At 57.5% G+C, this 133,421-nt stretch overlaps 12 protein-coding genes across 16 annotated transcripts; 7 read left to right on the top strand and 5 right to left on the bottom strand.

Annotated features, from left to right (window-relative positions):
* Window positions 1–22,275: 22,275 nt before the first annotated feature.
* LOC117647594 (RNA/RNP complex-1-interacting phosphatase) lies at window positions 22,276–36,431 on the bottom strand. The gene is made up of 9 exons (XM_034389427.1): window positions 36,099–36,431; window positions 35,546–35,621; window positions 26,189–26,314; window positions 25,994–26,073; window positions 23,583–23,632; window positions 23,439–23,496; window positions 23,275–23,321; window positions 23,140–23,201; window positions 22,276–23,058 (listed from the first exon to the last, which is right to left on the bottom strand). Exons 1-9 carry the CDS (start codon window positions 36,128–36,130, stop codon window positions 22,474–22,476), a joined length of 1,116 nt encoding a protein of 371 aa, XP_034245318.1. The 5' UTR covers window positions 36,131–36,431; the 3' UTR covers window positions 22,276–22,473.
* Window positions 36,432–36,473: 42 nt separating this feature from the next.
* Window positions 36,474–37,986, top strand: LOC117647595 (NKAP family protein CG6066). Its single transcript, XM_034389428.1, has 5 exons — window positions 36,474–36,817; window positions 36,926–37,061; window positions 37,148–37,271; window positions 37,354–37,603; window positions 37,684–37,986. The coding sequence occupies exons 1-5, from the start codon at window positions 36,720–36,722 to the stop codon at window positions 37,850–37,852; spliced, it is 777 nt and encodes a 258-aa protein (XP_034245319.1). The 5' UTR covers window positions 36,474–36,719; the 3' UTR covers window positions 37,853–37,986.
* Window positions 37,987–38,274: 288 nt separating this feature from the next.
* On the bottom strand, window positions 38,275–39,755 carry LOC117647596 (60S ribosomal protein L21). Of its 2 annotated transcripts, none has more exons than XM_034389429.1 (5): window positions 39,600–39,755; window positions 38,897–39,029; window positions 38,688–38,821; window positions 38,475–38,604; window positions 38,275–38,384 (listed from the first exon to the last, which is right to left on the bottom strand). In XM_034389429.1, exons 2-5 carry the CDS (start codon window positions 39,023–39,025, stop codon window positions 38,301–38,303), a joined length of 477 nt encoding a protein of 158 aa, XP_034245320.1. In that variant the 5' UTR covers window positions 39,026–39,029; window positions 39,600–39,755; the 3' UTR covers window positions 38,275–38,300. The 2 variants fall into 2 exon arrangements, with proteins under 2 accessions (XP_034245320.1, XP_034245321.1); XM_034389430.1 differs by having other exon boundaries at window positions 39,502–39,633.
* Window positions 39,755–45,075, top strand: LOC117647590 (enhancer of mRNA-decapping protein 3). Of its 2 annotated transcripts, XM_034389420.1 has the most exons (9): window positions 39,755–39,971; window positions 40,449–40,532; window positions 41,158–41,354; window positions 41,446–42,407; window positions 42,498–42,646; window positions 42,733–42,895; window positions 43,002–43,155; window positions 43,238–43,455; window positions 43,533–45,075. In XM_034389420.1, the coding sequence occupies exons 3-9, from the start codon at window positions 41,194–41,196 to the stop codon at window positions 43,865–43,867; spliced, it is 2,142 nt and encodes a 713-aa protein (XP_034245311.1). In that variant the 5' UTR covers window positions 39,755–39,971; window positions 40,449–40,532; window positions 41,158–41,193; the 3' UTR covers window positions 43,868–45,075. The 2 variants fall into 2 exon arrangements, with proteins under 2 accessions (XP_034245311.1, XP_034245310.1); XM_034389419.1 differs by lacking the exon at window positions 39,755–39,971 and having other exon boundaries at window positions 40,531–40,655.
* LOC117647591 (laccase-2-like) lies at window positions 45,067–48,651 on the bottom strand. Its single transcript, XM_034389421.1, has 11 exons — window positions 48,428–48,651; window positions 48,212–48,299; window positions 47,850–47,973; window positions 47,540–47,750; window positions 47,032–47,246; window positions 46,740–46,944; window positions 46,460–46,671; window positions 46,179–46,377; window positions 45,701–45,913; window positions 45,339–45,584; window positions 45,067–45,258 (listed from the first exon to the last, which is right to left on the bottom strand). The coding sequence occupies exons 1-11, from the start codon at window positions 48,516–48,518 to the stop codon at window positions 45,116–45,118; spliced, it is 1,947 nt and encodes a 648-aa protein (XP_034245312.1). The 5' UTR covers window positions 48,519–48,651; the 3' UTR covers window positions 45,067–45,115.
* A 439-nt stretch (window positions 48,652–49,090) lies between these two features.
* LOC117647593 (hydroxysteroid dehydrogenase-like protein 2) lies at window positions 49,091–51,573 on the top strand. 2 transcript variants are annotated; one of them, XM_034389426.1, is made up of 8 exons: window positions 49,091–49,330; window positions 49,410–49,573; window positions 49,654–49,867; window positions 49,948–50,153; window positions 50,238–50,435; window positions 50,521–50,700; window positions 50,795–50,923; window positions 51,025–51,573. In XM_034389426.1, coding segments are annotated over exons 1-8 (1,194 nt in total). In that variant the 5' UTR covers window positions 49,091–49,328; the 3' UTR covers window positions 51,126–51,573. The 2 variants fall into 2 exon arrangements, with proteins under 2 accessions (XP_034245317.1, XP_034245316.1); XM_034389425.1 differs by lacking the exon at window positions 49,091–49,330 and having other exon boundaries at window positions 49,390–49,573.
* Window positions 51,574–52,537: 964 nt separating this feature from the next.
* Window positions 52,538–61,545, top strand: LOC117647592 (facilitated trehalose transporter Tret1-like). 2 transcript variants are annotated; one of them, XM_034389422.1, is made up of 8 exons: window positions 52,538–52,899; window positions 54,247–54,674; window positions 57,523–57,764; window positions 58,304–58,593; window positions 59,608–59,722; window positions 59,848–60,052; window positions 60,310–60,488; window positions 60,610–61,545. In XM_034389422.1, exons 2-8 carry the CDS (start codon window positions 54,554–54,556, stop codon window positions 60,958–60,960), a joined length of 1,503 nt encoding a protein of 500 aa, XP_034245313.1. In that variant the 5' UTR covers window positions 52,538–52,899; window positions 54,247–54,553; the 3' UTR covers window positions 60,961–61,545. The 2 variants fall into 2 exon arrangements, with proteins under 2 accessions (XP_034245313.1, XP_034245315.1); XM_034389424.1 differs by lacking the exon at window positions 52,538–52,899 and adding an exon at window positions 53,776–53,902.
* A 1,842-nt stretch (window positions 61,546–63,387) lies between these two features.
* Window positions 63,388–109,642, bottom strand: LOC117647361. The gene is made up of 9 exons (XM_034389084.1): window positions 109,596–109,642; window positions 109,458–109,488; window positions 108,918–109,373; window positions 108,035–108,610; window positions 97,963–98,064; window positions 89,208–89,316; window positions 75,943–76,103; window positions 75,706–75,835; window positions 63,388–63,549 (listed from the first exon to the last, which is right to left on the bottom strand). The coding sequence occupies exons 1-9, from the start codon at window positions 109,640–109,642 to the stop codon at window positions 63,434–63,436; spliced, it is 1,728 nt and encodes a 575-aa protein (XP_034244975.1). The 3' UTR covers window positions 63,388–63,433.
* On the top strand, window positions 71,737–75,291 carry LOC117647154 (testicular acid phosphatase homolog). The gene is made up of 7 exons (XM_034388723.1): window positions 71,737–71,901; window positions 72,052–72,156; window positions 72,258–72,539; window positions 72,765–72,974; window positions 73,388–73,511; window positions 73,973–74,184; window positions 74,282–75,291. Exons 1-7 carry the CDS (start codon window positions 71,764–71,766, stop codon window positions 74,525–74,527), a joined length of 1,317 nt encoding a protein of 438 aa, XP_034244614.1. The 5' UTR covers window positions 71,737–71,763; the 3' UTR covers window positions 74,528–75,291.
* Window positions 109,643–112,090: 2,448 nt separating the features above from the next.
* LOC117646816 lies at window positions 112,091–113,480 on the top strand. Its single transcript, XM_034388043.1, has 2 exons — window positions 112,091–112,233; window positions 112,968–113,480. The coding sequence occupies exons 1-2, from the start codon at window positions 112,189–112,191 to the stop codon at window positions 113,376–113,378; spliced, it is 456 nt and encodes a 151-aa protein (XP_034243934.1). The 5' UTR covers window positions 112,091–112,188; the 3' UTR covers window positions 113,379–113,480.
* A 102-nt stretch (window positions 113,481–113,582) lies between these two features.
* LOC117646817 (formin-2-like) lies at window positions 113,583–116,314 on the top strand. The gene is made up of 2 exons (XM_034388044.1): window positions 113,583–113,702; window positions 115,599–116,314. Exons 1-2 carry the CDS (start codon window positions 113,646–113,648, stop codon window positions 115,953–115,955), a joined length of 414 nt encoding a protein of 137 aa, XP_034243935.1. The 5' UTR covers window positions 113,583–113,645; the 3' UTR covers window positions 115,956–116,314.
* A 1,186-nt stretch (window positions 116,315–117,500) lies between these two features.
* Window positions 117,501–119,141, bottom strand: LOC117646814 (mucin-2-like). The gene is made up of 2 exons (XM_034388042.1): window positions 119,039–119,141; window positions 117,501–118,877 (listed from the first exon to the last, which is right to left on the bottom strand). Exons 1-2 carry the CDS (start codon window positions 119,087–119,089, stop codon window positions 117,639–117,641), a joined length of 1,290 nt encoding a protein of 429 aa, XP_034243933.1. The 5' UTR covers window positions 119,090–119,141; the 3' UTR covers window positions 117,501–117,638.
* Window positions 119,142–133,421: the final 14,280 nt, after the last annotated feature.

The following is a 133,421-nucleotide window of genomic DNA, read 5'->3' as shown; positions in this document are numbered from 1 at the left end:
ACCCCGGACCCCGGACGACGCCTGACCGGCCGGCCGGCCAGGGCCACCGAGACCTCACCTTGGTGCCGTGCCACGCCGTGCCGAACCACCGAGCCGAGCCCTGGCGAGCCGCACCCAACAGCTAGGCAAGCGAATTTGTCACCCCCGCGTCGCTGGGCTCGCATGGCTTCCCGGATTGCTTCCCCCCAGCCCAAAACCTCCAGAACCAGTAAATCTCCGAGCAAAGTCAGGCGGGTGTCTTTTCGCGCCTAATTCGAGTGCGTTAGCCTGCGTTAGCCGGCATAATAGTGCAGCCCGCACACACTGGCGCATTGGGCGCGGCGCGCATCATAGCGTCCGAGCACCGGAGCGAAGAAAAAAACTGAGGCAGGTACGCGGCAGAGGTGTGATACACTGGTGTGATCCTGTGCGGCGCCGCCAGCCACCAAGGACACTGCCAGCAACTGTAACGCTCAGAAGTCCGCACCCTCTACAAAAAAAATTCAAAATTTAAAATATAATTCAAAATTTAAAAATATAATTCAAAATTTAAAAATATAATTCAAAATTTAAAAACATAATTCAAAATTTAAAAATATAATTCAAAATTTAAAATATAATTCAAAATTTAAAATATAATTCAAAATTTAAAATATAATTCAAAATTTAAAAATATAATTCAAAATTTAAAATATAATTCAAAATTTAAAATATAATTCAAAATTTTAAGTTGGATTTTTATTTTTCGGTTCGTTGGTTTGTGATTTTAAAGATCAGACGCCGCGTTAATTTTCCGGGCCGCGGCGATCGACAGGTGCGCCCTGGAATCCTACTGGAGAAACGGCTGGAAATGCCATCCCCGGGAATGCCAGGCTGGCGGTGCCGGGCGGGCCGGGGCGTCGATGGCGGCGGCGCGGCGGACACGGCCATCCATATCCATCCCGCGGGGAAGTCTCTCTCGCGCGGACGACGCGCCAAACATGCCGGCCGTTAGAAAGCCCGAACGGGCATTCCGATTTCCTAATGGACGCCACGCGTGGGAAAGAGAGGACGAGGTGCGCGTCGTACTTTGCACCTCGGCGTCGGCGTCCTAGTTGGCGGTCGGCTATTTCAGGCGATATCATCGTCGCCGAACCCTCCGCCGTCTCCTCGGCGACCGACGCGACCGATGACCGTGCGAATTCCGACCTGCCAAACTGCAGCGCACTTGCTGTACTCGCTGGGCGTCCTGCCCTGATAACGCCGCGTCCAATTGTCAGCGTGCCTGCCGGCCTGCCGGTGACTTTGGACGCTTTGCACCAGGAATTCAGCCCCCTATCAGTGGTTTCTTCCTGCCGTCAAGTTATTTCGATATTGTCCCTCCTGTAATCCGATTCGCCTCCCTATTCCAAGCTACCCGTTCTAGATACGTCTCGATACAGCACCCACCTAGCTGTACACATTCCGATTGCCAATAGCGAGTCAAACGCAAATTTAGGCTCAGTTTTCGTGTTTCTCTGACCGAAAACCGGAGCCGCGTGTAACTCGACAGGAATTTCCTTCAGCCTTATACGAGCGCGCTTCGGTGCCTTTTGTCCTTATCGACTTATCGAACAGCGACTTATCTTTGTAGGTCGATTGCCGCCAGTCCGCGGTACTCGCGGTACTACAGAGCCAAACCTCTCCCTGGAAAACGAGGGGCGGGGAAAACAGAGTCCCACCAGCAGCTGCGGGTTGTACACACTGCGCCAACGCGTTCAATCTGAGGGCTGTACACTCGAATCACCACCAACGACCAATCGAAGCAACATCGAACGGCCCGGTTCGACTTCCCGAGAGTCTCGATGCCAAAGGTGAAAGCCAATCGACTGTGGATCAACAATTCTGATTTGATCGGCGTCTACAAACATGCGCACACAGCGGCAGTCTGTGTGTTTGGTTTATCGAGCTCGATTAGTAGACTTAAAATTTGCCTCCCGCGGATTAACTTTTTTTCCCACTAATCATATAAGATCCCCGTCGCGGTGCGGGGTCCGCGAGGAACTCGTGTCATTGCGCCTGGCGACAGCGAGGCTGCCATTCACATTAGGTGTTTGTACAAAGGGCTGTGGAAGGTGTGTACTAGGAGGGCGGGGCGGGGCGGGGCGGGGCGCGGCGTTCCAACACGACACGAGGACCAATAACATCCGCGGAATGACATCGCGTCGGATTTATGCCTCAAAGTCAAGCCGGGCCGGCCCATGGCGGCCCATGCCAGCCCATGGCGACCCATGGCGGCCTACGACGCCCACGCCGCGAACGCGTCTCGTATAAATCCCGCCCTTGTCAATAATGCTGATGTTGATGGCCTCCTCGGAAGCTTCGGACGCGCTGCCCTGGCGCCGGCGACCAGCCAGCGCGCCGTCGTCGTCGTCGGGGCGGCCAACTTGGTGGAAAAGAGGCTGCGCGGGATTTCACTTCACTTTGCCCATTTCGCCGTGTGTGTGTGCGTGTGTGCGTGTGTGTGTGCGCGCGCGTCACGGCCGTGCAGGAGCTCATCCACTACCCTCTGCGCGGACACGGCGCGCGGCCAGGCGAGTGCACTCATGTGTGCCGGCCTCCGGGGACCTCCGGGGGCTGTTGAGGTGACGTAATCCCCTATTAAAAACGAATTTACTGCAAGACAGATCGTATCGGCATTGGCCGGTGCGCCCCGCCGGTCGCGCGCGCTAGCCCCAGCTTTTGTGTGTGTGTGTGTGTGTGTGGTGTGTGTGTGTGTGTGTGTGTGTGTGTGTGTGTGTGTGTGTGTGGCAAAAGGCCGGCCAGCCACGTGGCGGCTGCGCTATCCTGCCAATCCCGCTATTATGATGATGCCCGGCACAATGCGGACGGTAATCCATTGCAAACATTCAAACAGCGAGGAGGAGGCCGCGCGGCCGGGCCGGCCAGGCTGGCTCCAACAGTGTCGCACCTCGGGAAACTCGAAAAACAGGAAAGCGCGGGGATATTTGGAGGTTAGGTCAAGGACAGTTTGGCAAACGGCGCCAAACGGCGTAGCGCGCCCTTCCCACCTCTCTCTCTCTCTCTCTCTCAGGGCAAAGTCCGGCCGGCACGGGCGCATCCACTCCCCCCTCCCCCTTTCCCTTCCTTTTCACAGGTGCCGGCTCCGCGGGGGAATTGATGGGTTTTCAGCTGCAGAGGTATTATTTGCAGACGAACCAAACACACTCCTGGCCCGGCGGGCCGTTCCGTACGACCCAAAGTGAAGCTAAATGTTTAGCACCTTCCCATCTCGCTCGCTCTTCTCTCCCTTCTCTCTCTCCCGCTCCTTTACCTGTATTCCTCAAAACACCTCCCTCTCCTACACGCACACACAAGCGCGCGCGCGGCCCAACACAATGCTTATTCATAAGACATAATTGATAAACCCTGGACGACGAGGGTCCACGGGAGGTGACGAAACGCCAAATAATAATCCGGCGACACACGTCACTCACGCACACACGAAACTCTCTCTCTCACACACACGGACACACACACACACGCACGAACGCACGCGAGCCGAGGCGCACGTGACACGACGTGTTTGCGTTTCACGCGGCTGCACTGTATCGGGGCAACGCCGGGCAACGAGGGAATCATGGAGATGGAGTCGAATCCGTTGTGTATTATGACATTCGGAGTCGTCCATTTCGGGGCGTCCCGTTGCGCGTCGATGAAAAAAAAAGTGAGGTTAGACGGCGCGCTGTTCTGTTGCGTGAATGGAATCGAAGAATCCATCCGCACTGAGGCGACTTCCGGCGTGGCAGACTCGGTCAGACTGCCCGCACAGAGCAGCACAGAGCAGTGCAAGCGAATGGGGGTCTACTTTACGACGGCGAGGGGCGGGCCTGGCGGGCCTGGCGGGCCTGGCGGCGGGCACAGCACCTGGGCCAGGAAGCAAGGCTAATGCGCGGTAGGTGACGAGTAGAGGTGTTGCCGACGTGGGTGGCCGAGTGTGGCCGAGGTGAAGGTGTGCGTCAAGCAGGACGCATTGCTCGGCCTGGCCGGAACTCGGGAGGAAGACATAAACATGCCTCCGGCTGACCAGCAGGCCCATGGCACCAGCCTATGGCACCAGCCTATGGCCTGCCGAGTTCAAAAACCGCCCGGCTGGCCTTTCTTCTCGACCCGGAAAAAATCCGCAGTCGCTGCTGCACTCGAAAATGCGCCTCTTCCTGTGTCATCTGGCGGACGGACGCCAAGTCACTCGGTGTGTGTCGACGCCGAGAGGCGCCGAGAGACGCCGGGGCCGTCGGCCACATGGCGGACGAGTGCAAGGCCAAGTTCAAGTGCGCCCAGGTGCCATGCTTGGGTCTCCGACGACTCAGATCCCAGGTGAGGGCATTGTCCGGCTCCACTAGGCTGTGCGCGTTTTGGCCGGCCATGGCCGAGTGGCCCTACAGTGTACACGGCATGCCTCCGAATCCATCAGACGGGAGCCGGTTAGGTGACAACAATATGACAGAGGTAATCCTAGCCAACGCCGCCCTGGACCAGTCACTGCGAGGCACAGCAGCCCTGTCATGTAAGTTGCCTTATCTTGGAACTAAAACATGAGGCGACATCATGTCAAAAAATTATTACACTTCGTCAGGCACACACGAGGAGACCTCCCGGTTCGGTTTGCGCGCGCGTCACAAGCACAGCTCGGAACTTTCGACAAATGTTCGACAGCGGCGAAATAGGACCTCATTGTCCCGCTTGTTCGCATTTGCGCGTTTGCCGAGGCGTTTGCCGGGGTTTGTTGCCGACCAACAAGTCAGTCGGACTGTGGCGGAATTGTTTCGACCGGCAGTCCGTGACGTCCAGCGCGTTTCCGTGACGTTCACGAGGCAAATTGGACGTCATGACTGGGTTTCCACCGTTTCACACGTCCGGCGTGGTGGCCAGACTGGCGGCCAGTCTGGCCACACACGACTAGTTTGCCGAATCATGCGCGCGCGCGGCCAGCGGCTGCGAGCGTGCCGCCAGGTAGCAGAACCACTTCAACCACATTCCCTCATTTTGCCATTTCCTTTTCCACAATGGGTGGCGTCCCTCTCGGGCCCGCTGTCGTCCGGGTGACTCCAGGTGTGCCAACTGCACGGGGGCCGTCCGTAGACAGCGCCGCCTAATTGGAACAAGTCGTGTAACGCGCCGCCACTCGATACTGTACCCTCCGGCTTTATTTTTCCTGCGGTACCAATCACAGGTCCATTTCAACGGCGAAAAAACACTCAACTCTGTAAGTAAAATAATAAAGAAGGTGGCGTTAGCGTTTTCAGCTTTGCGGGAAAAAAGTTATCGCCCGACGCGAGCAGCGGGGAAAGGCGGAAAGAGACGAGCGAATTGTTTGAAGTTGGGGGTTGGCAGCGCCGGGTGCGCCGAGCGGGCTGGGGACTGCGGGGACGGACTGGCCAGTGGACTGGCCAGGGGGCGGCGCGGCCTTGTCACGAAACTGGAAGGTAAAATATGGCGGGGATAATAGCGTAATTGGCAGAGGGTTTAGTGGCCGCCAGTTCGATGCCCCGGCGATGCCCCGGCGATGCCCCGGCGATGCCCCGGCGATGCCCTACTGGTCAGCAAAGGGACCGGGTGTCCCGGAGAAAGACTGGCAGGGGGGAGGGGGGGAGAAGGTGTGAAGGCAGGACAGGGCGGGCGCACCGGGCGCCCGACAAGAAGAGGTGATTGCAGGAATCTTGTTCTTTTGAAAAAATGGGGCAGCTGCGACCCCCTTCCTTACCTGGAACAACACCGTGTGCCCGACGTAGCGGCCAGCTCTCTGATTTACAAAAGTCAGGACTTGTTCGTTGTTTCTTCCCTCTTTTCTCCGGCGGACGCCTGGCGGACGTCGTGAGCGCGTAGGCAATAAAAATAGAGAGATCTTCGCGCCACTTGAAGGCGCATGCCGATAGGTCTGGCCAAGCCAGCGCGAGTCTGCATACCGGGCTAATCATTCGGATTTGATAACGTATTTCGAGTACTTGGGCGCGGTGGCAAAAAACGATAATGAAAATTCCATACAGAAAACAAATACAACATACGCCGCCGTCTCGCTTACGTACATACACGTCTACCTACGACGCTTCTTTGAGTAGCCCTGATGGTTCGGCGAAACGCCGCCGACCTGGCCACCGTGGCTGTCAGGCGCGCGTCGTTCAAGGTGGCCGAAGCGGATGAATAAGGTGTGAAGGAGCCGCAACGAAAACGGAGGGAAAGGCGGGAAAAGAAGGCCGGCCTCTATTTGTCGCGCGACGCTCAAGGAGCCTCAATTGAATAAGCCGGCAACGTCAGCTCCCACAAAACGGGCATTATTTCTGCCGCCTTTATTATAGCAAATGTCGCCGATTCCAGACAAAGTAGCAGCGACATTAATCCGGCACAATTGGCGAGGGCTCGCATTTTGATCTGCGCTACGCGCTGCAGATAAAGGCCCGGTAAGCAGCGTCGCGACGCGGAAAAGAAGAAGAAGAAGAAGAAGAAGAAGAAGAAGAAGAAGAAGAAGAAGAAGAAGACGTACCGTTGTTACTTCATTTCGGCCTACGGTACGCTACGCCCTTGAACCCCTTGAACCCGCACCGCGCACCGCCCGGCCACTGCCTGTCCCGGCCCAGGTACAGTGTCACTTTGCAGACAGCGTGTCTCGAGGCGGCGAAGGACGGTCCAGGTAAATGAAAATGACAGTTTGTGAAGCCCGCGTCGTCACCCCGCGTCCGCGTGCACCCTCACTGTACACTGCCGACGACAAGAAGAAAACAAGAAAAAAACGGATAATCGCACTCAAAAGCACGCCCCGCGAAGTGGATTTCCTAGAATATACATTATCTCACTGCTCCAAGATAATTTGCTCATTTGAAGAGCCTTCCGTACACGAGCAGTGACGCACATTTGAAACTAAATCAAAGGTACCCGCCGTCCTCGGATGCCACAGCGCACACACAAACACACACACGGCGACACACGTGTCAGTGACTGTTCGAAAAACAAAAACAAAAAATTAGAAGAGTGAAAAAATAAAAGTATTTGCGCGGCCTCGCGTATGCAGCGCGCCGACTCCGAGAAGCGCGTCCCACTCCTGGCTGTTCAAATATTCGCACCCCCGACTCCTGACGTCACAGGTATGTACAGCATTCCAGAGGCAGTGGAGGCACCGGAGGTCCCGGAGGCCCCGGAGGCCCCGGACCGGGCCAAGGGCCGAAGAGACGGAGTATATATGGGCAGCAGGGATCCGAAGCAGTCACACCGTTCAGTAATGTTCCGACCGATACTTTCCAAGACAAATTTGACATGCCGTGCGTCCTTGCCATTGGCTCTCCGTCTAGCTTTCTCTGTCTCTGTCCCTCCCTCCATTCCTGTGTTGGTGTGTGTGTGCGCGGCTCCGTGTGCATGTGTGTGTGTGTGTGTGTGTGCACTCCACATTCTTGGTCACTCCTCGACGCTCAGGAGCTTTACTTCAATACAAATCCCATTTTACCCGCTCCGCACTTGGAGTTAATACGAAAAACAAAACGAAAATGGTGACCGCGGTGTGTGCCAAGACACCCAGCCAGCAGCGGCGGCCGGAAGTGCCGAGCTGGGTTTGTTTTTGGCGGACGGCCTGCACGGCTTGCCTACCATACCGGAAGTTTTGCCTAGTTTGGTCTGCTGGTGTGGAGGAAGGCCTCCTGGCTGGCTGTCCGCGCGGGTCGCGTCGGACAGGATCAGTGGCTGCCAGTTTCTTCGAGGAATGTGGGCCATGGCAGTGTACATCGTGAAGTGACGAAGACAGGTAGGCATGTTCTGAATGGTCGGCCTCCTTCAATGAGTCAATGAATGAATGAACGAACGAATGAATGAAAGAGACGCAAGTACGAGCTTGCACCTGACTCTCCGGTGGCTGGAATGCACTGGATGCTTACCTGCGGGAGGCTCCATGTTGGCTGCAGTTTCGGTTGACGGCAAAGGAGTGGAGGACTGCTGTCGTGCTTGCTCATTTGGTTTCGGAGAGGTGGGTAGGATGGCTCTACAGGAATCGAGCAATCGACGACTTTGACATCGATTCGATGTACCTTAACAATTCTGTCTGAGTAGTACTTTACATAGCCTTCTCACATTAACCACCTATCGTTAAACACGTGGTCCTGATCACGCTCAGGGAATGAAGGCACTTGGCGACGGCACACGGGCCGACACAGCCGACGGCGGGCAGGGCGCGTGTCCGCGGTCAAGGAAGCCTCTGTTTTTTGCCAGATTAGCGCCACAAACACAAATCAAGCCGCAGCCGCTAACTGTCCGGGACTGGCGGGGACTCCAGGCAATTAGCGTGCCACTCTCGCGGTGGACAGAGCAGCTCGACGACGCGCGCCATGCACACACAAAAAGACAGAGAAATTTTGACCAAAAATCCTAGTTGAAAATGCATTTTGGTAATTAGGTTCCTATAATCTGCTAATGAAAAGCTTTGGCGCCGGCGACCAATTTCCGGCAGAAACACGACGCTGCCGCATTATGCCTGGGCTTCCCCGCCCCCGCCGTCTGTCCCGAACTAGCATGCTAATGTATGCAGATGACGTTAATATAGTTTTCATTTGCCTTTTCTGTTGCTCTAACGCGTCCACGAGGTTATCTCATGAATCCGTCTCTTTTTATTATATTTGTTTTTTTTGTGAGGGGAGTAGGGCAGCGGGGACGGCGGGTGGGCGGGCATGGTCAAGGCAAGCCGCGGTCATGCGATTCTAACGTTTTTTTTTCCCATCTTAAACGTACCGAGAATTTTTTCCAGTCCAAATACCGTTGTTTTCTGCAGTGTACACAGTCGTTGGTTTAACACTCGGATCAGGGCGACGGGAAAAAAACGAGTCGATATAACAATGGATCATAGCAGACGGCACCAGTAATTAAAACATTAAGCATTTGCTCTTATCTGTCCCGAAGCCCCCCGGGCGGAATGCTTGACCTGTGAATAATATTTTCCTCGCCTCGGTTCGATTTGATAAGGTCTCTCTCGTGCAGCGCTGCAGCGCCACCAGCCTCTGGGCCATTGCACCTGCACCAGTAACACGACACGGCGAGTTACTAATTGTTGCAAATTGTAGCAATTTGGGAGGGTGCGCGTTCGTCACACACAGAGTTGAGAAAACAGCACAAAACTGGATGAAACTTTCAATATATCTGAGCCACGTGCATAGCAGGCCGGACAAATTCCTCCCTCGAATCGTCCCAAAACTGGCCGGTTTAGAGTGAATATCTCATTGAATTCCCCGCCGAGGGTGGCCGCGTCTGAGTATAGGCTTCGCCACCTCGGGATCACGGTGGTTAGTGCCCGACTCGGTGCCCGGCTCCCCGCGACAGTCCGTGTAATAGCGAGGCATAATTGAATAATGCTGTCTAATGGGCCCCGGAGCCGGCGATCAAACCGCCCTTCTGTTGGTTTAGCATTCACCCCGTCCATTTGGATGGAGTACTCTGTCAAAAACCGCGTGACAGTAGTAGAGGTGTGTCGCCCACTGCCATGGTCGTCGTGGGAGGGTGCTGTTTTCGGACCAGGGAAATGAGACTCAGATTGTTGTTCTGTGCCACTGCGTCAAGGACGTTCAGTGTCCGGACGACGGAATGGATGTCCCCTGCTCCACGACCAGTTCCCCGGGCCGGAGCCGATTCGGAGACAGTCCCCGGGCCCACTATTTTCTCTTTTCCAATCCGAACTAATCGTCCGGGCCTCTCCCGTGTGATTGGGAAGAAACAAGTGCAGTGGGCCGCACTATAAAAACTATAGCATCCATGCATACCTAATGGGTACCTAATCCCCTTGCTAATTACGTTTTCCTCAAAGAGTTCCCACCTGCAATGAATTTGGAGCAACCTCTCCTCTTTGCAGACTACTACCGGTTTGTCCCAGTTCGTCACACAGGAATCAGAGGGGGAAATCTCGACATCATTATTGCCTTTGTAATTATTTCCTACAAGACCGCGCTGCGTTACTCAAATCACATCTTCCTACTTTACGCTCTGAAATTTAAGACAGGTGGACAGGCGGCAGGGAGGGGGTGGGGAGTGGCAGGCACTGTGGGGAGGAAGGGATGCAGGACACTGTTTAAAGTTGTTTCGACTGCCTTATCTTCCCATTCAACTGAGTCACAGCAGCATTGGTCGGTGACGGGTTTCACTTACGTCCATTCCTGTGAATCAAAGGGCATTAGGCCACCCCAGTGTTTCGGCCTAGTTAGTGAGGGCATGCCCTGGCACACGGCCTGGGCACGGGGCCCTACGGGGCTCCACGGGGCCCCGCCCCGGCCACTTTCAAACGCATCAGGCGCAGACAGCGCCTTCCAGGTAAGAGCGACTCCTCTTTCGGATGGAACCGAAACCGTCAAAGTCACTTTGTCGGGGTCAGATTCGGACGACAAACCAAATTTGAGCGGGCGGCACGAAGGCGCACGAGGGCCGTTCCCTTTTAATTAGTTTGGAAGGTTATAGAGGGCGGTGCGCACGTACGCGGCTGCGCGGCCCTTTGCCCTGGGACGGGCTGCCGGACGGGCTGCCGGAAGCAGAGGCGGGTCCAATTTGAATTCCCGCCACAGTTACGTGCCAAGGGCCGCAACAACGAATTGGGCGCCTTTCGGGACTCCTCATTAGATTCTATGTGCTTTGCTACACATAGAAAGTCGGGGGTGGCGTTTTCTCACGCTGGTGCAACGACAGAAAACTCTTAAGCACATCGCCTCGAAGTCTGTACAGCGGCAGCGAGTAGGAACTACATTCTCTCTCTTCCTCTACTCGAGGCTTTAGAGGTGCAGGCGCGGGGGCTTGCACACACACTCGTTGTGGTTGGCGATACAGATACAATTATTAATAGGATACGCTACCTGTCTTGTTGCTATTCCTCGGAGTGCCGCGGCTCACGATAAGCAAGCCGAGGATCTATCTGGGAAGCCTTGAGCTCCTGACCGCGGTCGTATCTGGATGCCGATCTCCTTTCTTACGACAGTCTTTTGACGCGCGCCACGCCACTGCACGGGCGCTGGCACGCCACCTGGCGGCCGCGGCCGCAACCGTCCACTGCCTTCTGCCGTGCCGCCTCGTGCTCGTGCGCACTCTTCCTGGTTATTCCAGACGATGTAAGTCACCGGCGAGTTCGCGACCCCGTGACTCAGCGCGTCGCGCGGCCTGCCGCGGCCTGCAGCGCCTGCAGTGCAAATTGCAAATAATTGAACGCCTCATTTCGCCTTCTTTCTCAGCGGCAAAGGCGCAGCTGGGAAAACCGAGCGCGCTCTGTTTGTTCCTTTTTTCCGCTTGCAGGTGACGCGGCGCGAGGTGTGTGTAATTTGTTTATTAACGGATTAGACTGGTTGATGGGCACTGAGTCACGAGGAAAAAATATATCTAAAACGGCTGGGGAAAACAAGCAGGCTGGCCAACTGCGCGCTGTCGAAAATTCACACAGCAAAGAAAATGATCATTTGAATAGAAAGACCAAAAGAAGCCATGTATACCTCTGAAGTTTTTTTTTAAATTAGAATGAACTTAAGAGGAACATTTGACTGTGCCAACAGAACAACAATAGAAAGCAAGCTCCAATTACAGCAGTGGATGGCACTAGCGAGGGTTGCTGACGCGTGCGTGGCACTGCGTGCGTGGCGTGCGCGGCAACATTGTAAACAATGTAAAAGTGTTTTATTGGCCACACTGTAATGATGTCGCGGCGGCGCCAGCCAGCCGGCCAGCCCGAGCAGCCAGCCCGCGGCTACACTGTGTCGGCACTGCGCTAATTGCTCGTCAGGGGCAGGACGGGGGGGAAGGGGGGATGTTGCGTACCGGACCGGGATGGGAAGGGAAAGTATCCTTGTTGTCCACCCCGACCGAGCCGGCGTCGTGTGACGCGTGGCCTTTTGGCAGTGGCAGCTGGAAGACTTTAGTGTGTCGTCTGCTGGGAGAGTCGGGGACGCAGTGACGCAGATGGGCTCAGACAGGGGTGGGAGAAATACGTCAGTCAGCTGACCTCGCGGTACAACATCCTCTAATTGATTCAAGATGTGCCCAAACATTGAACACTTGGCGCACGTGCCGAGGAAGAGCCGTTTTTGAAAATCCAGCTTGTACGTCACTGCCACCTGAAGCGATATTCCGACCCTCCAACCTCCAAAGGCCCGCGGTCAACAAGGAGAAGGACGAGGAATCGTTATCGTGCAACGACACCGGAAAGGAAGGGCCAGTCCCATAAAGGCGGCCGGCCCTTCCGCCCTTCCGCTGCCTTCCGCGCGCCCTTCGCTAGTTCAAACATCCGCCGCCAGGGCGCGCCATTCATTCCACCGCCTTGCTTGCAAGGCCGACGACCTCATTGTTGCCATGCAAATGCAACATGCCTCCGATTAAAATGGGGATCGCGCTAATGGCGGCCATTGGCGGCCACGCCCTCCTCGATGCTCTTTCTGCTTTTCATTGCCTTTTGTCTCGTTTTTCTTTTTTTTTCCGAAACGCTTTTTTTTTTTCGGGGGTGAGGCCGGCGCACGTGTCACCGGCCGGACTAAATCCAGATCCAGATAAAGGGTCGAGGGCGGCGAGGGCGGGGCGCGGCCGCAGCGCAGAAGTAGTCCGACGATTTGTGCCTCGGAATTATTGGTTTCAAAACGAAAACGGGAATGGGGCGTCTGCGTCGTTTCCCACGGCTGAGAGGGTGGCCGACGCCGGGGAGAACGGCCTACGTGCCGCGAGGGCCGTTGCAGATACGCCTAATCCACGGGTCTAGGTGGGGCCCACTGATACGAATTCGGGCAGCGCCGACGTAACGCTCTGGTCATTTGGCTGCAGCAGCGGCTTTATGGAGGCTGCGTGCGCTGGGCCACGCCTCGGGGCGTTCCACCGGCGTTCCTCGGGCGTTCCTCTGCGTGGGCCGCGAGGCGACAAGGCTGGCGGGGCGCTGGCGGGGCGCTGGCCGGGCTGGCCCCACACGGCGGCCGAGGTGTGGCGGCCTGGCGGCCCCAGCACGGCCGGGCAAGAAGAGCGCTGCCGAAATTTATGTTCACTGTTAATTATCGGTATTGTTCGTTCGTGAGGCGGCAGCGCGGCGGAGCGGCGGAGCGGCACTGGTCCTCGTTCCCGATTTTCACCTTGTTCCCTTATATCCCCGTTCGCAGTTGGGTCCTACGTGAGTCGCGCCTTATCCAGCCTCCCATCGCGCAAGGTCCTGCTGCTGCCCCCGCCCGCCGCTGCAATCCAGCAAGCACCCGAAATTCGTTTTGGAAACGGGCCAGGAATACCAACTAGAAACCAGTTGCTGTTTTTGGCCCTCCGCCGCCCCGCCGCCCGCGAACATCAACAACAGCAACAACAATAACAAGGCACAGGGAAAGATATGAGTAGGTTAGGATGTCCTGGCTGCTCATTATTTTCAGGGCAAGGCATCTGCAGCTCGTATTACGCGTGAGGCAACAACAGCAGCAACAACTAGACTCCCCAATCCTGAGGCCTAGTTACACAGAGTAACGGTCACCGGGAACAGAGACCCCGCAGCCTAGAAACACAGTCGCAGTCGGGGGGACAAAAACAATAAGGGCTACTCACTTGACTGGCTAGCGTCCGCCGGCAGGGTAGGCAGCCCAACCGGCCGAGTTAGCAGAGCCCCGTGCGTTGCAATCGTCGTTCACACCCAGTCGCAACAGCATGTCAACACTGCAAAAAAAAAGAGTTAAAGTAAGCGTTAATATTCAATACTGCAATGCATTCCATTCGCTCGTGTGTGTGTGTGTGTGTGTGTGAGTGAGTGTGTGCGCCGCGTTTGGTCCCACGCGAGTCCAATCGAGCGGACCGACCGGCCTTGCGACCCGGCTCACTATGCCCGTGGCTGGACATAGACATACGTGTCAGCTTTCGGTTTCTACGTGCCTCGGCGTGGCGGGGCGTGGCGGGGCGTGGCGGGGCGTTTATTAACAAGAAGGTGTCATAGCGGCGCGTAGATGCGGGTGCCCAGTGTCGCCGCAGCGACAAGCCGGCCCGGCCAGCGGCAACGGATCCCACTCGCCGATAACGTCTCGAATAATTTAATTTTTCTCCCGCCTTCCGTCACAGCGCCTCATTTTTCTCGACGCCTGCGCGGCGACCGCCGCCGTGCGCTACGCCGCTACGCGCCGCGCCTCGCGCCGGCCGACCCGAAGGGGGTTGGAAAAGGGTTGGAAAGGGGTTGGAAAAGGGTCGGGGAGGGTGTGGGAGCGGCCGGACGCACCGCCACCTGCCCCCGATATGCCCCAGCACGCATCTGCCTGCCGCGTAATCTGTTTGCCCGGAGGGCTTCCGAACGGCGCCTCTGCCTCGCTCGCACCCCCACGGGACGCCGACGGCCTCCTGAGTGCGAGCGAGGCAGAAAGCCCCGGATCACCCTGGCGTCGCGCCACGCAAAGTCCAGGCACGTGGCGCTGGTCACGCGCACGCGGCCAGCGAACGCGCGCCTCTGCAGTTTCATTCCGAACTGTGCTTTCTGCCTCTCTCGCACCCCAGCGGTCGGCCGTGCCCGCAGGCCCCGCAGGCCCCGCAGGCCCCGCAGGCACGCGCCGACCGTTGTGTGGACACTGATGGACACACTCTGTGGCGGACGGCTTTGTGGACACGGCGATAGCGCACGCGGTGCACGCGGCGCAAGCACGCATCGGGGAGGGGTGCTTCACCTCGCACCGCCTCGCACCCCCGCAAAGCAGAGCTCACGATCAGGCCACTCACGCATGGACAGAGACACACACACGGACACACACACACACACACACGAGGCGCGTGTGATAATGGCTTTGGCGCTGTGGCCCTTTGAACGCTAATTAGCAGATAATTGGACCGCTGTTGCAGGCCGTTGCAGGCCCCGGCGGCAGGCCGGTGACGCTGCATCTCTGTCAGGCCGCCCTTGTTTACGGTGTCAGTTGCCTCGGTTTCCTCGGGTTCCTCTGCCAACATGTTCCTCCTTTTTCCTTTGCGGTGTAGCCGGGCGACGTGTTTTATTGACTGCAAGCGGCTAGGCGCCACCCGAGGTGGGCGGAGCGGCAAAGCGGCTGCGGCGTCCCGGCTCGGAAAAATGAATTTTATTTCAAGTGTCTCGTTGTAAACACTAGGAAGGGTGTGTTCACGGGGCAAGGAAATTAAAATCCATCACAAAGTTTTTCGTCCTTCGTTCACAAAAACAATTCAAAAACATTAAAAAAAAAAAAAGGTTTGAAATTATGTTGTTTGACTGTGGTGGCTCCGTTATGTCGGACCTTTCCGAGGGCTTCCTGAGAACCCGGTTAATAGACTCATAGACTCGCCAAGATGGCTGCTAGCGATAGGCGGCGATAGCGCCAGGCGACACCCCCACCCCTCCCCGCCCCATTTGACCGGGCCTTGTTGTCGATAAGGGCACCCCCTGCGGGGAGGGAGCCCTGGACACTCCGTGGCTCTGCAAGGCAGAAACAAATGACAATCACACTGTCACCGAGCGGGGAGGGGCGAGGCGGGGACGGAGCAAATCACCTGGAAAACGGGTCGGACATAACCTATAACATTCTTGAGAATGTAATACGTGGACTACCTGCAGCAAGCCGCTGCTGCATCGTCGTCGTTTCAAACTCGGAGGACTTTGTCGTCGCCGAATTTTAATTGGCTGTCACAACACTCCGGACGACACCCTCTTTGTCTCACGCTTTGCTGGTGACAGTCTCGGCTGGCCGAGGCCGGCCGAGGCTGGTGCCGCCGAGACGACCGCAGTCCAAAAATGGAAGGTGCAGAAGTGGCGCCTGCCTTCGGTCTGCCTTCGGTCGGGCTGCAACACAACACCCTCGATGCCATCTAACGATCGTCTGGCACACTGCCGCATTAAACTCGTATGGCCTTTGGGGCTCGACATAAACAAGGCAACTCGGGCGAGGCGGGCTGGGCGGCAGCGCGGTGACATCGCGCGGTAGCGCCGCGCCCTGCAGCCGTTGCACGCGCCGGCCTAACCTCTCTTCTGCCACAACTTTCGCGACGAAAAAAAAAGAACCAAGCCGATGACAGTTCCAACACAGCGACTTGCCAACGTCCAATCAGAAGGGCTTTGTTTTCCTCGCTGAGATGAGAGTTAAGGTGACAGATCTGCTTCGGCGACTTGGACAGGCTCGAGGTTGCGATCCGCTCTCGTGACAAATTGCAGGGATTTATTAAGTCGTAAAAGCGATGGCTACGTCCAACATGCCGGGGACGCCCAACTCACTCACTCACACACACAGACACACACACACACTCGCCTCTTTTGTTTTGTCAGTTATTGATTCCTGGAAAATACAGGCTGTGGCGTATTCCTGCCGTTGTGTTGGTCATACTGGGGAGGGGGCAGCGCCAATGGCAGCGTGGGGCGGCGGGGCGGCCGCTAGTGCAGCGGTGCAAGCCAAGAAGTGGGTATCTTTAATAATCTTGACGGCGGCGGAGTAGAGACGCGCGCACCGGTTTAATTCCCTTCCTGTTTTCGTAACGAAAGCCTCCTTTGTGGCGGTGCGGTGTGGTGCGCGCGGTGCCGCCAGTGCACGCCCACGACGGCCACGTCAAGGTGACGCAATTGGACCACCAAGGGCTGGCAGGGCTGGCTGGGCTGCCACGGCCCCGTCAGGACTGCCAGGCTGCCCCAGCGGGGGAGCTTCGGCTTCGAGGCAGGTGCCGTGAGGTCGAGGGGGGCAACCTGGGCAAACTCCTCACGTCTTGCTGTGTTGTCCTCGCACACTCACGCGTGCACGCGAGGGGAGCGTCTGGAAAGGGGCAGTTGATTGACTTGTGGTCGGTACGGCAACTTGGTGCAGGCCCTTGGGTCTGACTCTAAAACTCGTGCGGCACAACCGTGGACACAACCCGTTGCTCATTAGGAAAATTGGTGAAAAATTCGTTTTTATTTGTGATGGGGAACTTAGTGTGTCCAACCAACAACCCATTCCTCGTTAGCATTATTTTTCCACATTTACCGGATTTTTGGAATGCCAAGGACACACACCCCTGGTATGGTACACTTGCCAAGACATCCCCCTAGAGTGCGGTACCCAGCGAGACACGCGTACGCCCCTTCCCTTGGCGCCCCTGCCGGTGCTTTCGGCCGCGCCTGCGTTTAAGTCTCCCACACGTGGCACTTCGAGGCACTTCGTGGCACCGAGCTTCGTTATCCCTAATAGCTTATTAACTGGCAATGCGCTTTGAGCCCCGCCGCCGCCGCGCCCCGCCCCGCCCCGCATCAAAGTGATCGGCAGCAGATCGGCGCGGTGCGGGGCGGCGGGGCCAAGCGGCGCGCGCTTCCACAAGTGCATGATGCCGAAGGGACGTGGCGGGGCGTGGCGGGGCGTGGCGGGGCGCGGCCCTAGAGGCAAGGCATGCGGCATCGATTCCTGGAACAGCCAAAACCTATCAGTTTGACGCTAAGTGATGTTGTTTTCGTTTTTTCTTTTCGTCGCTCCGTCTCTCTCGCTCGCCCCGGAGAAAGGGAGGGGCGGCGGCAAGAGCAGTTATGAGAGGCGTGAACACACTACCTATTTTCACACCACTGGGGGCAGGTGAGTCAGCACGACGGGCCGAACGGGCGGGCCGCCGTGGGGCCGCTGCGGGGCCGGGGCAGCGCGGGAAACTCGAAATTCGCCGGCACAGTGCCACAAGGACGTGAGTACCCAGTGGCGTAGCAAGCACCGGGTCAGAGGGTCAGCTGACCCCCCAGTTTTTGAGCTGCCCCGGGTCAGTCCCCTGCGAGGTAGGCAACATGCAATACACTGACCCCCCCCAACTATATTTTTTGTCATTTTAAATCTTGCATTGGTAAATTTTAGTTTGTTTCTAAGCACCCTTTCAAAACTCAGCTCAGACAAGTTTCTGAAAGCGAGCGCTCGAAAACAGGGGACTTTCGGCTCCGAAACGGCGGATCCGGATTTCGGGCGGCGAGGAGCCCCGCTGATTGGAAAGGGGTGGATGCCCGGATAAATAAATCAAAATCGAGTAGCCCCTCGTTTGGGGCGGCCACGCCGCCACCCCGCCCCCCGGACTCGCCGCTCGGCCTTTAATGATGTAATTTGAGTTGACTGGTGCCCTATGCGCCGCAGTGCGCTGCCGCGAATACCCGACGTCCCAAAAAATGACCGCCTACTTAAAACCCGCACTTAACCCCACGTGCCCTCCGTTTTCAGCGGGAGCACCGAAACGACCCGTGTCCGAAAATCGGTGACCCCCCCCCCCACACACACACACACACGCACACACACACACCGGAGCGAGGAATCTTCGGGGGTCTGCGCGGCGGTGGTGTATCGGGCGTCGCTATCGCTCAGCCAATTAAATCAAGACCGGGCTGTGTGTGTGTGTTCTTGAAACGACCAGGACGGCGTGCCGCTTCTTGGAAGCGGCCATTTCTTTATTACGTAACGCGTTTTGCTGCGCGTCCGCGTGGAAAGGCGAGGTCAGGGGTCGAGCAAGAAACGCGGGCCAGCGCGGCGAATTAAATTTTGTAAAAAAAAAAAATTGGGAGAAAATGAAGACATTGAAAGGGGGTCGATTTTCCGGGACCGAATTAATCATCACTTTGTCACATTAAGTGTAATTACGTGAAGTAGACCACCAGAGTGCCTGCCCTTGCCCTACAGGGACGGACTGCGCTCCACTTAGACGGCTCAATCTTCGCAAATTAAAAAGCAAGGGCGGCGGCACGGGCTGCGCGGCAGTGCACCGGGCAGGTGGAGGCATCGTCAGGCTCTCGTTATCAAACGGCCAGATGCCGTGGCCGGTACACCGCAAAAGACCACCGACCATAAATATGATTTTTTTTGTGTGTGTGTGTGTGGGGGGGGGGGGCAAGTGCGAGCAATGAGTGCTGTGGGTGAACGAATGAATATTGTGTGTGTGTGTGTGTATTGTCGTCACCAACCCCCGAGGTCGCATGACACCAATTAACGCATGGCGACGGCCGATGAGCCCGCGCGGCTTTTTTTATCCCCTTTCCCCCCCGTTTTATTCCTTTTCCTCAAAATAAAATAGTGCGGGGGGGAGGGGGAGGGGGGACGCGGCGGCGAGAGGAATCCGGCAGGCGCTTTAAAAGCCTGATAGTACTGTTCTCACCCCACGGACGGACCCACGGTTGGTTCCAGACCGAGTCCACCGCCATGGAACCCAGGGAGACCGATTCCGAGAGTCGTTTCTCTCTGTCTCCCTCGCACCCCTATGGTGCGCCCCGTGCGCGCGAGAGAGACGGAGCGATCGGAATCGGTGTGCAGCCCGGGCCGCCCCGCTCGCCGATAACATCGGAATCAGATGGACAGACATCTCGGGCTGGTCCCGTCGTCCCGTCCCAGCCCGGCAGTGTAGTGCCCCGGCAGTGCCGGCCGCCGGCCAGCGCCGCGCCCGCCGCCCGGCCGGCCCAGCCAGCCAGCCGCTGCCCTGCCCTGCCGCCTTCGGCTCGACTGCCTTCGACTGCCACCACACTGCCGCCACCACCGCCGCCGCATGGATTATTCATTTCACTGTGGCTTTTTCGCTTTATTGAGGGCCAGATAAAAATCAGTTCCCCCGGGCGGGCCGGTAGCGGCCCACGCCAATGAGGTGGCGAAGTGGGTGCACCGGAGGGCAGCGGGCCCACCGCCTGCCACACTGCCACAGGCCGCCTGCCAGGCTGGCGGCATCGCTGCTGCTTAGGCTGCTTAGCAACCGATTGCTCGGATTAGAGTCTCCAGATGATCGGATGACCATACGGCCTCGCTACCTACCTCCCGCGTGGAGCCACCGCCGCCATACAGATAGGGTGACCGCTTGGCCCGCAGCCAGAAGGCCTGTTGGCTCAATAGGCCGTCGGATGGGAGGCTGGCTGTGGTTGGCTGGACATTCGGCCTGGTGGCTGCACGCTAGTTACTCGCCCACTCGGTCACTTGCCTGTTGATTTTTGACCGTTTTTGGTCAACTGCGGCCAGCTGGCCTGTTGACCAGAGTCCTGCTGAGAGAGCTGCCTGCTAGCTCACCATTTTCGACAAGTCCCGCACCTCCCTTGTCCCGAACGACTTCTTTATGAACGAGACATTTTATGAATGACACACAAATCCCGCGGCAGACGATTCCGAATTATTCCACACCCTTTTCACTTCCTTGTCGGGCCGTCCGTGGGTCCTAAGGTCCGAGGCGGTGAGGACAAGAAGTAGTGCTTGGCCACGCTCGTTCCCGCCGTGTACGACACGTGTTCTAGCAGCGACGCGGACGAGCGGACGGACGGACGGACAGACACGGGACACAATGAATTGAAGTACGAGTGGGGTGTAACTTACCGCCGCGGCCGCGAGACACAGTGAGGCACACAATGCGGTGGCTTCCCGAAACTTGGATTCATATCTCACTGTAGGTGGGTTGGGCACACTGGTCGAGCACGCCGAGCGCGGCGTCACCGGTGGTCCGGGACCAGTGGTCCGGCCAGCGGAAGGGCAGGCCAGGCACTTCCTCCGAACGCATCGGCCTTGGCTCCAAAAATATCGTCAGTTCATGTGGTATGCGTGAAGGTACGTCCCTCTGTGTGTGTGTGTGAACCGGGAAGGCGCGCCGACCACCTCGGAACATGTTGCACTTGCAATTAACAGGCCGCTCAAAATTGAGTCGTGGCGGTGCAGTGCGGAGCACCGCCTTCTTCGGATGACTTTTACTTTTCTGCGGTAATAAAGTTGTTTCGCTGCTCCCTTTATTTATTTATTTTTTAATTTTATTTTCCCACCAGGACATGCCGCACACAAAGGTCGAAAGGGGAAAGTACTTAAGGCCAAGTGCTCACACCGGACTTGGGTAATCAAGGGCCGCGGGGACTACAGGAGACTGCAGGCCCCCCGCGTGCAGCGCGCAGGGCACTGCAGGGCCAGCATCGTAAATTTCCCTTTTATTTTACAAGAGAAACTCCAATTTTGCGCAGCAGGGTCGAACCAAGGTCCTATACACCCCGGAAAGTGACGCTTCTTCAATGAAACGAGCAGTCTGCAGAGCAAAGCAGCCGCGAAGCCAGACGGGACAAGAACTACACCGAAGGGTGGCATCCATGTCGCACGTAGTGCCAACCCAACCTCAGCTAAGCAAGTAGACTTCTATAAACAGTGAAAGATAGTCCGCTGACATCAATATGACGTCACTGAGTGTTATTCGTGTTCTATAGGGGGCCTCACAGAGAATTCGTATGACAATCGTGATTCTGAACGTCCACGCCCGAATGCTCACGTGTGCGTGGATGCGTGCGTGTGTGTGCGTGCGCGGGTTTGATAGGGGTGGAAATCGGGGTCGGGGCGTCCGCAAGCGACAGCCACAGTCCTATTTTACGGGCCCAGGCCGAAGTTGGGGTGTTTCAGGAACTGTTCACGGCGCGGCTGGCGCGGCCAAGTTGGGCCATCCGTCTGGCGGCCCGCCCCGCCCCGCCCCGCCACACCGAGGAGCGCCCTACGGCCGGCGAGGCGAGGCGGGGAGAACCCCGTGAGTCATTTTCAAAAATTCCAGCGCCACTGCTGTTCCCTCCTTTTTATTTTGTTGAAAAGCGCGCGCGTGGGTTTCGAGCAGCGGGCGACAAATGGCGGGCCGGTGGGGGCGTGGCTGGCTGGCTGGCTGGCTGGCTGCCTGGCGGCGGCGGCCCCGCGGGCCGCAGGCCGGGACGCCCTCTGCCGCGCCGCCACGACGGATGGCCCGAGTCGCGGGGCGCACACACACACACACACACACACACACACACACACACACACACACACACGCACACACGCACACACACACACGCACACACACGTACGCGCGCGCGGCGGCACCAACAGAAATTTATAGCGCAAGTTACCAAGTTACCTGGACTGCCCTGCTGGCGGCTGACGCCCCCGCGTCGCGCCGCGCCGCGCTCGCATCCCCCATAAAATATTTTCGACAAAGTGTGCTCTCTTATTGTCGCGGAGCCACGGCGAGTCGCGGAGGGCGGGGCGGGGCGGGGCGGGGCGGGGCGGGGCGGGGCACCGCGGTGCATTGTACGTGTGAAAGCAGCACAGCCGAGTCCCCTCCCTACTAAAAGTGGGCAAGAAATAAAACGAATGCCATTTCCCAACCACAGGAAAGTAATATATATATTTATAGTATATTTATATATATTTTCGTAGAAAAAATAATCTAGTTTCTAAGTTTATCACCCCCTAATAAATTAACAGTTATGTCATGTCCGAACCAATAACATAATCATATAAATTTTCGTTCAAAATCTATCTTGTTCCAATGTTGATAACCCCATGATAAATTAACAGTGCACATGATACGCCAAAAAATTTGTAACAATTGTCACTTAAAGCGACCACAAAGTCGACACCGGTAGCAAACAATACCCATACAAAATTTAGAGTGTATACAGTCAGCGCTAAAAAAAACAAAATTGTATAAAAAGGTCCATGTGACGTCAATTCGTTTAACAACTGACATCTGAAATCACTCAAACACCGCAGTATCAACCCGATTGATACAACCATCAACACGAGAACGGAGTGCGGAAGCAGTCAGACTGCGTCGCACGCGTTCCAATTTGTTAAGTGCCTAAGTTACCCGGGGCTAGACGGCCGTGGGCTTGTTGGAGTTGCGCGGGCCGTGCGCCCGGTGCTTCGGCTTGCCTCTGCCTCTCGACCGGACGGGTCCCGGCGCTGCCGACGCGGCTTGCTGCTGGCCATGCTGGCCGGCCGGGGCCGCCTCCTCCCTGGGGTTCGGCGCGTTCTGCGGCCGCGGCCGGTGGTAGTAGGGACCGCTGGACGCGCCGCCTGGGAACCTTAGGCCGCCTCGGCCGCCGTGTCCATGGGGGTGTCCGCCGGCAGGGTGTCCGCCAGCAGGGTTTCCGCCGAAGTGCGGGCCACCGCGAGGGCCACCACGACCACGGTGTGCTCCAGGGTGGAAGCCTCCTGGGTGGTGTCCTCCAGGGCGGCCTCCAGGGTGTCCCTCGCCGAACCCGTTGTAGCGCCCTTCTCCGTGCCTCCTCTCTCCTCCGAAGTGACCTCCGTGGTGTCCCCTTGGCGCGCCCCGCCCAGGGTGCCCAAGGTGTCCCCGCGCCCTCCAGGACCCAGGTTGTTCCTGTATCCGCTCCGGCCGGTTGTGATTCTTCCGCTGGATGCCGACGCCGTTCTGCGGTGGCGCCGCTCCTCTGGACTGAAATCAACCACAGCATTACTTCATGCACCCAAAAGATACAATCCTCACGATCGAAATGCCCAGAGGGGTCTCGCTTACTCTGTGCAGGTCGGAGAGGTAGTTGGTGCGCTCTATGTTGTGGCCCCTCGCCTGGTTGAAACCTGTGACACGAAGACACATCACCGTAGAAAACGCGCAAACACGAGCGCGTAAGGCCCAATCCGAAAAACTCACCTTCTATCGCATTTTCGGGCGACCACTTTAGCCTATCGATCATGTACCTGAAACACAAGGCGGTAAAGGATTCAAAGAGTTTGCAGGCGCGATGGTGCGACAAAATTAGAGAGTCAGAAAATTGAGCGAAAAAAAATAAATTGGCTAACAAATCGCCTACTTACTTGCAAACTAGATAGCCCGTCCGGTTGAGTCCGTGAGTGCAGTGGACGCCAATCAGACCTGCGCAACAGACCGATTAGCATCACAGAAAAAAAAACACGGTTTGGAAATCCATCAAAAAGCAGCCGCAGCTGCGCCAAGCTCACCATCCCCCTCGGGGTTCTGGTCGAGGTACTCGTCCACGACTTTGAAAAACCTGCAACAAATCAAATCGTCCATTGGCGCGCTCGGTACGTACTGCCTGGCACTGCCGGACAAACGACGACTCGTTTGGAGTTCAAAGGCGACGCGCCGTCCGCCGCGGGCGTCGCGAGGCGGGGCGGGGCGGGGCGGGGCCCAGGGTGATAACACGTCGCCACCACGCAACCCCTCCCCTAGCAGGCCATGTTGATGCAGACGTCGACTAACTGCGGCTCATCGCTCCACAAAACCCCAAATTTATGTGGGCCATTTTTTAGCGTTGTCTGGTGGCCGCTATCAGGCCATGCTGGCCGTGCTGGCCGTGCTAGTGACGGGCGATGCGATGCTACGCCGCCGTGCCCCCCCCCCCCCCCCCCCCCCCCCCCCGCGTCGCAGCCACCCTCCCCGAGTGCCACCCTGCTTTGCGTCCTACAGCGTCTCACTGCAGTCGAGCCTTTTCCGCCATTCGGGCACCGATTCAAAGCCCTTACTTCAACATCAAAGTAGAAAATTTTTCAAATTTTTACCATTTGACTGACTTGAAAATTTTGCCTCGACTTTGGGTTTGGTTCGTCCAGGCGGACTCCCGTTTCAATCCTGTATGATTCCCTCCCCCCCCCCAATCCTTATTCCGGCAGCCTACTGCCAATAGGAGCGCGAGCCTGGACAGCAAGTCATGACGCGGAACGGGCCGCTCTGTCTCTGTCGCACGCGAAGGGCGAGCCGTAGGGGTGCGAGAGAGACAGCGCGACTGTTCGATGAATCGGACCATACTACAGTGTGCAGCACAGGGGGAGCGCGTCGTGTAAAAGGTTGGACCCATCTCCCCTCGGACGGGGCACGACGAGGCGGCGCGCGCGACAGCGACCCCAACAGGTGTTGAGGCCGCCCCGCCCCGCCCCGCCCCTCCCCTCGGAGATATGAGGCGTGGCGACCGCCCAATTTGGGGGTGCGCGTGCGGCGTGCGGCGCGGCGCGCGGGGCCGGCCAACAGTGTGTAACAGTGTGGCCGCCCCGCCGGTGTTTAGCGGGCTGGAGTGACAGAGGGTGAAATCGTGTGGCGGGAAGGGCAGGGAATCTCAGGCATCCAGGCATTCCCAAATTACGTGGCGACGCTCCCATGGCCCCTCGGCGGGCCTCGGCGGGCCTAGGCGGGCCCGGACGCGAGCGCGAGGGAGACGGCAAGCGTCCTGGAGCCACCTCATAACGACACGGCAACAAATTCAATCTCCGGTCGGATTCACTGCGGCACGCTGTCTCGCTCGGTCTCGCCCAGAATGTCGACTATTCGGTTCGGCCTCGCCTGTGGTCCCGCGACGAGCACCCGCCGCAGTCGCTCTGTCTCTCTCGCTCCGTCCCGGAGAGCCCCACGAGCGCGACAGAGACAGAGCGAGGCGGACGCCCGTTAAAATGTGTAAATATCAACACGGCATTATCATTTTTCGGCAATTAGTCGTGACACGGCATGCCGGGCGGGGGCTCAGTCGCTCCGTCTGTCTCGCACTCGCTGGCCAAGCCCAGGCGCGCGGGGCGTGGGGGTGCGAGAGGGACGGAGCGCCCGGCAGGTAGGCAACCCATCGTCCATGCGCGCCACGACGCCCAAACCTTGCCTTTCACGGTTTGGCGGTTTTGCAATCGACAAACGGGGTTCGAGCACAGACAGCTTCAGACAGCGGAGAAAGGAGCCCGATGGGTTGCCTAGCCCCAAGGCGACGGCGCGCGCGTTTAGAGAGACACTCGCGAGGAGACGGACATGCGATGCACTTTATGCTGCACAGAGTGCAGGGGGCCCCGGCAAGGCGGTTACCTAAGGCGGGACGTCGTAACCCTTTCCCATCGAGTCCTCCTCCTTCCTGGCCTTCCTGGCCTTCCACAGGCTCCACCTCCTCTGCAGGTGGCCCCCGCCCCCTCGAGACCCCCACGGCCCTTTGAGAACGCCGCCCCCACCCCCGACTTGTTTATGTGTGCGTGTGTGTGTGGTGTGCTTGCGTCTCGCTTTTTAACCTCCGCCCCGCCCTGGGCCGGGCCGGTCGGCGCGGTCCCTCGCTGGTGCTGGAAGCCCCGGGGGCTACTCATCCCCCATTTAGGCCTACTTAGTGCCGCCTGCCGCGACCTGCCGCCCCAAACGGCCGTGTGATATGCTATGACACACTCACACACGCGCACACACACGCACGGAATGGGCGTGATAGTCGTGCTTTATGGCCTTCTGCCCCGCGGGGCACCGCCACGCCACGCCACGCACCGCCATGATTCAGGCCGGATCAAGCAAGCAACCCCAACCCATTCAATAAGTCAAGGACCGACTAGGTCCGCTCCCTTCGTTTGGTCCGTTTTGGCAGTTTGGCGGCCGTTACCACACCGCTAGGCATGCGTACCTTTTAACCACGTAGGGCGGCGGGATCTGGTGGCCGGGGCACATGATCTTCTCGTGGGCCACCCCCTTGGCGCGGAAGGCCTGCAAAGACACGTCAAATAGTCGTTTTCGTCGCTCTGTCTCCATCGCGCCTATACGGCACGCCCCAAGAGAGCGAGAGAGACAGAGCGACTACTCTCGGAATGTTTTTCCTCACCTGCGGGTCGTAGTAGCGGTTCGTGTTCGTGATGTCCACGACGAGCCCCAGCTTGGACATCTCCTCCAGCAACGAGTCGATGGTGTGCCATTGCTGCTGGGGCACGCCGGTCCGGCGGAATATCTCCTGCAAACAACATCAACGTCATCAGCGTCCTGGACGGCCACGACGGCCACGGCGGTCACTTCCCGGAGGTTCCCGGAGGTTCCCGGAGGGCACGCTACATAAAGGGCTGCGCGGCGACGGCGCGGCGACGGCCATGGCCGCGGACAGGGGGCGGCCGGCCGGGATGCATGCGTGGCCGTGCCGTGCCGTGCCGTGCCGTGCCCTGCCGCATGCACAAGTTCATGTGAGTTATGCTTTTGGGGCGCTGTAAATTATGAGCCATCTTCGGGCACCACGACGACCAGGACGCCACCACGACGCCGGGGCGGGGCGGGGCGGGGCGGGGCGGCGTGCAGGCGATGTGGATTGCGACCACCAGCCACGCCCGGGCAACGCCGCGCCATATGCAGAGCGCCGTGCCGTGCCGTGCGTACCGCTCACACGATGCCCGTGCATCTTCCGTTTTTCTTATTTTCCGTTCGTCTTTTTTTTTTTCAACCGGACTGCACCATATAGGTTGCACACACGGGGAGGAAGGACGCCCGGAAAGCGGAAAAGTGGGACGCGAAAGTGGCGCCGCCAAAACGATCAGTGTCTCAAAACAACGACAATATAACGCCGAAAAATAAAAACGGCTTCGTTACGACGAGTGTCCGAAATGCGCGCGTGTCAGAGCCGCCGTTGGTACAGGCGGACAAACAGACTTACAGACGGGCAGACAGACAGACAGACAGAGGGACGGGCAGCGCGCAAAGAAGGCGACGTTCCAGACGCGCATAAAGTCCTCCTTATTAAATTTCCTCCGACAATAAATTATCAGTGTATAAATTTGCAGAGTGCCGAATATCGACAGCGGGGCGGCCGGAGTGTCGGAGTGCCAGGCGTCACGGGCGGGCGGCGGGGCTGACTGATGCCGAGAGTCGTTCTCGTCGCTCTGTCTCTCTCGCACTCGTCGGGCGTCCCTTGCAGGTGCGAGAGAGACAGAGCGACGACTCTCGGAATCAGTCTGCTGGCAGTGTGCTGGCAGGGCGAGCACGAGCCGTTCATTACGCAAAATAAAAAAAAATAGATTTATAGTACGCGCCAAAAACGAGGAGCAAGATTATTGCCAAACACACGGAGAAACAAACAACCCCGAAAAACAAAGAGGAGCGGCGGACGGTGGCGGAGGGGGAGGGGGAGGGGGAGGGGCAAGCGAGGGGGTGCAATAAAGATTGCAGAAGGAGAGAGGGGCGCTCATCTGCATGCTGCTTAGGCCGCTTTGTGCAAAACGCCGCCATCTGAGATGCGCGGGTGAAATGCTGCTGCACTGCCGTGCGCTTGATGACCTCACGCTGCAGCGCTGCACCACACTGCAGTGGGGCCACCACACTGTATCATGCCGGTAGATCCCCGCCCGAGCACAATGGCGTCCTCATCATGCTAAAGAGACGTGACACTCCGTGAGGGACGTGAGGGCCCCTATGCCGACAGTTTTTTTATCAATTACCCCCCCCCCCAAAAAAAAACAAAAAAAAACACGAAAAAGTGGGGAAAATGAGGAGACGGGGAGGGAAAAACGGGTGGATAGGACAACAGCGTCTCTCCGATTTCCCCATAATTCACGACACGGCTAACTGGAGAGAAGCATCTCGCGGCTTCGACTCAAACACAAACTAAAAGTTTTTTTTTTTCTCTCCTTCAAAATTTTGAAACAGATTTCCTCTTTTCCGCCTGGCTATCCGCGCGCGCGACGCCGTCCTCGCGGCCCCGCGACTTGTTAGACGTCGTCCTGGAAGGAGGGGACCTTGTCCGGGGCGGGGCACGCGGCCTTCCACAGCCTCGCTTCGCCTTGCTTCGACAAGGCGTTGCAAGGCGTGCGACATGGACTTCCCCCCTGCCCGCCTCGCCAGAGCCAAGCAGAGCGCCGTTCCGAACGTCGCCGTCTCTCTCGCGCTCGTGCGGCGCTCCCTGTCGGCGAAGAGAGACAGCTGCCTCTCTCTCTCTCTCTCCCCTCAGCCAACAAGCAATGGCAGATTCGAATCTGAAAAGAAGTGGCCGCCCTCCGGGAACCTCAGGGGGACCTCAACCTCCGCGCCACGTAACGACGAGACGGACCACTGTAACGTCCCAACCCAACGTGCAGCGTGCGGCATACTGCACGGCAGGGCGCGGCGCGGATACCCCACGCCCCATGCAGTCGCTGCAGCGGGGAGTATATCTGGCCGACAAATCTGCGACAACCCCTGCCGCCCTGCCTTGCCGCCTCGCAGCGCCGCCGCAGCGCCTCGGACAGAAATTCCAGGCAGTGCCAGGCAGTGGGCGAGTGTGTAGACAAGCATGGCGCCACTCGCTCCCCGGGAGTCTGTGCCCCCCCCCCCCTCCCTCGCCTCGCTCGGCCCTTCGGCCCTCTCGCAGGTAAACTTACTACTGGAATCGGAGCGCCCCCCCTGGAGCGCGCCCTGGCTCCAGTCCGGCCAACCCCGGCCGGACTGCCCTGGACTGCCCCGCGGCCCCACAAAACAATATCGTTTGTTTCCACCACTTTCGTTGGCCGCTCCTCTTTCTTCTCCTTTCCAATAATTAATTCAGACGAGAGACGAGGCGCCGGACAACAGCCGTCGCCACGCGGGGCGCACAGCAGAGCAGACCTGTGGCAGAGCGACGCGCGCGCCATCTGGCGGCGGACGGCGGCGGCAACGGGATGAAGCGGTCACAACGCGGTCACAGACACCACCGGACGGACCATCAGTCAGGCCAAACGTTTCATTCGTCAGTGACAACTCCATCAGGGCCATCGGGCTGCCATCGGGCTGCCATCGGGGCGAGGGCGAGGCGAGGGAGACGACACGAAACCGAAACGCACCCAAACGGCAGCGTCTCCTTGGCGGGCCCACGGCGGCCCAGCCTCAGCCCGATGGAGATGGAACCAGAGGACGGACGCTACCGACGCGGCGGCCAGCCGGCAGCCAGCCAGCTCGCGGACTATGCGTTTGGCCTTCGACCGCCCGCGCGCTGCACCGCTGCACCTCCGTCGCGCTGTCTCTCTCGCACTCGCGGGGCGTGCCGAGTAGGTGCGAGAGAGACAGCGCGACCGCGGCAGCGTGCGGCAGCCAGCCCCGCGGCGTGAAGACGTCCACAACAATCCCCGTGCCCATTGATACCGACCAATAATCAATGTAATAAATAGTCCTGGCCGCAGGGTTGTTAACGCTAACTTAGCGACTAGCGTTGCTAACTTAGCGCGCTAACGCTAATTTAGCGATTAGCGTTAGGCGCTAAACATTTTGGGAGGCGTTAGCTTTAGCGTTAGTACGCTAACATGCCCTTTAGCGATTTAGCGGTGCTAACGCTAATTCGGCTCTTGCAACCGGTCAGAGCTTACTTGATTCTTGCCGAGATACCCGCTTTTTTCTCCCCTCTGGGCGGGCTTCCCGGGGCCGGGCGGGTATGCCCCGTATTCCCCCTCTCCGCTCGCCCACCCGGCGTCGTGTTTCAGCTTCAGCGTATTAGATCTGAATACAAGTTGAAATATATAAAGAATAAATGAAAACATAAGTTGTTTTTTTGGGGACTAAGACTGATTTAACTGTGCCATTGCATATTAATTGTTATATTTGCCTGCCTTTTAAGCCTGAGAAAGTTTTCTAGCGTTAGCATCGCTAAATAGCGTTAGGGCTGCTAAATCGCTTTTTAGCGTTAGGGCCGCTAATTCGCTTATTAGCGTTAGCGCGCTAAAACTTCTCTTAGCGGCAGATTTAGCGCGCTAAATTTTTCGAACAGCGCTAATAGCGTTAGCGTTAGCGCGCTAAAGTTTCAAATTAGCGTTAACAACCCTGCCTGGCCGGCGCGGCGGCGGGGCGAGCAGGGCAGCAGGGCACCGCAGGGCCAGGAGGCACCAGGACGACTCCGAGCGGCGCTCCCGTCGCTCTGTCTCCCTCGCACTCACGGCGCGTCGCGACGGCGTGCGAGCGAGACGGCGCGGCCGTTTGGAACCGCTGTCTGGGATTCATCACTCACACTGTGCGCTACGCTGTGCTACGCTGTGCTACGCTGTGCTGCGCGGGGCTGCGCCGCGGCTACGCCTCGCCACGCCCCGGTGTTGGAGCAACACGTCAGGGCGAACCATTAGCACGGCCAGCATCGCCAGCACCGAGAGCCACATCACTTCACTTCACATTGCATCGCGCCGCCGCGCGTCGCTGGCCCTCTGGCCCTGCCGGCCGGGCCTGGCCCCACCGGCCCCCATGATTGATCGACCGCCAAACAACAACAACACCTGTCAGAGGGGGGGGGGGCAGCTCGTTTTGCTTGCACTGCTTGCACTTGCACTGCTTGCACTGTGCGCATCAAGCCCGAAAAAAGTCTGCCCTCGCATCGGCGTCGTTCCCTGACGCGGTTCTGGTCCGAATTTACGGCGGCGTATTGGCGGCGGCGCGGCGAGGCGAAGGTGGAGATTTTCCCAGAGATTTTCTCTCCCCGGCACTGTAAGGCACACCGCCTGGGCACCGCGTCGGCCGGCGGCTCCCTGGGCCTTTGATGGGGTGAGATTTTCATTTCGGCCGATCATGACGTCGCCCCGCCCCGCCCCTGGCCGCGCCACGCCCCCACGCCTCGAGGGCCTCGACGGGCTGCTCCAGGATGTCCAGTCAGCCCTGCGCTGGAACCTGCAGGGCCGGGAAACGGTCGAGAATCCGACCATCCAGGACGTCCAGAGGAAATGCAGGTTTCCCAGGGCATCTCCTGGGCCCGCCAGAGGGCGCACGGTAAGCCATGGGGCCGGCGCCAGGCGGCCAAAACTCTAGACGTGTGTTGAGCCCCAGAGTCGCTGAGCAGGACTCGAGTCGAGCGTGTGACTCCACCAATGGATTGCTCTCCGAACGAGGAATCCATTGATGGGGTCACACGTTGAATTCGGGTCCCATTTAGCGACTCTGGAGCTCAAAAGGCGTTTGGAATTTCGGCCGCCTCCACCGGTCTTCTCTGGCCCACTGTGCGCCCTCTGGCTGCAGCTTCCAGAGCGCACCCAGATCACTCTCAGATCCGCCGGGCCCGCCGCGGCGCGCCGTGAGTGGACATCCAGATCCTGCAGGGCAGCCAGATCCCGCTCCAGATCGGCCCGGACTCGGCCGCCGGCCGGCCAGGCTTTCCAGGCGGGGAGGCACAAAGCCATAATCGTCACGCGATATGCACACAAATTATGTGTATTCGTAGCGGTGCGCCACAACGCCACGGGGCAGGAAGGGCATCGGAGAATGACGCAATCGGACAATAAAACGGACACACACACACGCACACACACACACACTCGCAGGCACGCGTGCACAATGCAGCCAGCAAATCTCGCCACAAACTACCCCCAATAATGCGGTGATATTGAGATGTCACACCGCGTGTGTGAGTGCGTGTCCGTGTGTGTGGTCGGACTGACCCGCGGAGGGTTAGGTTCGGGGGACACCTCCAATGGGGCGAGGGGAAAGCAAGCAGCAGCCGGCCAGCCCGAGCAGCCAGCCAGGCGGGCAGCCAACCGGAAGTGGTTCCGAAAGAGCGCGCGCTTGTAGGTAAAAGTAGCGAGGGGGACCCAAAAGGCCAGCCCGGCCGGCCTGGCCCGCCCCTCGCATTACCACGCATTACAGACACGCGTGCCGTGCCGCGTGTCCTGCCCTGCCCGTGACAGCATCCGCTAATGCATACCAAATCACGTCGCCATTTTGGCGGCACACTGTCAAAAACGGTTCCATAGTGAGGACGCCACGCACAGTGGGCCAGAAGACCGGTGGGAGCGGTCAAAACAATCCCGGACGGGTTTTGATGTCCAGAGTCGCTAAATGGGACTCGTGTGACCCCACCAATGGATTCCTCGTTCGGAGAGCAATCCATTGGTGGGGTCACACGATCGGTTCGAGTCCTGTTCAGCGACGCTGGAGCTCAAAACGCGTCTGGAGTTTTGTCCGCCTCCTCCACTGTGCCGCGGCAAGGCCGGCAAGGGGGTTGCAATTGCAGCTCCTCGTTAGCGAGTCCCTTTATGAGGCCATCCATCCCAGGGGGCGGTTCAGAGTCTCCGTCTCTCTCCCTCTCGGCCCCGCGACGCTACGCGACGCCAAGCGAGGCGAGCCGCGAGTGCGAGAGAGACAGACGCAGCGCCACATCGCGCGGATTGGCCATCAAGAGGGCAGCGAGCCACAAAGTGTACAAAGCCCCCCCCCCCGCGAACCGCTCTTCAGAACAGCTCAAATATTTTAGGGGGATTTTCAAGCAGAACTGCTGCACATTTTGCAATTGGCCCCAAATTTCTAGGATGTTCAAGCAGGCCAAATTTTAACGGTTTCAATCATTCTTCATCCACTTCTGAATTTTTTTAAAATCTTTTTTACAGAATTTAAGGCAGCTCATGCAGTTGAAGCCCGCAGCCGGGCAGTCTCAAGAATTAGCGCATGATAAATGGATGGATGAAAACACTTCGGGGGATCGGAGGGCCTGGGCCGGGCCGGGGCGCGGCGGGGGGCACCTTGGGGCACGGCCAGGCACGGCCACATCCCCTCTGGGGGCTCCGGGGCCCTGGGTGGCGGCAGGCGCGGCCGGGCGCGGCGGGCACACACGCACACACACGCACTCACACCGACGGGCGCGTCCAGGAACGCTCTCCATGCACGCGCATGCCTCCATTGACGAGGGCCCGGGGTAATTGAATCGGTGTCATCGTCGGACGTGGAGGACGAGGAGGATGACGTGCAGGACGACAACAAAGTGTTGCACCAGGGCGACGACGTTGGCGGCTAGTTCCACTCCCGCCTCCCTCGCACTCGCGGCGCGTCAAAGGGTGCGAGAGAGACGCCCGCGAGCCGCGTGAATGTCGCCCATTCGATGTCGGCCACTCCGCCGAGGGGATTGGGTGGCGCGAGGCGAGGCAGCGCGACGACGCGGCGGCGCTACTCTTTTATGGAGTGTTTTATGCCTCGGACTGTCGGACCACCGATGTGGCACTTTGTGTGCTGCGCCCGGCAGCGCCCGGCAGCGCCGCCAAAGACGGCCGGGCCGCTCGAGTCGGGTCCGAGACGGGTCCGAGACCCCCGTAAAGCCGGAGGGCCGGCCTCTTCATTAGGGAGATGGCCAGGACGCCGTCGTCGGCGGCCGGCGTGTCATCGCGGCGGTCATCGGCGTGGTCGTCAGGACGGCGTGCAGGTGGCGGCGGCTCTGCATACAACACCGGCTAATGCGGCCCCTCCGCGCCAACGCGCGCCCCGACGCCCGGGCGGCCACTTCCCGCGTCCTCGCGCTCGTCAAGGAAGACGTCTTCGTGTAGGGCCGTCGAAAGTCGCCGGCCCGGCGCGCAATGGGTCGAATAAAGCCGTTTACGACCTATTAAACGGGGCGGCCGCGCCGGGCCGAGCAATCCCGATGAAGTACACCTGTCCGGAAGGGCGCCGCCGCGACCGCCGCGACGACGAGGACGACGAGGACGCGGAGCTCCTTGCCGCCGCGGAGTGGTCGTTGGCGGAAGCGCCGCGAATCAGACAAAGTGAGGGGCGGACAAACAAGAGCGAGGGAGCGCGCACACTGCCCGCCCCGCGAGTGCGAGCGAGAGGGCGCGACGATGTTCGGAATCAACATGCTGGGAGTGGCGCGGCGGCCCCGCGGCTGCATGGCGGCAAGGTACGCCCTCCGGACTCGACCGCCTCGCCGCCTCGCCGCGGTGCAACGACCTACCCCCCCCCCCCCCCCCCCCCCCCCCCCGCCTGCAACATCCCCTGGCGCCTGCTGTTTGCGCCCCAGACTGATTCCGCGGGAGGCCTGCCTCTCCCCCTCTCTCTCGCACTCGTGCGACGTCCCGTCCAGGTGCGAGAGAGACAGAGCGACTCTGGCGGCGTTCCGCCCTCTCTCGTGGCGCCGCCAAGACCGTCGAGTGCTCCAGGCTCCATCCACTCGGCCGCCGCGCAACACTGAGTAGCAGTGTGGCCAACCGGCCAACCGCGGCGGCGCTAAAATGCCAAAACGCCCAAATTCGAAGCAAAGGGTTGTCGCCCTCTCCGCAGACATAAAGCAGGCCCTCTCGAGCGACCGCCGCCGCCCGGGACCCACTCGGCCCTGGCGTCCTGGCCAAACGGAATGGGATTATAAATAAAAATTTTAATGATGCATTTCCATAGGAATGCATACAAGGGACGAAGTGACTCTCTGGAGGCCACCCTCTGCGAACGCTAGGCCCCTCCATGCCCACCGCCACCCCGCGTCTGTGCCCAGGTGCGAGAGAGCGCCGCGGAGTGGAGTACAGGAGACAGAGAGAGAGAGAGGGGGGGAGCACCCAGTCGCAGGGGAACTGAGCGCGCCGGGCGGCGATACTCCGCGCCCCAGTTTGGTCCGGAACGCGTGGAGTAATCGACCGATCATTTGATCGGCAACTGATACCTCACGGCGACGCCCGGCCAAGACTTCAACGAGCAAATCGACAATGTTTCTAGCGTTTCTCCTCCAGTTGTTTATCCCATTTCTGACCGTCACGGTCCGATTTCTGAAAGAGTCACAACACTTTTGGACTTTCTTTGTGGACGTTCGTTGGGCCCCCGACCCGAGGAGTCAAGATGGGGCAGCCCGGGGCTTAGGCCGGCGTCGGGGGGCTTTTGGGTGGTTTTGGTCCAGGTTTGGTGATATTCGTTATGGCATTCTTTTGTGTCCCTTATCAAAGCGATTGTCTGACCCCAGCACGGCCGCCACGGCTAGGCCACGGCCCTACCGCAGACACAAAGAAATTAGAATGCGTCGAGGGTGGCATGGCATGGCTAGGCCGGGCTAGGCATGGCGGGGCGAGCGTGGGGCCGTGGGGTCTCCTCCCCCCCCCTCTTCGTACCTCTGGATCTGCGCCTGCCGAGAGATTCCGAACAGTCTCTCTCTCTCTCGCACCACGACGAGACGTCTCATGAGTGCGACAGAGACAGAGCGACGAAACGGGACGCTGCTGGACGGCGCCGCTATACTCCGCGTGCGTGCATTGTACGCGTACGGTTCGTGTTCCACTCGGCAATAAATAATTTGGGAACATTCGAGCCGAGGTGCGAAGTGAGCGGCGCGGTGGGGAGGCCGCGGTGGCAGGCCCTTCACCGACACCACGGCATGGCAATACCGCCCCATCAAGACAAACAAAGCCATCACACTGCTTGCTATTGTTTTTAAAAAAATTCTTCACATTTTGAGAGGATTACAGTGGACTTCTTAGTCGACTCTTTGGTGGTTTTGCCATGCGCTCCCTGGCTCGTGATGCAGTTCGGCAAGACTCACCTCTCTCAGTGGCACCTTGAAGGCAAAAAATCTAGTCCCTGGTATAACCCCGCCCACACTTTTGTATGGCAGCCATCTGTAAATTACAACGACGAGTCAAGAAAAGGGTTTGAAATGGTGCAAGCTAGACAGTTTAACATCGCAAAGTAAAATATGTTTGGCACTAAAATACTTCAGACACAATTAATCTGTGACCTAACTCAATGAATATTGGACAAATCAGCAAAAATATTAACAAGACAGAACCAAGGGATATAGGAAAAGGTTCAATGTTAGTGTCACAAATATAAACAAAAAGTGCAAAGGTTTTCAATAAAAAGATCCTTAATAATTATTGCCAGTGGGTACAAGGGGGAAATGGAACACCCACATACAAAGCTGAGCCAAATGGCAATGCACTAGGTAAATATTTTGCCTAAAATTCATCTTGAACAATGAAATTATCCAAAAAGAGACTATGTTGTCGTTGACAACACTACATAAACATAACCTAAGCTCCGACCAAAGAACGGATTTGCATTATGATTCTGTAAAACTAAGCAATAACAATCACCTGTCCGGTATTGGTGAGGGTCCTTTTCCCATCTTTTCGTTTCAGAGTGAAGAACTTTCTCTTTTGATACAAGCTCAGAGTGAAAATACACAAAATACAGCAAAAATTTAGATCACGTTGAATCGAAAGGTGGAGGTGGAGGTGGACAGACACTAAACATGTGGTGGGAGAAAAATTAATCACATACACAATCTTATTCAAATTCTAGAAAAGTGGACTATGACGTATGAATTTTTTTACGGTAAAAACTGATTGTGGGATTAAAGTTTATCTTCAACTGTTTTGCAATTAATCCATAGAGGATTTAAATTAATAACTTTTTAAAGCTGAAAAGAAATCAGCTTTGATAGCTAGATTTCTCACCTTTCAAAGGCGCCAAGTTCTCTGCTTCTTTCTAGAGGGCTACGACCAGCTACGACAACCTTTCGATGTTATAATTTTAATTTTAATTTTCCCTTCCCCTATAAAGTTTGGGCTGATTACGGCTCGTTTGAAAACTGGTGTTTAGTAGTTCAGAGGTCTTTCCGGTCGTGTTGAATTTTTTACCCCTAAAATGTTCAGCAGTTAAAAATAAACTGAAAAGTAAACAAGGCATCCCAGTGAAACATAACCTCAGACATCATGACTGATTTTATGGATCACAGGAGAGAAGAGCGGGAGAAAATAGGGCTGGAAGGTGCAAGAGGTGTTTGGGGAAGATCACCTTCGCGCTGTGATGAGTGAGTTATCTGCTGCTAGAAAGAAGTAGAAATTCAACTGAATCCTGTGTTGTAATGAGTCTTGATTCCCATTGCGCTGTCTGCATCTTTTTATTTTTTTATTTCCAGCTCGGATACTTCAGAATATTTGATAGAGGCGGCTAAACGGAAGAGAGAACAACCTGACGCAGATGCTCCTGATAGCAAAAAGTCTAAGAAAGAAAAAAAGAAAAAGAAGAAACACCACAAGGAACACAAGTCAAAGGTAGTGTTCAGTGATTGCTTGTTGTTTGTGATGGTTAATTTTTGATATGATATTCACCCAGTTTTATCCCTCTTTGCAAACAACAGAAATCCAGCAAAAAGAAGCGCAAGAAGGAGAAAAAGTCAAAGAAATCCAAAAAGAAGCGAGATTCATCTTCAAGCAGCTCGTCAGATGACAGTGACTCTGAAGCACAATGGGTGGAAAAGGATGGTAAGTGACCAGTCCTTGTCGTATGTATTACTGCTTTTAATGAAAGTGGTTTCGATTACACTCTCCATGTGTGTGATTACAGTGGCCCAGAGAAAGTCTCGAAGATCCTCCTCCTCCTCAGATGACGAAGATGGTGTTGTAGGCCCTGTTCAAAGCTCTCATGGGGGATTATCTGCCAAAGACTTTGGCAAGGCTTTACTTCCCGGTGAAGGTGCTGCAATGGCAGCGTATGTTGCAGATGGAAAACGTATTCCACGCCGAGGTGAAATTGGCTTAACATCTGATGAGATAGCTAATTATGAATCAGTTGGCTATGTTATGAGTGGAAGCAGGTGAGCGGATAGCTTCCTCAAAGTGAGTACTAGTACTGCTCTGCAATATAATATGACTAATGTATTTCCTTGGTTTGCAGGCACCGGAGAATGGAGGCTGTTCGAATTCGTAAGGAGAACCAAATTTATTCTGCTGATGAAAAGAGAGCCCTTGCTATGTTCAGCAAAGAAGAACGGCAGAAGAGAGAAAACCGTATCCTGTCTCAGTTTAGAGAAATGGTTACCAGTAAGCTGGAGAAGAAGTCTTAAAAATGTCTTACTATTGTATAAAAGTATTTCTTTGAATAATGTCATAACTTAATCAACCAAGTGTAAATCAAGTGTAAATATTAAGGGAATTGTGTATTGTAGAATTTTCCTGTGATAAAGTCTTTGAAAACTGGGCTCTCTACCCATTTCTCCAATGTTCTCCTCAGAGGGAAGGCCAGCTGTAGTACAATCTGAGTGTCAGTGTCAGTTACTTCCAGCCACCAGGCTCATCTAAAAAAATTTGTTAGAGTTTGTCAGATAAATGTTTCCCCATCACTAGTTAACTGTAAGTATCTTTGTAAGTAACATTGTGACTAAACATTGTAATTGAATGCCTTAAGTTTCTCAAAATTCTCCAAATCCCACACACAATACATTTAAATTGAAGTGAAAAGATTAAGGAAAGGGAATGAAAACTCAAGTGATAATAGTTAAATTTTAATCCTTCTTATGCCACAAACTCGTATGGGATAGGTGCAAGCTGGATGAGCTCCTGTCCCTTGACAATGTGACGGGGCCTGGGTCCCTGGGGCTGAAAGCGAACAAGAATTTTTTGTTAGTTTCATGTTGAAAAACACAATGAACCACAACAAAACGAGACTAAGGACAGTCAAATGCTCACCTGCCTCTTGATGATAGCAACTTTACCAGTCTCCCGAGCTTCCTTCCTCAGCCGCTCGTTCTCCTTAACACGTCGGAGGAAATCCTCTCTGCACTTGGAGTGGGTTACGTGTTCTATTCTGATGTTAATTCTGAAATCAAAGTGATGACATTTAAACAAGATGTCCAATGGAAATAGAAAAGACCAAGCCAGACGGGCAGACCAACAACTTACCTCTTAGGGAGGATCTTTCCGCGGACTCTCTTGTTGACAATGACACCAAGTGCGTGTTTGGTGACGTTGAAAACTCTGCCAGTGCGGCCATGGTAAGATTTGTGGGGCAGACCCTTCTGGATCGCACCGTTACCCTACAAAAACAATAAGAATGAGCAAACAGAAACAACATAAACTCAGTCAGAAAGAAGCATACAGCACAGCCTTACCTTGATATCAACAATATCTCCAATCTTGTAAACCTTCATATACGTCGACAGGGGAATGGTTCCCTTGGTCCGGAACCTCCTCGAGAAGAGGTCGCGGGTTCCCCGCCGGTAACCTTTGGGATTCGTCATGGTGCTGCAAAAAGACGACAAAACATTGATATAACGTTCGATATTCCAGCAAATAAATTTAAAGAACAGACGAAGCCTCGTCGGAAACGATACAGGGCGTCTAAGCTTCAACCGCACAACGCAAAATAGAGAACGGGCGAAGGAAAACCCGAACGACTCTCTCGGAGCAAAGTATGGATCTGACTAGAGCCGACTGGACCAGAGCCACATCTAATGAGAGGTTAGGTCCAGGGGCCATACAACTGTCCCTAGCAGCGACGTCAAAGGGGCACCCAGAAGCCAGGTAAAATCGTGAATAACACGGAGATAATCGGGACAGGCCAAGATCGCCGCTGAAAAAACCTGACGGGTTTTCAGAAACACAATACGCTCACACGTGGCCGCGGACGTCGGCGAGACACGAGCGGACGCCGAACACGGACGCGTAGTGAGAAAACGTCAAGCACACCTTTCCCACCGAAATTACGTGCACTTACAAACGGCCTACGACGCGACTTAAACTGAGAACAGATCAAAAAGCTGTTCGGAGACTGCTCGAGAAATTATTTTAAAGTTTCGACTGAAAGATACGCACCCTGCGAACACACAACAGCGCCGATGGAGGAAGAATGAAAGAAGAAAAGAACGGACGAAAGGAATTTCCGGTTTGTTTCGGTTAGGTATGAGAAATTACTAGAGAAACTAAGATGAGAAATAACGCGAGCGGATTCAAGTGGAGGACAGGGGAAAGGAGGGGTGGGTGCGCGGTGAGAGTGAAAGGAAAAGACGCGAAAGGAACTCCTGAGATTAGGCATCCCGGCTTACACTCCTCGAAACGTCCTATGTAGTCTCTCACTCAAATCTTTGAGAAAATTAGAACTTTTGGGGAACCGTCTGGTCTCTCTACAACGCAATTTATCGATTTGCTTGAAGGGTTATGCGCGTCCCCAACACCAAGCAAGTGTTGGTTCTGAGCAGGGTTGCCAGATTAGGCTAGAAACCGCCACTTAGGCTATTTTTTGGTCTCAGTCGGCGGGTCGAAATTCCGATTTCCGGGAAATCGCAAATTAGGCTATAAATGATACAAATTTGGGCGGTTTTGATTCCTGGTGATCGAAATGGTCTTTTTTGGTTGTTTCGGCTTGTTTCGGGTCCAAGTCGAGAGCACCAATACCTCGCCGCCGAGGTAGTTTGACCGCACCGTATTATTTCCAGGGTTTGAAGACGAAAACTTTGGGGTTAGGGCCTAATTCATTGTTTTGTATTGTCACGGAACAAATAAAGACTGAAACATTAAAATCGGATTTTATATTATTTGTCCCGCGAATTTAGGCGGGATGGTGCTTTCATTAGGCGGTTTTAGGCTATTTTGAAAGGTGGCGGGAAGCGGCGGGTCGAGCGCGCTCTGGTGGCGGGACAGTGCACTTGGGGTCTGGCAACACTGGTTCTGAGTGGTCGGCCCCGCATCTTTCATTCACAGCTGCCGCAGCAGTAGCAAGGGTTGCTTTCGGCGGGCAGTAAGTTGAAGGTGGGTACCTTTTAGCTGGTGCCTCCAAGTCTTTCCACTCTTGTTGCAACCTTAGGGTTCGAGTGAAACTTCGTGGGGTGATTTCACCGATTTCTACCGCCGCTCCAGTTCCATGTTAAAATGGTTTATAACCTGGTCACCTTTTTTTACTGTTGAAAAATGATTTCAGCTTTAACCATTATGAAGAGGTCACTCTTGTCTTTCCCAAATTTATTTAATTTTCCTGTTGACTTTCACACACATCTTAAGTCCAATGGTGGACTACAGAACTTACAGTGACTTTGTCCCTCAATTTGACATTGTGAAAGATGAAACTTATTTGGATTCAATTTGTGATGCATTTGCTGATAATTTGTTTTCTTATCCCCTTATAACAGAGTTCTCTCATATTGTGTGCAATGTTACTGGTTACAACACTCAGAGCTGGTCAAAACTCAGCCGACAGCTGTTGCATTGCATTGTAAATTTAGTTTTTGCATTTTTCAATTTTCCTGTAAAACTGTGTTTCCGTCATCTTTTATCCCTACATCTGTGCTAGGAAAAAAAATTGTTTTTTCTTTTTTTTTTCAAATTAAAAATCCTCAGTGTTTTCCTGTGTCTTATATAGTTTTACGCTTGGTTCCAGGTTCAAGGCTTTGTTAGTTACCATTCGTTATTCAAGATGGCCAAACAGTGGATGGGTTTCACAATATCTATCGATTGTGGTCCTATGGGCAAGTTTCAAGGTGTTGTGACAGCTGTGGAAGCAGAGCCCCAAAGCGTAACTTTAAGCAGAGTTTTCCACAATGGAATACCTCATACTTCACCGTCCATTGTTATCAGGTAAATGCTTAAAACCTATCTTATGATTGTGTTACTTTGACTTCATAAAAATTTTGAAAGGTGGTTCATATAATTCTTATTTTGTTAACAGTGCACATGACATCAAAGATCTCACAATAATTGCTGCACCCCAAGCTCAAATTGATCCCATAGTGAAGCTTAAGAAACCTATCCCCACTCGTCCTGAGCGTAATGTGAACGAAGGGGTACAGAACTTCCATTCACAGCCAGCTCCTCCTAGAGCGTTACATCTGGCTGGCTCTGATTTTGATACGCAGAAGGCAGCTGCTCTATTAGGTTGTGAGCAAGGAGCCCATCAATCAAAAAGCCAAGCTCTTCCCAAAATTGGCAATGGTCTGCCTTTGGAGCTAAATGGTCTACAAGCAGCACTCTACGACGCATTGAAAGTTAGCAACAGCAATCAGGTTGTCTCATCTGCCGCAGCTCCTGCTTCTCTACATACCGCAGTTAAGTTGAGTGCTGCACAAACTGTGTCTCAGCGAGCTCTACAATTGGGCAGACAGCAATCTGCTCAAGCTGCTAGAGAAACACAAACTATGGCCGCACCTCATGGAGGGTTCAAAATGACTGCAGCACTGAGCTCGAACGGACCAGCTTCTCCCCAGAAAGCAGGGCTGTTACATTTCAACCAAGCTCCTTCTGTAGGGTCAGGAAGCATGAAGCTAGGTGCTCAAGCACCCTTCCAAGCTGAGAGCCCAATTTCTCCTCAGAAGGCCAGGCCATTAAATGAATCGCAAGTAGCTCTTTCTTTTGGTTCTGGATCTGGTGCTCAGGCATTGAAGGCACCTAAACCATCTCAAACTTCCTCTCTCAAGAACCTACTGCTGAATGCTACAGAAGCACATTCATTAGGCTCAGCCACTCAAGCTCTTTTACGGGGAAACCAAACTCAAATGTTGTCCCAAGGCGCTGTCGCTCTCCCTAGATCTCAAGGATCTCCCCAGAAGAATGCTCATAAATATCAGCAACAGGGATTTCAAGCTGCTCTCAATTCATTGCAAGTGAATACAGATGGATATGCTTCTGGCTCGGGTATGTCAAGTTCATTGTCATTAGTATTTTCAGCTGAAACAACTAAATTTTGCTTTCTTTTATTGTTATTAACATTCTAAGTATTTTCAGGTGATGGTAACCGCACTCCGAATAAGAGGGACAGACTGCGTCAGCGGTGGCAGGCGCGGGATGAGGCTTGCTTTGGATCTCCTGCTAATGATCAAGAGTTTGATGAAGAATTTGATTTTGAGAAGAATCTGGCATTATTTGACAAACAAGTAATTTGCTGTTTGAGAATTTTCATCAATAAGCCCCTAGCATTCTCTTGGATTTAATTTTTCTGTTCTATGTCTTGTTTTACTAGGCAGTTTATGATGAGATTGCTGTTCAAAGACCTGATCTCGTGCAACCTGCAAATGATCAGAGGAGGCAACAGAACTACAGGCATGATCAAAATATCTTAGTAAACAATCGAAGAATTCCTTCCATCATTGTTCCTAACCCGGGTTCAGCTGAATATGTAACAGGTTAGATTTTCTCATTATTTGTCTTAAACATTCATAAAGTTTAGGATTTTAACTAATGTAGCCTCAGATTGTCATTGTTTTGAGTTGGCTTTGTTGTGTATTTCAGATGAAGGCCTCATTATTCCAAGTATGAGACCAGAACTACTGAGGCAACTGCATCAGAAAGCGCACGATGTTGGATTTACATTTGACCGACAGTCTGAAGTCTTTGCCAGGTGTGCCACAGAAATGTCCCTTCAGTTGTTAGGTGGCGCTCACAGGTAGGTATTTCCACTATGGTCGATGCTAGCTGCGTTTCAGTGACTTGATAAAAATGTGCTCTGTTGCTGGTTTGGTTGACAGGCTGAACCCTCACAACTCCCACCAATGGCCCACTGTCATTGTGATGGTCGGCCCACACAGCCAGGGCGCTGCGGGAGTCATGTGTGCCCGGCAGTTGGAATGTCAAGGAGTGAGCACGGTGACTCTAGTGGTGAACGAGGCTGCTGCACCCCCACTCATGAAGCGAGAGCTCAACTTCTACAAGTGTGGTGGTGCCCCCATTGTCAACAACACTGATCGTAAGCTAGGAGATACTTGTGTGGTTTTAAACTACTTGTTTTAGCTCTCTTGTTGATTTACTTGCATTTATTTTCAGAACTGCCAGACACTGTGGATTTAGTTATCATGGCTCTAGCTGGGCATTTGCCAACGGACGTGTCCAACTCCTTGGAATACGGAAAGGCAGCCTCCTGGGCCTGTAACAAGCGAGCCCCAGTTCTGGCACTTGATCCTCCTCCTGTTGGAACTCCGGGCATCATCACGAAATTCGCTCTAGCACCAACACTCCCTGTGACATATTCTCCACAAAATGGTAAAGTGTATCTCTGCAATCTGGGTGTCCCGATTGTTGTTTTTAAGGAAATGGGTATCAGGTATCGTTCTCCATTTGGCTCCAAATTTGTCATCCCATTGCATCCAAACGACGAGTAATTTAAAAACTATCTTGTTTTTCGATTAATTTCTGCATCATAGGCTGTAATATGGATTGTAGCCACCAAACCAGCATCATTTGTGTAATGAAACCTGACTTCTCAGGTAATTGATTTAACTTATTCAGCACGTCATACAAACAACCTTGACTATGTCTTATTTGTTAATTAATTTTTTATTCATATGTTATTGTACACAATGGCTTCATCTAGTCATATTTTTTTCCTTACTAAGAGACTGTTAATATGAATTTTGAAATCATAAGAATGGAACCTTGCACCTGCTTAAATGTGAGTTGATAACCTTCCCTTTCTTTTTGAAAGCAGTTTTCTCCCATTTGTTTCCCCTTTCCCTCCTATTTTACTTCATGTGATATTGGATTAGGTGTTAAAGTTCATCTAATACATTACTGACTTAGTGCAATGAGCAGACCTGTAATAGAAACCTAGTATATTTGTATATTTGAAACAATTATATTTTATCCAGGAAATTTAATTTAGTGTGTTCTTTGGTAATGTTTTGGAACTATGATTTCCTATAAAAGTGCAATATGGATTGATAAAATCTCTGAATATTTATATCTGTGAATATTTATTTAGTATAGGTGTAGGTAATAGGCTAGTGATCCTTGGCCAAATTAAGTTCAATCATCTCTTAATTTTTAAATGATTTTTCTGAAATTTTTAAAAACCTTTTTCTTTGCCTGTTTTTCATTTATTATTTTTTTTCATGTCTAATTTATCAAATACTGTACTGCAAGTACTTGTGCCTTTCAAAATGTTGATGTAGCCTGTAAAATTTAAGAACTTGACAGAATAGCACTGCTGTGGTTGCTCTTATTTTATTACTTGCCTGTATTTTTCATGCTGTTTGTGAAATGTGTTGTTACTCGGTATTTCCAGCTGTGTAGACATTGAGAAGACAGGAAATGCTATTGCTACATGTCTAATGTGAATTGGTTGTGGATGTACATACAGATGTTGAATTGGTTTAAGCACTTTTTGAAAGGTGGTGCAAGCAAGAATAATACCCACTTACATTAAATCACTTGGTCAATAGTCTAAGATATTTCAATAAGTGTCATTCATCTATTTGGATGTAGCAATAGACTGCCTTCTTGATTCTTGAGGCATTGAATCTGCGTTACGAACTCATATTGCGCGTTAGAAGAAAAATGAACAATAATAAAATAAAACAACTGGTGGAAATGGATGATTTATTTTGTTCCTCCTTGGACCGTGTGACATCCTAGTAGTCCGATGGCCTGTAGTTGCCACACCTGGGGAAGCCCGCGGGGGGCCGCGGCAGGTACCTGCTCTCCCCGACTTGGATCACGGCCTCCATGCCGCTGATCATGTGGTATTGGAAGTGGCAGTGGAAGAACCAATCACCTGTCAAAGAAACGGACACATTATTTCCAACTGCACCGAAGTGTGAATGCTGGTGGTTCCAGTCCGCACCAGCCACCGACCTCTGTTGTCCGCGTGGAACCGGATCCAGATCCAGCCGCCGCCGGGCAGGGCCATGGCGTCCTTGATGGCGGGGGAGGCCACGAAGGTGGGCAGCAGCTCGCGGTCGTAGAGGTCCCGGACCATGGCGGCGCGCTCCTTGCCGTCCAGCACGTCCCTCAGGGTCCCCATGCCCATGAACGAGGAGGAATAGCCGTGGAGGTGCATCGGGTGGGCCAGCAACGTCGTCGTGTTGTCACCGGGATTCACTGAAAGTCCCAGGTCGCGGGTTCAACTCACGCCAGGGTCGGCTGAGACCGAACAGTGTCACTCTGTCTCTCCCGCGCTCGTGGTACGCCTTGGGTGACAGAGCGGTGGCACTCACGGTCCGTCTCGTCCACGACGATGAGGTCGATGTCCTGGCCGTAGGGCACCTCGACGAGGTGCGAGCATGAGCAGCTCTGCTTGCCCCTGCAGTGCCTGGGGATGTAGCCCTCGCTGCAGAACGCCGCCTGGCCGGGCTGCGTGAGGAAGGGCGAGGAGGGCTCCACGTACGCGATGTCGTTGAGCACGCCGGTCAGGGTCACGGGGCCGAACGCTGCGGATGTCGCTCAGTGGATTTGCCAGGCGGTCAAAACTCGAACTGAACGTGTGACCCCACCAATGGATTCGTCGTTCGGAGAGCAATCCATTGGTGGGGTCACAAGTTCGGTTCTAGTCTTGTTAAGCGACTCAGGAGCTCAAAAGGCGTCTGGAGTTTTGGCCGCCTCCACCGGCCTTCTGGCCCAGTGTGTGTGGGGGTGCGAGAGAGACGGTGTCGAAGCGCTGCTCTGGCTAAGAAACCAGGTGACTTTCGGCCTTACCCAGGAACCTGTCGTAGTTGCCCCGACTGAACTGCGTCTCTGGCGGCTCGACCACGAAGCCGAGCCTGAAGAAGACGAGGTGGTCGGCGCGGCTGCAGCCGTAGCGCACGTCGGTGCAGTAGGGCGCCCACTCCAGCGCCTCCAGCTCCGCGGCGCACACGTTGGACTCGGACTCGCAGTCGCCGGGGGTGTTCACCACCTGCGGAGCCACCAGCCATGCACTGTCTCTCTCGCACCCGCACGGGACGCCCCACGAGTGCGAGAGAGACGCGGCGTCTCACCGTTCCCGTGGGCAGTTGGCGGCCGAGACGGATCCCCGGCGGCGCGGTCGGCGGCGTCCTGGGCGCGGCCACGCCGGAGCTCTGGTAGGCCAGCACGGCGCGCTGCTCGGTGCCGCCGCGGTTCTGGCAGAAGCCCACGGTGCGGGCGTAGATCCAGAAGGCCCTGACCGTCGGCCTCCTCTGGGCGTGGATCACCACGTCGTACCGCTCACCTGGAAAGCGTCACGCGCGTCAAGCGACCTCTGTCTCTCTCGCACTCATGGGGCGTCCCGCACCCTACCCGACAAGGTGATGAGCGACTGGGCGCGCCGCGGCTTGATGTCCCAGCCGTCGGACGCGATGACGGTCATGTTGTGGCCCTCGAACTGCAGCTGGATCGGGCAGCTCAGGGAGCCGGCGTTGATGATGCGGAAGCGGTAGCGCTTGCCCGGCTGGATCTCGAACCTCGCCATCGGGGTGAGCGTCGTCCTGTTGCTCACCGCGCTCTGCGAGGAACAAGTCACTAGGCTCTCGTCGTTGTCGCTCTGTCTCTCTCGCACCTTTACGGGACGTGAGTGTGAGAGACACCTTACCGTGGCCGTGCCCTGGCCGTTGATGAGCAGGCTGTCGGAGGGCTGGCCGGTGAGCCTGGTGGCCAGCCCGGGCAGCACGAACTCGGCGTCCACGTGCATCCAGTCCTGCAGGAAGATGACGTGCTCGGGCAGGTCGTAGTCGTACAGCTCGGCGTGCGGCGGCTCGTACTCCTTGATGATGAGCGGGCCGGAGATGCCGTTCACCTTGTGCACGCCTGTGGAGCAGGGTGTCCGTTCACTCTGTCTCTCTCGCACAGAGGGCTGGAAGAGCGGTGGAGGCGGCTAAAATTCTAGACGCGTTTTGAGCTCCAGAGTCGCTAAACAGGGCTCGAACCGAACGTGTGACCCCACCGATGGATTGCTCTCCGAACGAGGAATCTATTGGTGGGGTCACACGCTCGGTTCGAGTCCTGTTCAGCGACTCTGGAGCTCAAAACGCGTCCAGAGTTTTGACCGCCGGTGCCGGTCTTCTGGCGAATACACTGTGCAGAGTCCGCGTGCTCCCTACCCGAGTGCGAGTGCCAGAAGTAGGTGCCGGCCGGCTCGGCCAGGAACTGGTATCGGAAGGTGGTGCCGAAGATGATGGGGCACTGGGTGACGTGCGACACGCCGTCGAACCAGGGCGACCAGGCCTGCGGCAGGCCGTGCCAGTGGATGGCCTCGGCGTGGCCCGGCAGCTCCACCGCCAGGTCCACGCGGATCACGTCGCCGCGGCACACCTGCGACAGCAGACGCTCTGTCACTCTGTCTCTCTCGCACTCACGGGGCGCACCGCAGGGCACCGCGCGAGTGCGAGAGAGACGGAGCCAACCACTCACGTGAATCCCCGGGCCGGGTAGCTGCCTGTTGACGGTGTAGACCGTCCTCTCGACGCCGTCAGCGAACACGCACTGCTCGCGGAAGCAGTCCTCCTCCACGCCTCGCGAGCAGTTGCCGCAAGCCCTGGGGCGAAGCAGAAGCAGGCGGAGCAGCGCATGAGCGAGTTGCCGCCCCTCGGCGGGTACTAACAGCAGACTGTTTCCGCGAGTCGTTTCCGTCGCTCTGTCTCTCTCGCACTCATGTGCCGTCCCGTGTAGGTGCGAGGGAGACAGAGCGACGAAAACGACTCTCGCGGACTGCTGTATGGCCGGGGGAGAGGGAAAAGACTCGTCGCCACCCCGCTTGAGAAGGTACTTCTTACCCCGTCAGCACGGAGTAGATCTCCTCGGTGAAGACGTAATAGCAGAGCCGCGGCTCGGGGTCCTCGGTGCAGTCCCGGTAGCACGGCCCTGGAGCAGCGAACACCAAGACGCCCTTTAGTTCTCCGCCCTTCAGCCCTCTCGGCAGTCTCGGCCCTGCCTGCCCTCTTCCAGAACTTCCTCCGGCGCGGAGGGAGAGCGAGTGCTTTGGAGCTTACCCAGGTCGGTCCTCCACTTCTGGGCCTGGGCGTGCTGCAGCACGAGGGCGAAGAGCGCCAGCAGCGTGGCGAAGGTGGCGGCGAAGGCCATGCTGTACAGCGGGCTCTACCGAGGTCTGCCGAGGTGCACCCGCAGCAGCGTGCCTGCGAGTGTCTCGGTCAGCGTGTCTCTGAGTCCTCTGAGTCTCTAGAGCGACACCGACACCAACGTGATGGTAAAAGGGTTCAGTTTGTTGTTCGGCTAGGCAGCCCACGCACAGCATAGGCTGATTCCGAGACTCGCTTTCGCCGCTCTGTCTCTCTCGCACCTACACGGGGCGCCCCATGAGTGCGAGAGAGACAGAGCGACGACTCTCGGAATCAGTCTGCTGGCTTGGCGGCTTGGCCAGATTCGGCACGTCGCCGCATTTTCCTCGGTGTCGAGCTCCTCTTCCTATCGTGGGCCCGTGGCCGCACCGCTCGGTTCCACGTTAAAATGACTTCATTCCCGACATGTTTGCGACGGGTTTTCAAAATACGTACGTGCTTTCTCCTGGGGCGTACGGCTCGGACGGAATTCCTACAGGGAAGGGAAAGGGAAAGGGGGAAGGCCCACCGTTCAAACTTCGCGCTGGAGAAAATGACGAAACGATCTATCGAAATGGAGGGAGACACTTCGATTCGAGTTCGATGATGGCGGCGGCAGCGCCAGCTGACTGACAGCGACAGACAACCGGCCAATGTTGTTTTCGTCTGGATCGCCTGTTTGACTTTGAACCCTGCACTTGTCGTGTTAAAATCCGCACTCAACGGTCTGTTCGTCCACGCGTCGGTCATCTAGACCTACACTTTGATTCGGCGGGTTGTTGTAACCTCCTCTGAGAACTATTGCAGGAAACTTGATCCCAGCACCCATTCAAAAATGTAATTTGTGCCTCAAGATCAGCTTCTTTCAAGTCAAAGTGGACATATTTTATTACATCATGTTTAATGCTTGTTACAGGACACTTGCCGGCAGAACTTTGTTCATTACTGGGGCTACTAGAGGGATTGGCAAAGCCATCGGTCTGCGTGCTGCCAAGGACGGTGCAAATGTTGTTATTGCTGCGAAATCTGCTAAACCTCATCCCAAGCTTCCGGGCACTATCTACACGGCAGCCGAAGAGAGTAAGTTCTGAATGTATCTATTCGTTTCATATGTCGAAGAGAGCACCACAGTCTAATGCACAACTTAATCCATTTTACAGTTGAGGCTGCCGGTGGCAAGTGCCTCCCTTGCGTTGTCGATGTACGAGAAGAGCAGCAGGTGCAAGATGCGGTTAACGCAGCTGTCAAGCAATTTGGCGGTATCGACATTGTAGTGAACAACGCTAGTGCCATATCCCTCACAGACACTTTGGCAACAGACATGAAAAGATACGATTTGATGCAGAGTATAAACGCCAGGGGCACTTTCCTTGTGTAAGCACTGATACATATTCCAGACATGATTTTATTTTCATGCTCGGAATCGAGACTTATTCCTTACTTCTGCCTTGCAGGTCTAAACTCTGCTTGCCTCACCTCAAGAAGAGTCCCAACCCTCACATTCTTAATCTTAGTCCGCCTCTAAACATGTCAAAGCACTGGTTCCGTCCCCATGTTGCTTATACAATCGCAAAGTATGGCATGTCAATGTGCGCCCTTGGCATGGCTGAAGAGTTTGCCCCTGATGGAATTGCTGTCAACACCCTTTGGCCAAAGACAGGTTTGTACAAAATTTCTACCTTCAAGCTGAAATTTTCACAGATTTCATGCAACAGGATTTTAATGAGGGATCTTTTTCTTCTAGTTATTTTTACCGCTGCCATTGAGATGCTCACTGGGTCCGAATCTGCTCGATTTGCTCGTAAACCTGACATTGTATCAGATGCCGCTTACTTCATTCTCACCAAGCCCTCTCGGTCCTGCACTGGCAATTTCTTTGTCGATGAGGAGGTTGTCAAGGCAGAAGGCATCAAAGATCTGACCCATTACGCTTGTGACCCAAGTAAGTGGCTTCTTTCCATTCTCAGGTATCTCTCTTTCGTTCCTTTAAAATTCGATTGGATTCATGATTTTCTGGTATGTTGTAGGTAATGCACATGGGCTCATGCCGGACCCTTTCCTCGATGAGTTCCCTGTGGCTGATTCTGGTAGCCAAACAGTGGAGGAAGGAAATGCTGCCATCAACAAAGTATTTACAGCAATTCAGAACAATATCAGCCCTGCATATGTCCAAAATGTTCAATCTGTGTATTTGTTCAAAATTAAAGGTACAAAATTTTCCCCATTACTGGAAGTATTTTTGTCAGTTTACAGGCAGGTTCAGCAATGTAAAATGGTTCCCTATCTGGTTTCTTTTATCAGGTGTTGAAGACGGTCTGTGGTACCTGGATTTGAAGAATGGCAATGGGTCTTGTGGCAAAGGAAAACCAGAAGGCAAGGCAGACTGCACTATTTCTATGGATTACAAGAGTCTGCTTGATTTGGTGTCAGGTTGGTTCTCTCTTAAAATTTTCTTAACAGTTTTTAAATTTTACATTTGATAAACAGCAGGCATCTTAATTCCTGCTTCTTCTCTTTCTTTCTGTGAATAGGCAAATGGAAGCCATCTGCAGCTTTCATGACAGGAAAAGTTGCTGGGGATCTGCAAGCTGCGATGAAGCTGGAAAAATTTGTTGAATCATTGAAGAACTGAAGATTTTTTTATTTGCTCATTGTTTTAAGGAAAAAAAGAGGCTATCAAAACTGATAGACTACTCTCTTGCCAAATAGACAAAACAAATGTGTGTATAAAGTCATTCATTTTTTTTTTTGTGTACTGAAATGGCTCAACTATCTGTGATCATTTCTATACTGTTTTTGATATCTGAGCCTTTAAAGTGCTACCCTATTTTTTAGTTTCTTTACTTACAATTTTTTTCCTATTACAATACATTTTAAATAATTGAGCATCTTGCTTCGTTTTATGAACTGTATACATATCAGAGCAGTATTTTTATCTAGTATTTTTGCTATGATTGTTCTTTTATGACCAGATTTTATCCTTGTGTAGGTCTACCCCTTGCATGTTATACTGTGCCCCTAATTTTGTACATCACGCTTCTGTAATCAGGACAATAAATTTGTTTTTATTTTGATGTTAACATTTTTCTGTTTTTATTTGACCTTGACAGGATTCTTGGTACAAGGTTACACAGAGGAAATAAAATAAATCAAAAAATCAATTGTACATGCCTGATTGTTTTTGGGCCATTTTATTTGATGTCAAACAAGACTTGGGTTACACTGCTAGCTGAGAACTGCATACACGATACACGCGCCCGTTTGAGTGACAGAACGAGGAATCCATTGGTGGGCTCACATGCTCGGCTCGAGTCCCGTTTGGCGACTCTGGAGCTCAAAACGCGTCTAGAATTTTGTCCGCCTCCTGGCCCACTGTATGCCCGTCCCTGACCCATCCAACCACGAATCTCAGAGAGTGACAGGGAGGGAGCGTGCGTCAACAACAACACTGCGGCCTAGGCCTAGGAGGTGGTGACCTCTGCCGGACTTTGGCCGGGCAGGTCATTCGGTCGCCGTACACGCGCTCTCCAGCGCCACTATCGGAATATCGGAGCACTTGACCGCCGCCGCAACCCGCGCCCAAGCTTGGCGCCGACAGCAAGGAATCTTCCCAGAACCGGCAATGTGTAGCGCGGACAAGCAAGTTTACGCGGCGTGGCCGGGCGTGGCGGCTTGGCGGCTTGGCGTGGCGGCGGGAGGTTGCCAGCAAGGTGGTCCCCCGCACCTTACCCTTGAGGCGATTTGGGCTCTCGGTGCGGCGCACGTGCCGTCCTGGCGGCTAGAGGCCTGCTTGGGGCCAGGCCGGGGCGGGCCGGGGCCGGGGGCGGGGCGGGGCGGGGGTGGGTCCGTGGCGGGAGAGGTGGGCAGCGGGGGGTTCGACATCTCCATAAGTAGGGCGATGATCCACGGACAAGGGGACACGCGGCGGGCGCGACATACACACACGAACACTCACAGACACCCACTCACACACACACTCGCACACATGTCATGATGCCGGCGGTGGCGGTGAAGCCAGTTTGTTTGCTATCTGTTTGGCCAGTCACTTGGTCCGCCTCGCACCGACCGGTCTCTCACTCGCGAGAACGACTCGCGGCCCGCAGCGCCACCACGACGGCCACCACGACGACGTGCTCCAGCAGGACTCCGCGCCGCCGTCCCCGCGCTCCCCGCCGAGGCCCTGCTGCTGCTGCCCTTGCTGTCCACCGCGAGGCGCCGCCCCAGGCCCTGAAGGCCCTCGCCCTGAACACCCTCGCCCTGCTGCCCAGGGCCAAAGTGGACCCGCGGCTCCCGGCGGCCCCGAGCACGGCGACGACGACGCTGGCGGTCGTCACCGAGATCACGCCCTTCTTGAAGATGCTGGCACTGGCTGCCTGCGTCAGCCGGGACAGATAACATTTGCTCAGGTAAGAGCAGCTTCCAGGTGTCTCCAGCGCGTGATACCTTCAAACCTAAACCATGAAAAGATTTACATGAGGACCCTTTAAGGTAGCAGCTAGTTTCCCTCAAAGTCGCTTTTCTTGAAATGAAATTTTATCTGAAAAGCCGGTTGGGTTGGGGCATGGTCCAGGCACATGCTCGAAAGACGGATAATAATAAACAGCCGGCCAGATAGCCGGCCAGATTTGGCAAGCGGCCAGCAGTTAGGCCTATCACTCCGTTTTCCTTTACGTAACACGGTCTCCACAATCCTCGGCTTGACGGACGAAAGAGCGTGCCTTCTCTCTCTCCCTCTCACGCACTCACGCGTTGGGCCTACACTAGCGAGCTCCCTGAATACACACCAATGGCGGAATCCATTTCGATCAACAGTGTAGTGTCCGTGTCAACAACCCGGGCCTTTTCACACGTGGTGCGAGCGAGACGGCGCGCGTTGCGAGAAGAACCTCAAATATGCGGCGACCGGCCATTGTTTGGGGCCTCCAGATATTGCATTACGGTGTCGGGCTGAGATATGCCGCTGAATATAGAGGGCGGACAAACAGACAGACAGGCAGACGGACGGACAGACTGACAGACAGCGTAGAGCGCCTGCGGGAAGGCGACCGCACCGGCACAGGCGTCGAATGGGTTGCCTACACTGTGGGGCGCGGTCAGCTGCGGCGGCGGCGGGCGTCGCGGCGCGGTGTCAAGCGTAGACGACGCCCGCCTCTCCGGACGCCGGCCGCGGCGGATGGCTGGACAGCCCGGTTTCGGCGGACGGACAGACAGGCGGACAGACAGACGGTGCTGAGTCGGTGGGGCAGATGTGCAGTGCAGCATGTGGCCCGTGCGAAGTGCGAGTCTAGCCGTGGTGCCGGCAGCAGCCTGCAGCGAGTCCATCGTGGTCCACCAACCACCATCACCACCACCATGGCCACCATGGCCAGGCGGGCGCAGCCTGGCTAGCGCGGCCAGCTCGGCCAGCGGGTGAGGAATCCAACTTTGGCGTCGCACCCACCTCTCGTCTGCCGTCTCGCTCGCCTGCATGACAGTGAAGCAGTCAAAGGCTTGCGACAGTGTTCCATCAGCTAGGAACGACCGACCGTTGACACTGTTGGACGGGGAAACGAACTATCGCGGCGGCCCGCTCTGTCCATTTTAAATCAAAGCCCCTGCTCGTCGGAATGGGTCGTTTGAAGGTCCCTCTTGGGGATAACCGTTTTCCTGGTTTGCAAATCTACCCGATTCGGCGGGGTTGAATCGCGGCCCCGACCGATCCCTCTTGTCTTTTCCTGGAGCTAATGCATTTCCTTCCTCTGCTCTCCCCACAGGCGCGAGCGGGTCTGCCTTTAGCCCGCGTCGCGGTTCCATTCATCAACTGTCCGGCTTGCTGTCCGGCTTGCTGTCCGGCTTGCTGTCCGGCTCGCTGTCCGGCTTGCTGTCCGGCTTGCTGTCCGGCTCGCTGTCCGGCTTGCTGTCCGGCTCGCTGTCCAGCTCGCTCTCCGGTTCACTGCCGAGTTTACTGCCCGGCTTGCTGTCCGGCTTGCTGTCCGGCTCGCTGTCCGGCTTGCTGTCCGGCTTGCTGTCCGGCTCGCTGTCCGGCTTGCTGTCCGGCTCGCTGTCCGGCTCGCTGTCGAGATGGCCGGCCTGAGGGACGCGCAGCTGGAGACGCAGCTGGAGAGGCAGCCCCTGATGAGGCCCTTGGGGAGGGGGTCGGCGCCCGGCTCGGAGTGGACGCAGCACCTCGCCGCCATCCTGGGTAAGCACAAGCACGGCGTCGCCATGGCGTCGCCCAACACCACCTCGTCCTACGCGGTCTCGGACCGGCCAGCACGCTGTCGGATCTGCGTCAGCGCTTATGCAACGCACTTGGCCTCCCGACAAGGTCGCCGCCGGCAGCGCCGCGAGGCCCGGTTAGCCTAGCGGGGAGCGCGCTCGCGTCCGGCGCCGCGGGTCGCCGGTTCAAATCCCCGCGTTTCATCTCGGCCGACTGCGCCGTGGTCGGCGACTTCTCGTCACTCTGCCGAGGCGGCCGAGGCGGCCGGGCCGTCCGGGCCGTCCGGGGCGACACCGGCAAGAAAACAGTAATTGGTGCCGGGACAAAGGCGTCCCGGAGCACTGCGGGGCACCCTGACCTTCCCTCGGACTCGCCAATAAGGCGCAATTTGGAGTCGCGGCCCTCTGGCCCACTTCATCCCCCTCCCCTCCCCCGCTCCCCTTCCCCACCCCCTCCCCCCCGCCCCTTTCCAGTCATTTCACTAATTGCCCCATCCTTTGAAGTAAACTCGCTGCTGTCAGCTTATCCCCTTGTCCTTCGCGCGCGAAGAGCCGTGACGCGGCTCGGCACGGCGTGGCACCGCACGGCACGGCACGGCACGGCACGGCACGGCACGCCACGGCACGATCCGCCTTGACAGCGATGAGTTAGTTGTTGATTACTCCGGTACGTATCCCCTTTGAGTTTTAACTCACTTTATTGGCCGTTATTAGGCGACTCGCGCGCCAGCCCCTTGTGCTTCTTACAGTGGTGGTCCTTGTCCGCCCCCGCCGGCCCCCTCGGCCCCCTCCCCTCGCGGGTCGAATTTCCGACCTGGAAAGGCCTGGTCCCGCGCCGGTCAGTGGGCCAGTCTTCTGGCCCACTGTGCGCCGTTCAGTGGGCGCAGCGCGAGGCGCGAGTCCCGGCGTGTTCGCTGTTTCCGTCTTTTGAAAGCGCCTTTCGCGCGCCAGCCACGCCTTATTCGCACTCGACGCAAATGGGACTTGGCCCCCGTAGGGATAAGCAGCGGCCGCCGCCGTTAAAACCTTCCAGGGATCTCGGATTTCGGATCCGGCGCTCCGGCCGGCATCACGTGGGGCAGCGCAGCGAGCGCAGCCCGCGCAGCCCGCGCCACATCAAAAGCGAAACGCTTTCGGAATTCGCGCCCTTTCGAGGCGATCGACCCGTGAAGCTCGAAGCGCGCCGTTCGAGAGTTCAAGTGCAGCGGCATGCGAACCGCCCGGGGTGAACTACCACACGGACGCAAGGGTGCCGCCAGCAGATTCCGAAGAGCGCTCTCTGTCTCTCTCACAGTGTCGCGGCAAGTCGCGGCGGTGCGAGAGAGACGGATGAATGTGCCTCGTTGGCGCAGACTGATTGGCAATCACGGTGTCTCGTCCTCGCGGCAAGGGCCGCCGTTTATTCTCCGCACCCGCTCGCGGACGGCCCCCCGTCTCGCCTCCGATGCACGCCCGGGATGTAACCTAGGCCAACCTGAAGTTAGTCGCCCCTCCTCGTCGCCGGAGCACTGACCGCCCCAAAGCAACCCGACTTGGCGGCGGATCGACGCGGTTTAGTCCGGGCAGCTCCCCGCGCGGCCGAAAAACGCAAAACGCACGCGCAAAGTCGGGCGGACGACCGCAGCATACTGCTAGCACTACTTGGAGAGGGCGGTGCCCCCCCCCCCCCCCCCCCCGGGACGCGCGGCCCCAATGGCTGGGCCGGACCGACCGAACCAGCAGGCCGACGAGAGTCTCGCTCTGTCTCTCTCGCACTCACGCGGCGTCCCGTGTAGGTGCGAGAGAGACAGAGCGACGGGACGACCCTTCGGGATCGGGCGGCAGACCGAACGACCGCAGCCGCGGCATCACGCTAAATTGGCGCTGACCATACCGTCGCCGTCCCCATTCCCCCTCCCCCCTTCCTCCTCCCCCTCCTCCTTCCCCTCCGCCGCCCTACGCATAATTACTTGGGGCGATATTGGCAAGCGCCAAACCCCATCCGGCGGCTCAACTATCAGACTCCCCCTTACATGGCTGCGGCCGGCGCGGCGCCCCCGTCGAAGCCCAGGCCAGCCAGTCCAGGCTGCTGCATCTTAGCCGTGCAGACTGATTCCAAGAATCGTTTTCGTCGCTCCCTCTCTACCTCCCTCCCTCCCTCTCTCTCTCCCTCTCTCTCTCCCTCCGTCTCCCTCCCTGTCCCTGTCCCTCACTCTCACTTTCACTTTCACTCTCACTTTCACTCTCACTTTCACTCGCATTCTCACTCACCATCACTCACCCTTACCCTCCCCTCACACCCACCCTCACCCCAACCTGACCCCCATCCTCACCCCAACCTGACCCCCACCCTCACCCCCACCCTCACCTCTACAGGACGTCGCATGAGTGCGAGAGAGACAGAGCGGCGAAGACGGCTCCGAATCAGTCTGCTGGATAGAAGTCGGACGCGGTGCAGTGGCACACTGCAACCTCGCGGCGCGGCGATGCTTCCCGCGGCTTCCCTCGTTTTGGTGCCGTCCTTCCTGTTTTTCGGACCCTGTTTTTTCTTCTTCTCGCGTGCGTCGACGGGCGAGCGCGATTGCGCGCGCGGCCCGGGAGGTTTAATGGCTTTTTGAAATCGACACGTGCAACTGAAGGGCTGACAACCGGGGGGGCCACGCCCCGCCGCTTGAATGCCAGAGAGAGAGAGAGAGAGAGAGAGAGAGAGAGAGAGAGAGAGAGAGAGAGAGAGAGAGAGAGAGAGAGAGAGAGAGAGAGAGAGAGAGAGAGAGAGAGAGAGAGAGAGAGAGAGAGAGCAGCAAACAAAACAACAAAAAAGGGGTCACGTTTTTCGCTCCTTTCCTCTCCAGGCACGCTGCTGTCCGTGTCGGCCGGCACGGTGCTGGGCTGGACGTCGCCCGCGCTGCCGCTGCTGGGGCTGCCGGAGGAGCAGCAGGCGTGGGTCGGCTCGCTGGCGCCGCTGGGCGCACTGCTGGGCGCCCTGCCGGCCGGGCTGCTGGCGGAGCGCGTGGGTCGCCGTCGCCTCCTCATCGGCCTCGGCCTGCCCTACCTCGCCGGCTTCCTCATGCTGGCCTTCGCCGACGCCAGCACCGTAAGTACTCGACCTGGGGGTAGAAGAGCGGTGAAGCCGGTCAAAGTCGCGGACGCGTTTTGGCCTCCAGAGTCGTTGAATGGGGCTCGAGCCGAACGCGTGACCCCACCAATGGTGGCCCCCTGTGGCCCACTGTGCACTCGCGGGGGCTGCCTGGGGGCTGCCAGGGCGGTTTAGACTGACACGCATGCATGCAGACAGACAGACAGACAGACAGACAGACAGACAGACACACGGACAGAGAGACACACACACACGCATGCACGCACGCGCGGCGACCACGGACAGCGAGAGGCACCCGTTTGAGCGCGGCCGTGGTGGCGCGACCCGGTCGGCCCGGTCAGCCCGGCCGCAGAGACGGGTCATGCTTTATTCCCACAAACACGAATTCACAGTGGCCGCACAGCGCACAGCGCGTGGGGGAGGAGAGTGAGGCCGTATCACGCTAGCCAGTCTATCTAATCATGCATGGGTCCATTAACCCCAAATAACATAAAAGATAACGGAACCGGAATTGAACCCGCGGCGCTCGGTTCCAGGTGTGGCTGGTGTACGCGGGCCGCCTGACGTGCGGCGTGTCCATGGGCGCGAGCACACTGGTGCTGCCGCTGTACTGCGACGAGGTGGCCGAGGACCGCATCCGCGGCGCGCTCGGCGTCTACCTGGACCTCAACATGACGGTCGGCATCCTGCTGGTGTACGTCCTCGGCGCCTACCTGTCCGTCATGTGGATGTCCCTGGCGTGCGCCGGCGTGCCGCTGCTGTTCCTCGTCACCTTCCCCTTCATGCCCGAGTCGCCGGTGCACCTGCTCGCCAAGGGCCGCCACAGGTGAGTCCCGGGGGTCTCGGGGGGTCTCGGAGCGCCCGCAGACGCCGGGGTAGGCCGCCCGCCCCACCGCGGTGCGTCAAGTTGCCTACCCTGCAGTCCGCAGGCGCTCGCGGTTAACTTTTCGAGAGTGACGAACTTGGATCGCTGTCGACCGGTTGCACGGCCCTCCTTCCTCGCTCTGTCTCTCTCGCTCCCTTACGGCACACTCTGCGAGTGCGAGAGAGACAGAGCGGCGGACGCGCGAGTGACGCGGCGAGACGAAACGTGACGACGGCGAGGGGAGCAGCCCGGCCCGCCTTCTCCCCCGAGGGCGGTTCTGCGAGATTGATTTCTCACATTGGCGCTTCCCCGCCCTTCTCAACCTCTCCGGTTTCGACATGCGAGTCGACCGCAGGGAGCGGGGGAGGGGGGAGGGGGAGGGGGAGGGGGTAGGGGGGGGGGGGTAGGGTCAGTGACGAGGCGCCGGGGTCGTTCCGGGCCATGCCACGGCTGCTGATGCGAAGCAACGCAATTCCGACGGCCCGGTCCAGGCCCAGGCCCACGGCCCGCGCCTCTCCGGCCGGACAAGGGTCCGAGGGTTCGAGTCCCGGCCGTGTCGAGCAGCGCCGGGCCGACGCCGGCCTCCCTTTACAACCGCCACGGCCGCGGGATCCATTGCAAAGCGGTGCCGTTCGTCGCCGTCCTCTTTCATGGCCTGCTGGCGGTGCTGCCGTGGTGCTGCCCGCGCGCCCACCATTGCACCGTTATGAGGTGTGGTGGTGGGGGGGGCGCGGGAAATCCTGGGAAAAGCCCAGGGTCGCACTGCCGACGACGACGCTACCCGGCACCGCAGACGACCCCCGCGCCGTCAGGCCGTCACCGGCTGGAGATGATTGTCCTGCGCCAACACACGTGCACGCACACACACACACACGCACACACACACACACACTCTCATAAGGGCAATATGGGGCGAATTTGTTTTCGGAAGGCGGCCATCCTGATTGACTGGTGCGCCTCCACTGCTGCCCACAGGGAGGCGAGCGAGTCGCTGGCGTTCCTGCGGCCCAACAAGGACTTCGGCCCCGAGATGGCGGCCATGCAGAAGATGGTGGACGACGCGGCGGACCGGGACCGCAAGAAAAGCAAGGTAAACAGGGTAAACGCCGACCCTCTCGCCGAACCGCCATTCCCTCTTGGGTCGCTGTTGTCGGGACGTGTGGCGTGTGGGGTTCGATCCCCGGCGGGTGTAACCAGAGTTTATTTTTTTTCCAGGGCAACTTGAACGGCGCGCTCCAGCCCCGGGACCCGACCCCTCCGCGCGCCGTCACGGAGCTGTCGCGGCGCGGCAGCCAAGACGGCGAAGACCCGCCCGTGCCCGCCACCGCGCGCGCCGTGTGCCTCGTGCTGGGGCTGATGGGCGTGCAGCAGCTCTGCGGCATCAACGCCATCATCTTCTACACGGTGGACATCTTCGAAGGTGCGCGCCGAGGACTGTGGAGGCACTGTGGAGGCGGCCTAACTCCTAGACGCGTTTTGAGCTCCAGAGTCGCTAAATGGGACTCGAACGGAGCGTGTGACCCCACCAATGGATTCCTCGTGCGGAGAGCAAGCCATTGGTGGGGTCACACGCACGGTTCGAGGCCCATTTAGTGACTCTGGGTTTTGACCGCCTCCTCCGGTCTTCTGGCCCACTGGCACGGTTCTCGAAATGCAAGTTTGCCTCCCTGTCCGCAGCGGCCGGCAGCTCCCTGTCGCCCTGGGTGGCCACCATGATCGTGGGCGCCGTGCAGGTGGCGGCCTCCGTGGTGTCCTTCTTCGTGGTGGACCGCGCGGGCCGGCGGCCCCTGCTGGCCACGTCGTGCCTGTTCATGGCCCTGTCCCTGTCCGCGCTCGCCCTCTACTTCTACCTCCAGGTGAGGGCAACGCGAGGCCCCGCCTCGCAACGCGCCGTCGCGGTCAGTCCGACTGACTCAGTCGGCCAACTTTAAAACTTCCAGCGCGCGCGCTAACTTTCTCCCTCCCTCCTTTTCTCAGGTGGAGGGCGGGGCCTGGGGGGCGCTGCCGGTGGCCGCGCTCTCCGTGTACATCTTCTTCTACTCGTGGGGCTTCGGGCCGCTGCCCTGGTTCATGATGGCCGAGCTGCTCCCCGTGGACGCCAAGGACTGGGGCAGCGCGCTGGCCATCGCCACCAACTGGGCGCTCGTCTTCCTCGTCACCAACACGTTCCAGGGCTTCATCGAGGCGGCCGGCACCGTCACCACCTACGCCCTGTTCGCCGGCGTGTGCCTCGCCGGGCTCACCTTCGTCGGGCTGTGCGTCCCCGAGACCAAGGGCCGCTCCCAGGAGGACATCCAGACCATGGTGCGCGAGGGCAGAGTCTCCTAGAGTCTACCCCCGCAACTTGCTCGCTCTCTCAATTCGGGAAGGAAAAGCCTGATTTCCAGGCAGCAAATAGTCAACATTCGTTCCGACGTATTTTTATTTATCACAACCTGATGTTTACAAGCGTTACAGTGTGCGCAACGGGGCGCACCGTTCCATTTCGCATCCTTATGTTGTCGTTTTTGGCGACCCTTATTCGTAACGTATCAGGGAATTTTTCTACGGAGACACATAGAAAACACAGAACCATTATAGTATATGTACGAAAATTGGTTAATTCTAAGACACACAGAATGTCTTGTGAACAAGATCAATCCAACATTCATAAATTTAGTACAACAGAAAAAAATGAATAAATAAATTTTTCGCGGATTTCGGTTGGAAAGAAGAGAAACGTCTGTCTCTGACAGTGAATAAATTACAGCTTTGGTGTTAGGACCAATGAAACAGACGAATATCTACAGAAATTAAATATAAGTCAATGAAGACCAGCGAAGGTATCGGTTTATGTACAACTCACCTTATAAGATAACTGTATGTACAACTGAGGTGGTTTTTTTTAATAAAGTAGTTTTTTTAATTAACAAAGTTGTTTTTCTTTTATTTACACTAAAACTCGCTCCAGCGTCTTCCTCGACTCTGGCGTCCTTTCTTTTATCCCTGGAACTCTTTTTTAACGAGCTCCTTCCTCCGAACCCCAATTAGAACATCCCAATTAGTGAATGAACAGCGGCAAAAATCATTGAGTCATTGACGAGAGAACCGTTTAGCTGCAGCACGGGGCGGGCGACGGCAAACAGGGTGCTTTGGTCCGCATCAAAATTAAAGCCCAAAGGCCGAACTTTTCTATCCAGCTATAAAACAGAGGAAATTCTTGGCCGTCGGGGGCAAAGCGAATGACCCGAATCAACGAGCGGGGCGCACAGTGGGCCAGAAGACCGGTGGGGGCGGCCAAAATTCTAGACGCGTTTTGAGTTCCAGAGTCGCTAAACAGGACTCGAATCGAGCGTGTGACCCCACCAATGGATTCCTCGTTCGGAGAGCAATCCAATGGTGGGGTCACACGTTCGGTTCGAGTCCCATTCAGCGACGCTGGAGCTCAAAATGCGTCTGGAATTTAGGCCGCCTCCACCGGTCTCCTGGCCCACTGTTAAGTGGCGACAGGTCATCTCTTCCGTCGCGGACAGCAAATGGTTTGAGGACATTCACGTCCAGTCGGGAGCGAAAGTGGCGGACGCTATGAATTATGCAGCCGAGTACGCTAGGAAATGTGATATGAAGTAGGTCGGCTGTCTAAACACCTCAAATACTTTTTGTCAACTTTTTCTTAACTCTTAACCTAAAGATTAGCACTATTAAAACACCAAGTGCGTCTCGACTGATACTTATTTACATCTTAAACACTCTCGATCTTAAGCTTGGAACTAACGGACTGAAAGATTTATAATTAATCGATTATTAGTAGCACGAACATTAGCAAAGAGAAACATATATGAATATTTCAAGTTATATCTGCCTGCAGTCTAAGTGATCAATAATAATAAAATATTCGTACCAAACACAAACGCATAATGATATTTTTTGTAAACGCTGGACCATGCCTCGGGGAATACATCTCAGCTCCACAAGGGCACAGGCTCAGAGTCATTAGTATTTGTGAATGGAAAAAACGTTTATGTTCAACAAAAAAGAAAGAAAGCAAGAAGGGCTGGCTGTCGAAATCCTCACTGGTTCCGTTTCGACATCGGAAAGACTGTCTCACTTGTGAGCAAACTGTCCCCAGAATCTTGTCCTTGCCTTCCCTTTAGCACTGGTTTGCACTCCCAGTCAGGAGACAGTCGGACATACTTATTCTAGAAACAAGAGGCGTCCATGACCAGAGGACCTTAGAAAAATAATTTTTGAGCGTAGTATCAATCTTACAAAGTAGGCCTTGCCGGGAACGGAAAAGCGCGGGAAAATGATAAACAGTGAACGAACGCTGGCCGGTGAGATTCATTTGTTTTTTTTTTTCCAATGTACAAAGCCAAGCAAACCTACGCAACAAGGTCTTGTTTTCATCACAGTCATGCTACTCCGCCGACACGACGATACACTCGATAGGGAAAGGGCGGGGCCTCGTCACTTCGTCGGCCGACCGACGAGCCGCGGCCGAAGACGGCGACGCGGTTCGGGACGTCGTCGGGGACGTCGTCGGGGACGTCGTCGGGGACGTCTTCGGGGACGAGGAGGCCGCGCGGCAGGAGGGCGTTCGAGGAGTCAGTCCTGGAGGGCGGTGACTATGGCGCGCTCACTCCGGGCCTCCTCCAAGACCCTCCCGAGTTTCCAGTTTCGGTCGTGGGCCTGAGGGGCCCGCCGTGGACCTCTTGGCTGGCCGGCGGCGCGGGGCGGCGCGGGGCCTGGCGGGGCGCGCAGGGACGTGGCCCCCGTGGGACGCGGGGCTGGCGGCGGCCGTTTGGGAGACGACGCTGAGCGTTCAGCCCAGGGCCAAGCCGGCCAGGCGAGCCCCCGCCACCAGCACCAGCACGGTCAACCACAGCGGCTGGGCGGCGAGGCGAACTCCTCCGGTCTGCATCGCCGCGGGGTTTTCACCTGTAACACAAGCAGCACGGCGTAAATGTCAACACATGTTTCCGAAGTTTTAATAGAGTGGGAACTCCTAGACCCACTAGTGAAACGACGACATGGTTGGTAACAAACTAGTTACTACGCTAACCTAGGTCGCCACCGCGAGCGGGCGGCGGCTCGGCGCGCGCAGCGCAATGTCGCGGCGACTAGCGGAACCTCGTCCGCGCGCGAGGCCAGTTTGAGCGGTGACAAGTGTCAGAAGTCATCAGGGAGTGCTCCGGCACAACTTACTTCAGTTTGGACCATCTTTAGTCACTGCCCAGAACGACCGAAAACGCAAGATTTAAGTCTAAGCTGCGCATATATTGAAATGGGTTGTCTGAAAGGATTGCCTGAGCCGACGCGTTGCTTTGCGAGAGCCTAGCGACAGACAGTGTGTGTGCTCCGTAGGGTAAACTGTACACACGCCTCTCCGTGTGTGTATTTGAGTTGCGATAACATGAGTCCGCATCAAGCCGGGGGTAATATTACATATCATCCCGTCACGCGACATGAGCAGCGGGGATATCACTATGAAGGACCACACGGCTCGGCCGCTTTAAGCCATCAGACGTGCACTTGTACAGTGCCACACTTAAAGTGCGTTTCTCGAGTGTACAGCGGGCCAACCGATAGAGCGGTAAAAAGCCTGGACGCGTTTTGAGCTCCAGAGTCGCTAAATGGGACTCGAACCGAACGTGTGACCCCACCAATGGATTGCTCTCCGAACGAGGAATCGATTGGTGGCGTCACACGTTCACTTCGAGTTCCGTTTAGCGACTCTGGAGCTCAAAACGCGTCTGGAATTTTAACCGCCGGCGCCGGTCTTCTGGCCCACTGTGCAGTGTGTTGCCTTGCAGTGTGCCTCTGTGTCCCTGTGCACATGCTGCCCCGCCCGTGCAGACGGCCCGGCCGATTCGGAACATCGCTTCGTCCCCCTCGCACCTCTACGGCACGCCCCATGAGTGCGAGAGAGACGACACTCTGTGTTCGGAAGCGGCCTGTAGGCCGTCCCCTGCACTGGACAAGGCTGCGAACCGGATCATTATTGGAGGAGCAAGGCCTGCATGTCATGCTACCGGCAGAGGGAGGGATTTGGGAAGGGGGGGGGGCTACCCCGCCCCCTGAGAGTGATTCATGGGAACATGAGGTGATCCATGGTGTTCGACGGCACGGCACGCCACGCCACGACCCCCGAGGGCGACGCCGCGGCTCCGGTGACGCCGACTCCGGCCACGGCGTGCTGTCAAGTGGCACTGGAGCGCTGTTGGAGCCCAGCCTAGCCCACCCCAGCCCGGCCCGGACCACAGACCCCCTTCCAGTGTTGCCTCCAGCCTGCGGACCGATGCCGAGAGTCGTCGCTCTGTCTCTCTCGCACTCATGGGGCGCCCCGTGCAGGTGCGAGAGAGACAGAGCGACGAGCCCGGAATCAGTGTGCCGGGCAGTGTGCCGCGCAGGGACTCGCCCCGTGTTTGCACGCGGCTAAGTGCATCTCCCTCAACGCCGCCGACGCCGGAGCAGCCAATATGTGACGAAAAAAAAAATCGGGATGGAGGTGACGGCAAATATTGGCATATGAAATGGCGACGTGTTGTCAAACGACGCCTGCGGACTGCGGGGCGCTGCAGAGAGACTCGGATTGAAAACAGCCATTCCCGCTTCCGAGGTTCCTTCCGATTCTATTAGGTGTCGCGTCGCCGCGTCGCGTGGGGCCCGGATCTGGCCCGGATCCGGCCTGGAGGTCTGGAGGTGCGATAGCATTTGTTCCCCCACGCCGCTACTGCCGCTACCCTACACTGCCTCGGGCCCCGGGCGCGTTGCGCGGCGTTGCGGGTCTCGGGAGGAGGTGTTCGAGTTGGCCGCCAACTTGCCGATGGAGCGAGGGGGGCTCTGCTCTGCTCTCTCTCTCTCTCTCTCTCTCTCTCTCTCTCTCTCTCTCTCTCTCTCTCTCTCTCTCTCTCTCTCTCTCTCTCTCTTTCTCTCTCTTTCTCTCTCTCTCTCGACCGTGCACGGGGAAGCCGTCGAGTGCGAGAGAGACAGCGCGACAGGGCTCTGCTGGCAACCCCAATCCAGGGTCCCTTCACTCGGCTCTGGACGAAGGGACGCCAAGTAGAGGTTCGAAACTCTACCCTGCGGACCGATTCCGAGAGTCGTCGCTCTGTCTCTCTCGCACTCACGGGGCGTCCCGTACAGGTGCGAGAGAGACGGCTCTCGGAATCAGTCTGCTGCGCGGTCCTGCATCTTCGCACGCGCCCCGCCCCTCGCCCCCTGTGTTGGTCTACCGCACCCCTGTCCCCGGCCCACCCTGGCCCGGTGCGGCCCGGTGGGAAAGAGACACACTTAAAGCAAACTTGGGTGTCTCTTTAGGCCGGGCTCCAAGTTCGTGTTCCGCTTACTGCGCCAACCCCCCCCCCCCCCCCCCCCCCCCCTCCTCGCCCTTTTTTGCGCCTGATATGAATGGTATCTGCGTCACCAGCCTTTTCGGGGTACCGCCTGGGACTCCCTGGCCGCTGGCAGTGTTTTGTTGTTGCGCCAACTTGCGCCAACTTTGGAATAAATTCAAGATTGATTGCGCCTGGAGCAGGCGAAATAAAGTTTGCCCGCGGGGACACGATCGTTCGCGGCGAGGCGGAGCAAAGGCGAAGGGCAAAGCTTCCGAATTTAGGACGCCGCCGATATTGAAACCGGCAACAAGACAGGGCGAGACAAGGCCCACAGGGCGAGGCGGGGCTCAAAAAGTCGTTGGCCGCGCCGGCAGCCGGCAGGAGTCGAACCCGGGCCCGTCTAAATGGAGCTGGAACAGAACACGAGGGCCGCGTCGGGTCAGATTCCCCTCAGAGCGAGGAAATACACACACGTGTGGTGCTCGATTCAAGTGGTGCTTTTCAGGGCCCGGGGCTCAAAACGCGTCCGAAGTTCCGCTCGCCCGACCTGGCCCGCCCCGCCCCGCCGCCCCGCCCCGCCCCCGGCCACCTTTCGGCGTCCTAATTGAGAATAGTGAGACGGGCCGGCAGAACGGATGGCGGGCCAAAGGGCCGGCCGGCCAGCGCCGACCTATTTTAATTGAGCCCGACTTGGGCCAATAACAGCCAATACTGCCCTTGTACTCCCCGGGGGGCTAGCCAGGCCAGCCCGACCAGCCTGCCTCCACCGGCCAGGAGGGATGCGGAGGGGGGGGGGGATTCTGACCCGCTCAAGTACACGCTCATTGTTACTGAATTTCAGTGCGATTTACCGCGCCGCGAGTGCGAGAGAGACGCAGCGACGACAGTGACGTGCGGGAGCGGCGGTTCGCAGTGCACCGCGGAGCACGCCATGCCCCTCCCCGCCGCGGCGTGACGTGTACGAGTGGGCCACTGTCAGTCCGACGCTGGCGGCCGATGTACCACGGCCACCACGGCCACCACGCCGGCGCTCCGTCTTCCTCATCGCCAAATGCTTTTTTGATGGTCATTCCGTGGTCGGCGCGGCGCGCGCGCGTCCCAGGTCCCCCTTTTCGACATAGCTCACGCACCCTCCCCCCCTCCGTGCCGCACCCCGCCCCACCCCGCGCGCATTGTGTCATTGTACGCGGGACAAAGCGGGCCGCCCCCCGTGCCTAATAGTCCGGGGTGAAAGGCGGCCCCGCCCCGCCCCGCCCCGCCACGCCGAATCAGCCTCTGGCGTGTGTTCATGTACTCAGGTTTCGGGCGACGCCGCCACCGCGCCACCGCCACCACGACGGCGTTCGCGCTTGGCGCTCCGCACCGCATGCCCGGCAGCCATCCGCGGTTTGGATTCGGTCTCGACCCAAACAACGCGAGCGGCGCCAAGGACACGTTGATTGCTGTGAAGAGCGGCTAGTGCATGCGACGCGCGTGCGAGCGTGCACAGTGTGCAAGTTAGCTAGAGTGTGCACGTCGTGCAGGCGGTGTTCACCAGAGGCGGGCGGCCGGGCGGCCAGGCAGCCAGACACAGGCGCCTCTCTGAAAGGCGCTCATTCATTCATATTTCCGCGCTCGCCGGTCTCTCTTTCCTGGACGGGGTGGGGCGGGGCGGGGCGGGGCGCAGCGGGGCGTGGTGGAGCTAATGCCTTCAACAGATCAAAGTCCATCCCAGCAAGTTTGCTCATTCGTTGGCTGGCAAGGTCCGCTCGTCGGACCGGGGCGGGGCGGGGCGGGTGTTCGGGGCGTCGGCGTGGGGGTAAGCCAGTTAGTGGGCCGAGAGTGTCACGGGGTGCGGGGCAGTGCGGGGCAGTGCGGGGCAGTGCGGGGCAGTGCGGGGCAGTGCGGGGCCGGGGCGCCGCGTGGTCAGGGTGGTGGGGCGGGTCGCGGTCCGGGAGGGGCGCGGTGGCGGAGGCTGGGCTGGACTGGGCCTGTCATTTGGAGTCTAATGAGAGGGCCGTTCGAAACGCCCCCCCCCCCCCCCCCGCCACGCCCCGCCACGCCGCGGTTCGGACCTTCTTCCACCACAATGACGTTGCAGAGCGCGAGTTAGGCCGAGGCAAAAAGGACGGCAACAACAGCAAAAAGGCCAACAAAGAGAGGACCGTCGTCCTTTTGATTAAGCACGCGCTCATGATTGGGAATCCAACCAGCAAATTAGCCATGGCCCGATCCGCTTGCTACCCGTGAGGAAAACGCACCAGCAGCGCCGGCAGCGCCAGCGGGGACCCAGAGGGGCAGCCTGCGGTCAGGGCGGCCCGGTCGGGCCAGGCCCAGGGCGGCGAGGCGGCCAGAGGAAGTTAGAGGAGGAACCCGTGCGGCTGACTTCCCTGGACACACTTTCTCTCTCTCTCTCTCTCTCTCTCTCTCTCTCTCTCTCTCTCTCTCTCTCTCTCTCTCTCTCTCTCTCTCTCTCTCTCTCTCTCTCTCTCCCTCTCTCCCTCACACACGCTTCCCGACTTGAGCCAATCACAGCCCGTCGTCGGGCCAGGCGGAAAGCGGCGGTAAGTCGGTCCGCAAATATCAGACCCAGTTTGCGCGCCTGCCCGACCACGCCTCCGCGGCGTGAAACACTCTGTCTCTCTCGCACTCGGGCGGCGCTGGCGGGCGCTGGCGGGAGGCGAGAGCGAGACAGACAGCAAGCAGACAAGCTTGTCTCCATGCAGAAAGAAAAAAAAAGCTCCGCTCGGAATCGAGGCAGCGGCGCGTGGCGCACTTTGAAGGGCCGCCGAGCGGTTTTAAGAGAGTCGTCTCGTCGCTCTGTCTCTGTCGCACTCCTTTGGAACCTCGTGAGTGTGCGAGAGAGACAGAGCATCTTTTGCGGAAAGGCAGCGCGCCCAGGGTTCAAAGTTCAATCCTTCCACCCGCGGCCATTTTCTCCGCCTTTTCCCCTGACAAAGTCCCGTGAAAATGCCGAGGCTGACGTTCGTTGTCGTCTTGGCAGTGTGCTGAGCTGCACCGTGCAAGAGAGAGAGGGGGCAAACTGTTCGCAGTTTGAATCAAACAGCGCCTTGGCCGCGACGTGCCTCCAGGAGCCTAAACTGTGTGCCGCCGATGTCCTGCTCGGAGGCCAAACTAGACCGGGCTGCCCTGCAGTTTGCGCTGTCTCTCTCGCACCCCCACGGAACGCCCCGCGAGTGCGAGAGAGACAGAGCGAGGGGCCGCCGTTTCGGAAGCGAGCTGTCGGGAATCGGTTGACCATTAGGGGCAGCTGCGTCGTTTGGACGCGGGGCGCGCACCCAGTGCAGGTACCACACCGGCCGGCTGGACCGAGAGAGAGAGAGAGAGAGAGAGAGAGAGAGAGAGAGAGAGAGAGAGAGAGAGAGAGATAGAGAGAGAGAGAGCGCTGCGCGAGATTAGAAACACGACAAGGACGCACTTTCCCCGCACGCTCTGTGGGCCAAGGCCTTGCACCAGACCACGCCGCCTCGCAGCTTCCATTCCCCTGACGTGTGGACGTGGTGCAAGGTGGGCTAGACGCGGGGAGAGCACTTATCGGTGCAGCAAAAGCTCAGCAAAGAGAGGAACCTGATATGCGCCTACCACACACCATCAAGTAAATTAAGACAACAAAAAAAAAAAAAAAAAAAGATTAGGTTTTTAAAAAAATCGAGGCTGGGCGGGAGTTGTTTATTTCTCCTACCTAAATGTTCGCCTACCTGTCTATTTCGCCTACCTATATTTCGCCTTCCTAATAAAAATATTCAATAAAAATATTCAATAAAATATTGCCTTTTTTCGCCTACCTATAGTACGCCTACCTAATAAAAAAATTAAATAAAAATATTCAACAAAAAAAACGAAAAAATCGGCGGCAAAAAGTGGCAATACGAAAGTCTCAAGGAGACCCGCCGATCAGCTTCGGTGTTCTTATGGGAACCGGGCCTTCATCCGACGCTCCCTGCCGCGCAATTCGACAGATTAGTGGGTTCGTATTGGGCTGGCCCACCCGAAGTGCGCGCGGTTTCTGTGGTACAGTGAGAGTCCAGATTCAGAGGCCTTACCTCAGAGGGGTCACATTGGGTATTTGAACCCGCGACCCCGAGTGCCGAGTCTAGTCAACTCCTCTACCCTGACCGCTCAGCCACCGAACCAGCTTGTCAGCGGCGATGTCGCAACTCCTCTTGAGCTGCCGTTCGAGAAATCTGGTCCCGAAAAAATGGTAATTGGAGCGGTCTCGAACCCGGGACCTGCCGCTTCCCACATCATGCTCTTAACCACTGAGCCACCGGGACACCATGGCACCCGCCCTGCCTGCGCTGGTACCCAATCTTCTCTGGATGTACCTCCCCAAGCAATTGGTCGCCGAAAAAATTGTGTATACTACCGGTCCCGAACCCGGGACCTCCCGCTTGCCGCGACATGCTCTTAACCACTGAGCCACCGGGACACCATGGCACCCGCCCTGCCTGCGCTGGTACCCAATCTTCTCTGGATGTACCTCCCCAAGCAATTGGTCGCCGAAAAAATTGTGTATACTACCGGTCCCGAACCCGGGACCTCCCGCTTGCCGCGACATGCTCTTAACCACTGAGCCACCGGGACACCATGGCACCCGCCTTGCCTGCGCTGGTACCCAATCTTCTCTGGATGTACCTCCCCAAGCAATTGGTCGCCGAAAAAATTGTGTATACTACCGGTCCCGAACCCGAGACCTGCCGCTTCCCACATCAAGCTCTTAACCACTGAGCCACCGGGACACCATGGCACCCGCCTTGCCTGCGCTGGTACCCAATCTTCTCTGGATGTACCTCCCCAAGCAATTGGTCGCCGAAAAAATTGTGTATACTACCGGTCCCGAACCCGGGACCTGCCGTTTCCCACAACGTGCTCTTAAGCACTGAGCCACCGGAGGACCATGGTGCCCGCACTGCCAGCAATGGTACTCAATCCTCTCCGAATAAACCTCGTCAAGAAGTCGGTTGCCTCTGCCGAAAAATATGCTCATGGCACTAGCCTCGAACCCGAGACCTGCCAGTCAGGAACGCAGCACTCTAACCACGGCGCTACCAGGTTGCTGTGCACGCCACATACCTAGCGCCAAACTTCAATAGCCATCTATCTTGCTTGGCTGGACAAATAATAACTTCGGCGATGGGGTGAGCCCTGTGCGTAGCAACCTAGTAGCGCAGTGGTTAGAGTTCTGCGTTCCTGAGTATATTTTTTAATTCTGATTTTTGTTTGATAAAATAAATATTAGTGTCGGAAAAAGCTATCTCTTTGGCGCGCTCCTTTGAGAACTATGGCAGCCGGTGATTATTTTCGGGCCGTTGTCTCCGATTTTCACTTTCGGCGGCTCGGCGACGTTGCCGCCCTCGACCCTATCCGTTCCGCCTTCGCAAAGGTCGCGCGCCCCGACGGGCCTAATCCTTTAGTTTGCCCTTTTCACGAGGCGGGGCACCGTTCTGCCGCGTTTTGCTTCAGATTACAAAGTTGTGCCGCGTCTCTGCGTGCCGCCGCCACGCCACTGCGTGTGGCCTGGCGTGGCAACCGTCGTGCCTCTTAGTGCCCTTCCTGGCTTTCTTCAGGGCGTAGAGGGATTCGCGCAGATAAAGAGGGAGAGAGAGTCTCTTGTGTGTGGACACAAGTGAGGAGGCACGGGTGCGCGCGCGTGTTTCTCTCTCTCTCTCTCTCTCTCTCTCTCTCTCTCTCTCTCTCTCTCTCTGTGTGTGTGCCAATGACTTTGTGGGCGTGGTGAGGTACTTCCTTGCATTCCGTATAACCAGGCGGCGTCTGGGGCGCTCCACCCGCAGTCCGTGCCCTCTCCTCCGCCGCCATGTACGCCGCCTCGCTGCTCCTGCTGGCCCTGGCCGCCCTGGCCGCCCCCAACGTCGTGACCGCCGCCGCCTGCAAGAGGGCCAAGAGAGCGGCGCCGAGCGCGGCGGCGGACACCCAGTGCATCCAGGTCCAAGTGGTGAGTTTACCCGCTGCCGTCCGTCCCTTTCGCACGCCTGCGGAACGGCACACGAGTGCGAGAGGGACGGCGATTGAAATAGCGTTGTCTCTGGGTGAGCCCACCTTGTTGGCGCGCCCGGGCGTTCAAATCAAGCGCAATGGTTTCTAGGTGTACCGGCACGGCGCCCGGACCATCGTGACGCCGACGTACCCCACCGACCCCAACGCCGACCCCAAGCTGTACCAGCCCTATGGGCTCGGCCATCTGACCTCGGTACAGTACACTCTCTCTCTCCTCCCTCCCCCCTTTCTCTCCCCCTCTCTTCCCCTCTCCCTCTTTCTCCAGCTTGAAGGCCTCCAACGCGTTGGTTGCAGCTGGGCAGGCAGCACGAGTACGTGCTGGGGCAGCTGCTCCGCAGCCGGTACGTCGGCGCCACGGCCTCGGTGGCCAACCTGCTGGACGCTGAGTACGCCTCGGGGGTGCTGACCACCAAGACGTCGGGCGTGGCGCGGACGCAGGAGAGCGCCGCGTCCTGCCTGGCCGGCATGTGGCCGCCCGCGGCCGGGTCGCGCCAGCGCTGGCACTCCAACAACACCCAGGTCGGCCAGGTGTGGACGCCCATCGTCTACGACATCATCCCCTTCGCCCAGGACAGGGTGAGAACAAAACAAAAAAAGTGTGCGAAATTCTTTTATTGTCAGTCGAGGAGGATTGAGGGGGAAAAGAAAACTTGTCAGATAAGACGGACGCGATAAGGAGGTGACGCGTTTCCTTGCTTGCCGAGTGATAAGGCAGCCGCCACGCCGCGGGTTCAAATCCCACCAAAGTTCATCCTTTTTGAGAAGTTTTATTTTTAAACGGTTTTTAATCTTTATTGACAGGCCATCGCGGGCACGGCACCGTGCGCGTCGCGCGACCTGGAGTACAACCGCGTCGTCACGAGCGGCGAGTACAGGACGCGCGTACTGCGCGTGCTGGGCGGCGAGGCGAACCTGCGCTACCTGGAGACCAACTCGGGCACCAACTACAACTTCAGCGACCCGGCCTCCGCCGCCTTCGCCTACAACATCTTTTCCGCCACGCAATGCCAGGTCAATGGAGAAAAAAATTGAAAAAAAAAATGGAAATAAAAAGGGGAGAAGACTTGGGTACTTGAACCCGTGAACGGGGAGGTTGGCTGCGCTGCACCGTGACGCCGTGGCCTGCCTCTCCATTACGGCATTACGGTGTCGTGTTCGTTAAAGTGACACTCCCGAAAAGGAATAAAGGAATTGTTGCTCCGCGGAGCCGCGCCATCCCCATAACCAAATTGGCCGACGCGCTCTGCAGCAGGCCGATTCCGAGAGTCATCGCTCTGTCTCTCTCGCACCCACACGGGACGCCCCACGAGTGCGAGAGAGACAGAGCGACGACTCTCCGCCCTTGGCCGCGCGGGGCCGAGTCAAGGCCAAGTGGCCTGGCTGGCCTCACTCACCCTTAACCTTGCCACGCGATCCGGCGCCAGGAGCTGCTGGGCCTCACCACCCCGTCCTGGATCAAGAAGCTGTACCCGGAGCCCCTGCGCGCGGCCAGCACCCTGTACCTCCGCACCCTCAGCTACACGCCCAAGCTCATGCGCCACTCTTACGGTGAGCAGTTACGCTAATTCCTTGACACGCTGCCAGCGGCTGCCAGCCAGCCGACGTCGGCTCGGTTTTACGGTGCGGCTGGAATTCGCGGCCGGGAAGGCCTTCGCTTGGCGCCGACGAGTTCGGCGGACTACACTGCCAAGAACGGCCGCCTCGCAGTGTGCCAGAAGGCCCGTCAAAATCCCGGACGCGTTTTCGAGCTCCAGAGTCGCTAAATGGGACTCGAGCCCTCCAATGGATTGCTCTCCGAACTAGGAATCAATTGGTGGGGTCACACGTTTAACTCGAGTCCTGTTTAGCGATACTCAGGAGATCTAAAGGTGTCTAGAGATTTGGCCCCCTGTGCTGGTCTTCTGGCCCACTGCGCAACGCCTGCAAAAGTCAAATAAAGGAGGAAGTTTTGAACCTACAACCTTCAGTGCCAGTGGCCACCTCCTAGACCCCTCGACTAATGTGCGCAGGCGACCTGACGAAGTGGCTGATGAACGCCACCCGCAACTACGAGACGCAGCCCAAGTTCCAGGCGTACTCCGGCCACGACGCCACGGTGTCCGCCGTCATCCAGATCTTCGAGCTGGAGCCCCAGGACGACGCGGGCTTCGGCATCCCGGACTTCAGCGCCTGCGTCATGATCGAACTGCACCGGGACCGGCAGGGCCGGCTGGGACTCCGGGTAGGAAGCAACCAACGACCTCAGCGGCGTAACACAGTGGGCCAGCAGACCGGTGGACCTCAAAACTACAACCGCTGTTCATTCCCCTGCCCACCAGTTCTTCTACCGGCGGGAGTACGGCGGCAAGGTCATCACCATGGTCCCCAAGGGCTGCAACGAGTTCTGTCTGCTGGACGACGTCGAGGAGATCCTCTCCAACAAGATGAGCCGCGACGACGAGACCTGCGACGTCCCCGCCGACCACGGCACCACGCTGCGCGAGGTCCACCGGGCCCACATCCTCGGCCACCACATCCTGGCCGACCCGACCACCCCGTCCACCCCGACCGAAGAGACGGATTGACCGACAGCGCGCGCAAACGGCGCCAGCTACACGCGTCCAGCGTACCGATACTCGCCACCCCAAACACGCAGGGACGCGTGTAACTGCCGCCGCTTACACACTCGCGAACACGCACGGACAGACAGACAGACAGACAGACAGACAGTCAGAAAGTCAGACAGACAACACACTCACACTGCTGCCCAACAATACTCCAAAAAACAAAACACCTACACCAAAACAAATCCCAGTTTTACCTAGTGATGACCAACATACTATGAATGCCCGTCTAAAACCTGTCAACCTGAATGCCAATTCAAAAGCGGTGTCTCGGTCTATTTGACAGTGTGGGAGGGTTCGGCGCGATAGTGGGCGCGGATGATAGCGCCGCTAGTCGCCGATGTTGGCGCTTCTCTGGCGCGCTCGGCGGCGGGGGGGCGGGCCGGGTGTTTGTCTTGTGATTTTCGGCGACAGTCCTCGGGCCCCGGCGATGTTGAATTTATCAAAGCCGCCCCCCGCGGGACTCGGAAGTTGTTCCGCGAGGGCAGGAAAGGTCTCCTCCCTCTCCGCCCCCGCAGCGCCCGGCAGAGCACGGCAGCGCCTCCCTAGGCCCACACCTGCAGTGGCCCCGCGCCCTCCTGGTGTGGTGTCGTGTTCCGTCGCGCAGTGGGCCAGCGGAGCGGTGGACGCGGCCAAAACTCTGGACGCGCTTGGAGCTCCAGCGTCGCTACGTAGGGCTCGAATCGAGCGTGTGACCCCACCTATGGATTCCTCGTGCGGAGAGCGATCCATTGGTGGGGTCGCACGTTCAGTTCGAGTCCGACATAGCGACTCTGGTGCTCAAAACCCGTTTTCGACCGCCTCCGCCGGCCTTCTGGCCCATTGAGCGTCTTTCGGCCGTCCCGTCCCATCACCGCGAAATACTGGGGCACTTTTTTTTTTTGAAAAAGACTGCTGTGCCGACGCTCTGAGAGGGAAGCGCGTCGTGGTTAAGTTATTTATGGAAGGATAAAAGTGACTTCTTATCTCTAAGCCCAGAAATTTTTGTAAAAAAAAATAAAATGGCAGTTTATTTTGCATATAAATGTATTAGGGGTAAGTGATTTCCTACATTAAAACCAAAAATTTTTCTAACAAAAAAAAAGACAAAAAACGTATTTTTCCTTGACTTCTGCTGCTTCATTCCTCGTTTCACTCACCGCTGATGACGTGCACGTAGTTGCTGGCGGACTTGGCCTGCGCCGCCTCGCACGTGTAGTTCCCGGACTGGGCGCGCGTCGCGCGCTCCACCACCAGCACCGTCGTGTTGTTCGGCAGGTCCACCGTCACCTGCAAGGTTTAAAAATGCGAATAGTGGAACCCACGACCAAACACGAGCTCCGGGATTTCAGCCGCATCCACCGGTCTCCCGGCGCGCTGTGCATAACGCCTCCTACCTGGTAGATGTTCTGGTGGTCGTAGTTGACCATGACGCCGTCCTTGAACCAGAACATGTACTCGGGCTCCGTGGTGCCCTGCTCGATGTGGCACGAGAGCCGCAGCTGCGACCCGGACCGGACGAACTTCTCTGCGGGACCCTCGATCACGCACCGCGCCTCTGCAACGCAAAGCAACCGTCGTTAGTGGTGGGTGGGCGGCCTCTGTGGCTCGGCGGGCACGGACCGTATGGAAACCGATAACAACAACAACAACAAACAGTGTCCACTCGATAAGCAGGGAGCCGCGCAAAACGCAGTGGGTAACGAGGCAATAGGCTGATAATTTAAAACAGTGCTGCAAGTCTCTCTCTCTCTCACGAGTGCGAGAGGGACAGAGACACTTGCAGTGCAGGCCCCTCGAGATCTGACTGGAGCAGCTTCCCAACAGCAGCCCGGGCTGGGCTATTCACTCCTGACAAACAACCTCACTGCTGATGAAAAGTTTTCGCCCAGACGCCTCATTATCTTTTAACTTTACTGGTTGGCCGAGCAGAAGACCGTTAGTTGGGCAGAAGAACAAGGAAAGAAACTGCGCAGACGGAGAGAGAGAGAGAGAGAGAGAGAGAGAGGGCTGACTTGGCATGCATGGCTGTCGTTGTTTATCCGGGCCGCTTGTGTCAACCGAACGGAAACAGACTCCGCTAAGCAGCCGGCTGATTCAGAAGAGTCCTTTCGTCGCTCTGTCTCTGTCGCACTCGTGGGGCTCTTCGCAAGGGTGCGAGAGAGACAGAGCGACAAACCGATCTCCTGGATCGGTCGACAGTGCAGCAGCTGGCCCGGAAGTCATCGACGAACTAAGCAGGGCCTTACAGCACAAAACAAAGTCGGTACCCCCCCACTCCATCCGTGTTCTCAGACAAAACTCAACAAAAAAATCTTTACAGATCTGATGAAAAGTATGCCCCACGGACAACTTGTACGCAAAAGGTTTTATCTTTAAACGAGGGAAAGTCAAAAGGCCCCCAACCTGACCATATAAATACGGGTGATATGACGCTTGCAGCACTTGGCTCGCATTCATGTGTGCATGGGTTGTGTGTGTTTGTGGGCACCTTGTGCTCGTGGAACGTGAGTGTATGGCGGCGTGTGCACCCGTGAACGCACGCCTCTGCAGAGACTGCATAAAGTGTGAATATTGTCCCGACGCAATGCAACCGAAATGCGGCGGCACAGAAAAACCCTGCAGAGCTGTTCTTATTCCAGGGGAGCCGAGCGAGAAAGAGAAAGGGGGAGGGAGAGAGAGAGAGAGAAAGCCGAGCCCTGCCTATGCGTCGAGACACACAGCGCGCTCTCTCTGCGCGGGACGGTTGTGAATTATAGAACGAGAGGCCGCGTCGTAAAACTCTTTTAATTGGAAAAAAGGGGGAAGGGGGTGAGGTGCGGATAGCGGTGTACAGGTCCGCACGCCGGGCCTAGGCCTTTATACCTCGTGCACGGCCAGGGCGGCCTGGACCATAGGGCGGGCTTGGGCTGGGCCACGGCCTGGGCCACGAGCACCAGCCGCACCAGCAGCGGCGCCAGCCACTCGCCATCAGGCGTCTGGAATTTAATCAGAAAGCTTTCGGCTTTCCCCAAATCTACCGACCATCTCTCTCTCTCTCTCTCTCTCTCTCTCTCTCTCTCTCTCTCTCTCTCTCTCTCTCTCTCTCTGACGCGCCAAGCCGCCTGCTGCGCGCCAAGCCGCTCGGATGAGTGAAGCGTCAAATATGGGGCGCCAAATTCGAACAGCAATTTGGAGGCCGGGGGAGGGGGGAGAGGGGGGGGGAGCCGAAAGCAGCAGCAGGCAGCGCCGGGTGATAAACTCGGCCACGTTCAAGCAGGAATCGTCGGGCCGACTTCCACAAATGAAGACGCCGTTAATCTCCGGTCGAACTAAAGGCGCGCGCGTGTGCAGGGCTAGCGGACCCGTTCCGAGAGTCCCTTTCGTCGCTCTGTCTCTCTCGCACTCGCGGGGGCGTCCCGTACAGGTGCGATAGAGACGGAGCGACGAAGAGGACTCTCGGAATCAAGTCTGCGGGGCCAGCGAGGCCGGCAAGGGTGAAGGCGAGAAAAAGGGGGAGGGGGAAAAAAAGGGGGGGGGTAAGGGGGGGGGGGCGAAGGGCAGCGCCACCTATTGCGCACGGCAAGTGCCCGCCTCCGTGCCTGTTTATCTGGATGCGGCACCGAGGGGGTTGGTCTCTCTCTCTCTCTCTCTCTCTCTCTCTCTCTCCTGAAAGAGCCCGCAGCGAGCTCGGCGGTTTGAGGAGAGCACTGGTGGTGTGGGCGGGAAGAGTCAGGGCCCCTGGTTGTCCACGGGGGGTAGCAGGGAGGGGGTGGGGGGGGGGGGGCGGTTGTTGGTGTGTCCACCTTGGCCTTCGTGTTTCCTCCAGGAAGTCATGGAGGCCGGCGGGACTGGCAGGGCTGGCGGCGGGCTGGCGGGGCTCAAGGGGTGAAGGGATGACGGTCTGAAGGGCTGCTAACGAGACAAGCAGGCCGGCCGCCTGATTCTGATTGCAGGCTGTTCATTCACTTGCCGCCGCAAAAACAAAACAATTAAATTAATTCAAAACAAAACCACCCCTTCAGGAAAACAGGGAAGAAAAGAAAGTCCTCCCCGAGTAACACTCCTCCCCTCCCCCCTTCCTCCCCCCCTTCCTCCCCCTCCCGCACCGCGCTGCTCCAGAGAGCAGAAAGCGGAGCGCGTTAATTACGCATACCGGATCGCAAGCCGACACAAAATTCGCGGAAGCCAAACTCTTTTCGCCGCCGAGTGTTTCCGACAACGAGTACCGCCAAAACAAGGAGACGGGAAAGCGACCGCGCTCGACAAAAAACAAAACCTTATTGCGTTTCGAGCGCGATGTGCCGCTCTGGAACACCCCCCGCGGTGGTGCGGTACCACCGCCAAGCTGGTAGCCCCCCCCCCTCTCGCCCCCGCGGGGAAAAAGCGCGACCAAAAGTCGAACCCAAAACGATCGGCAAGACAAATAATGGAAACCGTCGTCATCCGGCATCGGGCCGACAAGTAAATTGGTTCGCGGATCTCTCTCTCTCTCTCTCTCTCTCTCTCTTTCTCTCTCTCTCTCTCTCTCTCTCTTTCTATTCTTCAACCGTTTTGACTCCATCCGTGCGGACGACGACCACGCCGCCTTCCCTGGAAGTTTCCTCCTGGAAAGCCCACGCAACCCACGGGCCAGGCCGCTCTAGGCTGCTCTAGGCCGCCCTCACACTCAGGATGAAATCCCCTCTCAATTCTTTTTCGTGTCCGCCATATAACTCCCCCTGTGTGTGTGTGGGTGTGTTTGTGTGAGTGTGTGTGCGCGCGCAAAGCATGCGGGATATGAGACGGTAGGCTGTCCTTGGATGAAAGGTTTACTGGACACAGGACGCGCGTCGTCCGGCCGCCTAGTCCGTATTACTGGACAATTTGGTAGCCGCCACCCCGCGCCACGCCACGCATGCACAGTGGGCCGGACACTGGCGCGGTCTGTGCCCGACGCGGACGCTCACAGTGCACACGACACACGGGTCGACGCGACGTTGACATGACAAGGCTACCCCTCCTGTCGAACGGTGAAAAATCCGGGCGCGCGTCATCGAGACTCGGAAAAAGAAAGAAAAGAGGAGACCACGTCATGTCGCACCGGTAAAAACGGTTCCTGGTTTCCCAGGAAGCCCATGGTATAGACATAGTCGATTTCCAGGCGGTTCCTGGGAAAACCAGGAACCGAAATTAGCGTGCAGGCGCGGAAAGTACCACAGATTGCCCACCCCTCAGGCGTTTTACGAAGCGGAAAGAAGGGAGGGGAAGGGCTACTGACCGTGTGACCCAATCCCAGGAAACGCATTGCAAAAACCCGGCCGAAATCTGCCGATTCAATGGAAGACCTAACCCCAAATGGAGGGGGGGTTGCGGGGGTGGAGGGTGGGGGGATTTTAGTCGGCAGCTCGGTTCCGGCTTGCAAACACTCCGATTCTCAACAACAGTGCCTTGATCGTTCTGCCTGCCTCGCATGCACATGGGCAACGGCCAGAGAGAGAGAGAGAGAGAGAGAGAGAGAGAGAGAGAGAGAGAGAGAGAGAGAGAGAGAGAGAGAGAGGGGGAGGGAGAGAGACTGGGGTCGGAATCAGCCAGGGCCGTGGCGTGCATTAGTGGGGAGTCCGTCCAGTCCGCGATGCGTAAAACTATGCCATCACCATGGAACCTCCCCCCCCCCTCTCTCTCTCCGCTGACGTTGATGCCAGTGCGGAGTAATCATGCAGAAACATGCAGGCGGCCCATGGCGACGGCAGTGGTGGCCAGGCCATGGTGGCCATGGACCGTGGCGCATCGGACTGGCCGAATCAACTTGGAGCGGCACTCGCCAAAATGTGGGCCATGCCTCTGGCCACGCCCGGCCATGCGGCGCGTGCAGAACGAGGAAAACAAGAGGAGGCAACAGAAACAAGAGCAACACACAAGCAAACCAAAAAACGGGCCAAAAAATTATGAAAGACAAGAAAACAAAAACCTGGGATAAAACCAAAACAAAACGGATAAAAACCAAAATACGAAGAAATGAAATAGAAGACACAGAAAAGAAAGACAAGTGCGTGTTTTGAAAAGCAAAGGCCCACGGGCTTCTACAAGTGTGCGCGCTCGACGTCGGTCGCCCTATCCACTCGGCGGTTCACATCACTGCAGAAGCGCCAGAGCGCACGACCGCGCTAAACGCGCTCAACGCGTAGCAACGCGTACTAGTGGTGGCAGCGCGAGTTCGTCTCGTCTCGTCACACACACACACACACACACACACACACACACACACACGCACACACACACACACACACGGCGGCAATAGCCCAGGCATGCCTGCAGACTGATTCCGAGAGTCGTTTTCGTCGCTCTGTCTCTCTCGCACCCGTACGAAACGACCCATGAGTGCGAGAGAGAGAGACAGAGCGACAGTGTGCAGGCATGCCGGCATAGAGGGTGGAGGGAGGAGATGCGTCGCTCTGGAAGCGCTCGGGGCGCTCGCGGCGCGCTCTGGCGGCGGACTAATGAAGCAACGCCAGTCAACGCGCCGCCGCTTGTCCATTTTGCATCTCGGCTTCCATGAATGACGCCGCCATAACGCTCGCTCGCTCTCGCGGCAGTGTGGTAACGAGGAGCCGCATGGAGCCGCGTGTGTGTGTGAGAGAGAGAGAGAGAGAGAGAGAGAGAGAGAGAGAGAGAGAGAGAGAGAGAGAGAGAGAGAGAGAGAGAGAGAGAGAGAGAGAGAGAGAGAGACAGACAGACAGACAGACAGACAGGCAGACAGAGAGATTGTTGTGTGTGTGTGCGTAAGTGTATTTTTGTGTGTTTCACGTGTGCGTGTGATAAAAATGATTCATTCGAAGTCATAAAATAATTGTTTCGCAAGGGTTTTTTTGCTGCCCACGTCGTGTTCCAAACGTGACCGACAATCATCCTCCCTCCAGGTTTGTCCGAATCATTGGACGCCACTCCGGGCCCGCCCTGCGCTGCGTCCCCGCCCCGCCCCGGCCTGGCCAGAGCTTTGCGAACGCCATGTCCTCGAGTTCGGCTAGATCGGCTGGCTTCGATGAGGAGCGGCCCGCTTCAAAGCGAATACCTCCAAGTAAGGTGGGGGGGGGGGGGTCGGCCCTGGCCTGGGCATGCACCCCTGTGACAGGTAGGGTAGGGGCGCCGTGTAAGACGGAGTAAGTCTGGGTAAGGCGCTCCGAGGCGCTCCGAGTGGTGGAGTGGGGGGCGCTGTGGAGTGCTACCGGGCCCTCTTCGCGCGGGCATGTGAGCCCACCACCAGAAAGCGGTGTAGAACACACACACACACACACACTCGCGGGCGGGCGCGTACACACGTTTGAAAATAAGGGAGGGGGCGCGTCGGGGGTGTGGAAAGTTTGAGAACAACGGCCGGCCCCCCTTCCTACTTCCCCCACCCCCTCCCCCTTACACGCACGGCGTGCATGGCGGTCGGAATCATCCCCTAAACTCGGCCCGTTTGCAAAGGCAAGAACACCCTGGCGGCGCCCACCTAGGCGTGGGCGTGCGGCGGGGCGGGGCGTGGCGTGGCGGGGCGGGGCGGGGCGGGGCGGGGCGGGGCGGGGCGGGGCGCGGCGCGGCACGTGGGGCCCCGTATCAGACTGTCTAACTGGCGACCATCACAAAGCCAAAGCCGCTGTTCTTGCTTCCTGAAACAAGGCGTGGGGGTAAAAGGGGGGCGTGCACACTGTAGGTGTGGTAGTTAGGGGCCCGGCGTCCCGACGTGGCAGCGCGGCGGCCCTGGCGGGTCTAGGCGGGACAAAGTCGCCGCCACCGCGGCAAATTGGATCTCGCAGAATACGCGCAGCGTTACATCTCGGGCCCCGCCCCGCCCCGCGGTTCGGGCCGAGACCGATTTCGACATCAGGAAAAAGGGTGGTTCGACACGCTTTGCCACCGCCGCGCCTCGCTTCAAATAATTTATTCGATCATCGATTCAACGACGCGTCTCTCTCTCTCTCTCTCTCTCTCTCTCTCTCTCTCTCTCTCTCTCTCTCTCTCTCTCTCCAGATTCCCTGACTGAGGCGCGTCTCCGGCGCGCGTCACTCATTCTCCAGCCGCTGCACGCCGAATTTCATTTCGCCAATTCTTTTTATCGCTTAGGCCGCCGCCGCTCGAACGCCCGCGCGGCGGGGCTGGGCGTGGCTCGGCAGGGTGGGGTGGGGCGGGGCGGGGCGGGGCGGGGTGGGGCGGGGCGGGGTGGGGCGGGGCGGGCTATTAGTCCGGGCCGCGACCGCGGTGGGCTGAGGCCAACCGAGCGCGCGGTGACCGTTGGCGGAGCCCCACAACAATCAGTTACTCCGTGTCCGGCGGGGCAGTGCACTGGCGGTGCGGCCCGATCCCCAGCAGACAGATTCCGAGAGTCGTTTTCGTCGCTCTGTCTCTCTCGCACCCTTGGGGCGTCCCGCCTAGGAGCGAGAGAGACAGAGCGACGACTCTCGGAATCGGTCTGCAGTCCGGCCGGCCAGTCCTTTGCCGCCAGTGGGTCATCCCACTGCTGCGCTCCCTGCGGCCGCCATCCCCCCGAGTTCCATTGTCATGTTGGTGGACCGACCGGCGCGTGGACCTGGACTTCCTGTTTGGCGGTGACTTCCTGTCCGCAGCGCACCCAGCACCGCGCCGACGTCGTCGTCGTCGACGACGAGTGCAGCGTCATTTTAGATCCCACTGAGCCGGCCACCGGAGTGCGGGGGCGGTCTGCGGCCGGTTCGCTCGCTCAGACGCCCCATTTGGAAAGGCCGGAGGGACCTCTCCGCCGCCCCCTGCCGCCGCCTCCGCCGCCGCGCTGTCAGACGACCAACTGTGTGGAACGGACGTGCGGCTCCAATGCCTGACGCCCTGACGGCCCGACGATCACAACCCTCACTCTCGAAGCGGCACGAATCGCCAAACGGGTTGGAAAGTCCGCGGAGCATAAAGAAGCGGGACGGGACCTTGACTTGGAACCGCTTTGGCACTCTCTGGCTTTCCTTTCCATCGCGGAGTGGAGATTCTCCGGGCTGCTGTTCAAGCACGCTTCAAACCTCTCCAAAGTATTTTGATCAATAGTACAAACTAATTTACTTATTGTTTTACGAAGTAATAGTTCGTAAATTACAAAGTATTTTCCGGAAAAGGTTTTGCTTCACTGACACAATGTCTATTTCGCAGTACAAGTTTGTACTGTTGAAATTCCAGAAGGCACTGCTGGGCGATGAGCGTGGTCCGCGCCCGCCCACACGCTCCGCACCCCCTTCTTCGGACACCGCCGCCCTCTAACGCCCCCGGAAAAGCGCCGCCCCCGTATTTCACTCACACACCCGATCCATATTTCAGCGGCCGCCGCCTCAAAGTAGGATGCCGTCCTCCGATTGCGGGCGGGGCGGGGCGGGGCGGGGCGGGGCGGGGTGGGCCGTTGGGGACGGCGACGGCGACGGTCCGTCGGCGAGGCCTTCTCGCAGATCCCAGGCGACGACATTAAAGTTGGTCCTCCCCTTCAGGCCCTTCGGGCCCGAGAGAGAGAGAGAGAGAGAGAGAGAGAGAGAGAGAGAGAGAGAGAGAGAGAGAGAGAGAGAGAGAGAGAGAGAGAGGGCGGTGAAAAATGGGCGCCATCGCTCAGTGCACCGCCTTGCATAGCGTCTTGCTGCGTCGCTGCGCCCGGCCAGACCACGCCGACGGCGTGCCGACAGGCCGCGCTGTGCTTTGCGCTAATTCCGCCGGAAAAGGACTCCGCGTTTAACGACGGCCGATGAGGCGAGAAGGCTCGCCACGGCTCGGCTCGGCTCGGCACGGCATCGGCCAGGCCTTTACGTGCCTCCTTGTGGCCATTAGAAGCCGGCTTTCATAATTCCGGCTCGGCTCTGTTTGAAATTCCCGCCACGTCCGTCGCGGCCGTTTCCGGCGTGCGGCCCGCCGCACTGCCACACTGCCACGCGCCCCCGCGCATCCGGCCGGGACGGTTATAGTGTCGGTTAGTGCAGCCAATTGAACCCGGGCAGCGCCATACGACCGGCCGGCACCGCCCCGCCGGCCACGACTCGCCGCGACCGCGAGGCGAGGGTCAAACCACCCGGAAATTCTGGAGCGACCCCGATCCAAAAATGGAAATGTTTAAAAAAAAGTTAAAAGTTTGCCCTCAAAAACAACAAAAAATAGCAGGGGTTAGTTTAAATTGGGAGTTTGCTTATCAGCCTTAGGAGTGTTAGTTCCCGAGCCGGAAAAATGTTTTTCCAGCCCTTGCCAGGCATCATTATTCCTGATTCGACTGTTTGCGCTGTTTGGCGGCGCGGCGCGTCGGTGCTCGTTGCTCTCACTTTCCCTGCCCAGCTTCCCAGCAGACTGATTCCGCAACGTCGTTTTCGTCGCTCTGTCTCTCTCGCACCCAGACGGGGCGCCCCATGAGTGCGAGAGAGCGAGGAAGCGACTGCTGGCTTCCCTGGGCCGCGTCAGCCCTTCCGCCTTAATGGCTTGAGGGCCGCTGCCTCCCCTCCGCTCCGCCCTTGCCCTTGGCCCTCCTGGCAGGCACACTCGAAAACAGGAATCTCGCCGCACCGCCCACTCACGCCGCCACTCGCGCGATCATCTTACACCTTGACGCGCCGCTCTTCCTCGCACCGTCTCTCTCGCACCCCGCGGGGGGGCCTGCGAGTGCGAGAGAGAGAGAGAGAGAGAGAGAGAGAGAGAGAGAGAGAGAGAGAGAGAGAGAGAGAGAGAGAGAGAGAGAGAGAGAGAGAGAGAGGCTGCCTCCGCCTCCGGGCTGCCAAACTGGGAAGAAGTCGCAAAGAGATGCCTGCTTTCGGCCTTCGAAGCGGGCGAGGCCGGCGAGGCAGGCGAAGCGGCCAGGGGTCGAAATGAGGCGCCGCCGGCCCTTCCCTCCGCCCGTGCGAGAGAGACGGAGCGAGCGATGCGGCCCGCGGGGACGCCGCGAAAGTCGCGAGGCCAGACCCGATCGCAGTGTCGTGGCGGGGCGGGGCGGGGCGGGGCGGGGCGGGGCGGGCCCCCGCGGGAGGCGGACATGCGTCCTGATAAGATGCGAGACGGCGACTCGCAGACTCAGACTCGCACAGCAAAAGTTGCGCCCTCGTATCCCACAGGGCTGCCGGCTGCCCCACCCTCCCCAGCAGCACGCCGCGCCACGCGCTGACCCCACGCCGTGTTGGAGGCAGTGCCCCCCTGTCTCTCTCTCTCTCTCTCTCTCTCTCTCTCCCTCTCTCGGCCACCAAGTTCGGCCCCGCGTCGTGTCGATGCAAAACGTCTGTGTGTGTGTGTGTTCGTGTATGTATAGCGTGGCGAATGCGCTCCCAATTCACTTATCTCCGCACCTGAGGCAGCCTTCCTTCCCCCACCACACACCAAACGCATAATGCTCTCTCTCTCTCTCTCTCTCTCTCTCTCTCTCTCTCTCTCTCTCTCTCTCACATGCATCGGCGGTTTGCAAACTTGCAGCGCTGCGAAGCCAATAGCCACGGCAAGCTGATCCTTGTGGGGCTCCTGGCTCCACGCAGTCGAGGCGCGGCAGCGCAGAGAGAGCGAGAGAAGAGAAACAGAGAGAGAGAGGACGCTGGTTTGTTAATGCCTGAGAGCTTTATATAGCATCTCCGGAGCGCCTGTCTTTACCCTTCTGGCCGCGCATTAAAAAAAAACGAAAAGGAAAAAACAAAAAATCCGTGGAAGCGACCTTCCGACCACCACGACGCCAACCCCAGCCAGCCACCTCGCATTCTTCACTTTGCGCGGCTCGCCGCGAGACAGACTCTTGGCAGAGACCTCTTGGAAGTCTCCCCGCGGCGCGCGGATATCTGGAACGGATAAAAATAATACTCGCCCCTCCCCCCCTCCCCTTCCCGAGGCGCCATCCGTTTCGCCGTCTAATTCTTGCGGGGGGCGATTTGGCCGGTGACCAATAACCCGCCGGGGGGACGCGGCTGCCATATGTTTCAATTCTTGCCTGGTAATTAACTGCAAAGGGGGGGCGGGGTACGTCGCAGCGGAGAGAAAAGGGTTGTGGGGGGGGGGGGCGTGTGGTTTCGGGGGCGCCAAGCAACGGCGGCGAGGAGGCTAGGCGGCGCCAGGGGGTTGAAGGTTTTGAGGTTAGGGGCAAGGGGAGGGGGTTAGTGTGATGCTGCGTGGCAAGGCTGCAGTTTGAATTACGCGCGCCAAAGAGAAGGGGGAGGGGGGGGGATGGTGCGATGGTTTACGCCCGACGCCCGTAATGCGTACGCGCTTACCTGGCCGCCGCCGCCGCCGTCGGCCCGCAGCTGCGCGAGGTAAGAGTGCCCCTGAATTTTTCATAATGGCGATACGGCCGCGGATGAGTGTTGCTTGGTGAGCCTGTGGCGCCTGTGGCCGCGCCGCCTTGGCTCACGCAGCGGCGGCCCGCCCAAGAGGCTAGGGGCACCGCCGCACCGCGCCGCACCGCGCCCGTCTCGGACCCGCCGCCTTGGCCCACCCGCTCCCAGTTTTGGTCAACCGAAAAGCCCCCCTCATGCGCTGCTCGCCGCGGTGTGTGGGTGTGTGTCTGAGCAAGAGAGAGAGAGAGAGAGAGAGAGAGAGAGAGAGAGAGAGAGAGAGAGAGAGAGAGAGAGAGAGAGAGAGAGAGAGAGAGAGAGAGAGAGAGAGAGAGAGAGAGAGAGAGGGAGAGACCCGGGGCGAGGGGGATACACAGGATGGGAGAGGGCGTTTGAGCTAGGGGATATTACTGGGGTCTGGGTGCACAGACTGGATACGAACGACTGGGGTTTGTTCTGAGTTGCTGCTTTGAAGAAGACGCCGACGACGACGAGTGTGGCCGCACTTTACCGCGCGTGGTGTGTGTGTGTGTGTGTGTGTGTGTGTGTGTGTGTGTGTGTCTAGCTACTCCCTTGCCGGTCGGTCCTCTCCCGGCAGCAGCATCCGAGCATTTCCATGGAAATGCTACCCTCCACCCCGTTAATCCAGTTATAGCGATCGGCGTGGTGGTGGTGGTTCGTGGGGCGGGTTGGTCGCCCTGCCGGCCCTGCTGGCGGGCAGCCCTGCAGCCCTGCAGGGCCATGTGGCCCTTCTGGCCCTTCTGGCCCTTCTGGTGCTGCGGCGCGAGCTGCGCCCCCCGGCGACCCTTGTGGGGCCCTGGAGCGGGCCCTGGAGCGGGCCCTTTGCGGGAGGAGCGACGACCAGCCGGCCGGGGCTCTGCCGCCCAGCAGAGTGATTCTGAGAGTCGTTTTGGTCGCGCTGTCTCTCTCTCACCTTACAACGGGACGCCCCATGAGCGCGAGCGAGACAGAGCGACGAAAACGACTCTCAGTCTGCTGCGCGGTGGGGCGGGGGGGGGGGGGGGGGAGGCTTGGAATAAATGTGCCCGGAGCCCAGTCAAGTAAAAAGCAAGCGTGACCAGCACCAGTGTGGCGGGCCGGGGCCAGGGCCAGGGCCGGGCGGCAAAACACTGCAAAATGTACGGCCGTGGTCCGGTGGCGGAGGGCTCCAGAGTCGCTAAACAGGACTCGAATCGAACGTGTGACCCCACCAATGGATTCCTCGTTCGGAGAGCAATTCATTGGTGGGGTCACACGTCCGGTTCGAGTCCCATTTAGCGACTCTGGAGCTCAAAACGCGTCTAGAGTTTGGGCCGCGTCCGCCGGCCTTCTGGCCCACTGTAGGAGGGCAGGGCGCGGGTGCCCCGATTTCCGATTCGTGCGCGGCCGCAGTTCGGAGCTCCGGACCGCGTCGCCGGCTTACAGACTTACAGTGTGGTTTGCTGTCCACGCTGCGGCGCCATTGCGGTGTCCGAGGCCAACGAGGTCGCCGAGGACAAGAGGATCTCTCCGCGGTCGGTCGCGCGGTTCCAGAAAGGATTGCCACCGCGGTCAACTCACCAGTGGACTGATTCCGAGAGCCGTTTTCGTCGAAAACGACTCTCGGAATCAGTCTGCTGCTCTGCGTTTCTGACGACGGAGTCCGCCTATGGTTCTCCGTCCGCGCCGTTTAGGATCCACCCCTGCTGCTCAGTCTCTCTCGCACTCGCGGGGCGCGTCGCAGTGGCGTGGGGGTGCGAGAGAGAACGAGCGACTGGAGAGCGCTGGTCGCGGAAAATCAGTCAGCTGGCGAAGGCAGCCCGACCGGCGGACGGGGTGGCGGGCCCCTCGCCACGTGTGTCCACTTGACTTGTGGGGTGGAAAAGGACAGGGAGCCCGCTGTGTGTGTGTGTGTGTGTGTGTGTGTGTGCGTGTGTGAGTGTGTGTGTCCACTCGGGCGTAGAGTGCGCGGTGGCCGTCGAGGCTGGCTGCCTGTCGGGCTAGACGGGGCAAATGGTTAAGGGCGGGCCGCTATGCACGCCAGCCAACGCCAGCCAACGCCACAGGCTGCCCACGGCGCAACACTTGGCGATTCGAGGGCCTCGAGGGGCCCCGGACGCCCCACAGTGGGCCAGAAGACCGGTGGAGGCGGACAAAACCCTAGACGCGTTTCGAGCTCCAGAGTCGCTAAGCAGGACGCGAACCGAACGTGTGACCCCACCAATGGCTTCCTCGTTCCGAGAGCAATCCATTGGTGGGGTCACACGCTCGGTTCGAGTCCCATTTAGCGACTCTGGAGCTCGAAACGCGTCCAGAGTTTTGTCCGCCTCCACCGGTCTTCTGGCCCACTGTGCGCCCCGGGCGAGTCCCTTCCGGGCCCTCCGTCTCTCTCGCACCCCCTCGGGCCGCCGCGCGAGTGCGAGAGAGACGCAACGACAACAATGAGGCGTACTCACCGACCACCCTGAGGTGGATGAAATTGCTGACGGGAGGGTGTGTGGACACTTGGCACTCGTAGCGGCCAGCGTCCCGGTCCGTCACGAACTTGAGCTGCATTGTCCAGTCCTGCGAACATGGGGACAGGTTGTGGTGAGCAAGAACGAGAGAGAGAGAGAGAGAGAGAGAGAGAGAGAGAGAGAGAGAGAGAGAGAGAGAGAGAGAGAGAGAGAGAGAGAGAGAGATAGAGAGAGAGAGAGAAAGAAGGGGTACAACGGCGCGCTGTTTGGCGGTTGAATGTGAGGGCCTGATTATCGCCCTCCGCGAGCATGGCGGTGGGGCTGGAGGGCCCGGAGCTGCTCACGGCCTCTCGGAGCTCCGAACTAGTTACAACTGCTTCAAGCTGATCCAATTCACCCTTGTTTTCGCGCGGTTCACGCAGCAGGCCCGAAGAAACAAAGTTAATTGCACCGATCCGTGTTCTGAAAAACAACAACCAACCAACAAAACTTTAAAAAAAAAAAACAAAAAAAAAAACAGAACGGGAACAACAAAACACAACATAAAAAACAACAAACAAATAGCACAACAAAGGGGACCTCCGACTACGTGTCGCGGGACCAGCTTGCCTGTACGAGCCTGGACCAGCGTGCCTGGATGAACTTTAAGTCACCTAACCCACGATTTAGTGTGACTGCAGAGCGTTGAAATGTGGTTCCGAAGGCGAGCCCGGCCGCTGCGACGCCACGACCTCGACCGAGTGCTTGGGGGGTAATTACGTGTTGACTCGCTTCACCCCGAGACCTGACGTGGACCCTGACGTGGACCCTGACGTGGACCCTGGTCTGGTAGGGCCGGCTCGTAGCCTCGGACCTTTCAAACCCTTGGGCCTCGGCCCTTTCACGCGGCCCTTTCAGGATCTCGGAAAGGAGGTGAAGGGCTGCAGGGACAGACTCCCGGTACCGGCCAGGAGGGGCCAGGAGGAGGGGGAAGGGGAGACAAGTGTGCACACGCGAAAACCGTCAGGGCCGGCATAGTTCTCAGCCAGTGACGAAAAACTAAACAAAGCAAATTAGTCAGAGGAGCTCCACGTTGACGCCAGCACCAGAAATTAAGAAAGAAATGCGAGATGCCCAGTTTTACTACCAGCATAACGGACGCATGCACACTTAGTCTATGACACAAGTGTCAAAGATTGTCTCTCCGACATTTAAACCTTTGGACTGTTACAAAATGACACATCAAAACGACAACATCGTGTGCGCTTTTCGAGTTTGTGGGTGGGACACTTGGTTGGACCATCAAACTTAAGTCGCTATTTTTTTTAACGTGTGCTGCAACACACTCAGGGTGGTATCTCCGAGGCGCGGGGTGCCACCCCAGCCAGCCAACTTCCAGCGAGCTTCCAGTGAGCCAGCTAGTACCAGGCAGCCTCCATCGCCACAGATACGTCCGGGCGGTGCCTGGCGCACAGTGGGCCAGAAGACCGGCGGAGGCGGCAAAAATTCCAGACGCGTTTTGGGCTCCAGAGTCGCTAAATGGGACTCGAACCGAACGTGTGATCCCACCAATGGATTGCTCTCCGAACGAGGAATCCATCGGTGGGATCACACGTCCGGTTCGAGTCCTGTTTAGCGACTCTGGAGCTCTGCACGCGTCTAGAGTTTGGGCCGCCTCCACCGGTCTTCTGGCCCACTGTGCGGTGCCTGGCGGTGCCGCCCGACGACGCCAGCCTGTCTGAGAACGGCGATTACCCCGCAGCTCTTCCACGTGATTACCCCCGGCGGGGCAAAGAGTTGGAGAAGGGGGCAGTCGCCATGGCGACGCGCTGTAACGCTGGCGTACGTGTCCGCATCGCAAAATGCACTCATTAGTGGCGTCGCCTGCTGGCATCCTTCAGCGAGAGAGAGAGAGAGAGAGAGAGAGGCAGAAGCAGAGAAGGAGAGAGACGGATGAAAAAGAAGCAGTGGAGTAGTCCGTCCGGCAGCGCAAGAGACGCGCAGTGCGGTGCATGTTTGAAGTGCTGCCGACAAGCCAGCCAGAAGCACCCGGAACCCAGAAGAGTGTAACTGCTGCTGATGAGGCTCATCGTCGCGAGGCGACGCCGCCATGGCGGCCGTCTGCTATTTTTCGATGCCGTGACGAGCAAACACGGCCGCCCGCAGCAGCCAGCGAGTGCGAGAGAGACAGAGAGAGAGGGACGGAAAAAACGGGGCCCGCTCTGGGGTTGAATTATGTAAACTTGACTCTATTGATCGCTGGGGCAAATTGCGGGACACACCCCCAATGGATGCGGTCGTCCGGCTGAACAGCGCCCCGCCCCGCCCCGCCCCGCCCCGCCCCGCCCCGCCCCGCCGCGCCCCGCCCCGCCGGGACGTGGTATGAATGCTCAATGGGAGGTCGGGGCACGCCGGCGCGCCGCTTCGGCTTCCCGGTGGCTTGTCCTGGCTTGTCCCGGCTTGTCCGCGGCAGGTCTCAAGCGCCGTCGTTCCGCCGCGCGATGAGCTGTCCCTTTCTTCCTACACAAAACAGAGCGACCGGCGCGGCACGGCGGTGTCCGGAGGGAAAACGAGGAACGATGCCACGCCGCGCGATGCACAGCAGCATCAAACCGATAAAAAAAAAACAATCACGGAACAAGAAAAAAAAAAACACGAGCCTTAACCTTGCCGACACAAGCGGCGGCAGTTAGGGCGGCGAAGGGGGCCGCCCCCTTTCCTTCATTCTTAGGTAATAAATATTCAGGCCAAACAAGCAAATCGGAATGGGCGTTGTTGTCTGGGAGGCAGGGCCTATCATTAATTGAATTGCCGAGTCAGCAAGCCACCCCCTCCCCCTTTTTTCGGCGGCCCGGCCCCGACTGCAGACTGATTCCAAGAGTCTCGCTCTGTCTCTCTCGCACTCATGGGGCGTCCCCTGTAGGTGGGAGAGGGACAGAGCGAGACTCTCGGAATGAGTCGACTGGGCGCCGCGCCGAACACCCCGACACGTTCATCGAGGAGGGGCTGCCCCGCCAGCCAGGCCGGCCCGGCGAAGCCCCACAGTGTGTCTTCACACCGGATTTCCTTATACCAGCAAAGTGCTGAGGCTAAAGGGGCCAAAGGGGCCAGAGCGCGAAGGCTGCACTCCTCTCCGGACGGGCCGGCGGGGCAATGGAAGAACCAGGAATGGGGGGAGGGGGGGACGGGAAGCAGGGAGACTGGAACTGTTTGGTGGTTCCCACCCGTAACCCAGCCCAGCCATCTGTCTGGTAGACTTAACCTTTTCTAAAACCCGAGCTGCTCTGCCAGTGCTACTGCTTCCAGTTGCCGCTGCTGCGGGTCTGTCTGTCAGTCTGTTAGTCGCTCTGTCTTACTCTCTCTCTCTCTCTCTCCCCTCTCTCTCTCCCCGGTGGCTCCCGCCGCTCCCGCCGCTTCCGTCAATCTCCTGCTGCTCCTCTTCTTCCTCCTCCTCCTCCTCCTCCTCCTCCTCCTCCCTCCTCCTCCTCCTCCTCCTCCTCCTCCTCCTCCTCCTCCTCCTCCTCCTCCTCCAGAGGCGCGCGGCGTTTGCGTCCGAAAAACAAGAGCAGCATGAGTGGCGCCTCCATCCAGGCCCCGAGGCGCCCCGAGGGCTGGCAGTGTCACGGCGCTAAGCTCAGTCAGGCCGACGCAACGCGCGCCAAATAAATGAGAATCTTCTCGGCGCGCTGATGAGTAGAGCCACGCAGGCAGCAGACTGATTCCGAGAGTCTATTCCGTCGCTCTGTCTCTCTCGCACCTCTACGGGGCGCCCCATGAGTGCAGCGAGAGACAGCGCGACGTAAGCGACTCTCGGAATCAGTCTACAGGCAGCCGGGCCGGGGATTTGAGAGGCCGATGTGGATAGACGCGGGGGACGCGGAAGGCGGAGCCGAATCAGCGGATGTGTGCCCCTCCGCCCTCCACGGCGCGTCACGGGGAGCGCCCGGCGCGTAGGCAACCGCCACGCCGCTTCGCGCCACTGCGTTGCGGGCTGCCTATGCGGGCTTCGGCGGGCGCTCCCAAAGCTTTGGCTGAACCGACGAAGCAAGGCCCGGCGCTGGCGTCTGTCTCTCTCGCACTCATGGAGAGTCCCGTATGGGTGCGAGAGAGACAGAGCGAGGAAACGGTCCGTCGGGATGAGGAGGCTGACGCCTCGAAGGTACCACCGCTGTGCATGCCTCCTGCACAAGACGGGGAGAGAGAGAGAGAGAGAGAGAGAGAGAGAGAGAGAGAGAGAGAGAGAGAGAGAGAGAGGGGGGGGGAGAGAGAGAGAGAGAGGGCTCGGCAGGTGCGAGCGCGACGCGTTAAACGAGCGGGTCCCTGCGCCGGAATGTGACCCTGCCGCCGTCCAGGATACGGGTCCGGCGCGGCCATGGCACGCCGAGAACCAGGCCAACCAGGCGCACGCTCTGCTGCGCTCACCTCCACTGCAAATACGCCTTCATTTTTCTCTTCCTTTTTTTCACTGAGCACTGCTAACGCGCGCGGGTACCGCTGGCGGTGCCTTTCTCCCCCTTCCCGGCGCCTAGCAGCGAGTTACACCTATTAGATGTATAAATTGGCGCTGGCCAGCCGCGGCCATTCGGGCGCTGGACACAGGCGTCAAGGCGACTGTACGGGGCTGAAATAACACGGTTAGACTTGGGGCCACCTACCTAGAGCCAAACTTGAATAGCCAGCCATCTTGCTTGATGCTGGACAAATTATAAGTTCGGCGCTAGGAGAGCGGCGTGCATAGCAACCCGGTAGCGCAGTGGTCAGAGTGCTGCGTTCCTGACTGGCAGGTCTCGGGTTCGAGACTAATGCCGTGAGCAAATTTTTCGGCAACGGCAACCGACTTCTTGAGGTCTATCCGGAGAGGATTGAGTACCAGCGCTGGCAGAGCGGGCACCATGGTCCTCCGGTAGCTCAGTGGTTTAGAGCATGATGTGGGAAGCGGCAGGTCCCGGGTTCGGGACCGGTAGTACTTACAATTTTTTCGGCGACCAATTGCTTGGGGAGGCACATCCAGAGAAGATTGGGTACCAGCGCAGGCAAGGCGGGTGCCATGGCGTCCCGGTGGCTCAGTGGTTAAGAGCAAGACGTGGGAAGCGGCAGGTCCCGGGTTCGGGACTGGTAGTATACACAATTTTTTCGGCGACCAATTGCTTGGGGAGGTACATCCAGAGAAGATTGGGTACCAGCGCAGGCAGGGCGGGTGCCATGGTGTCCCGGTGGCTCAGAGGTTAAGAGCATGATGTGGGAAGCGGCAGGTCCCGGGTTCGAGACCGCTCAAAGGACCCTTTTTTCGGGACCAGATTTCTCGAACGGCAGCTCAAGAGGAGTTGCGACATCGCCGCCGACAAGCTGGTTCGGTGGCTGAGCGGTCAGGGTAGAGGAGTTGACTAGACTCGGCACTCGGGGTCGCGGGTTCAAATACCCAATGTGACCCCTCTGAGGTAAGGCCTCTGAATCTGGACTCTCACTGTACCACAGAAACCGCGCGCACTTCGGGTGGGCCAGCCCAATACGAACCCACTAATCTGTCGAATTGCGCGGCAGGGAGCGTCGGATGAAGGCCCGGTTCCCATAAGAACACCGAAGCTGATCGGCGGGTCTCCTTGAGACTTTCGTATTGCCACTTTTTGCCGCCGATTTTTTTCCATGGAACGCACTGCGGGAGTGGCGCATCATTGCTCAGCGGTACGTGTTCAGTGTGCAAGCTACCAGGTGCGAACTGGTCTTACTTCGGCGCGTTGGGCCCTGGCAGGCTCCAATGACATCGAGAGGTTGAATCATTTTGGCCGCCTGACCTGTCACAGCCCCGGTGGCGGTGGCCCCGAAGGCCGGGCGGAGGCCAGGCGGAGGCCGAAAGGGCTTGGTGAATGATTCTCTTCCACGAGAATGATCGGATTACCTTCAGCCCCTGGTGGCCTGGCGGCGATCCGGGGTCCCGGCCAGCCATATCTGCGGATACCCTTTCACAGTGGCTTTGTCGTCGTCTCCTCAGCGGACCAGCGCGCTGCAGCGCGGAGGGAGAGAGAGAGAGAGAGAGCACTATCTACCGGGCAGCGTGTGCTCCATTCAGATAGCGAGGCCCGCTCAAGCGTTGCAAATGAACTGCGTTCAGGTCGTGACCCTCTGGTGTGCGGTCCAGGCCAGCAGCGAACCGGAGGAACACGGTGCGTTGCGGCGGTCAGAGCGAGACAGACGGACAGGGAGAGAGAGAGAGGAAGAAAGAGCAAATGAATAATTTTCAGGGCCACTCTCTTCCCTTCTGTGCTCGACCGTTTACTCGACTGCCCCTCTTTGTCTTTCTTTTTTATTTCGTTTTTTATTCTTCCTCAGGACCTCCGGACTCTAACGTTACATGGTCTCCCGGGAACAAAAAAAAAAAAAGTTAAAAATCAACATTTTAAATAAATATTGAATAAGAACATTGTAAAGTTAAAAGGGACTTTGAAAATTACTGCGTACAACAAGGCAGAGCACCTTTGTCGCGCCAGGATCGGTCGAGTCATTTAGCTTGCACGGCACTGGAAAATCTGAATTCATTAGCTCCAATTACCGTCCGCCGTCTATCATGTCCTGATTGGCCGAACCAGTCGGTCGCCGGGCCAACCTGATCACAGGGAGCGTTTTGGAAGAGGGGAGGGGCAGGTGTTGTGCCTCTCTCTCTCTCTCTCTCTCCCACACACACACGAACGCACACACACACGAACGCACACACGCGCACGCACGCACTCAAGCTAACATCAACACGACAGCCGCTTGGCGGGTCAAAGTAGTGGTGGTGGTCCAGATTCGAAGTAGGGCGTGCTCTACGCGACACGCGGGGGGGGGGGGGGGGGGGACGGCGCTCGGGGCGGATGAGGGGGAAGACTCCTCCGGGGCCCCCGACACCGGATGAGGGCAGGGGTGCCACTGAGCTGACAGCAAACGAATTCCAAGGAGCAGTGCGGTCAGAATTGCATTCCTCCGCCACTAGCAAGCTCTGGCATGATTGCTTTCCTGTCTGAGGGACGGCGGACTCGGGCGAGGCGGCGAGAAAAGGCTGCTGCTCTTGTGTATGGCCACTATGCCACTCCACATGGTAATGCGCTGCCGTGGCCGAGGCCCTGCAGTGGCCCTGCAGTGGCCCTGCCGACCTCGACGCTTATTGTTCCTGCAAATCACGCCGGTCGTGTCGCCGCCGAAAAATCCAGGGCACTTCCAGGGGGAAAAGCGGCTCTCTTTAATTACAGGCTAGATTCCAGGCAGAAAGTGCACGGCATCACAGTGGGCCAGAAGACCGGTGGAGGCGGTCGAAGTCCTGGACGCTCTTTGAGCAAGAGGGACGAAAAACGTGGCGTAATTTGTGGACGGCCCCTCATACCGGCGGCAGGGCGGCGCGCCCCGCGCGGGCGGAACCTCTTCAGCCAGCAGATTCGAATCTATCGAGTCTTACCTGCAGGAAAGTTTTGGTTTGTTAGATAGCCGCCGTTCTGGCGCGCCCTGCCTCGGCCTGCCTCGGCCTGCCTCGGCCTGCCCATGCTCTAATTAATGGTCCGACTATTTTCCAACATTGAAAGTAATGTTCAACTACACTTCGTGCGTGGCCCGCCTAATGGGGCCGCCCCATCAGCTGCACTCCCCCGCCCCCTTTCCCCCTCCCCCTCCCCCTTTCCTCACTTTCGACTTTCAGTGCAGTAATTGGGGACGCCTTAATAAAAGTCGTGCTGATAATTTTCTTGTAAAGTCGGCGGGGAGGAGAGAGAGAGAGAGAGAGAGAGAGAGAGAGAGAGAGAGAGAGAGAGAGAGAGAGAGAGAGAGAGATACGGCGGAAACTTTACTCGCATGCCGGGCGCCAATTAATAACAAAGGACGTTTGCGAGTCCCGCTCCTCGCCGAGATGAGGCGGAGGCCATCAGGGCCGCCAACGCCGGGAAGGCCGGCCTGAAAAAGGCCCGGCCTCGGCGCACTGTAAACATTGGAGGCGAGTGAGTAAGCAGTGTGGGCCCGAATGAGTGCTAATTTCGGCCAAGTTAAGGGTTTGTTTCAGTCAAATTAAAGGCGATTTGGTCAAATTAAGGTCAATTGCACTGAAATCGAAAGTGTGGTGAAATTACCACATTTGGCTGTGGTACTCGCAGTGAGTACCCGAGCGTCCATTTCCGAGGCGGAAATCACAGGTCGTCGGCAAACAGACCCCTCGGCCAAATCCTGCTGCAGTACCTCCTCGTCAGCAGCGTGCACTCATGGCCTAATGAGGGAGCGGGCGGGCAAGCACCGCTGCTCCAGGATTGTGTTGTGCTGATCCCGTGCCGCGTCCAGCAACTTCCTGTTCGGCCTCCATCGGTAGGGGCGCGTGCAATTTTCGCAAGTGGCTGCGTAACATCCGCGAAGCCAGGGCAGCGCAGCGGACCCTGCCCGCCGGCGCACTTGCGCATTCTTCCGTCTAGGCGGATTTTCCGCACCCGGAGAAAAGTAAAAATTAAAAGTTGGAGAAGAGCTCTCGGATCTGAGGAACCCTGAAAACCGTACAGCACTGTGCGCCAGACGACCGGTGGAGGCGGCCAGAGTTCCAGACGCGTTTTGAGCTCCAGAGTCGCTAAACAGGCCTCGAACTTAACGTGTGACCCCACCAATGGATTGCTCTCCCGACGAGGAATTCATTGGTGGGGTCACACGTTTCGTTCGAGTCCCATTTAGCGACTCTGGAGGTCAAAACGCGTCTAGAGTGTTGGCCGCCTCCACCGGTCCTCTGGCCCACTGTGCGCAACAGCCCTACGACGCCACGTTCGGCCTTGTTCCTTACCTCCGGGTGCTGGTCGTGAACCACCTGGAAGCGGTCGTCCTGGGCGTAGCCGCCCCGAGCCACCGTCAGGAGGTGGTGGTCCCGGCGCCGAAGCCACGTCACCTGCAACACGGCATTAGCATTGCACTGTCAGAGAGAGAGAGAGAGAGAGACAGTGGGAGAGGGAGTGGCAGGTCAACAGAGCATGTGCGTCTCCATCAGAGCGACGTTCCGGCCAAGTTCTGACGTTCGTCACGGTAGATATGTAGGGACGACGCTCCGCCACGCCACGCCCCGCCACGGTACGCCCCGCCGCCGTCATGCGAGTGTGGTGCCGCGGTACCGTCCGTCGCAAAACTCACCCCGGCGCGAGGCTACGCGAGGATTCAGGGGGGGGGGGGGCTGGAATATAAAGGGATTTGCATCCCGCGCCCAGGTAGTCCGTCCGCCAGGGCGGCAGGCCCGTCCGCTCCACTGGCTGCATTTTATTCGGCGTTTGAATGGAGGGGAGTGTCGGCGGCAATGGACCACGGCGGAACACGATACAGACCGGGCGGGCGGACAGACAGACAGGCAGGCAGACACGGTGATGAGGGGCACGCAACACGGCGCGGCCATTTCACCGGGTCATATTCATGACTCAATATCTGATTAGATTACTGCACCGGTCAGTCACACGGGACAGGCGGGCGGGGGCCGCGAAAGCAAGAGCCGATGACGCGTGTAGCGTGGGAAAGGGGTGGGGGTGGGGGGTGTTATGGGGCAATTAGGCAGGGCACTGTCATTGGCGTGTAGCGCGCCGGGCTGCAGCCCGCGGGCCACACAGTGGGCCAGAAGACCGGCGCAGGCGGCCCAAAACTCTCGTCTTTTTTTTTGAGCTCCAGAGTCGCTAAACAGGACTCGAACCGAGCTTGTGACCCCACCATTGAATTCCTCGTTGAATTTCGGCCACCCCCACCGCTCTTCTGGCCCACTGTGTGCACCACCACCACAGTTCGTCCCGTCAGTTTAATCTGCTATTTGCCGTCGACAAAGAAAAAGAAGTAAACAGGAACGCGTACTGCATGTAGTACAGCATGCGAGGGCGATAGGGAGCGCGCAGCGAGAAGGGTATTAGCACTCGCGTTTTGTTTTTTTCATCGGTCCATTTTTACGTTGATCTTGTTGTTGTTGTTGTTGTTGTTGTTGTTGTTGTTGTTGTTGTTGTAGGAGGCGAGCGAAAGGCCGGCGCGAAGGAGCGTCCGAGACGGCGGCGCCCCGGCCAAAGGAATCGATAACCGAGTGTGTGCCGTCCGACAGATTTACAGCGCCGGCGTGATTTAGGTCGTAAACAAAGTTAGAAAACGGGGAGGCGGGCTGCTGAAAAAAAAAAATGCGCGCCAGTAGGCAAACGGACGCACGCACGCTCTCTCCTCTTCTCTCTCTCTCTCTCTCTCTCTCTCTCTCTCTCTCTCTCTCTCTCTCACTCGCGCCCATTGGATCATCCCTCGCGCGGCAAGGATACTGCTGAAAAGGGTTGACTGCACATTGCCAGACTTATATGCAGGGCGGGCACATCTTTTGTTTCGGTCTCGCTGTTTTGTTGGCCGCCTGCCTCGGCCCGCCTCTGCCTGCCGCTGCAGCTAATGGAAACGAGGCCACGCACAAGGTCACCGCCTCGCTCATCCCATTTCCCAAACAACAACAACAAATATAAAAACAACAACAACAACAAGAGCAACCTGCACGGCTTTGTTCGGGCGGCCCCGACGGTGGCGGCGCGGCCAGGGTGCAAGGCTCCTTGGCACCAGACTGATTCCGAGAGTCGCTTTCGTCGCTCTGTCTCTCTCTCTCCCAGACGGGGCACGCATGAGTGCGAGAGAGACAGAGACTGCTGCGGAGAGACGCGACAGACGGGCCCGCCCTTGCCCGGGTCGCGGTCTGGCGAGGGGGTGGGGGTGAGTGGTGGGAGCAGTGTGGTGGCAGCGCAAAGAGTCCTTATTGTGCCTTTAAGCCCGACCGTCGCGCCGCCTCACCTTGCTCTTGCTCCCTCTCAGAAAACATTTATTCCCGCTGCACTGCTGCTCTCCGTTCATTAAGGGCCGCTTCGCCGCGTCGCTTGTCGTTGCCGCCGCCACTCGGGAGGGCGCCCTCTCACCACACCTGCACAGTGGGCCAGAAGACCGGCGGAGTCCACAGGCCTGGGCCAGGGCCCTCCCCGCGTGCTGCAGCAGGGCTTCCTGGAAATTTCCAGCGAAAAGCGGCGCGTTTCCGGGAAAAGGCGACCACGGCGGGCGGCTTCTTGACACAGCTTGGCTGGCGTAGGTGGTGTTGGTTGGCGGTGTGCCTCCTCCACCCACGCGTGTGTGTGTGAGTGTGTGTGTGGGCGCTCCGACGGAAGACGCATGCAATTACCCCCTTTCTGCCCCCCCCCCCCTTGCCGGCGATACTCTTGTTAGACGACGGCACGCCACACACCGTGTGTGTTCCAGCGTGCCACAATGCTGTTTGGCCCCTCCTGTTGCACGTGGCGGGGGTGGGGCGGGGTGGGGCGGGGTGGGGTGGGGCGAGGACGAAAGCAGGCTTCCCTACGACAACGTTTGGGGGCCTTCCGCCTTAATAAGGGGGACGTGTACAAGGCAATTGACGAAAAGAGAGAGAGAGAAAAAAAAGGAGGAGGAAAAAGATTGTGTTGCAGTGCCGGCCGCGTGTGAGGTTGGGGTAGGTTGCCTCAATCTGTCTGTCTGTCTGTCTGTCTGTCTGCCTGTCTGTCCTTATATGTCCGAATTAGAGGGCGCACCCCGCTGGGGAAACAAACCCGAGCGTCAATAGGGCCCTCACGTGCACGGCGCTTACTTGGCGACGTCAAGGGGCCGGGGAGCGGCAGCGCAGCGGACTGATTCCGAGAGTCGTTTTCGTCGCTCCGTCTCCCTCGCACGCACACTGGGACGCCCCGTGAGTGCGAGAGGGACGGAGCGAGACTCTCGGAATCAGTGCGCAGCGCGCGGGCTAAAGCAGTGGCGGCAACAAGGGAGTAGGTCATGAATGAGAGCGGCAAGGCGGAGAGGAAGGGAAAAGGGGGGGGGGGGGTTATATTGCTTGTGCGCCAGTGTGAAAAATTGTGGAACTATGGCGCCTTGTCGCATTATGCGAAAAACATGAAGAGAAATGAGATTGTTTGGAAAGATGGGCGAAAGCGAATCCGAGGGGAGGGGCGACGACGACGGCGTGAGAAAAGACGGACCCCAAGGGGGAGGGGGGGGGGCGCAGAGAAACCGCCCCTAGGTTCGTTACCGCGTTTCCTCCAGGAGAGGGGGGGAGGGAGGGGGAGAGGCTTGGGAGCTTGGCCGAGCACTCCAAGCGGTGGTCGTGGACCCGGCGAAGAGATGTTAGCATCTGCGGGGAAGTCTAGCAAGGATATTGTGTGTGTGTGTGTGTGTGTGTGCTACGTTACGGTCCAGTTGGAAGCCCCGGAGATATGGTTCTGTGTACCTCAACGTGCCCGCCCTGATGATGACGAGCAAGTAGACAAAGCGGCCGTCCAGACAACGCTCAAACACACACACACACACACACACACACACACGCTCACACACACACACGCGCAGAGAAACGCAGTGTGCGTAAAGGGTCCCCCAAGTCAAATGAAATCCTTTCTGGATCCCCGCAGCGCGCTTAATGAGCCACGGAAAGCGCTATCAGAAGACGTTCGCATCCCCGCCGCTGATGTTATCTCCCGGAGGACATGAAAAGGCCGAGAGGCAGCGGACCGCGCGCGTGCGTGTGTGTGTGCGTGTGTGTGTCCGTGTATGTGCGTGCGTGGGCCCTTCGAATTAGCTTTCCGGCTCGAGGATTTTCTTCGCCACACAACATGTCTGCAGTAATTGCACCCCGTGTCCTGGTGCGTGCATGCGTGCGTGCGTGCGTGTGTGTGTGTGTGTGTGTGTGTGTGTGCGTGTGTGTGTGTGGCGCACGGACTGGCGCGCTAGTTTTTGATATGAATCGCGTAAGGAGGCTGAGAAAGGGCCGCTGCCGCCGGTTGCCTTTGCTTTGTCTCCCTTCTTTCGGCGAATAAGGGTCGATCCGCTTGGCGCGCCTCGCCGCCCTGCCGCACAGTGGGCCAGAAGACCGGCGGAGGCGGCAGAAGCTCTAGACGCGTTTTGAGCTCCAGAGTCGCTAAATGGGACTCGAACCGGCCGTGTGACCCCACCAATGGATTGCTCTCCGAACGAGGAATCCATTGGTGGGGTCACACGTAAGGTTCGAGTCCTGCACAGGGTCACCCTAGAGCTCAAAACGCGCCTAGAATTTTGGCCGCCTCCGCCGGTCTTCTGGCCCACTGTGTGCCGCTCCGCCGCCTCAGCCTGGAGGTTAAGACGTGGCAATTTTCCCGGGGAGCTCCGGTCGTGCGAAGAATCTCGGCAGCGGCAGACTGATTCCGAGAGTCGTGTTGGTCGCTCTGTCACTCTCGCACCCGTGAGCGAGCGGCCCGCGAGTGCGAGAGAGACAGAGCGACGGACGCGACTCGCGGAGTCAGTCCGAGAGAGAAAGGCGTCGGCCGGGAGAGCGCCCGGGGGAGCGGAGCTTGCGCGGAGAGCCTCCAGGCTCCGAGGTTTCCCGGAAGGTTCCCGCCCGCCGCCAGGCGACAGGCTCTCCCCAGGCAGCTCCTCCGGCCCGGGGACCCAGGCCCGCATCCAGGCCCCGGTACCATCTGCTCGGTCGCTGACTAATTAATGCACCCCAAGAATGCTCGAGCGATGCTCCCCTTAACCCCGGTGCCATTTTCAATTTGTGGCTCGCCACAAAGTGCCTGCGCCCGCTCCGCCCGCTCCGACACGCAGACAGACAGACAGACAGACAGACAGACAGACAGACAGACAGACAGACAGGCAGACAGACAGACAGACAGACAGACAGACAGACAGACAGACAGGCAGACAGACAGACAGACAGACAGACAGACACACACACACGCCGCTCCCGCACCGGCCTAGCCCCAGCACTCCCCCGCGAGTGCGAGAGAGACGCCGCGTCGCGACAACGTCTGAATAAACAGCGACTAGGCCGCTGCCGGCGTACGGCTCTCGTCACTGTTTTCGTTTGGCAGCCCGCAAGCAGACTGATTCCGAGCGTCGTTTTTCGTCGCTCCGTCCCTCTCGCACTCGTGGGGCGTCCCGTCCGGGTGCGAGAGAGACGGAGCGACGAATACTGCGACTCGCGGAATCAGTCTGCTGGCAGTCTGGCTGTCTGGCAGCCGCCACACCCTGCACCCCCCAGCCCGGCGCGGTGCGGCGCGGTGCGCGCTGCCAAGTCTGCACCTCCACAAATCACGGGCACACTGTCACGGCGCCCCTTCGCCGCCACGGAGGCCGCCATCCAGACCGCCTTCCAAGCCGTCTTCCAGCTCACCGCAACCCCGTGACCCAGCCAACAACAACTTTTCCGTTCCTTCCGCGGCGCGGCGCGGCACGGCAGGGCAGGGCATGGCACGCGGCAAGGCTCAAGCTCTGGCCGAATCCCCTCCCCGTAAATGAGTTATTCATAACATTCGTCGCGAACAAAGGAGGCATGGTGCGTTCCACGACAACAAAACACCATAGCAACGCGGGAGAGAGAGAGAGAGAGAGAGAGAGAGAGAGAGAGAGAGAGAGAGAGAGAGAGAGCGAGAGAGAGAGAGAGAGAGAGAGAGAGAGAGAGAGAGAGAGAGACAGAGAGAGAGACAGAGAGAGAGAGAGAGAGAGAGAGAGAGAGAGAGAGAGGGGGGGGAGCTCGGCCTCGAGACCGCCGCCACGGAGACACCTTCCCCGGCAAGGAGGAACGAAGAAGGAAACTAGGCAGAGAAAGCAAGACGCGCGGGGAAGTCTCAACAAAAAAGGGCACCGGTTCCAGCGAGAGAGAGAGAGAGAGTGAGAGAGAGAGAGAGAGAGAGGGGGGGGGGGCGTCCAGCAGGGAAGTCCAAAAGGACATAGAGTGAAGCGACAAAGAAGGGACTGACATACTCGGACTCACCACCCCTTTCCCTGCGCGCGCGTGCACGCGCACACACACACACACACACACGCACAGAGGCGCTGGCACTAGTGATAAGTAGTGCATGAGGTGTCGCAGCGAGCCGGGTTGCCGCGCTGGAAGATGAAAGCTAAGCCGTGCGCCGTAATGGGCTAAACTATGAAACAGGTCGGTTGGAGCGCCGCGCGTCACAGAAAGAATAATACCCCTCTCGCCGCCCCGCCCCGCCCACGCCATTCCCAGCCGCCCCGCCCACCACCGAGTATACAGTGTGACGTATGCACGCGGAGCGACGCAAAGCGTTTCTTCCGGCCGCATGCTGCAGCAGGCGGATTCCGAGAGTCGCTCTCTTCGCTCTGTCTCTCTCGCACTCACGGGGCGTCCCGTACGGGTACGAGAGAGACAGAGCGACTCTCGGAAATCGGTCTGCGGCGACGACTGCCTCGCATCGCCGGGTCGGAAACGACACCAGAAAGTTATTGAGCAGCCAGTGGCAGGGTGAAAAAAAAATAACAATAAACTAGGTTTCTTTGAAAGAAAATTCATTTTGCTCTCTCTCTCTCTCTCTCTCTCTCTCTCTGTATCTCCGTTACAACAACAAAACAACCAACCCCCAGACGAACGAAAGTTTATCTCGTCTCGCGCATCATTAAGAAAACACGCACACACACACGCACACACACACGCACTCTTCCGCCTTTTTCTAGCAGTGTACCTCAGCAAACATTGCAATAACGGTTAACGAGCTAGCGTGTTCCGCGGCCATCTTGTTAGCCGCGGTCCCGTTCCAGGCGGCGTGTGCGCGGCAGTGCGCGGCAGCCGGGTCTTCAATGAGAGAAAAAGCACCCCTCGCGCTTCCTCGCCGTTAATTATTTAACCCGGGTGGAAGGATCTGCAGTTTACACTACATTGGAAAAATATAGATTTTTTGTAATGTTCAACTCAATTTTTAAATAGTTTTTTTCATACTTTAAATTACTGTAATGTATCGTTTAATTGCAGGTAAAGTGTAGTTCAACTACAGTTTAATTGTAGTAAACTACAATTAAACTGCAAAAAAAGTACCAGTTATTTCGGACAACTATAGTTTTTGACCCAGGTTGTCCTAGTCTTCAGATCAGTTAACTATAGTTCAAAGTACAGTTATACTGTAGTTTAGTTACACAGCCAGAGTTAGTTCAAAGGAGAAGACAATCTGCAGTTTGAAATTTTGGTTCAAAATTCAAAATTTTTAATTTTTGAACCCTGATTTGAGAGGACTCTTCCTCCCTCTGACCCCTTAGGTGGTTGACTTTGAGTTAATTGTGTTTTGTGATTGGATGTTGCCGGGAGTTGAATCTCGGACCCATGACTTGTGAAGCAGAGGCCTTGACCACTGCTCCACTGAGCTTCCTTGTGGATAGGGGCTTGGCTACTCGACCACATGGAAAGGCCGGCTTTCCTCAGGAACCAGAGTTCAACTACTAGAAAACTACAGTTTTACTGTAAGCCACTCTGTACTTTGAGTGAAATCCACTTGTCCAAAATGTAATTTATAATGAATTTACCTCAGAAACCAAGACACCATGGAGTGATTTAATTCAGAGAGCCTTCAAGGTCTTAATTTTCAACGACTGGAGTCGTTACCTTTTCAACTTCTGAGACGCACTGCATCATAATGCTTTCTAGTTTTATTTGTGTTTGACATTTTATCATCCAGTCATAATGAATTTGATGCCACTTAGCTAGACCTTGTTTGGCGACAAGCTGGCTAAATTTTGTGGCTTGTTGATTTCCACGATACTTTGTGACATGCTACCTGACCAATATGGAACATTATAAAATAAGCAAGCAGATAACCAGATAGTATTTTAAGAATTGGTTACATTCAGCCATATAGGTTTTCATATGGAAGTTTAGTCATGTCTTCTAAAAGTCTCCAACGTCAAGTATTTCAACGTAAACCTTCAAAAGAAATAACTGAAACTTCTAAGAGATATTTCCTTTTCAATCCTTATATTATTTTAATCACTCAATGTAATTGTTTTTGTTTCTTCATATCAAGTTGCAGTGCTTGACATCTTAAACTATGCCTTAAGCGAAAAATTACTACAAATTGTAGTAAACATTCAACTAGTTTGTCATTGTGTAAAAAAGTATGAGCAGAAACTTTATTTCCTTTGTAGATCCTGCTGCAGATATAAGTGTAGGCAGATCTTCAGTAGTGGACTATTTAAGTAGATTAGTATTGAGAAACTTTTAACTTCACTTTTTAACTACAGATAGTACTTAATACCTGGCCAACAAATAGCAGTTCATCTGGAAAGCAGTTTACATACACAGCAAACTACAGATCCATGAGCAAACTGAAACTGGACTTATTCTGCACTTTGTTCTTAACAAAAACTGCAGTTCAGGAACTGTAGTTTTGGCACTACAGTTTAAACTGCAGTTTCACTACAGATCCTTCCACCCGGGAAGAGTGCGATTAGCACACCGCATGCTCCACCCGTTCGGTTGAATAAAAAAAACAAAACAAAAAAAAAACGTGAGGCACCTGGTGGCTGTGGTGGTGGTGTTCTATACTGCTGCGCACAATATGTGGAAATTAATGGCGTTTAATTATACAAAAAATTGAGTGCAGGATATGAAGAAATGCCCTTGACTTGAGATAGAAGGAGTGCTCTTGACCTGGAGAAACCCTCCATTTTTATCAATGTACGCCAAATTTTTAAATTTGTTAAAAAAATGTCTCCTAAAAGAAATTAGTCTCCTCCCCGCCCCACTATCGGCAATTGTTTCGTTGACATGCTTGTCAGGAAAATGACCCTGGCATTGTTCATCGAGTGACAATCATTAAAATTTCCACAGTGTGCCCCAAGGACGAGACTCGTCGCGGCCCTTCGCACTGACCCCTCATCATGCTCTTCCTACTCCCCCCTCCCTCCCACCTCGACGCGGGCAAAAAGTGTCCCGTCCCGCCGGATACCGCGTGGCGGGGCGGGGCGTGGCGTGGCGGGGCGGGGTGGGGTGGGGCGGCGGCCTTGGCGCTGTGTAATTTGCGTATAGCTCCCCTGATAAATGGCTTCGCCAGTCAAACGGACATGGTTACTTTGCCAACACTGCATCGTGCGGTAAGAAGCACAATCCCGACGTCTACCCCACCCCCTCCGTCTCTCTCTCTCTCTCTCTCTCTCTCTCTCTCTCCTTGGATCCACGACCTTGCCAAGGCAAATGAGACGGCCGAGCGCAGACAAAAAGGCTTAACGGAGGAATACGTGAGCTAAATATGGACGCAGACGCAACTATTGACTGCAAAGAAAGTATGCGATGGCAGTAGAATCACACACATTCTTCTTCTTCTTTTTCTTTCCCGCACGAAGCGTGACTTGCTTGTGCTGGGAGCAAAAAGCGCGCGACTCGCTATTAATTTCTTTCCTTTTTGCCCCCATCTTCGCGTGGCCGTTAGCCTTCCTCCGTTTTGACAGACTAACGGGCTTAAACGGCCGCTCAAGTGCGGCGTGGGAAAGAGAGGTTGGGGGAAAGGGAGGGGGGGGGGGTCCACTGCACAGTGGTCTTCTGGCCCACTGTGCAGTGGTCGAAAGACGAACGTATTATACGTCCTCTTCCCCCTCCATCTCCACGTCGTCTTTCCGGTAATCTTTTCCTCCTAATTTCCTCCCCCGGCCTCCCCCACCCCTTTCCCAGCCGCACGCCTCCGGGTTCCCAAGCTTTTCACCACTGCACTGGCAAAACAAAAAAAAAAAGGCAAGACAGAGGCCGGACGCGGGGCAGGGCAGCAACTCTCGGATCTTCTTGACGAGCTCCGGCGGCACGCCAGAAGAAGCGGCCTAGCCGGGCACTCACTTCGGGCCGCACACGGACACCGTAAAAAAGTTTTTTTTAAAAACAAAATGATTGCCAACGGACGTAAAACTGGTAGAAAATTATAAAATATTTGGCAAGAAGAAGCGGCCGGCCACTTAAAGGAAATTTTTCAAGAAATATTTTTAAAATTGCCAAGAAGAAGCGGTTGACTACTCACTTATCAGGCCGTTGGCACACACCAATACCGTTAAAAATGTTTAAAAAAGTACCAGATTGCAAATGCCAAGCTGGAACTCACCAGTCCGTCGGCGATGTTCTTGATGACGCACGGCAGGTAGGCGGTGGTGCCACGCTGCGCCACCACCACGGTGTTGTTGGGCGTGGCGAACTGCATGGGCTCGGGCTTGAAGAAGATGTCCTCCAGCTGGTTCTGGGCCTTCTCGTCCTTCTGCTCCACGGCGCCGGGCTCGTCCACGTGCACCTGGGACTGCAGCACCATGACGGCGAAGCCGCTGATGAGGTTCTCGGCGAGGTTCAGCAGGGTCATGGTGGGGGCCGGCGTCGACGGGGTGGCCGGAAGGGCGCTGGAAGTGACGGCCGCCGTGACGACGCCGGGGCTGGGCGTCTCCGCCGGCTCCAGCTTGCTGCGCTGGAAGATGTCGCCGCGGAGGGCTGTGGGGTCGCCGGACCGGTACTCCGGCACGGCCTCGGGGACGGCCTTCGGCGTGGCCTCCGACACGGCCTCGGGCGTGGCCTCCGACACGGCCTCGGGCGTGGCCTCCGACACGGCCTCGGGCGTGGCCTCCGACACCGCCTTGGGCGTGGCCTCGGACACGGCCTCGGACACGGCCTCGGCGGGCGCGCACTTGTCACCCTTTGAGCACGGCGCCGCGCTTCCCGGCCAAGTTCCCTGCGCCACCGGCTTGTTTGCGCGCCACGCCGCCGTGATGGCCCCCTCTGCCCGGCCCACGGCCCGGCCCCCGCTTGCGGTCTCGGTCGTCACTTCAAAGGCTGCTGTTGGCCGGTGCGGTCCAGGAGTTCCGCTGGTCACTGGTGACGGCGGTCTTGTCGGAGAAGTGCTGCCGGGCGCGGCAGCGTGAGTCGACGGACTGCGCGGCGGTCCAGCTGGAGTGGCCGCCGTGTCCGAGGCCGACTGCTGACGCGGCGAGCCCGCCGCTGACGGCGAAGTGCTCGTCGCTGCGGGCGTCCTCGTCGGTGCTGCCGGCTGCCTGGTTGGCGGTGAGGCGGAAGAGGGCGGCGTCGACGGCGTCCTGGTTGAGGTCGCCGACGAAGAGGCCGTCGTGCTTCGGCGTACTGACGATGCGGGTGTCGTTGTTGGCGGCTCGGTTGAGGTCAAGGAGGGCACCGTTGACGGCGTCCTGGTTGAGGGCGCCGACGAGCTGGGCAAGGTTGACGGCGACCTGGTTGAGGTCACCGATGAGCTGGACAGCGTTGACGGCGTCCTGGTTGAGGTCACCGATGAGCTGGACACCGTTGACGGCGTCCTGGTAGAGGTCACCGATGAGCCGGACATCGTTGACGGCGTCCTGGTTGTGGAGGCCGATGAGGGGGGCGCCGTTCGCGGCGTCCTGGTTGAGGTCGTCGAGGCTGACGGCCTCGTTGAGAACCACGGCAGACTGGTTGCCGTCCGAGTTGGGCCAGCTTGTCCTGCTGACGGGCTACTGCTAGGCGTCGGAGGGGGCGACGTCGCCGATGACAACCCTGACGGCGAGGCGGTTGTACTCGGACGAACTGCAACACAGAAACGAAAAAAAGTTCTATTTATCTGTGTATTTTTCTTTAGCACAAAAACATGAAGCAAGTTCACCACTTTGGTCAAAATGACAGGCGGGACAGACCGAGCCGGGGACATTTGTTGGGGTGCAGTGCCTTCAGGGGGCAGCATGTTCCAAACTTGCACCAAATTCCAGAGGCAGCGCCGAAGGGTCTCATCGGAACTATCGAAACAAGACAAGGGGGGTGGGGATCGGAAAACGTTGCGACTGGCCGGAAGTAGTGTTCATCTCGAGCGGCGGCGCCAGGATTAGCGCCGCCGTACACACATAAACAAGAAACTAGCGCACAAGTAGAAACATCGAGCGCGTGCTCAACAAGACGCTAACTCCGACAGTTTAAACTCAGCGTGGCGGGGCGTGGCGGGGCGTGGTGGGGCGGGGCGTGGCGGGGCGTGGTGGGGCGGGGCGCGGAGGGGCGCTGGTCAGGCGCGCGGCGGGATGGGATGGCGCAGCGACGCTATTCCATTACGCCAACAAGTTCCCCAAAGTGACATTGAAAAAGAAAATTGCGCAAACTTGGCCCCGTGCGCCGTTTGTGCCGGCAGGGCCCCGCCGTAGTACACCTTTCCGATGGCCGGCGTGCCGACGGCGTGCGTCAATCCCCCCGCGTTCGAGGCAAAGCTCCCCCAGCGGAAGGCCCTCGACAGGCAGACAGGCCGCGGCCTCGGGCACGACAGGCATGCACGGGATTTGGCACGCAACACGTAAAAACGGAGAAGTGGGGGGAAAGGCGTTCAAAGTCCGCGGAGTGGGTCGAGAGGGTTTGAAAAGGGTCGGAAATCTTTTACGAGGATGCATGAAGGGCGCACGGCCAGAGCGTATTCCATTGAAGCAGCTCGCGACGCGCACGAACTGCGTGGCTCAGCGTAGGCAGCCCCAGCGGCGTGTCCATTCAGTTCAAACGGCCAGGCAGGAGCGAGGCATCAGTTGAGTCGCGAAACGCGCACCAATCCACACCAGCGGACGCCTTCATTTTTATTTTCCGGTCGGCGGGAGTCGAACCCGGCACCCCGGGCGCCGAAAGCACGCGCCTCTACCACCGCGGCCACGGAGACACACAGTGGAGACGAGTCAACAGGCAGGGCGTCTCGGCCAGCTCTCCGAAAGCAATAAAGGCCCTCGCCTCGCTCGGTCCACCCCGTCGCGCCGTGGCGAGCTGGAAGTGTGTGTGTGTGTGTGTGTGTAAGTGTGCGCGCGCGCGCGTGTGTGTGTGTGTGTGTGTGTGTGTGTGAAATCAGACATACGGCCGGCCTGCTGAGTAGCGCAGCGTCGTTGGAAAACACTCGGAAGCAATATCCGCACAGTGCGCCACGATCCCAAACGAAAACCGCAGGCCGGCCCTTGGCTCCAGCGAGGCTCCAGGCGCTCCAGCCAGGCCGGACCGCTGCTGCAGAACGGGAAACGCCGCTCTGTCACTCTCGCGCACAGCGGACGCCCCGTGAGTGCGAGAGCGACAGAGCGACGAAAGCGGCTCTCAGTGTGCTGGAGCGAGTCCACCCTGCCGGCCAAGGACGCCCCGCCGCGCACAGAGAGAGACCCATAAAGACTGTATCGAAGTCGCCCTCCCAATCGGCCATCTACGTGGCCCGGGTTCGAATACCGGTGGCGGCGGACCGCTTTTCTCTGCCAGCCTGCTGGTGACTTGTCCTCGGATTATTGCACCCGTCATCAGATCCGTCTTTCATCGAAAGAGACGTGCTGTTGTGGCAATAGTTATGTAGCTCATAAACATTTGGTGCGCACAGCCAATTGCAGGCCTTCGTTGTGACGGTGGCGTGGCGCAAGACACACGTATGCAGAGCGCCGGGATGGCGAGGCCTTCGTGGAAGGCGTGGCTGCCGTTCGCATGCAGCTGGTCTACTTCGAACACAGTGGCCCGAGCAACAGTGGGCCAGAAGACCGGCGGAGGCGGCCAAAATTCGAGACGCGTTTTGAGCTCCAGAGTCGCTAGATGGGACCTGAACCGAACGTGTGACTTCGCCAATGGATTCGTCGTTTGGAGAGCAATCCATTGGTGTGGCCTACTGCGTGGTGCGTCAGCGGAACATTCGACACAAGTCGAGGGGGAAAATTTGCGGCAGTTTTTTTGCTTGTCAAACACGATGGGAATCGTTGACCATAGCGGCTGCGGGGCACCAATAAACAACCCGCACAATTTGTAAAGGGTGGCAAAGAGCGAGAAATGACATCCACCCCTCCGGCGGCCAGGAAAAAAAAGGTTTCGGCCGCGCTGAAGAAACAAGAGCAAATGCCTTTTTCTTTTAAATCTGTCACGTTACCGTCACACTAATAGAAACAAAATTAAACTTGTTTAGCTGCGCGTTGAAGCGCCAAGCCGTGAGGTGCCGACGCAGTGGACCTCTTGTTTTCGGCTTCACCCGAAGCTAAACGCGATACCTCTCCGCAGTAGGCCTGTTTATTTCGAGTACGCGTATCAATTCACGTAGTTTGTTGTGATGAAAATTTTCCAAAAGTACGCGAGTTTTGAAACACACGGCCTACTGGCGCCTACTGGTAAAGAGGCGTCAACACTGCGCTACGCTGCGCTATGATTTGGAGATGTGTGCGCAGTGTTTGCGCAGTTGCGGCTCGGAGGCCTTATAAGGGGGCGGCTAGGCGCTCCCGTCGCCACACGTAGAAGTGTGTTCGTGACACGATGAAGATCCTGTTTGCGGCCCTACTGGCGTTTGCGGCCATCCAGGTGAGGCTAGGTCACCGAAGAGTCGCCGATAAGGGCAACCAGCCGTCCAGTGCAGTGTCGTTTCCTCAGCTCGCTTCAAAATTCGATTTCGGTCGCCGAACTTCGATAGAGTCCCGTCGAAAAGGCCCCAAACGCACACTAAATGATTTTTTGTGCATGAAGCGGAAAACGAAAATATTGTACCTTATTTATGAACTTTATAATACATAGCCCACTAATGTATGTATCTGTCCTGAACAAGTTATGGACAATAATAGGAGATAAGCATTTAGTGTGTGGGATGGGGTCTCGTCGTGATCAATGGCTGTCAGACACATCGTGCCGAAAAAAAAACCAGCAGCCTTTCGCATCAGGTGAACGGCATTTGAGCAGTGAGCCGCGCGGTCCGGCCGGCCGCAGGCAGCACACGTGGATTTTTAATGACGCCAGTGATGACAATGCGGTCTGACGGCTGTGCAAACGGCGCGGCCGCGTGGCGTTGACTCGCGGACGGATCAGAAAAAGGGACGCCAATTTATTGCGTTGCATGTGATCCGCTCCGACGTAAATGTGAGGCCCAGTTGAAGCGTTTCAATTACCTGTCTGTCCACGGTGAAAACAATTTCCCGGTTCTACAGCAACGTGTAAACCTTCAGCTAATGATGTGTTTGATATTCTCAGAGTATTAATGCATTGAATGAAAAAGAAAATGAAACAAGACTCATTGTGTGTTTCTAAATTATTTTTTTTATTAGGCCTGCAGGGCGGCGGACCAGGTCCGTGTGACCGCCAAGTCGGTCGGCCTGGACGAGGAGGAGACCGCCATCGTCAATGGCTTCCTGGAGCTCGTGCAGGGCGTGGTTAAGGCCGGCGGCGACATCGACAAGATGTCCGGCACGCTCGCCAACATCAAGACCCGCGTCGAGAAGAAGCTGAGGGACAACGGCGCCAGGTACCTGGACAAGCTGGCCAAGACCCTGACCAACGTGTACATCTCGGAAGACAACGTCAACGCCCTCGTCAACAGCATCAACAACATGGCGGTGAAGGATGGCGTCAGCATTCCCAGCAAGAGCAGCGGCAGCAGCCGCTCCAAGCGTTCCCCGAAGAAGAAGTTCAAGGGCAAGGGCAAGGGCAAGAAGGGCAAAAAGGGATGCGGAAAGTGAGCCTTTCGTTGATTAAGGGACTGCCCCTCTCATTTCTCTCATTTTGAGACTTTTATTTGTGTTTCATCCCAGAACTTAATAAAAACATTTTTATAAGCCCAGCGAACAGTCAGTTAGTACACACATATACGAGGGCAGAAAGCGGGCAGACGGGATGTGTTTGATGAGGGAGCGGGGAGGGGCGGGGGGAATCCAGTCGGCACAATTCCTCGTATAAATGAGAGCGTCCGCTGGTAGCCGCTCCGCCCAGACCGCCTCGTCACAGCCATGCCGTGGGTGCGAGGAATCGCCGTGCTGCTCCTGGGGTGTTTATCCGCGGCCCAGGTACGTTAAAGCTGGATTTGGGGCAGAGCGAGTGCAAAAACACAAAAACGCCAACGAACAACCAGGAAACAAACCCACCACAACGAAATGTTCAAACGAATAGTTCTCTTATTCTTGTTTTTAAAAGCAAACGCAGCACAGCTGACCAGTCAAAAAAGGCTTAGCGTTGTTGGCTCGCGGGATGGGTTTGAGGAAGAGAAAAGGGGGATGGGGGGATTCTGCAGTCCAGACTCGGCGTGCTTTCCAGTGCGCCGTACCATTAGTATCATTTGCAACGACAGGAAACATTGTGGAGCGAGATGGAATGAAATTGCGGCTATTATTGCTGCGCGCACGGAATATGGAGCCGTGTGTGTGTGTGTGTGACACTAACTCGGCGGCACTCTACCCTAGCAGGGAAGGCCATTGTCGATCTTGTCGATCGAGCGTCCCAGAGATAAGGGGCCGTACCCATATTACGTGACCGATTTAGGGGGGGGAGGGGGTTCGGCCAAATCCTACGGACGGTCACGAGGGGGGAGGGGGGGTTAATTCAAAAGTCACGTAGTCACGAATTTGGAAATTATGATAGCAAAACACACGAGGTAGCGGCGCGGTCAGGCAACAGATATCTGTTCCTGCTGCATCCAAGCGGACAGAAACCAAGTTTCCCGAAATATGACAAGTTTTAGCGGTCGTTTTATGAATTCAAAGTCGCCATTTGATGTAAAATTGCTTAAATTTTACTTCCTCTGACCTTCAGGGTTCCAAAAAAAGACCCCTTCTATGAGCTAATAGACTATTCCAGTCGTCGACTGAAGAACAAGAAGAACAAAACCGAAAATGAAGTGGATAACGAGCAGGTAGCGAGCCCAGTTTAAGGGAGAAATGTTGAGAAATATGTTTCTTTCCTTTACCAATAAGTATTACGGTACCTCCTATCGAAAAGCGCTCAAATTTCTGGGTTCGCTTAGAACTCGCTCATCTTGGGGAGCGTCAGAAGAACCCGCTCAGCTTGGCGGCCGTCCGGAGAAACCGCTCATCTCGCAGCGCGCTCGGAGAAACCGCTCACCTCCGCGCGGCCGGGCGCTGGTTAGGTTATGTTGCCGCTCGTATTTAGTTAATTACTGCCAATCCAGTCAACATTTGAAGCTAACCTTAGATGTAAAACAAAGTTCTGATTCTGACGAGAGCATGTGATTAATCATTTCGACCCAAATAAAGAGTCAGTGCATATGAAGTACATTTGTAAATCTGGCAGCCGCCGCCCGTATTTGGGAAGGTGAGCGGTTTCTCCGAGCGCGCTGCGAGATGAGCGGTTTCTCCGGACGGCCGCCAAGCTGAGCGGGTTCTTCTGACGCTCCCCAAGATGAGCGAGTTCTAAGCGACCCCAGAAATTTGAGCGCTTTTCGATAGGAGGTACCGATTAGAAACAGGCCTAATAGCATATCAACGCAAGAGGATTCGGGAACCTCTAAAATTATTGCACTCGAACGGGTGGACGGCGCCATTTCCGGTTTTGTGCGGCTTCTTGTTCTTCACTCACCAACGACTGGAATGGCTTCATCGATGATCTTTGTCTTTCTTCACATCAGGAAACATCAAATTAGACGAAAAACAGCTTTTGAGAAAATCCTACGTGACATCGGTGGGGGGGAGGGGGGTTCGCGAAGATCCTACGGTGTGTCACGATGGGGGGGGAGGGGGTCCAAAAGTGGCCTAAAACCGGTCACGTAATATGGGTACGGCCCCTAAGACAGTCGGCGGACTCTGCGGCGTCCCGCCTGGAGACAGAAGCCCCTGTGATGGAGAGGGTAGGCGGGCCCGCAAGACACGGCGGCCGCCAGGTGGACTGCCTCGCAGGCGGCCTTCGGGCCTCGGAATGCATGATGCTGTACGGCCTTGTCCCTGTTCCAGGCGCAGGACTTGATCTCGCTGCCGGCGCACGTCCTTCAGGACGGCCTGGCGACGGGCATGGCCTTCGGCAACCGCACTTTGGCTCGCGTCTCCACCGCGCTGGGCACCCTGCCCTTGCCGTCGCTGCCGGGGCTGCCCAGCCTCAGTATCCCGCCGCTGCCCAGCATCAGCATCCCACCTCTGCCGAACGTCAGGCTCCCGCCGCTGCCCAACGTCAACTTCCCCCCGCTGCCCAGCCTCAGCATCCCCCCGCTGCCCAACCTCAGCATCCCTCCACTGCCAGCGCTGCCGCGCCTGCCAGGCGTCGTGCCCGCCGTCCGCGCCAAGTTCAACGCGTCCCTGAGAACCACGCCGTGACGGCTGCGCGGCGGCGGTGGCGGGGCGGTAGCGCCCTGGCGCGGCGTCTGCGGGAGACAGCGGCGAATGAATAATAGATCTGAAGGCGTCGACGCGTTCGCTGCCAAGCAGGCCCGCTTTGTGCAACGCGCTGGCCGGCCGGACAATGCCTGCAGACTGATGCCGAGAGTCGTTTTCGTCGCTGTCTCTCTCGCACCTCTACGCGGAGCCCATGCGAGCGAGAGCGACGGAAACGGCCCTCGGAATCAGTCTGCTGGACGGCCAGCAGCGCGGTGGGCGGCACGGCGACAACAACCTGGCGCCTCGCTTCAGTCCGACCACAACTTTGTAGAAAGCCAATAAAAAAATGTCTCGGAAAAGTTGGTTGTATGCAATGCATTTATGCATGGATGGCGAAAGCTTCCTTCAGATCCTACCCACCAAAAAATCGTTGATTTCCGAAGGTCGGTGCCTTTTTTCGACCCATTCGATCCAAATTTGAGGGTTTGTTTGTCGCTCCGGGCGATTTGACCCTGCCCTTGGGAACGCACACGCAAAAGCGTGTCGCATCGACCGACTGATTTGATCGTCACAGCAAGTTAAGGCGTGACGTGTCTACAAGGTTGCGACTGCAGGCCGCCAGCTGCCGACGTGTTGTGTGAGAGTGTGTGTGCTCAGCTGGCGGTACGAGGACTCAGCATACTGCGTCATAATGGCGCACATTACGCCCTTGCCCTGAAACAGACGCCGTCCCGCAAGAGCGACCGCACTCGGACCCTAAAATCACCGCCCACTGTTATTGTTTGAGCTTTCTCACGTGGCACACCCCAAGCACGCACTCACTCTCCAGCCTTCAGGGTCGGCAGCCAGCCCCTGACTCGGATATGGCTAGCGCAATCGGCAAAAAGCATCGACAGTGCGATACATCGCAGTCCCTCCTCCCTTTCCTAGTCTTCACCAGACCCACACGTCACAGTCGGACGTAGCCCTTTTTCCGTCGGGGTTTCCCCTCCCCCCGGTTTCGGCTTCTCATCGCCGTGACGACAGCAGAAATAAAACCGACAGCTCCTCCCTGCTCGGCCAGCTCGCGTTCAACATCCCTTCCCCTTTGTCATCCGAACATCAGCACGGCGGCGTGTCCCTGCTGGGCCAAAACTTTTTCATGATTTAGGCTCGGCACGCGCGTTTCTCAGGGAGAGTTTCGGCCGTTGGATAACGCGTTTACCGGCTGCTTCTAATTACTGTCGCGTGCCAAGGCAAGCTAACCGTATATTTTTGGTTCTGCTTACAACTTTTCAACAAAAAAACAAGTGGTCAAAACCATCCACCGCATTTCCAAAAGTGACAAAATTGTGACCCTATGACACGTGTTAAACAAACCTTAGCAGCCGAGCCTGTCCAGTTTGAACCCAAGCTCTTTTCATCGCGTTTCTCATGTAAAATCAAGTTGTAGAAAGCAAAATTCAAGTACTTTGTTACTCTATAAAAATGGCGAAGTTTTCCTTAAATTTATCAGCCAGATTCTTTGTGAGGGCAGTAACATTTGCATAAGAACATAAAACTACATAAAACCTTTCTCGTCCTTTATCGAGATGAGCAAACAAGAGATGTTAGTGACACACCTTCTATCCTCCAGGTAACACACTCAGGGAACACTAAACGATTATTCAAAGAATAAACGGCCTTGCTGATTTGATGGCCTTTTCAACCCAGGAAGAGTCCACCCCAGCCAAGGCCGGAGCTGATGCCGGGGTAAGCCAGCCCCATGGAGGTTCCAGTACCGATGGCGGTACCCGTCGGCCTGTTCGTCTCGATCTTGGTCGCCCCAGTGGCTGGGTCGTAGGACACCTTGGCCTCGTCCGTAGTCTCGATGCGGATGGTGGGGCCCTTGGAGGAGGCCTCCACGACGACCGTGGGCGCGGCCGTAGTCGAGGTGGTGGCGACGGCCTCGGCCGTCACGTACACGGGCTGGTAGGGGGCGATGTTGTTGTGGATCTCGTTGTTGGTGTTGACGTTGATGTTGGGCATCGGAGCAGGGTTCACGATGACGGTGGGACCTGCCGCTGCTGGCGCAGCCGTGGTAGTCGTGGTTGTTGGTTCGGGTTCAGGGGCCGCCGTAGTGGGAGCTTCCGGTTCAGGCTCCGGCGTGGTGGGAGGTTCCGTTACCGGTTCTTCAGTCGTCAGCACAATCGTAGTGGTCTCCGGCTCAGGGGTCGTTCCCGGTTCGGGAGTCGTTTCCGGCTCAGGGGTTGTTTCCGGCTCCGGGGTTGTCACCTCCACAGTGGTGGTTTCTGGCTCGGGGGTCGTTTCCGGCTCGGGAGTTGTTTCTGGCTCCGGGGTCGTTTCCGGCTCGAGGGTAGTCAGCTCCAGGGTGGTGGTTTCCGGCTCGAGGGTCGTCAGTTCCAGGGTAGTGGTCTCCGGCTCAAGGGTAGTCAGTTCCAGAGTGGTAGTCTCCGGCTCGAGGGTAGTGATTTCCAGAGTAGTGGTCTCCGGTTCAACGGTGGTAGTCAACTCTTGTTGATTCTCGCTGGGGTTGACGTTGATGATAATGACGATCTCGTTGGGTGCCGCCGTGGTGGTCGTGGTGGGCTCGGGAGTGGTCGTCTCCGGCGCCTCCGTATTGACAATAATTTCCACGTCAACGTCGGTGCCGTCGGTCTGCCTCGCGGGGATGACGATGGTGACTCCGGTGGCCGGTGCCTCGGTGGTTGTCGTGGTAGTGGTGGTCGTGGTGGTGGTGGGGTCCCGGACTCGGACGCGGATCACAGTACGGCCGGTGGTGACCGGGATTTCGATGGTGGAGTCGGGGATGCCGGTGGTGTCGATGCCCGCGGAGCGCAGGATGTTATGCAGACTCATCTGGATGGTCTGCGCCTGCCTCTTGGACCGGCTGAGCACTTCGTCCTCGGCGTCATCCTCGGGCGTCGGGAAGGCCAGGAGGGCCTGTTTAATAATCACAACGATTCGCAATCAAAAGAGGCTCCCGCTAGTCAGACCAATCCTCCCTTCAAAAATAGTTACATTACCACATCTCCTTTCTCACTTAAGTTTCGCTTGCCCAAATATACGATGTAAATGGAACAGATCAAGGCCCGTGATTTTACCTGGACGAGCAGGGCTCCCCACAGCAGTGCTGCGACGTGTCTGGCTGCCATGGCTTGCAATGTGCTCGCGGCAGTATACGCTCCTTATATACTCGCAGGTGTCACCGTCAGCAAACACCCCTCCTTCTCGGCTTTGCCGAATCAAGCAGACGCACTTCGCGGCGTGCAATACCGTACAATCACCCAAAACGGCGTGTTCTTGTCCTTGGAGATTTCCTGGCCAATAAGAGGAGACATGACAGGATTCACTACGATAATCATCACCGTCGATTAAAATTCTAGGGATAAGAACTTCCTATTTTCGCTGTCACACAGGCGTCAATATTGACTCTTCATGTTTCATTGTCCGTTCTCACTACAGAAAGGGATTGCCACGCTTAGGTACACGGATCGTTGCGCTTCAAACTGGTTTTAATGCGCTACCACGTGCACGCAGATGCAGCACAATATTTTTCGAATGCCTCTTTTTGAAAGGGTTGACGAAGTGTGTGACTTTGAGTCACTCGTGTCGCGTCAGACGTGCAAGGCGCTGACGCCGGTCCGTGACGTCATGCTCCGCGGACTGCTCCGAATGCACGGGCCGCCTTTTCGGCCTTGCCTGCGTTCCACGCAGGGGCAGGCCCGCTATTATGCGGGTCCCCCGGTCCGAGAGAGAAGTAGAGAAGGGGTGGCTGGGGTCGGGGGGCGCCTCGGTACGTCGGAGCAGCGTTCAGCCAACATGTAGGGCGAGTTACATACCGCGCTGCTTAGCATTTTAATGGGAAACAGCGGCGGGAGATGGACGTATAGAATGAGGGGGACTTGGGCGCTTAATGCAACCGTCGAATGCGTTGGCTGACGGCCGGGGACGTGGGCCCACAGCGCTGCGCTGGGCAAACCGGCAAAATCTGGGAGTGACTGCTTTCACGAATCCTGACTGCGTTGCTGCAAGAAATACGATGCTAAACAGGAAACCAGGATCACGGGACCGTTAGTTCGCCTGGCAAAGTGGACTAATCCTTATAAAAGTAGCTCCCATACAGCAAGCACACAAAATAAGGAAATTACCAAAAAAAGTCGCTTGCTTTTGGTGCGTCCGTATAGAGACAGAACGGCTTTCACCTCGGATGAATCAGTGGATTCATGCTCAGCCAATAACACGTCTCACAAAGGGAGTGACTGCTCTCGCTCTCCAAACTTTGACGACAGCACAAGCCGACTCCGCTTGGAACACGAGACAAAACACGAGCCGTTTAGACTGCCTGCCGAGATATCTCGTTTCACTGCGGAAACTATCTAGCGTGCCGTAATGCTTTCCCATTCACCAGGCTGACAACCCAGTTTTGCCCGCACGAGCTCCGAGCGCCGCCCCACCCATCCGTACCTTTTTGAGCCGCGCGCATGTGTCCAATCTGTTCCGGGGAAGCGCCCAGACCCGTTACCAAAACGCAGAGGATCTCGCGGAATCTCCTCTTTCGCGAGCGATTCATCAGACGGAGGCGAGCGCGGCACTCGCGACGCGGCCTCGCCAATTTATAGGGCATTTGCATACGGGCCCTCACCATTGAGGGGGACGTGCCATAAATCTGGTACGAAACGCATTTTTTATCTGTTCGGACGTCACGCGTGAAATTGTTTGCTTTAGCGCGCACCTTTGCAGTCGCACCGCAGTTTATTAATCATGGCGGCAGTTTTGACGGCGGTCGATTTATTTCGGTTGTTTTTCTCTGCTTCCCTGTATGGTTTTTTTTAAGGCGCTAGAGCAGGCACACTCGACCAAGAGTAAAGACCCCCAGTACTTCTCTGCCGTACTCCAGCCGTCCTTGCCCAAGCCCTCCTGACAACACTTCTCGCCAGGGTTTTTGCGGCTATGAATTATTGTGTTGTGGCCGTCTCCTCAAGCTCGCTCAGTGTCACGTACTCTGCAAAGGACCGCACTGTATTATCAATAACGCCCTGCAGCACTGCCGCCGCATGCCGGGGGCAAAAAAGGCGCACTAAAACGTCGCCAGGCCTGTGGCACGCCAGCCATGACGCATAACCTCGGCCAACATTTAGATTCGAAAATTTTTTTTGCAGGGCGACTTCTAGTGTTGACCTACATAGACTGACAACCCTGGTGAACGTGCCTGGGCAGAGCTCGCTTCCCTCATGCGGTGCCAAGAGCAATTTAAATACAATTAAACTTGAAGAGACTCAAGACGGCGTGCGTGGCGGCCAAGTCGATGACAAAAAGCCTTCCCCCTGGCCGCTAAACCCCCTCCCCCCGGGAGGCCAGCTTGGCACGGGCGGGCGCTGTCCCACGATGGCACTATGCCCAGTGACCAGAACAGCCGCGGCGGGCGAGCCGCAAGTCCGGAGCACGACGACGACGCTGAGGTTCTCGGTGAACGCCACCACGACGGCAAACAGAGACTGCGGGCGACGGTCCCGACGGGGCTTCGGGTGCGATGGCCGCCAACCACGCTGCGATGAGCGGGCTCGTTAAATAGGAAGCCTCTGGGGTAGCAGGCCCAGACCGGCCCGGGCCAGCACTGGCGGGGCCGATCCCGTCGTAGACGTGCACGCCGAGCGGCAGCCCAGCCTTTGTGTGCCCTCGGTACCCGGACCGACCACGCCGATGGCGGTAGGTTTAGCGGGGCCGGTGCGGGCGCCGTCGTAGCTGCGGGGTATCTCTCAGCGCCCGCCCGAGCACGACTCAATATTACCGGCCTAGCTCTGTCGGCGGGGGATGGGAGGGGGGGTCCTCCGGAGGCAGGGTTGGGGAAGGCCGGCTGTGCGACGTGCGATAAAGACACTGAGGAGCCTTTAGAGTAGGAGGAACTCGTAATCTTGAGCAATATATGCCGGGCTTGCCATCCACGTCGAAGCCAGCCCACCATTATTGCCAGCGCTCGCTGCGACCGCCCCACACCCCCCAGTCCCTGGAGGCCATGATGTCCGTCCTCCAGTCCCACTGCTGCCAATGCACGGTCGCAAAAATCGAATTACTGCCGATCCGCCGCAACGCGCTCGGGTTCGACTACCGGCCCCGCTCCTTGTTTTTCTCGGCCGGATCTTTGTTGATCTAAGTGCACGCCCGGAAAATCAAAAGCGGCCTGAAACAAGTGAGATTTTTATATTCGGGTTCTTAGTTTGCAAAGCGTTGAATTAAGTGGTTGCCGCTACCGACACTAGTCCATATTGACTTAAGGATGGGGCTTTGCAATTCTTTCGCAGCACTTCTCCGCAGTGCGGTCCGCGCCTTCCAAAGCGGTTCAAGATCGACAGCCGCCAATTTGTTGCCCCCTTTTTTGGGCGTGTCGCAGACTGCAAGGTGAAGCGGGCGACGCTTCGGCGCGACCATGCGATGAGACGACACAATTCCACCATCAATCACTAATCCGCGGTGCGACAGTGATGAACAGCCTCTATTTGGGGCGCGCTGCTGCGCTGTGCTGCGCCTCATGAGCTATAGGCACACGGTCCAATTGGATCCCAGGTGCGATACCAACGCGTCGTCCCGTGTGCCCGCCGGGCCTGCCCAGCCCGGCCTGCCCGGCCCGGCCGCGTCCCGGAACAGCCCAGTGGCGTGCCTCGAAGTTTTCCAAGTTTGGTGGTCAAGCCACACTGAGGGTTGTTATGTGACAACAACACAATTACCAACCTCGACACGCTGTTCATCTGGTAACAACTTTCAGTCATTCAGAAAATTGGCAACAAATTTACTGCTAAACTACAACGCTGTTTCCAACAGTGCACGCTTCTCGTCTACATTCAAGCAGAGTGTGAAGCAATTCGCCTGCCTCTTTCATAGCGGCTGCCTGTCTAGTGCATAAAGAGGGGGCCATCACGACTTTGACGCCCCTTGCAAGCCCCACTGGAACAGCCCCTGATTTCCAGGAAAGAAGACCGAGCAGCACACGCACCGTAACGTGAAGCTCGTCAAGGTGGCCGACACCGAGTACGAAGCTGGTAATTAAAACACGAGTGCACGGGGCAGGGCGAGACTGCGGCTTGCCACAGCGCCCAACTTTGGTCCAAATTTATCGCAAAACCCCGTTTCAGCGAAAAGCAGCGCGCAAAGAAAACCCTGAGCAAAACGCGGCAAGTGTGCCTGCTTTGCGCCCCTTTTCCAACCGTTGGAGCGTCGCACTCCCACAGGAACTCCCACAGGAACTCGGCAAAGCAAATTGCTGGCTCTCACGAGGTTAGTTTTTTTTTCAAGCTAACGCGCGCTTCGCGCTCATGGCACTTCGCGCTGCAGGCCGCGGCGCCACCCCACCGCAAATATTCTAGCTGTTGTTTTTGTTGTGGACGGGGACGTGCGGGTGGTCTACTGGGAAAGGTGAGCGCGTGGCTGGGAGGGGACGCCCTAAATAACGGGAAGCGAAGGCGGAAATCGGGTTTGGACAACAGGGGGCGAATCAGGGGGAGGGGGCAAGGCCAGCTGGGCGGCAAACCTGGGTTTACGTCACACCGTGGTTGCATCACACACGAGGAAAAGACGCCCACCGAAGCCCCACCACGGAGCAGCCTCTTCTCCTCGACGGGCGACGGCAGGACCGGTTCAGAAAGACGGGTGGGCTGTCTAGCCAGCCGCCTCGGTGGCCCACCAGGACGCTGACGGTGTGGACTATCTCGGGGCGCAGCGCTGCTCCTCCCTGCCACCCGGATTACCCGGCGTGTGAAAGGACGCCCTCGACTTGAATTACAACTTGGAGGCAAAGAAGCGCGGTGGATCGGCAGATCGCAGCGGCCAGAGAGGCCCGTGAGGGAGAGAAAAAAAATACTGAGAAAAGGTGAAGTGCTTTTAAAGGTTTAGCGATGAAGACATCATCTCTCCATCGGATCGCTTTCTTCGGCCGGCCGATCGGCTTTCGATTTCCACTGCGGCGCTCGGCCAGTTCGAAACCATTTATTGGCGGCAACGTTGTTATTCAGGTGGAGGCAGATGGCGGGGCACAAAGTGGCGCGGAGGTCGCGGTGGCCGAGCGGGCTCAGCGACCGATCCCTGCGGGCAAAGTCCCAAGTTCAAAACCGCCCCCGTTTTTTTTTCTTTTGACGGACGACCGACGCAGGGAACCCCTGCGTGGCGCGCCTTGACCTCGGTCCGGGCGGTCCGGACCCTCAGACCCTCCGCGACCTTGCAGGGCTGCCCGGCCCGGCCCGGCCAGGACAGTGAAAAGGCGGCAGCACACGGACTCCAAACGGCGCTTGTCTCCCTTGCACACCAGTGTGTGAGAGTGCGAGAGAGGCAGCGCGCTGAGTCCGCAGCGGGCAGGCCGGGCACCGCCGAAGCACCGCTGGGATGGACAAGATTGCCGCTGCGAGGCGCTGCGAGGTGTGTCAGGGCAAAGATGCATGGAAGCGAGGATGTCTCCGGTGGGGGGAGGGGGGGGGGGACTCCGTCCGCCGCGCCTCCCCCGCTCCAGGCGCACGAACTTCGGACCGCCCCGGGTATTACGATTTATTGTTCGAGACGTGAGCAAAATAGCCAGCCATACTCGGACCCCAGTAGCGAGCGCGGGGCGAGCCAGGGGCGAGCCAGGGGCAGGGCAGGTCGACGGTGAGGGGTCTTCCACCCCCGGTCCCTACTCTCCGATTCTCTCTGCTGCCCGGGCGCGTGTTCCCATACTTATTGTCCGTGCGACCCCAACCGAGTTCACTGGCGACACTTTGGCCATCTCCGAAGAGTCCGCGCGAGCTTGTGCCCCCCCTCCCCCCCCCCGAATCCCCGCACCGGGACAAAGTCATCCACCTACCGCACGCCCGAAGCGCGCCGCCCGAGTTGGACGGGCACACTGGCGGCTCTTCATTCCAGCGAGCAGCAGGCAAGTTGGCGGGCCAACCAAATTAGACAGCGAGACGCTTCGCAACAACAACGAGAAAACAACAACAACAAAACGACACGGTAGTGGTTCGCCTCCCCCTTCGCTACACAGTGCACATACACAACGGCGAGGGTCAAAGGGCGGGGCAGCGCATTCCGTATGCCCCATGGCCTCCGACCGTTTTTGCGACGATCCGAAACGCGTGGCGAGCGGGCCACTTTGGCCGGGCCGTTGGCGGGGGCGGCGGGGGCGGCGGGGACTGCGTGCACCACGCCTCGCCGCGTGTCGTCCGCCCTAACGGACTTTTGGCGCCAAACGGGCCGTGGGAACAACGGATCAAATCAAGGTCGGGGGCTCGCCGCGCGGTGATTCTCGTCTGCCGCGCGGAACGCGGGGACGCACAGTGGGCCAGTAGACCGGTGGGGGCCGTCAAATTCCCGGACGGGTTTTGAGCTCCAGAGTCGCTGAATTGGACTCGAACCTGACGTGTGACCCCACCAATGGATTCCTCGTTTGGAGAGCAATCCATTGGTGGGGTCACACGTTCAGTTCGAGTCCAATTTAGCGACTCTGGCGTCTGGGGTTTTGACCGCCCCCACCGGCCTACTGGCCCACTGCGGGACGGCTGTCCAGTGGCGCGCGGGCGTGGCCGACCCGGGCAGACACTGACAGCCTCACAGACTGACAGAGACACGGCCGCGTCCCGCGCGCGTCGCCGCGGGCCTTGGCGGATTTCTCTCACGGCCCATCCATCCCTGTGGGAGTGACGCGGCCGAAGCCGCTTGGTGCTTTGCGGCCCGCGGCTGGCACTATATTTCATTTTCCCCGCGCGAACACGTACATTTTTATTATTTTATTATTTTCCACTTTTTTTTTATCCAAAGTTCCCTTTTTGTTTTTGATTAGCAAAGTTTGGGGCGGCGCGTCAGCACGTGATGTGTGGGTAGCATCACGCCGCACGGCCGTGGGGAGGAGGGGGGGGGGGACGCCGCCGAGTGGTAGGCGAGAGCGAGACGGGAATACAGTTTCGGCTTTAACAGGTCCGCCGTGCAAATAATGCAAATGGACCGCCGCCCCCCTGCCGCGCCTTGCCCACACTGCGTATAACGGGGACCGGCCTCGGAGTGCGGGACTGGCGGGGACTGGCGGGGACCGGCCGCCGCGTGGCCGCGAAACACTTGGGGCCCGTGTTCCTGATGACAACGATCGTGTCCCTGTCGGCGGCGGGCGGGATGCGGAGAGCCCGGGGCGCCACGCCAGGTATGGGCGCCGGCTCCGGCTCGCCCGCCGCCCAGACCTCGCTCCGCAGCGCTTCGCTCCAGCCCCCGCCCGTTCGTCACACTTATGCCCCGAGGGCCGTCGCTGTGCCAGGCCGGGCCGGGCCGGGCCGCGCCGGGCTACAAGACAAGTTACTTCCCTTATCCCAACCTGTATGGCTCCCCCGCCATCCCTCAATGCTGTACCCTTGGAGGGACCTCCCCCCCCCTCCGCCCACTCCAGCCAATCGGGAGGGCCTCGTAAAACGCCAACAGAAGGGGCTGAAAGAGATGCAGGCCGCCAGAGCGGGGAGGGGGATTGTCGGATCACAGCAGCATCCTGCCGCCGCCTGATTCCGAACAATCGTGGTCTCTCTCTCTCTCTCTCTCTCTCTCTCTCTCCCATGGGACGCGCTGTGAGTGCGACAGAGACTTCCGAGTGAGGCGGGTGGCGCAAGGGCGCGCAAGGCCGGGAGTGTTCCTCGCTTTAACGCGCCTGTAAAATATTCTCGACAACGCCGCGCCCGCGCCTGCCGCCCGCCTGACCTCCGCCACCGGCACCTCGTTCGGCGGCGGTACAGGGGCGCGCTGATCCGCGGCGGGGCTCGCCGGACACACACAGGAACACACACACTAAGACACGGTCGCCAGCTCGCCGCGTCGTGAACATCCGGTATGTGCTCGAGGAGCGAAGGCCACCACCGTCACCACACACACACACACACACACACCACCGTCAACCGCCTCCACTATTTCCAGCCCACGTTACAGGGCACTGCTCACGTTACTGGAGTGTGTGAGTGAGGGACTCGCGGCGGGATTGAGCCGCACGCCGTTATGGCAATAAGTCCCGCGCAAAGTGGCTTGGCGGCCGCGGCGTTCTCCCAGCGCCACCGCGACGACGCGGCGTCCCTCGCTTCGCACCTCGCCGCCGTAACGCTGAGTGATGAACCCGGAAGTGGGGCGCGCGGCGATTTCCGGTAACGCTCTCTTTTGTTTCGAGTTACAAATGGCCGAAACGGCCCGGCCGGCTTTTGTACACCGCCTTGTTGATGACGGAGTGCGCGAGGCGCTGGCGACGTCGGCGGCGGGAGGCGGCGTCCACCAGGTCGACGTCGACGCGCGGAGTGATAGTGAAAGTGCGCGCGAGACTATCCCGGGACACAAGTTGGCGAAATTTGTCAGCGCGCCGCGCTATCTTACACGGAGGGCTTTCGCCTTTCCCGCCTGCCTCTGTTTTGCGGGAAGTTGATGCGGAACGGAGTGGCGAACACAAGAGCAAGGCCTCGCCGCCCGGCCCGCCCCCTCGCTACTGTAAAGTGACAATCTCGGCTTTCGACTCTCAGCTTTCGGAAATCGCGTCAACGCCCGCGCGCACGTAAGCCGAGTCCTGCGACTCCTGCGCACATTACGGGGCAATCTCCACGGCGTGGTCGTCGCCGTCGTCAGGGCCAGGGGGAAGGGAAGGGAGGAGGGGGGCTACAGTGCGCGAGGACGACGCGCCCTTTCTGAATGTGTGATAACAAGGCCGCTCGGTGTCCCTGGAGGAATTCCCGGAGGGCACGCCAACAAGGGCATGCCTCTCGGATACGGAATCCGCGCTCGACCCGAACCAGCAGCCCCTCGCCTCGCACAACCGGCGACACACTGCCGATTCCTGTCTCCGGTTTCACTTTCAGTTTTATCGATTGATTGCCACTAAAGTGCTTTTTTTTTTAAGGTTCTGCATCGTACTTTGTGCACGATAACATCATCTTTATTGTCCTTGTTCTTCTTCTTCTTCTTCTTCTTCTTCTTCTTCTTCTACTACTTCTTCTTCTTCTTCTTATTATTATCATCATCATTATTATTAGTAGTAGTTGTTGTTTTTGTGTATTATTTTTTTCTAAAGAGAGCTGCCGTTCTGTGTAACCGGGCCGCGCTCCAGTGTGGCCTTGTGGTCGGAGAACTGACCGGGCCCCAGCACCTTCCCCGAGGAAATCGGCAGACAGAGACAGATGTACGAAGCGCGCCGTAGCTGCAAAATCCAAGACACACAAAAGGGCTGCCGAAAGGTGGGATCCTGCGGGTCATCAGTTCCACCAAGTAATCGGAACGGAGTGGCGGCGCCAGGTGGCTCGGTCAACGCGGGGAAGAGAGAGCGAGGAGAGAAAGAGGAGGGGGGAGGCAGTTTTAAAGATCCGACTTCCTGCTCGTCTTACTGCTTGACCTGTTCGCTTCATTCAAGCGTACAACGATCTGACGCCCTTCTTCGAAAGCTTCAAGGCAACGTCTCCCACGCGTTCAGATAGGACACGGTGGCTCCTGGTTTTCCAAGGAATGTTCCTCTCGCTCCAAATCTGACGGCAGCGCAGCCAATCAAAATGCCCCCGTGCCGAGGGTCGCCTAGCAACGCGCGGCAGCGCAGCGGCAACGCCTTGGGGCGGACCAAACATTTACACAATACACCGAAGTATAACAGCACCTGTTTGATTTGCAGTCGGGTTTCACTGTTTCGCTGGGCAGGCGGGTGGAGAGCGGCGGGGTGCCCGGAGGTGAGCAGAGTGATTGAATATGCAGAGCAGGGGGCTGCCTGTCCGTCTGCCCGCGTGGGTGCCTGGGACGCGGACCCGCCGCCCTTGGGAAGGGTGTCACCGCCTGATTGTGTCCCTTGTCTTGCTTGTCGTGCCCGTCTTGGCCGGTGTGTTGTCGCTTTGGCCGAGTGATCGAGTGGTCGTTCGTTAAGTGCAGGCCTGGTTTAGAGGACGTTGGCTCGGCGTAAACTGGCTTTCGGTTTTCACTCTGAAAGGATTCTAAAAAATCAACTTTGTTGCCTAGGATGTTTTCAAACAGTTCCATGCCCTTCAACATTATTTTTTAAATTTTAGCATAATAGTTTTTATTTTAGTTACAAAGTTTAAAGTTTGTCAAAGCTACGCCCCACGCCCCGTCCGAAGCCGTTTTTCTACGTTTGCCTCCAACCGGTGAAACAAGCAGCAGTCCGGAAAGCACAGCAGGCTCGTCAGTGCCACGCGGCTCGCGGACCACCCCGACTGCAGACTGATGCCGAGAGCGCCGTGTCTCTCTCACTCGTGGAACGCTCCGTGAGTACGAGAGGGACACAGCGACGAGAACTCTCGGAACCAGTCTACTGGGCGGCCCGCTGGGCGGTGGGTGAGGGACTTGTTTGTTTGTAGCCAGGTGGAACATGCCCCGGTACACCGGCCGGTGATTGGGAGGAGCGAGTGTGGAGCAAAGTGGCTGACTGATTTATCGGACGAGGCAAGTGGCGTGGCACCCCGCTGTTGTGTGCAGATCGGCTACACGGTTAAAAACACAAACTTTGAAGACAAAAAAGGCGCAGGGTTTGCGACAGGCCATGCCGTGCAAGCTGCGCTGGCTTGTTAGATCAAATCAGACAAAAAAGGTCGGTTCTTGACTCAACGATTACTTTGCGGTTTAAAAATTAGTAGAGGAAAGGCGGAGAAACAGCTCTTCCCAAAGTACCGAGCAAGTCTACTGCGGTGACAAAAAATCACAAGTGAAACCAAAACTTTTTTCTTTTTGTTTTAAAAAATCTCCAAACGAAATCATCGCGAGGAAGCGCGGCAAACAAAAAAAGAGCAGGAATATAAAAAGAGCGTGGCGCTGTCGGTGGCGTGGGGGGGGGGGGGGGGGGGGGGGGGGCTGTCGTGTGTCGCGCTGATGTACGTCGCCTTATTGTGAGATTGCCGCGCACGGAGGGGGTGACAGGGGGGATAAAAAGAGAGGGGGGGTAAAAGGGAGGTAAGGAGGAGGGGGAGGAGGCTGGATGGAGATACAGGGCAGTGGCAACAGAGGGGCCGGAGTGGTCGCTATGACGGGCATCAAAAACAATTACCCAGCCGCCCCCGGACCATCTTAACGTAGGCAATAAGGGCGTTGGCCGGGGGGGGGGGGCAGGGCAAGCTGATGCCGGCAAGAAAATGAGCAGCGGCCCCCCAGTCCATACAGAGCGACAGCGACACAGAGCGACGCACAGTGGGCCAGAAGACCGTTGGAGGCGGCCAAAACTCTGGACGCGTTTTACGCTCCCGAGTCGCTAAATGGGACTCGAACCGAACGTGTGACCCCACCAATGGATTGCTCTCCGAACGAGGAACCCATTGGTGGGGTCACACTTTCGGTTCGAGTCCCGTTAAGCAACGTTGGAACTCAAATCACGTCTAGGGTTTTGGGCCGCTCCACCGGTCTTCTGGCCCACTGCGAGGCCGGTGGAGGGGACGGCTCGCTAATTGTCATCAGGGCAGCAGCAGGAAGCCATCCGGTCGCTGGTCGGCAGTCGGCACGGTCGGCACGCCCCCCAGGAAGCGACGGCCCGTCGAAGCACGACGCCCCCGCGTCCCTTTTGCCTCTCGCTCCAAGGCGCACAGATTAAAAAATCCAATTTCAGCGCCGTTAATTATTCAAGCAGATGATACTCATTTGGATTCCTCCTCGGGAGGTATTCGTGGGAGTATGAGATTGTTTTCAGTGAGCATCGTGGCTCGACTAGCCTACAGTGGGCCAGAAGACCGGTGGAGGCGGACAAAGTCCCGGACGAGTTCTGAGCTCTAGAGTTGCTCAACAGGACTCGAACCGAGCGAGCGACCGCACCAATGGATTCCTCGTTCGGAGCGCAATCCATTGTTGGGGCGCACTTGCTCGGTTCGAGTCCTGTTTAACGACTCTGGAGCTCGCAACGCGTCCGGGATGTCGTCCGCCTCCACTTGTGGGACCGCCCGCCAACGGCGGCATAGGCAACGCGCGGTGCAGCGCTGCGCCGGGGATGCCCGCCCTGCAAGGCTCCAACTCGCTTGTTTACGTCCGCCTGCAAACTTCTCGATAGCGTCAATATTTCCTCCGGGCCGAGTTGTCGTCCCCCCGAGGCGGGCGCTGCCTCGGCGCTGCGTCGGCGCTGCAGGTGTGCCTGCCTTGCCTGCCCTGCCTGCCTGCAGTTTGGCGTGTTGACCCACTCAATGCGGAGCAACAGGCGCGGCGTCTCGCGCGAGGCGATCAGAGACCCATTCGCGAGCAGTTTGTTGGCGAACTCGCCGTCCCCGGGGAAATTTTCAAGCCCCATTCTGCCGGCGAAAACAACAACTTGACTATCGAGTCGTATTGCAGGAAATGCAGATGGGTGTGTGTGTGTGTGTGTGTGTGTGTGTGTGTGTGTGTGTGTGTGTGTGTGTGGGTGGGTGTGTGTGTGTGTAGGTGTGTGTGTAGGTGTGTGTGTGTGTGTGTGTGAGAGAGAGAGAGAGTGAGCGCGCGAGCTGCGGTGGTACGAGTGCTGGCGTGTATGAGACTGGCCGAGAGGAATACAGACACGAGTCTCTCCCCCTGACTCCGGGCTCAAGAGAGCGCTTCGGGATGAGGTGTTCACTGTAAAAAAAAAAAAAAAATTCTCAAAAACCCAAACGACTAAAAATTAGTCGAAAGCAGATATTGCTGAATTCTGAATATTCCAAAAGAAACCTGCGCTGAAAAATCAGACTTCAGCAACTCTTATCCTTCAATCGACACTTTTCGCAGTGTAGAGACCCGCCCCAAGTCCGAGACCCAGTCTGTACATCCACGTCCTGCCGCCGGCCAGACTGCCCCAGGCCGCGCTGCCCCAGGCTCTGTGCCCAGAGGCAGGGCACCAGCCAAAGAACGGGACCGCTTCGCCGAACCTGCCTGCACTCCTACTGCTTTTCCCTGCGCGTTTTCCTCAGGGACTCGCCGGCAGCGCCCAGGGACCCTTCGGACGAAGCAGTCTGAGCGTGATCAGACGGCAACACACACACACACACACACACAAAAAAAAAAGAGAGAAAAAGGGGGGGGGGGAATCTCAGCCCTACTATAACCTAACCTAGGCCACGTGAGGAGGGGTTGGCCGCCGAGCTATCTTGAGCACATGAGGCAAATGGCAGCTCTCGGAGGGGCGGGGTGACGACGGTGGCGGCGCAGCAGGGCCCAGAATAGGCCACTAAGGACTAGGCGGGACTCAACGAGCACGAAAAAAAACAAGCAAGTGCGTCGAGATTCGAACCCAGGCACACAATCTACCTCCGCGCACTTTTGGTCGCGCGGCCGGCGGATCGGCAGACAAACTGTGGGGGAAATCCGGGAAATTGGAGTCTGGGACCACCCCGGTGGTACACCGTACACTTGTACGCCGTCTTGGGGGCTCGCCGCTAGGGCTGCGCGGCGACCGAGGGGGAACTTAATACCGGCAAGGAGTTTGCTCGGAAGGGTTTGCCCCACGCAGCCCGAGGCGGCTGGCCAATCGCGTAATGCCTAAGCGGCCCCCATCGGCCGCGTCGGCCCCCACCCCGGGAGTAATTGTATACCTGCAGGCTGAATCCGAACAGCGCTGTCGTCGCGCCGTCTCGCTCGCACGCTCGGGGCGCTCCGCGGCGGTGCGAGAGAGACAGAGCGCTTCTCCGGACCGCCCCGGACCGCCCCCAGGCACGTCCGGAAAGACGAGCCTATCCCCGCACACCACGTGACGTCATGCCCAGCTGCTCGTCTGGGGGGAGACGTCCCCGCACTCTCTCATAAACACACCTCAGCGCTCTCGCTCTCTCTCTCTCTCTCTCTCTCTCTCTCTCTCTCACACACACACACACACACACAAACACACTTACACTCACTCACACACACTTACACTCACACACACACACTTACACTCACACACACACACTTACACTCACACACACACACACACTTACACTCACACACACACACACACACTTACACACACTCACACACTCACACACTTACACACTCACACACACACACACACTATTACACACTCACTCCTAAACACTCACACCGACACACACACACACACACACACGCAGAGTGCCGAACGGTGGGGCGCATCGGGACGGCGGCGCAGCGTCAGCACAGTGTGACATAAGACCGAGAGAGTCGGTGCTCAGTGGCCTCCCGGACATGCCGTAAGAAAGGCGGGCGGACGACTTACTGGTATCACCCGCCGCCGCCGCCGCCCGCCTGGCCGCCAGCCACGCGGACAAAAGGAAACGGATCGAAGGGGGATGAAAAATCCCGACCTGGACGGCTGAATCTCAGTTTCAATGTTGTTGGTCAAACTTGGAAAAAAATAATAATGTTTTAAGAAAATCTCGCACCGCCGCCCAAGAAAAAAAGTTACGTACTATAAAACAAAAACTGAAGTGATGTGGGAATTCCAAAGTCGCATCACACGGTGGGGAGGAGGAGGAGGAGGATGGTTATGGTGAAGCAGCTTTTCTGCTGAGCGGGCAGGGGTCCGGCCCTTCAAGACGTCCAGGACGGACAGCAGGGTGATGGGGGTGGGGGGGCGGCCGC

This window comes from Thrips palmi, unplaced genomic scaffold (genome assembly GCF_012932325.1).
Source record: "Thrips palmi isolate BJ-2018 unplaced genomic scaffold, TpBJ-2018v1 HiC_scaffold_2, whole genome shotgun sequence".
Lineage (NCBI taxonomy): Eukaryota > Metazoa > Arthropoda > Insecta > Thysanoptera > Thripidae > Thrips > Thrips palmi.
This window is presented reverse-complemented; position numbering and strand designations above follow the sequence as displayed.

Excerpts from the sequence above, each read along its gene's own strand:
- LOC117647594 (XM_034389427.1), bottom strand. The coding sequence starts at position 36,130 with ATGGGAAAAGGACCCTCACCAATACCGGACAG. Across the intron at positions 23,322-23,438 it reads ACGGGCTATCTAGTTTGCAA|GTACATGATCGATAGGCTAA; the intron begins GTAAGTAGGCGA and ends CTTGTGTTTCAG. Across the intron at positions 23,059-23,139 it reads ACCTCTCCGACCTGCACAGA|TCCAGAGGAGCGGCGCCACC; the intron begins GTAAGCGAGACC and ends GGTTGATTTCAG.
- LOC117647595 (XM_034389428.1), top strand. The coding sequence starts at position 36,720 with ATGACTGATTTTATGGATCACAGGAGAGAAGAGCGGGAGAAAATAGGG. Across the intron at positions 36,818-36,925 it reads TCACCTTCGCGCTGTGATGA|CTCGGATACTTCAGAATATT; the intron begins GTGAGTTATCTG and ends TTTTATTTCCAG. Across the intron at positions 37,062-37,147 it reads ACAAGGAACACAAGTCAAAG|AAATCCAGCAAAAAGAAGCG; the intron begins GTAGTGTTCAGT and ends TGCAAACAACAG.
- LOC117647596 (XM_034389429.1), bottom strand. The coding sequence starts at position 39,025 with ATGACGAATCCCAAAGGTTACCGGCGGGGAACCCGCGACCTCTTCTCG. Across the intron at positions 38,822-38,896 it reads GAGATATTGTTGATATCAAG|GGTAACGGTGCGATCCAGAA; the intron begins GTAAGGCTGTGC and ends TTGTTTTTGTAG. Across the intron at positions 38,605-38,687 it reads GGAAAGATCCTCCCTAAGAG|AATTAACATCAGAATAGAAC; the intron begins GTAAGTTGTTGG and ends CTTTGATTTCAG.
- LOC117647590 (XM_034389419.1), top strand. Across the intron at positions 42,408-42,497 it reads TGGATATGCTTCTGGCTCGG|GTGATGGTAACCGCACTCCG; the intron begins GTATGTCAAGTT and ends AAGTATTTTCAG. Across the intron at positions 42,647-42,732 it reads TGGCATTATTTGACAAACAA|GCAGTTTATGATGAGATTGC; the intron begins GTAATTTGCTGT and ends TTGTTTTACTAG.
- LOC117647591 (XM_034389421.1), bottom strand. The coding sequence starts at position 48,518 with ATGGCCTTCGCCGCCACCTTCGCCACGCTGCTGGCGCTCTTCGCCCTC. Across the intron at positions 46,378-46,459 it reads GCCAACTGCCCACGGGAACG|GTGGTGAACACCCCCGGCGA; the intron begins GTGAGACGCCGC and ends GTGGCTCCGCAG. Across the intron at positions 45,914-46,178 it reads CAACTACGACAGGTTCCTGG|CGTTCGGCCCCGTGACCCTG; the intron begins GTAAGGCCGAAA and ends CGACATCCGCAG.
- LOC117647593 (XM_034389425.1), top strand. The coding sequence starts at position 49,390 with ATGTTTAATGCTTGTTACAGGACACTTGCCGGCAGAACTTTGTTCATT. Across the intron at positions 49,574-49,653 it reads CTACACGGCAGCCGAAGAGA|TTGAGGCTGCCGGTGGCAAG; the intron begins GTAAGTTCTGAA and ends TCCATTTTACAG. Across the intron at positions 50,924-51,024 it reads TCTGCTTGATTTGGTGTCAG|GCAAATGGAAGCCATCTGCA; the intron begins GTTGGTTCTCTC and ends TTCTGTGAATAG.
- LOC117647592 (XM_034389422.1), top strand. The coding sequence starts at position 54,554 with ATGGCCGGCCTGAGGGACGCGCAGCTGGAGACGCAGCTGGAGAGGCAG. Across the intron at positions 54,675-57,522 it reads GCACCTCGCCGCCATCCTGG|GCACGCTGCTGTCCGTGTCG; the intron begins GTAAGCACAAGC and ends TTTCCTCTCCAG. Across the intron at positions 57,765-58,303 it reads CCTTCGCCGACGCCAGCACC|GTGTGGCTGGTGTACGCGGG; the intron begins GTAAGTACTCGA and ends GCTCGGTTCCAG.
- LOC117647154 (XM_034388723.1), top strand. The coding sequence starts at position 71,764 with ATGTACGCCGCCTCGCTGCTCCTGCTGGCCCTGGCCGCCCTGGCCGCC. Across the intron at positions 71,902-72,051 it reads AGTGCATCCAGGTCCAAGTG|GTGTACCGGCACGGCGCCCG; the intron begins GTGAGTTTACCC and ends AATGGTTTCTAG. Across the intron at positions 72,540-72,764 it reads TCCCCTTCGCCCAGGACAGG|GCCATCGCGGGCACGGCACC; the intron begins GTGAGAACAAAA and ends CTTTATTGACAG.
- LOC117647361 (XM_034389084.1), bottom strand. The coding sequence starts at position 109,642 with ATGCTGCCCCCTGAAGGCACTGCACCCCAACAAATGTCCCCGGCTCG. Across the intron at positions 108,611-108,917 it reads GCAGCGACGAGCACTTCGCC|GGTGACAAGTGCGCGCCCGC; the intron begins GTCAGCGGCGGG and ends CCGTGCTCAAAG. Across the intron at positions 76,104-89,207 it reads CATCCACCTCAGGGTGGTCG|AGGCGCGGTGCGTGATCGAG; the intron begins GTGAGTACGCCT and ends TTTGCGTTGCAG.
- LOC117646816 (XM_034388043.1), top strand. The coding sequence starts at position 112,189 with ATGAAGATCCTGTTTGCGGCCCTACTGGCGTTTGCGGCCATCCAG. Across the intron at positions 112,234-112,967 it reads TGGCGTTTGCGGCCATCCAG|GCCTGCAGGGCGGCGGACCA; the intron begins GTGAGGCTAGGT and ends TTTTTTTATTAG.
- LOC117646817 (XM_034388044.1), top strand. The coding sequence starts at position 113,646 with ATGCCGTGGGTGCGAGGAATCGCCGTGCTGCTCCTGGGGTGTTTATCC. Across the intron at positions 113,703-115,598 it reads GGTGTTTATCCGCGGCCCAG|GCGCAGGACTTGATCTCGCT; the intron begins GTACGTTAAAGC and ends TCCCTGTTCCAG.
- LOC117646814 (XM_034388042.1), bottom strand. The coding sequence starts at position 119,089 with ATGGCAGCCAGACACGTCGCAGCACTGCTGTGGGGAGCCCTGCTCGTC. Across the intron at positions 118,878-119,038 it reads GGGGAGCCCTGCTCGTCCAG|GCCCTCCTGGCCTTCCCGAC; the intron begins GTAAAATCACGG and ends ATTATTAAACAG.